Below are 144,179 nucleotides of genomic sequence, written 5' to 3' on the forward strand. Positions count from 1 at the left end.
ACCTTCCCGATACGTATACAGTACCTACCTACGTACGTACGTTCAGTACGTACACCCCATGCAACCACTACTCGGCCGCATCGAGGCGAAAGACAGTCCTGATGCAACCGTGGCCAATATTGTGTGTTCCTTTAAATTCTTGGCCGATATCGGCCAAAAAATTCCGATGCACATCTTAGTCTGGTTCCCAGACCAAAAGATTCTGACTATTCCTGATGAATCTTAGGTCAGGTAGCCTCCGGTAAAACATTGTATTACAATTCACATCACGTGACTAAAAATGGAGGAATTCCTCCTTTTTTCGAAAATTTTCGAAGTTTTCTGAAGTCGTTTCGACGACAATCGGATAACGCCAGGGTATTTCCGAGTATAATATAGGTTTAATTAACTGCTAAATGCTTATTAAACATTTTATAAATGAGTTGATTATTAATATTAATTGTTTTCATTTAGAAAGCTTGAAATTCAACGACGATTTTTGGCATCAAATATACTCGGATCGTATGGGCGAACTTTTTGCTGCGTCATGTACAATTTTGAATTTGACGACCGTTACCGAGATTTTTCAACACTCGGTCTTCATTCGGCTCCGCCCGCTAACAGTGCTATTTGGGTGCCTACTTTTGAAGATTCTAGATCAACATTAGACAATGTTATCTTACAGAAACATCAGGTGTAATGATATATGATAGCTGTATGATAATACGAAGCAAGTGATTTATTAAAAAAAAATATCAGAACATTAAAAGCTAAAAGTGATAAAGAGAAAACGGAACGAAGCCGAGCTTTGAAAAAGGGCCATCAATGTCGTCATGTTTTTTTTTTAGCCACTGAGGCTGCCTGACCTAAGATTCATCAGGAATAGTCAGAATCTTTTGGTCTGGGAACCAGACAATGCACATCTTCTACACGATAGCCAATCAGAGCCCGAGCACTTTGACCCAAACAAAACAAACCACACGCACGTGTACAAAGTTTATTGACTTTCGACTTCGACCGCATCCTGCATGCAATAGTGATGAACATTATTCAATGAGAGAAGACTATTTACCATAGCGCATACTTATTATCATAATGAGCATTTACCATTGCATCAAGGCTGTCTTCCGCTTGACTCCCACGGCATGGTTACTGTATACATGTGTATATACTGTACGTCCGTGTAAAGTGCGGATTTGTGTCTGGGGCGTATCGCACAGGCAAAAGCGAAGCTAGCCAGGGGGCTGCGCTCGGCGTACTTGTGCCGTGACAAAAGTAGGGTAAAACGGCTTCCGGACCGTTTGTTCAGGGAAAAAGCTTGGCTTGACAGCCTTGGTCAAGGCAATCGGTAGGTTTGTGATTTTGTACCGCAAGGGATCTTCGCGGTGTTTTGGGTTCGAGTGGCCGTTTTGTACCCGACTTTTTTCCTCTTATCTGAGGCTTTGGAGGGTTTATTTTAAAAGGGAAATAAAGTCCGAATTTCATTACGTTCGAATTCATTTTTGTTTGTTTTTAAATGATGTTTTGTCTCATGTTTTTAAGAAAAATAAGATCCAAAACGCCATAGCGTACACCCCATGCGGATGCCGTTCGGGAAAGAAATATCGCGGTACGGCCCGGATGCACGGACGGTGCCGTATAGCCGTGTACACGTTACTTGGCCGCCTTGGGATGCACCACTTCGCACTTGTTACTTTTTAGCTTTTGCTAGACTATAGGAGTTTATTTCGCCTGAATAAAAATGTTTTAGATTTCAAGTATTTACTGGTCAGTTTCAAGGCTGGATTGGAGCTACTTTGAAAATATAAAGCATTTACTTCTGCGCAAAAAGTGCTGCATTTATTAATATTAATCGCGCCAAAAACACGAAAGGTTAAGCTACCTATAATACCATACACTCTATTTTTTGTGAATAATATTTATGCGAAATTTATATATTTTTTATTATTAATTCCATTACTGGAAGAAAAGATAATTTCGCATTTTGTTTACGATATGCAGAGTATTAGCGTAAAATCAGTGCAACATAGAATGATTAAGGAGAAATGTTATTCAACGGCACCCTGGGGACTAAACGAAATGCAAAGTATACTTTCTGGCGAAAAATATCTTAATCAATTTTGCTGGATTTGAGGGTCAAATGTACATGAAATACTACGTGTACCGTATGCATCACCTTGATTTGGACTATTACCCTACGTGTAAACCATATGTGTGCATTTGCTACCTGTTGTCTAGTGAATGCTGAACAGTAAAGGAAAAGGTTTTATTCATACGGATTCAAGCATGTGCTTTTTCTTGATGCTTTTACTCCAAAGTAAATAATTTACTTTTTCTTAAACCTCCTAGCATTTAGTAGTATTAGAAATGGTTTATGTGGACATCCATATGTTGTTAGTCCACACAGTGAATTTAATGCTTGTACACACAAATTATTGACAACCATTCGTCAATCATTGACGAACATTGGTGTCATCACGACGTCATCATGACGTCATCTCGTGACCCGTGACGTCACATTAAATGTGCATATTTTGAAGGCTAATATCTATAGAACTACAAGGCCGGTTGGGATGAAAGTTGGTATGTCATCTATCTAAGCGTAGATCTGACATCGCGCAGTCTGTAACTGTCCTCCACTGTACTGCTCCCTGTCTGATGCCACGTGCCAGGTGTGTCGATCTTTGATGTTGACCCCCATGGTTGTCAGGTCCTTGTTTACTCTTTTCAGCCACGTGGTTCGTTGTCCACCTCTTGGCAGCAAGTTGTTCTTACGGATCGCCTCTAGAATCGCTTGCTTGGCAGGTGGTTCCTCAGGTAGTCTCAGGAGATGACCTGTCCTTCTAAGACGTCTAAAGTTGGTATGTACCTAAATCGGGATGTGTTATGGATGAAAATTGAAGTGACGTCACGATGACGTCATCACGTGACATATGACGTCACATTAAATGTACACATTTTGAAGTGCTTTATCTACAGAAAAACATGTCCGATTTGGTTAAAAGTCGGTATGTACCTAGACCGGGATGTGTTATAGATGAAACATTCAAGTGACGTGACTATGACGGCATCACGTAACATGTGACGTCATATTAAATGTGTTTATTTTGAAGGCCAATATCTACAGAACTATATGTCTGATTTGGTTGAAATTTGGTATGTATCTAAACCGGGATGTGTTATAGATAAAAATTTAAGTGACGTCACGATGACGTGATCACGTGACATGTGACGTCACATTAAATGTACATATTTTGAAGGCTTATATCTACAGAAAAAAATGTCCGATTGGGTTGAAAGTTGGTTTGTACCTATACCGGGATGTGTTTTTAATGAAAATTGAAGTGACGTCACGATGACGTCAACATGTGACATGTGACGGCATATTAAATAAGCACATTTTGAAGGCCAATATCTTCAGAACTGTTTTGGTCCTGATCACTCTACCGCGCGTGTTGTCCTATCAGTCTTACATGAAATAAAAATACCATAAATTACAAGAACAGCCGTATGTGTACACAAAAATAAGTAAATCTAGTTTCATTGTTCTTGTTTTTACTTTTTATTCCATTCCAAATCCAATATACTTTGTACACGTTCTTTAACCGCGGAATTTTGGACCTTAAACTAAATCCGGAGTGACGTAATATGACGTAATCTGTTGATTTCCTTACAATTTCTTATAGATTTTGAAATATATTTCTTAACTATATAAATTATTCAAAACAATTGCGGAAAAGCCCATGTTCTGTTCATTGAACAGACATAGTTCTATTTTTTATTTTATTTTTTTGCTTTTCCGTTTAAAAGCGGAAAGGCATTGTTTTTGCTCTGATTTTCTGTTCCCCTGACAGTTCCACCCCAGATCCCATAGACCTTGTAAACTTTTTTTTAACCGGGGTAATTTGGACCTAAAACAAACTCGTACTCTTATGAGACCTTACTTATGTACACACAATAGTGAGTTTCTGTCCTGAGGAGTGACGCCATGATTACGTCATCATGGGTCAACAGACGTCATCTTAGATATGCAAACTTTAAGACCCTTTATCTTAACCCTAAAAGGGCCGGGGGGGGCGATATCTTCTAAAAAAAAAATTTTCGCGACCCGAGCTGTTATGACTTTTTAGCCTCGAGCTTTGCGCATCTTTTGATACCAAAAACATAAAAATCGGACCACGGGTTAGCCTGTAGCGAAAAATTTTCCGGCGCTACGCGCCGTAAAAACTGAATTTTCGCATATATGTCGTATACACCGAGCAGAATTGCCATTCATACATATGAATAATTAATTAGCCATAACTCCAAAACCCTTTGACCTATAGTCATGAAATTTCTTGGGCATGTTAAGGAAGAGTTGCTCTATGCATGTGCTGAGTTTCAAAATTTTTCGTCGCTCGATGGCCGAGATCTTAGGGGGGGGCGGAATCCGCCCCCCCGGCTGAGAGATGGTCAAAATAACCCGGCCCCTTTAGGGTTAAGAACTAGAAGTCCGATTGGGTTGTATGAAAATATTTATGAAAGTATGTATGCAAATATGTATGAAATTACAAGCAATTAAATAATTTCTAGATTTAAGCTTTGAAAATCACTATCAAATCAACCATCAATCGTGAGAGGCCTAAACTTGAATTTTTCGGGAATTGATAGAATAATCCATGATCTTATTTCATCTCATGTGTGCCAAATCCGGTCCAAACCAGAAGTGCCTTATATTTGAAAGTGGAAAAAGATTCGAACTTGTTTTCAACAGTGTTAGTCTCTGGCTAGGTTGTACTTTACCACAGAAATACCGGTGACGTCATACAATGTTAGCGCGGCAGGTTGAACAATGTTAAAAATGAATAATCAGTTGATTTGTGTGGCGAAGTTCGCCGTAATCGCTTCAAAATTAATATACACATGAATGCACACAACACCTGTACGCTCCCAAAAACTGATGACGTCATCAGACCGGAAGTTAGCATGAAAAGACTTGTTTCCTTTGAACATTCTTGAAAAAAAAACCCTGAGAGATAACATCTTGATTTTTCCTTTAAAAGTCAATTGAAAGTGAAAAACGACCCAGGTCCGTTTTGGGGCAGTCTACCGCCAGGCACTCACAGCTGCTTCCTTCCACTTCAACTGTACACTATTGGTTGTACCGAGGTTGACTCAGGGGAAGGGGATGGGACTGCAGCCTTAAGTTTCCATAAGGACACTCAACTCGAAGTAAATAAATTGCGCCTAAACGTCACCTAAGCAGGTTTACACACTGAAGAAAAAAAAACAATACACAATGATTTTCCTATTCAAGGGGAAGAGCCTGGTTATCTGTGATCTAATTACTCCGAAAAGGGTGCACTGGACTAAACTGAACTCACAATGCTTACTAAACTGGACGTGACTCTGACGGCACTACAACGGACGGGACTCTGTGCGGACTCAAGAAACGACAACGGACGGGACAGAAATGCTTACAGGACTTGGACTGACTCGGACTGACTTGGACTGACTCGGACTGACAGCGACTTTCCCGCTGCCGCGCACTGCTTTATGTAGCCGCGCGGTCCGGACTGTAGACGTGCTGCACGCCCTATAGTCTTCAACAACAGAAGACTTCCAGTCGCCACACAGCCGTATGCATGTGTCACGGCATACATGAATTAATTAACTACAAGAGGGTGTCATAACTTAGGACCACAATTTCGCTACCATAACGACAAAAAAAATAAATTGAAATTATTTTAGCAAAAGTGCTACTCGTACAGTTGGGGTCTGTCCTGGCTTTTTTAGTTTGTGAATGTAATTATTCTATTTTATTGCGATTGAGTGACTTTTAGGAAAATGTTTATAACTATTCCTGTTTTTGTCGACTAAGTCCGCCAAAAAAAACACCCCCGTTCAACCCACTGTTTTTAAATGTTTCTTTATCCTGTCTAATTACGTGTACTTTCAGAAATTTCCAGACCCATGTCATCTCTGCCAACATGTTTCAGGCTAAAGTGATACAAAGATCAGCGCTGGGGAGAGTAGCCAAGCTTGGTGCTCTGTATGACGTTAGAACGGAGAGCTTCCAGGTGAGAAATGTTACTTTAAACTTAACCCTAACCCAATTTAGGTGAGCAACAAAAAGTAAAAAAAAACCTTAGTCCAGTGTTTCCCTAACTGTGCGGATATCAGGGGTTTTACAGAGCTGTAAAATCCTTGCGGATAGAAAGAGAAGAAGGAAGGAAATAAGGTAAAATGTACAGTCTACAATCTACAATTACAAAACTAAGTGTTTTATTATTAATGAAAACTTGTTAAAAAGTCCACTACAATTATATAATTAATGTTTGAGTGATATAAAAAAATGTCAATCGTCTTCTGGCTCTTGACATAGATGAATACAGGGCGAGTAAAAAAAACACCCGAAACCCAATGTTGGGACTATTGTTTTAGTGAAGTCCTGCATGTAGCACTTTCAAAATTTAGGATATGAAAGCCCAGTCACTCAAATCAGTGATGTAATTTTCAACTTATGGAATTTTAAACACAACCACTATTTTAAAGCTCTGTCCACGTATCAAAAAGGTTTACAAGTGTTTTTTGAGCAAAACAATTCGCATGGATATGGGTAAAATTGTTTTAGTTTTGCTGAAAGAACGCACACGTTAACGCACATTCACATTGATAAAATAACATTTTAAGTACATGTATTTATTATTTTTATTGCACAGTATGAAACAATCGAGAGCATCAAAATTGCTTTAAATTTAGCGCTCAAAATTGTATATTACATTAAACCGAAAATAAACATTAAAAACTAAAAATGTGTTTGTGGACAAACACAAGCTGTTTCGGATATTTGAAATACTCTGTTCACGTGATGAATAATACATCCCTGTCTACCATCTTAATATGGTAGTGTAAAGTCCTATATTAAGATGGTAGACAGGGATGTATTATAGATGACACCTGATGTGACGTCATGATGACGGCATTGTACGATTTTATATGATTTTTTTGAATTTTTGGATCCTTAAGCCATATCTCAGGAACGCAATACGCAAAATTAAAAATTTATTTTTGTATTGTTTGTAAGGTAATGGTTATATGTACAACATTTTATGTACAACAATTCAAGATTTAATGTTTGAAAAATAATATAAAATCAACCGTGAGAGACCTGAACTTGATTTTTGCGGGAATTGATAAAATAATCCATGGTTTTCATTTTATCTCCTGTGCGTAAAGTCACGTGACCCTTCCTTTCGGTCCAAACCGGAAGTGGCTTATAATTCAATACTGGAAAAAGATGTGAAGTTGCTTTCAACGATGTTGGTCTGTGGTTAGGTATATATACGCTATACAGTAAACGGTTCCTTCACAAGATCCCTCCTGCTTGGAGATAGACTGATGTGAGGGATGCTCCTACGGTAGTTCACCTAATGCAGACAGCATACATGTAATTCCTGTCCTTGTGAAGATGTAACATGTGTTAACTCACATGTGGCCAGTTCAGTCACCAACGGCTTGATCCACTCAAGATGTGGAGCAGAGTTCCAGACTGTGACCGTCCAGGCAGCAAAAATACGGATCAAGTTAATCCCCAAAAATATCAGGGTACACCTGAGAGTAAAGAAAAGCAAAATATGTACCTTAACAAAAGGCTTGTGTCTCTACACAAAGCAATTTAGGGGGTCAAAGCAGACGGTAGATCAAATAATCCACCCAACTTCTAGCATCAATACACTTTAAACTTGTTCAATTTCTAACATAACTCAACATGTCACTTAATTTGAATCATCCCAGTATGTGAGGTTTCATTACGGAAAGGTATATTGGTCACGAGATCAATTATTTCTTCTAGATGCATTAAAACTGGCTCCCGATTTAAACAATTCACATTTGTTTCTGTAACGTTAATTTCAACATCAATTATCAACACAAGTTATCATCAAAAATCACCCCAAATGTTATAATCATCCCATTATCCTTCACTTATTCTCACGTGAGAGCCACAAGCTGTAGGATTTCAATCAATGTCAAACTAAACAGTTGACTTTTAGCAAGAATCTTGGCATTTCACTGCGGGAATTTCGCCAAAACATGTGCGAACATGGCGCCTGCCATGGTTACAGTACACGCGCGTCTCATAACCGCTTGAGGGCGCACTTCAGCGTGCCGCACGGGCTACAGAAATACTCTGAACAATCAGTGACCTCACTATAAATGTCATCTATAACAGCATATTATAATACGTACATGTCAAGTTACAACCAAATCGAACATTTTTGTTCTGTAGATATAGACCTATAAAAGAATAGAATGCCCCTTAAAGGGACTTCACATGACATTTGATGATGATGTCACTTCAATTTCCATCTATAACACATCCACGTGAATATGCATACCAAGTTTTAACCCAATCAGACTTGTACTTCCGAAGTTCAGTTTGAAGAAAAACGTGTACAAAACCAATAGGGAAACAATCATCTTTAATGTGATGTAACCTGACACCTCATGACGCCACGATGACAAATTTCTTCTAGGACCATCTATGGGTCGAGGTCTAAGTGTGTACCAAGTATGAAGTCGATCGAATTTACGAAAGTGCCAAAGTAGGTTGTTTTAAAACGTGTACAAAACCTATGGGGAAATGTGCATCTTTAATGTGAAGTAACGTGACACCTGATGACGTCACGATCACGAATTTCTTCAAGGACCATCTGTGGGTGATGGTCTAAGTGTGTACCAAGTGTAACGTCGATCAGATTTACGAAAGTGCCGAAATGGAGCCTTTTAAAACATGTACAAACCCTGTGAGTAAAAATGCATTTTTAATGGGACGTTACCTGACACTTGATGACGTTACGATCACGAATTTCGTCTACGACCATCTGTGGGTGGTGGTCTAAGTATGAATTAAGTTTAAAGTCGATCGTATTTACGAAGATGCCAAACTGGAGTGTTTTAGAACGTGTACAAAACATATGGGGAAAATACATCTTTAATGTGACGTATCTGACATCTGAAAGACGTCACGATCACAAATTACTTCTAGGACCATCTGTGGGTGGTGGTCTAAGTATGTACCAAGTCAGAAATCAATCGGATTTAAAAAAAAAAGTGGCAAAGTGGACTGGTAGAAGAAACGTATGTTAACCTATGGAGAAAAGTCTGAAAAAGGAGGAAAAAAAAGAAAAGAAAAAAAAAAAAATCTTAACGAAAACAAGAGCTGTTTCGGTGTGTCACCGAAACAGCTAAAAACTAGATGTGGTTGTAACTGACCAACCACAGAGCTGTTCCCAACTTGTTTTTTATTGTCTGTTGGATAGTAGAAAATAATGTAAAGATTTTTTCAAAAATCTCTTACTTTTAAAATTGACATTATTATCTTATACTATTGCAGTTCCGGTAAAAACCGGAAGTAAGGGTTACATGACCTTGACATACACATTTCCATTTATAACACTTCCCCGTCTATTTATTTACCAAGATTGAGATCAATCGGTCGAATAGTTTTAAAGTTAGAGGGCTATAAAGATTGCATCATGACGTCACAACATGAAAAACATTAAACTGCCCATTAATAATAATGCTACATATTTATCCTTTCATGTTGATTAATACTAATATAAGGTGTCAACCCAATCACATTTCTAATTCATTAGATATGCTAATTAGGGTCTAAAAATAACACTTCCGGTAACACCGGAAGCAGGGATCACATGACCTTGACATACACATTTTCATCTAGAACACTACCCTGTCTATATACCTACCGGGTTTCAGATCAATTGGTCAAATAGTTCTATAGTTATAAGACTGTTAAGGTTGTCTCATTAAATATTCATGACGTCATACCATAAAAACAATTAGGTGCACAGTTATAACAATGCAATATATTTATCTGTCAATATAGCTTTGTATAAATGTGAAGTTTTAACCCAATCAGATTAATGATTCATGAGATATGATAGGGGTCTAAAATTACCACTTCCGATAAAACTGGAACTGAAGGTCACGTGACCTTGACATATCAATTTTCATCCATAACACCTTCCCTGTCTGTATACCTACCAAATTTGAGACCAATCGGTCAAATAGTTCTATAGTTATAAGGCTGTAAAAAATTGAATCTATAAATAGATGTCACGTGACCCCTGATGACGTCATGATGACAAAAAGTTTCGGCATACATCTTCAGATGATGGTTAATGAATATGCTGAGTTTAAAGTTGATCGGATTTAAAATAATTCCCAAAGTCGCTTGTAGAATAAAAACGTGTACAAAACCTATGGGAAAAAGTGGAAAAAGAAAAAGACCTAGAAAAAAAGGGGAAAAAACTTTAACGAAAACAAGAGCTGTTTCCAATTGAAATTGGGAACAGCTAACTAGAAATTATGGTTGTGAACAACCACAGAGCTGTTCCCAACATTGATTATCTGTTGGACCCATAGACATACAAGTAGAGATCTATGTCTGTTTGCAACAGAAGATAGGCTTTTCCGCATTATGATTTGTTTTTATCAATTATTTTATCTGTCAAAGTTAGCCGGAAATCGGCTAAAACAGTCACTGTGGACAGGATTTGACCTTAGCAACACGTGCGCTGCGCGCGGGCTGACTGACAAACGATATGTACAATGTACGTGCATGTACATGTACATTGTGGACGTTCTGTGCATGTTTTAAAGCAGAGGTATTGTCAACCTGAAGTTTTGAGCGTGCGCAGGGCATGTCCGAGTTAGCTTATTGCCTCGAAGCTTTGAATTGTTTTAGACCTACCCTTTAATAAACAATTAAAGTAAAAACTAATATAAAAAACTGCCATGGTTGATTTTTTAGGAATTTTCCAAGGAAAAAGGGTCTTTTCATTATAACTTCCGGTCTGATGACGTCATACACCTTAAACTTTGCACACGTCTTAAATGGGCCAAGGTCATCATATACACCAATATTTAGGCGATTCCAACAAACTTCGCTACAGACATCTATTCAAAATACATTTTTGAAAATTTTCAACCTGTCGCTAGAGGGCGCTCGAAGATTGCATGACGTCATCGGTAGATGTTTTGAAGAATACTATCAGCCAAGAGACTAACACCGTTAAATGCAAGTTCATGTTTATTACCGCTTTTAAATAATAAGCCACTTCCGGTTTTGGCCTTTTTCGACCGGAAGCAAGGGTCACGTGACTGCACGCACACTGAATAAAATAAAGACCGTAACCTACTCTACCACTTGCCGGCAACAGAATGCTGCGGACGCGTACGGTTGATTTCTTATGCATTTTTTAATAATAAAGGTATTACAATTTGATTGCCTATAAATAAACACTGGATGACGTCATCATTCATTACACAATGTTGTTTGAATTAGGGTCTTAGCTTGGACAAAGATTGGTGTAAATGAATTCCTGGCAAAGAGTCGACAATGCCCTCTGAAAATTGACTTTTTTTATTTCTGCGTACAAAGTCTATGGGAAAAATTAAATATTCAAAATTCTATAATAAATCGCATGATGACGTCAGCATGACGTAATGATTCGGCATACATCTGCAGGTGATGTTCTAAGTATGTGCCAGGTTTGAAGGAAATCGGAATTGTTTTAAGGCCAAAAATGGCGTGTAGAAAAAAAAACGTGTACAAAGTCTATGGGATTGTGTACAAAAAAGAAGTGGAAGAAGAGGAAGAAGAAAGAAACTAGAGGTCTATGTCTGTTTGCAACAGAACATAGGGCTTTTCCGCATTATGTTTTTTGTTTTAATTGAGTTCATGTTTTTCTGTTTTGTGCAAAACTGTGTGCATTTACGTTTTGTCTAACAAACCTCATTCAATAGGAATTTTGATTTTGGCATATTGCATTTGTGAGATACGGCAAAAGTCGTATACATAATGATAACGTCAGCTCAATATTTATTTGTAACACATCCCGGCCTGCCCCCATACCAAGTTTCAACCCAATCTAAATTACTGTCGATGAGATATAGGGGCTTAAATATATACAAACGATGACGTCACATGTCTAATGATGACGTCATTGTAACAATACTTGGCAGTGATCATTATTTTATTGTTGTTTTAGTCTGTACCCAGTTCAAAAACAATCGCATTAATGAAAGTGTTAAATTTTGTAAGCAGAATAAAATTGGCAATATTAACAAATCGTATAAAATCTACTGATAACGTCATCGTGACGTCATTTAAGATGTTATGTACTAGTGTTATTATCTTCCCACCCATGAAGTTTCATGACGATCGGACATTATCTTATATGTGTTTCAAAAAAGCGCATGTTTGAGACGTCATGTTTGAGACGTCACACATTTTTCAATATTTTGTCAATATACCTATTGCCTAACAAACCTAATACAAAAAGAATTTTAAATTTAACATATTGGGTTCGTGATATATGGCTTAAAGGTCCAAAACTTCAAAAATCTATATAAAATCACACGATGAGGTCAGGATGACGTTACCTCAATATTAATTTGTAACACATCCCGGCCAACCCCCATTCCAAGTTTCAACGCAATCTGACGTTCTGTTCATGAGATATAGGGGCTTAAAATATACAAGTTAACGATGACGTCACATGTTTAATGATGACGTCATCGTATCATTACTTGGCAGTGCTCATTATTTTATTTTGGTTTTAGTCTGTACCAAGTTTGAAACAAATCGGATTAATAAAAGTGTTAAATTTTGTAAGCAGAATAAAATTGGCAATATTAAAACAATCTTTAAAAATCGACCGATGACGACATCGTGACGTCATTCAAAATTGTGTTTACTAGTGTTATTATATACCCACCCACCAAATTCCATGACGATCGGACATTCCCTTATATGTTTCACACAAAAAAAAAAAAATCAATAAAAAAAAAAAAAAAAAAAAAAAAAAAAAAAAAATCGCATTTTTGCTGACGTCATCATGACGTCACGCATTTTTCCAAATTTTGAGGTGGGGTGGTGAGTAAAAAATCGGGAGAGGCGAGACTGCCAGAATGGTTGAAAATAGCAGGAAACTTGGAGATGACAGAACGGTGAAGATGGTGCAGTTCCATTTGGATAAGCCGGAGGGATGGTGGGCGTGGTTGAAGGGGTTTCATTGCAAGCTCTTCAGCATCCAGCCAACGACCACTGTTGGGGTCTACAAGTTGCTTGACGGTTTTGATCCCCCGCACCAAGAGACGTACGGGAGGGGCGTTCTTGTCAGCGGCATGAGAAAGGAGGAGACAGTCGAGGGGAAGGTTGATAACATGGCTGATAGAGTCTGGTGGTATGACTAATCGAGCTCCGGAGGCCGTCCAAGCACACATGAGCTCACTGTAGAAGCAGGTAAGACTAGTTTGAAATTTGGGGTTGATGTCTAAAAGAAAGAGGCCGAAACCAAAGTTAAGTTTTTTGTACTGTCGGAGAAAATTATCTACCATAATGTAGGCGGGATGACAACAATGACTGAGGTAGCGTTGGATAACGGAAAAGCGAAAAGTGAGTATGCGTGCTTGGAGACCTAATCCCCTTGTTCGGGTTTCTGGAAAAGACATTGTTTAGTAAGAAGGTGTCTTTTATTTGACCAGACGAAATTGACTAGCAATTCTTGAAGTTCTTTTAAGACTGAGTCTGGCGGGGAAAGGACGGTGAGGCAGTGAAACATTTTGGAGACCGCAAGTTGGTTGGCAATGAGAATTTTTCCTTTGAAGGAGATGGAATGACAGAGAGATTGCCAACGGGAGAGAGTTTGATTAAGCTTCTCTTTGCATTTAGTCCAGTTTAGTTGATTGTATTTGTTGCTGTTACCAAGATGAACTCCAAGAAACGCTAATCCCTCGTTATTCCAACGAAAACCGAGGGGTCTATCACTTCTTCTTATCCAAGATCCAACCCATAATCCCTGGGATTTGTCATAGTTAAGTCTAGCAGCAGAGGCTTGACTAAAGAGGTTATACATTTCATTGATAATTTTAAAGCCGGCGTCAGCAGTGATAAAGATGGAGATATCATCTGCGCATGCCGAGACCGAGCAGTATTTGTTGGTGCCTGGAAGGAGAAAGCTGTTTTGATTGAGGTTGTTTCTGAGCGAGTTTAAAAAAGGTTCTATGGCTATGGAGTATAGCAGTTCCGATAGAGGACAGCCTTGACGGATGCCCTTTTCGAAAGGGAAAGGAATGGTTAAAGAGCCGCAAACTTTGATTAGGCTCTCAGCGCCACTGTACATAAGATTGATGAAGGACAGGAAACGTTCCCCAAAACCCATGGCTCTCATTGTGTTGAAAAGGTAGCGGTGGTCAACATTATCAAAAGCTTTCTTTTGATCAAGATTGACCATGGCTAAGGGAAGGTCATTAAAGTTGGAGTGATCAATAACATCTCTGATCAAGTTAATGTTATCATGCACTGCAGTGCGACCAGGAACACAGTAAGATTGATCCTGATCTACAATGGTACCAATACATTGCTTCAGTCTACCTGCAAGTGACTTGGCAAATATTTTATAGTCCGTATCCAGAAGAGAGACGGGGCGCCAATTGGCTTTGTCGGAGAGGTCGCCTTTCTTAGGGAGAAGGGTAATAATAGCTTTGTGAAATGAGTGCGGTAGCGATCCGTTTTCTATTGCGAAATTGAGGACAGAAAGAAGGTCTTCTTTAAGAATAGGCCAGAAAGATTGCAAAAATTCTGAGGTGAGTCCGTCTATTCCGGGAGTTTTGTCTTTGCCAAGTTGCTTGACGGCAAAGTCGAGCTCCTCTTGGCTTAGAGGAGCATCGATAACTTGCGTATCACTCGGATCAAGTTGATGCAAACTAGACAGTAGAGGTTCAAGAGCGCCCTCATCGACAGGCCCACGGCTATACAGAGATTTATAGAATTTGTGGATGTGAGCTTTGATCTCAGCAGGGTTTTCAGTGACGGTGCCGGAATCCAGACGAATATTTGAAATAGTTTTAGATTGAGACCTGCTTTTCTCCAACTTGAAAAAGTAAGAGGAGCTTGAGTCTGTTTCATTTACGTGTTTGAAACGTGACCTGATGAGGGCACCTCGAGCCTCATGTTTAAGAATAGTATTAAGTTCATTTCTTTGCTCTTTAAGAGCTTGCCGAATTTCGGGTGTGAAGTCTGGCGCAGATTGAAGATTATCGATCCGTTGATTGATAGTTAACAGAGAATTGCGTTTGTTTTGGGCCATTTGGGTGGCATACATTTGAGTAATGGATTTAATTTGAACTTTTCCAAAGTCCCACCAGGTGGAGACATTTGGAAAATCTTGCTTCTTTTGTTGCCAGTCGGTCCAAAATAAGTGGATGATTTCTCTGTAGTTCAGGTCCTCAAGGAGAGAGTTATTGAAATGCCAATATGCGCTCCCCCGAAGTTTAGGGTTAGGTAGATTAATAGTGAGGGAGACAGCATAGTGATCAGAGAGAGAACAAGGTATTATTTTACAGGAACGGGTAGAAGAAAGGAGGCTCGCAGGAATGTAAAAAAGATCAAGCCTAGCTTTAGACATTTTGTTGACGCTTGACTGGGTTTTGTCTGCGCCAGACGTCATACAAAGAGATGCTATCAACAGCTTCTTTGGGAGCCAGGGCTATTTTGGGGCGATGCTCGGTCGGCATACTCAGACGGTCTAACAATGGATTGGGTGTGCAATTAAAGTCACCACCGACAATAATGGCATTGTCGCGGATGCACTTAACGTGCCGATTGAAGCTACGAATGGCTCTTAAGGCACTATTGTCATTTTGAGGAATGTGGAAGTTATAGACATTATAAATAGCATTGTTAAAATTGATTTTGACAAAAATGATGTGTCCTTCGAAAATGATGCGAGTATCGACGACATCAAGACATTTCTTAGTGAGAACAGTGACCCCTGATCCACGTGTAGGACTTGGGTTGCAAAGAGGGGTGAAGTCTGACCAAATATTCCAGCAGGAACATTTGGCAGTGAGGTTGTAGGTTTCTTGGAGTAAAACAATATCAGGATTATTAGCAATATCCCTAATAAAGGTTTGGAAAGAGGCGTTCCTTGTGGAGTCAGAACAACCTCCAGTGTTAAGCGAGATCAGCGACAGTGCCATCAGAAGGGAAAGGGAAGTGTAAAACCTCAAATCCATAGCGGAGAGAAAAGGACAAACTATAATTCAAGTTTTTTTTATCAGTTTTTGAATTCTCTGCTGCAAGCCTTTTTGAAGCAGGGGACAGTTACGGAGTGGTTTTAGTTGCTTAACGAGTCCCGGGATGTTTGATGTGAATTTTTTAGCCACAAACATCGTTTTTTTTACTGGACTTAACAGTTGTTATAAACGTCAGTAAGTTATCAGGGGATAGTGGACCACTTGACGCGGGAAGTCCGGCAGAGACGAGGATGTTTTCGTCAGACTGCGTGTCCTCCCAGGATATGGACTCCGTGTCAGTGCCCGTTTCAGAGGCTGGGGTGGATACTGTGGGTGTGGTAGCATCAAGGGCTTGTGAGGCGCTTGGAGTGTCGCGAATAGATATAGATGTGGTTTGGGTGTCAATTGACATTGGGGAGGAAACGTTCTTCGCTAATTTCCTCATGGGCGATGGGGATGATAACGGAACAAAACGGGAACGTTCGGTGATGGGCTCAGGAGTGAGTTGTTTTCGTTTGGAGACGGCTTCAGAAAACAAACGGGTGGGGGCGGGTGGGGTGCCCCAGATGTAAGTAGTGGTAGTCTTGGTGGGGGATTTGGAAGCAGAAGACTTGGTGTAAGGCGGGGCTGAGGATGCATTGGAATTATTAGGAGCACCAGGAGCATTTGTAATAGAGTCATGGGAAGTGCTGGCTTTGGTATTTGAGCGGGTGGACCATTCGAGATGTGTGCGTGTAGCTGACGCACTGGCTGCAGCACCTGATGAGGTGGGATCTGAAACCGACAAGCCAGTCCTGGCTGAGCGGCCCGCGCCGGGGTGCGCGGGTCGCACGACCGCAGGTCCAACACTTACCGCAAGGGCGGAAGTGCGGGTTGGAACAGTGGATTTGGATTGTTTTGCAGGATTTTGGGGGTCAGATTTGCTTTTGTGTACAAAGGTGGGAGGTGGGTTCAAAGGATTTGTATGACTTTCATTGTCGAGATGATCATTGATGTCTTTGTCCGAGTTGTTTTTTTTGCAAGATTTACTTATGTGCCCAAATTCTCCCCAATTAAAGCACCGAACAGCTTCTGTGGAGAGGAAGACGCGCGCGGTAGTTCATACCGGCATGGGTGAAATCGATGTGGTTGGGAGGTGTAATATTAGGTTGGAGCATAACTTGGACATGTCTCCTGAAGGACATAATATGGGACAGTTTTTTGTCCTTCCAAGCGGTATAGGTCGGATCTGCGAAACAACCTTACAGAAACTGGACAAGTTCTTCGTGAGCACGGCATTGGGGATTTCCGGATAAACATTCGATAGAGTCAAACGAGTGGTTGGTTTAATAAGGGGTGACAGCTCGACATACGAATCTCCGTAAAGGAGGCCATGTTCGACAGCGTCAATGACGGTTTCTCTGGTTTTGAGATAAATTGCTATGCGCCCATTAGAGATTCGAGAGGCAGAAACAACTTCTTCAGCAGGAATGTGACTCACAAAAGCGTCAATGTATGATTGAATAGAGACATTGTCAACAGCACTGAATGAGACGCCATTGTTCCTTGTGACCTGCTTGAAGGGCTCGGTCTCACCAGGGACAATGTTTACTACGGTCGAGGTACCCGGCGCCGTACTCACGGTTGATTGCCCATGAGTAGGCGGTTTCGCCCGACTGGCTATAACGGCCAGTTGTGTGTATACTTATACAGAAAAATATGACCAAAACTATACAAAATATAGCAAAATAAGGAAACCCGAAAAGGAAGATTAGTCTAGCAGGATCTAAAGAGTATAATAACGACCTAGTAGTCAAAACTAGGACCATACACGGTCTCAAACTGAAATAATCTTACTTTTCCCCGGAGCTCGATGTAAACACGTCTTACCACCACAAGAAGAAGAAGAAGAAGAACAAGAAGAAGAAGAAGAAGAACAAGAAGAAGAAGAAGAAGAAGAACAAGAACAAGAACAAGAACAAGAAGAAAGGCCTTTCCGCAAAAATGCGGAAAAGCCAAAAAAAACAGAACAAAAAGAAAAGCTTTTTGCGAAAAAGCCAAAAAAAGACTACAAATGTGTTTGTGGACAAACACAAGCTGTTTCGGATATATAAAATGCTCTGTGTACGAGACAAACAATCAGTGACGTCACTGTAAATGTCATCTATAACAGTCCATTATAAATACGTACATGTCAAGTGACAACCAAATCGAACATTGTAGTTCTGTAGATATAGGCCTATAATAGAATAAAATGCCATTTGATGATGACGTCACTTCAATTTTCATCTATAGCACATGCCCGTGATATACGTGAATGTGCATACCAAGTTTTAATCCAACCGGACTTGTACTTCCGAAGTTATAGCGATTCAAAGAAATGCACATTTAATGTCACGTCACGTGACACATGATATGACGTCATCGTTACGAACTCACTGGGGACCATCTTCGGCTGCTGGTCTTACTAGTGTCTGACAAGTGTAAAGTCAATCAGACATATAGAACTGGAAAAGTGTATGGTTTGAAGAAAAACGTGTACAAAACCAATAGAGAAACAATACATCTTTAATGTGACGTAACATGACACCTCATGACGTCACGATAACGACTTTCTTCTGGAACCATCTGTGGGTGGTAGTCTAAATGTGTTCCAAGTCTAACGTCGATCGGATTTATGAAAGTGCCAAAGTAGAGTGTTTTAAAACGTGTACAAACGCAATGGGGAAAATGCATCTTTAATGTAACGTAATCTGACACCTGATGACGTCACGCTGACGCCTTTCTTCTAGGACCATCCTTGGGTAGTGGTCTAAGTATAAAGTCGAGCGAATTTACGAAAGTACCAAAGTAGAGTGTTTTAAAACGTGTAAAAATCCTATGGGGAAAATGTGCATCTTTAATGTGATGTAACGTGACACCTAATGACGTCACGATCACCAATTTCTTCTAGGACCATTTGTGGGTGGTGGTCTAAGTATGTACCGAGTCTGAAGACCATCAGATTTAGGACAGTGCCCAAAGTGGCACCATGCCAAAAATCACGTTTCCGCGCGTGGAAACGGTTACCCAAATCAGTATGGAAACCAACCCGTTTTCTTGCTATTTCCGTCCGTCTCCGGCGATCAATTACCTGTCCAATTACCATTGGTTTACAGGCCAAGTGAGTGCACCCATCGCTCCTTCGATTTACGCACCTATGGAAGCTAAAAATGGAAATCCATGTACAGTTTCCATCGTTTGTTGTGCTTTTGTAAAGCATGGAAACGTGCTCAAGGACATTCGTTTATTGAGTAGTATATTCAGCCATAATGATGAAAAAATGTGTGAACTATATCAGTTTAAAGGCTTCCAGATAATACATATCTTTTTGATTAATGAAAATATTCCATCCTTTAGTCACCCTGTTCCCCGGAAATAATCCTCCCCTCCAACATACCCCCAACCCTCAGAAAACACACACTTTCTCGACCCTCAATTTGATGACACAATTAAAGAACAACTTACTAAAAACTTTCTGAAGGTGCGTATTAAATAATTTATTCTGGATCACCTTTTTAACAATATTACAAATAGGTTAAGATCATTATGGTCTTTGAACATTAAAACCCACACCTGTTTATTAGTAAAAAAATATTACAAAAGCATCAAAGTATAGAATATTATGCATAATTATTCATTTACAGAAACATATACATGGATGGATATTTAGTGTATGATTTCACATTCTTTTGTTTGGAATGATTCGTTTGACTACCATCTTGGGGAAAAGCTAAAGTATTTCTGTTTTAGTGAGCAACAAAATCTTCCCTTTAAACGATCATCCAAAAGGCTATATTGTTCAACAATGCATGTGTTTTAAAGGACTACATGTATAGCTTGCACCGCCCACTCCAAGGCCTGAGAATCCATGTTTTTGACCCAAAAAAATGCCAGTTACAGGTCTCCCGCCAAAGTTTAGGCACTGTGTGGGTCGTGCTTTTGATTGACCTCGCGCAACCGGTTGGGAGTTATAACCGAGTCATAATGATGTGGGTTGTCAGGACAAGGCCAGCATATAGATGGGTAAAAGCCGCTGTGGAAGATTTGGAAAACCATTCACTATTTTCCACATGCATGGTTATAAAAAAATATACTCTGGTGATAATTATGTGACATGCCATTTCTTACATCCTCTTGCCTAGCGCCCTCGCTTGATTGTATTATGTATTCCTCTAGAGCCCCCAGCCAAGCCAACATTCCTTAGGACCCCCCACTTGTCCACTAGTTCTGATTTCCTCATTCCCACCATAGAGCTTGGACAGTGAACAGCTCTGTGGACCGCTCAGCTATTGTTTCCATAATTGACTCAAGATCAGAGTTTTATGTATTCCTCCCATTGAGGATTGCAAGAAGCTAGGCTAGGGTAAGTGTCTATTTTATTTTGTGTTCTTTAAGAATTCCAGAAGTCATGTTTAATGGTTTAATTATTATCAAGTTATCTACTTTCTCACTGATGCTTTCTTCAGAGGTTAGAAGTTGTTTTAATCACACATTATCTACAACTAGTTCCCTTAGAAATGTATAGAATTGCTTTTCCTATCAATAATTATTATTTGTTATTTTCTGATTGATAGTTTTGCTGAGAAATTAGTATCTTTAGTTTCCTTTATATTTACTTAGTTTAGTAGCCAAACTTTCCCATGCTTTGCAGTGGATTGCCACCTGTTAAACATCACCACTGTGGAATGTTGCTTGCCTCTCTGGCCAGAGTAGAAATCCCCTTAGGCCTTATGCTGAGTGTAATGCTAGTGGTTAGGAAGTGAACATATCGATAGTCCCTATTGCTACACAGCATTGTTTTATCGATAGTGCCCCCAGTGTACTGTGGTTTATGTTGAGTCTGCTCAAGCAATTGATATTTGATCACTGCAACATTGCCTGGCACTAGATGGACCACTGTTTATAAACTGCCCCTGATAAGAGTGTACAGGTTTTCCTATGTTTTGTCAGAGTAAAGCTAATTATGTATTCGCTCTGTTCTGGAAAAGTACATGTACAAGCAAGCTTTTGTTTTTCTTTATTCAAATACCAGACTGTTTAGCCTTGGATAGACGCTTTAGTTTTATGATTTACTTTTTTTAGTATTTACTCCTCTTATTTCTTAGGTTTGATACAAAACATTTAGAGTTTATTATTCTTAGTTTGTTTTGATTAAGATTTCACTCACTTACTAATATATTCTTTGACTCGGTACAGAACCATTTTATGCAGTTTAGCTGAGGTTGTGTTGTATACTTTTAAGAGTTTAAGTCTAAAGCAATCACTTGCCTTGTACATTCTTTGGACCAACATAACTTAACTTTCTGTTGACAGTTAACAGCATATTCTTCCTAGTTAGAGTTTAAGTTTCTTTCTTTATATTATTATGCATTTTTCTTATTTGTGAATTCTTTGTTCTTTCTCACAAAGCAATGTATTTACAAAGAATTGTGTTTTATATCTTTTCAGGGTTTTATATGCAGACACCATATTAAAGAACACACCAGTCAGAGTATGCTTGTCTCCACTGCATGATTTCTGACGGTCACAATTAATTTTCACGACAATTTTGGGACAAAACAAGGACATCACTCATTTGCATTTTCATTGCATAAAAAACCCTTTCACTTCACAAAATTTAGTAACTATATAGACGTGTTCTTCACCATGTTTTCACATCGTACTGCAGACTCCTTTTGTTGAAAAATGAATGCATATACATGTAATTAAGAACAAAATATGAGCTTGCATGTGAACAGTGCGGAACTCTTATTTTCAAGGATTAACAAGGAACAGCCTTTTGTCTTTCATCAATCCCAAAATTAGGATCCATTACTGATAACACAAGTCTCGCTTTCAAAAGAAAAAAATAGCTTAACTTAATGATTTCTGTTTATCCATCCACCAATCTCTGTGCATGGCACACCAGGATCGAACTAAAAGCCATCACCCATTGCCAGCACAGAGCTCCAGGATCGGGAAAAACTAGCTGCTATTTGCATTTTTTTCTTCTTCATGTAGTCACGATCACAAATTTCTTCTAGGACCATCTGTGGATGGTGGTCTAAGTATGTACCAAGTCTGAACTTATTCGGATTTAAAAAAGTGGCAAAGTGGACTGGTGGAAAAAACGTGTGTTAAACCTAGGGATAAAACGTCTGAAAAAGGAGAAAACAAAAATCTTAACGAAAACAAGAGCTGTTTCGGTGTGTCACCGAAACAGCTAAAAAAGAAAAAAAAAAGTCTTAACGAAAACAAGAGCTGTTTAGCTAAAAACTAGAAATGTGTTTGTGGACAAACACAAGCTGTTTCGGATATTTGAAATACTCGTGAAGTGCACGTGATGAACACTTGATGAAGTCACTTCGAGTGTCATCTGCCAAGTGTAAAGTCAATCAGACATATAGTGCCAAAGTATGATTTGAAGAAAACCTTTACAAAACCTATGGGGAAAAATGCATCTTTAATATGAAGTAACCTTACACCTGATGATGTCACGATCACGAATTTCTTATTGGACCATCTGTGGGTGGTAGTCTAAGTGTGTACCAAGTCTAACGTCGATCAGATTTACCTAAGTGCCAAAGTACTGTTTTAAAACGTGTACAAACCCTATGGGGAAAACTGCATTTTTAATGTGACGTAACCCAACACCTGATGACATCACGATCACAAATTTCTTCTAGGACCATTTGTGGGTGATGGTCTAAGTGTGTGCCAAGTCTAAAGTACATCGAATTTACGAAAGTGCCAAAGTGGAGTGTTTTAAAACGTGTACAAACCCTATGGGGAAAATGCATCTTTAATGTGACGTAACCTGACACCTAATGATGTAACGATCACGAATTTCTTCTAGGATCATCTGAGGGTGGTGGTCTAAGTATGTATCAAGTCTGAGGTCGATCGGATTTACGAAGAGGCCAAAGTGGAGTGTTTTAAAACGTGTACAAAAGCTATGGGGAAAAATGCATCTTTAATGTGACGTAACCCGACACCTGATGACGTCACAGTCACGAATTTCTTCTAGAACCATTTGTGGGTGGTGGTCTTAGTATGTACCAAGTCTGAAATCGATCGGATTTAAAAAAGTGTCAAAGTGGACTGGTGGAAGAAACGTGTACAAAACCTATGAAGAAAAAGTCTGAAAAAGGAGAAAAAAAAGAAAAAAAACTAGAAATGTGTTTGTGGACAAACACAAGCTGTTTTTTTGATATTTGAAATACTCTGAGCACGGGATGAACAATCAGTGACGTCACTTTAAATGTCATCTATAACAGCACATTATAATATGTACATGTCAAGTTACAACCAAATCGAACATTTTAGTTCTGTAGATATAGACCTATAAAAGAATAGAATGCCCCTTTAAGGGACCTCACAGGACATTTGATGATGATGTCACTTCAATTTCCATCTATAACACATGCATGTGAATATGCATACCAAGTTTTAACCCAATCAGACTTGTACTTCCGAAGTTCAGTTTGAAGAAAAACGTGTACAAAACCAATAGGGAAACAATGCATCTTTAATGTGATGTAACCTGACAGCTGATGACGTCACGATCACAAATTTCTTCTAGGACCATCTGTGGGTGGTGGTCTAAGTATGTACCAAGTCTGAAATCAATCGGATGTAAAAAAGTGCCAAAGTGGACTGTCAGAAGAAACGTGTGTTAAACCTATGGAGAAAAAGTCTGAAAAAGGAGAAGAAAAAAAGAAAAAGAAACTAGAGATGAGTTTGTGGACAAACACAAGCTGTTTCGGATATTCGAAATACTCTGTGCACGTCATGAACAATCAGTGACGTCACTAAAAATGACATCTATAACAGCACATTATATGTACATGTCAAGTTATAACCAAATCGAACATGTAGGTCTGTAAATATAGGCCTATAAAGAACAAAATGCCCCTTTAAGGGACGTCACATGACATCTGATGATGACATCACATGAATTTGTCTATAAGCAATCTTGGCATTGGTACGATCACGAATTTCTTCTAGGACCATCTGTGGGTGGTAGTCTAAGTTTGTACCAGGTCTAACGTCGATCGCATAATTTACAAAAGTGCCAAAGTAGAGTGTTTTAAAACGTGTATAAACCCTATGGGGAAAAATGCATCTTTAATGTGATGTAACCAAACACCTGATGACGTCACGATCACGAATTTCTTCTAGGACCATCTGTGGGTGGTGGTCTAAGTATGTATCAAGACTGAGGTCGATCGGATTTACGAAGGTGCCAAAGTGGAGTGTTTTAAAATGTGTACAAAACATATGGGGAAAAACGCATCTTTAATGTGACGTAACCCAACACCTGATGACGCCATGATCACAATGGACCATCTGTGGGTGGTGGTCTAAGTATGTATTAAGTCTGAGGTCGATCGCATTTATGAAGGTGCCAAGGTGGAGTGTTTTAAAATGTGTACAAAACATATAGGAAAAAATGTGCATCTTTAATGTGAAGTAACGTAACACCTGATGACGTCACGATCACGAATTTCTTCAAGAACCATCTGTGGGTAATGGTCTAAGTGTGTACCAAGTGTAACGTCGATCAGATTTACGAAAGTGCCGAAATGGAGCGTTTTAATACATGTACAAACCCTATGGGGAAAAATGCATCTTTAATGTGACGTAACCTGACACTTGATGACGTCACGATCACGAATTTCGTCTAGAACCATCTGTGGGTGGTGGTCTAAGTATGAATTAAGTTTAAAGTCGATCGGATTTACGAAGATGCCAAACTGGAGTGTTTTAAAACGTGTACAAAACATATGGGCAAAAATGCATCTTTAATGTGATGTAACCTGACACCTGATGACGTCACGATCACAAATTTCTTTTAGGACCATCTGTGGGTGGTAGTCTAAGTATGTACTAAGTCTGAAATCAATCAGATTTCAAAAAGTGTCAAAGTGGACTGGTGGAAGAAACGTGTGCAAAACCTATGGAGAAAAAGTCTGAAAAAGGAGAAAAAAAAATCTAAACGAAAACAAGAGCTGTTTTGGTGTGTCGCCGAAACAGCTAAAAAAAAAGGAAAAACAAAAATTAACGAAAACAAGAGCTGTTTCGGCTGAAACCTAAACAGCTAAAAAGAAAAAAAAATCTTAACGAAAACAAGAGCTGTTGTACACCGAAACAGCTTAAAAAAAAAGAACACAAAAAAGAAAAAAAAAATCTTAACGAAAACAAGAGCTCTTTCGGTGTGTCACCGAAACAGCTAAAAAGAAAGAAAAAAAGAATCTTAACGAAAACAAGAGCTGTTTCGGTGTGTACACCGAAACAGCTAATTAGTTAACACCAAATAACACAAAGTACAATATCAAAAACAAGAACAATTACACGATATGTTTACAATAAATGAGATATTCAGTTCAAGCACAGTGTTCAAAGTCTCACAGGTTCAGATACAGTGTAGTCAGGAAGTTTACAGTTATCAACGATTCAATTTAAATGCAACTCATAAATCATATGCGAGGCCAAAACCCGTCGTTACACACAATGGATGGGCATCAGGTATCCATGCAGTTTCTGGGGTATTCTGGTGCTGTAAATACAAGCATAACTTAACAGATACGCGATGATACGTATCATGAATACCGTAACTGGTAAACCGAATACACGTGCGCACAAGCACTCGTAACCGTGCATTTTAGCGCCTACTTGAACGACTCTCTTGCAAACACCGATACAAATTCAAGTAAGCCGAAATTCACAGGTACATGCACACAAAATACGATAACACCAGCATGTGAAATGTCCCAAATTACATAAATATATATTGAAGTACAGAAAATAAGGACGAAACTTAAAGTCATCACAGCTTTGTGTGACGTGACGAAGACTGAAGCGTGTTGGAAATCCCAACTTAAATACCAATACCCCACGTGATAATTGTATTTGGCAATGCTATTGGTTGAACAATGCCATATGACTTGGCATTCCATATAAATTAGGCAACGATGAATAAAAATAAACATGTGTTAAGATGATAAAAGGCCACATGAAAGACATTCTATTCAAATTAAGTTAATCTAAATTGTTCTATTATTACTTTGATTAGCTTTTCAATGAAGATAACTTATCGCTGACGAAAAACCGTCCATACATTTGCAGATAGAGCACTTAATTTGTTTATAAAGAGGTTTACACATTCAAACTTTGTCGCCAGCATAACGACACCATCCTAAAATAGATTTTCATCAAACCTTTCACATGGATGGAAGTCTGGACAAGCACGATCATATAACCTGAGAACCGCAACTATCTATTTCCACTGTCCCAGCCTCGCCAAGCTCTAGTTAAAGATGAACATTTAGTTGTATATGAATTCAGTGGCATCTAAATGTGTAACTGAGATTGGTTGAAAATGTAATTTTTGATGCAAATTGTACGAAATCCAAAATGTTCCCTTATTTTAAGGTATGTGGATATCATATGATTGGATAGATTGTGTTCTTTATATTGCCTTGTTAACGGCCTAAAGGTTTTCCTTTCCAGATCGTAACTTCTAGGTGGTATTAATGAAGATTAAATGGTCAATTTACAAAACATTTAAGAAATCTAACATGGCATTAATGTCTTTTTCAGGGTGATACTCTGTTTGGCTCAAAGCTTGAAGACGATGCAGTTGATACAATGGATATTGCGGGTACTTCGATAGAGCTTGTGATGTCAGACAACCTACAGGAAAAATACAACAAACTGAATGTAGAGGCAGAGCTTCAGGTGAGTTTAATGGCCGGCCTGATCAGGTTGAGTGGATCAGGATCCTACCTAGGGGAGGAAAGGAAGAGCGCTAGAGCTCAAAGTATGAGTCTAATCTACAAGCTGAGAACAGTCAATGAAGAGATCATGCTTCGCCAGAATAAAAATAAGATCGACCTGGAAATTCTGTCACCTTCAACTAGGCAAACCGTTAATGCAACCCATGTGGTTGTTGCTATTGATTGGGGAGCAGTTTGCACTGTTACCTGTGAGTACGAAACCAAAGAAGATGAAAATGTCACTGAAGTTAAAGGGGCCTTGAGCGCAGAACTTAAAAAAATCAAAGGTGTGGTTGATGCAAAAGGGTCTACAAAAGCATCTTATGATGATAAAAACAAAGAAAATCACAAAACGTTCACCTTCAAATGCAAAGCGGATGTGTTGGCTCGTGGCAAGGATCTACCTGTGACATTCGAAGGTGCTGTTGAACTAGCGCGAAATCTTCCAAGTCTAGTTAAAGGTACAAACAAAGGGAAGGGGGTTCAATTGCTTTACATGTTGATGCCACTGAATGATGTCGTCAACATATGTAGACTCCAGATACAACTTCAAATAGAATACACATCAATCAATGACGACATCATCAAAAAGTGTGCACAGGTTGTGGAGGGAATCACCAATAAGAGACAATCTCTCTACGATATTCAAAATGATCTGCATGCCAGCGCCGAATATGTCGCTGAAGGATCTCTAGGTAGGATTGATGAAATCTTAAACAAGTTCATTGTGCAAGAATCTGGTTTTAAGTCTGAGCTTCAAGATTTGGTGAAGAAAGTCAGGTCGGGAATTCTAGATGTCTCTAAGATCGAGGCATTCCTGGATAAAGAATTGTCTGGGGCATTTTCCATTTCCAGGTACAACGATCACATCAGAGGGTTTCAAAAAGAACTAAACAAACTAAAATCTATCAAATCATGGAAAAAGAGAGGAATCATCTACATCGGGAAAAAAGATGAAGTTACCGTGGACGACAAAAGAATGGTCTACACGCTCTACAAGGCTGGCGAAGAGAATGTAAATTACGAGAAAAATCAGGAGTTCTTTTTGCGACTACAAAAAACACATGCTCACGAGGAGGACTACAAATTCATGGTTGTGGACCAAGACCTTAGAGAGGATATTTGGCCATCTCGCATAAAAAAGACAACCATTCGTAGCTTTGTAGACGGTCGTCGAACATCGAAAGACCTTTTCGCCAAAGAAGGCCAAGACTCTGAGATGTGTCTAATAAAAGTCACTAGACCAGTCTACCAGCAAACACACCCAAACAACCGAGCATATGTCCAGCTAAGATGCCCAAATGCTTTGGCCGGAAATGGTCAATGTTCAGGCGAACCTGTCACTTGGAAGTGTTCCAGATGCAAAGAGTTGGTTGAATATGGCATAGAAACTAAAAGGTTTTACTGCAAATGCGGAAAATCTGACCCAAAAGAATCACGATGGCGTTGTAATGAGGCGGATCACGGAATGATCTACGTCAAGTATCAACACGATATTCTCTCTGCGGAGTTGTCATATCTTCGGGCCATAAAGGAGAGAAACATCTTGATCCTGGGTGAGACAGGCGTTGGAAAATCTACGTGGATCAACGGTTTTATTAACTACCTTTATTATGCTAATCTTGAGGAAGCTATGAATGCCAAGGAATTCCACGTTTCAATACCGTCCAGCTTCACCTTTACACAGCAAGGGAAGGCAAAGAAGGTAATGGTTGGGGAAAGTGACACCAATGAGAAAGTGAAAGCTGGAGAATCTGCAACTAAAGAGACTCGTTCCTATGTCTTCCAAATAGGAGGAGATATCATTCGCTTGATTGACACACCAGGAATAGGAGATACTGCAGGTATACAACAAGATCGGAAAAACTTTGAAAATATTCTGTCGTATCTCACCTACTACACGGAGATTCATGCTGTGTGTATACTACTCAAGCCTAACCAATCACGTCTAACAACAGTGTTCCGCTTTTGCATCCAAGAACTCTTGGCTCATCTGCATTCGTCGGCCAAAAACAATATTGTATTTTGCTTCACCAATGCTCGAGCTACATTCTACAAGCCTGGAGACACCTTGCCTATCCTCAACAAAGAGCTGTGGGACAAACAGGTTGGAATTGAAGCTACTCCAAGCAACTACTTCTGTTTTGATAACGAGCCTTTCCGCTTTTTGGCTTGTGTGAAAAACGGGGTGGAATTTAGCAAATTGGAGATAAAAACGTATGCTGAAAGCTGGAACGCGTCTGTTGAAGAAACCAAGAAGCTTTTTAAGCACATCGACTCTTTGACGCCCCACAACATTCGAAATACTTTGAATATGAATGAGGCTCGAAGAATCATCGTGGCCATGAGCAAACCTTTGGCAGAAGTGGCCAAGACAATCCAACAAAATGTACAGGAAGGCAATGAAGCAAAGACACAAATTGACCTGGTCGACAGACATATGGACAGCTTGAAAGCCGATCTGAAGTTTTCTGGATTTGACCTTCAGCGTGTTGAGCTAGACCATCCTAGAACAGTCTGTACAGATTCAAAATGTATCAGATATGTTCCCATCGGTGCAAGTAGTAGGCAAAACATATTATACGAGCAACAATGCCATCCTGAATGTAGTCTGAGCGGAATTCCAACGGAAACAACAAATGACGCAAGACTACAAGGTTGTTGGTGCATAGACGGGACTAATTGTTCGCAGTGTGGTCACCATTTCACCACTCATATGCACATGACGTATGACCTTCGGGTTTTCCCCATGGAATTCCTTTCTGAAGAGGTTCAAGCACAAATCAATCAAAAGAAAAGCATTAGAGAAGCCAAAAAAGCTTTCAAAGAAGCAATTGATACAAAAATTGCGGAATTGGAGAAAGAGGAAACCACCATCGTGAAAACTAGCGCCAAGTATGGCTCATTCCTCAAAGCAAATGCTATCATACCCTACAATGACGCTGTTGGTGACTATCTTGACATGATTATTGATCAAGAGAGAAAAAAAGCAAAGGCAATCCAAAACCCCACTTTTCTGACTACAATGGAGGACATGAAGAGACAATATGAACATGAAAGGCAAATTTTGGATGAGGCAATTGATGAAGATGGTGGTGAAAACATACACACTCCAGAGGAAGTGATGAAACTTCAGAAAGAGCTCTTTGGCCTAAAGCATATGGGTCAAACCTTGAAAGATCTCTTCGATGGGATTTCCATCTCACACTCTGCCAGAAACATGGCATTCAAAGAGAAGATTGTCCCCATTCCACAGAGTTACAAGAAAAAAGGGGCGAAGAGCACTAGGTACGTACCTTTGCTAACGCCGATAGTAGAATACTTTACTCGCCCTGTATACGGTACAAACTAACTCCCAACTTAATTTGATGGTGGTGACCCCGAGATTCATTCAAACTCTAACATCCAAATAAAATGACCAATTCTAATTTGTAGAATTTGCTGAAGCTTTGGGTGTGATTATAAGATTCGTTTCACATATATATATTTAGGACATGCGTATTCTTTCCAACAATGATTAATCAATTATATATCACAATACTCGAGTTATACTTATCAATCTTAGTCTTCAAAAAACAACAAAAATACACCAGTTATTTCACAGCTTTATAGTTCTGTAATTACTCAGCTTTATGAAGCTCTATGTGTCGATCGACAATATACTTAAGTCTGGTCCCAACTATATGGACTCTTCAGGCAGTCTTCAGAGTTCAGCCATCACTCACGGACACTCACTCCTTATGGATAGTGGTAGACCTTCGTCACACTACGACTCACTGGCTCTGGCACGACTCACTACACCCAACTGGCTCTGGCACGACTCACTGTACCTCACTGGCTCTGGCACGACTCACTACACCTCACTGGCTCTGGCACGACTCACTGTACCTCGCTGGCTCTGGCACGACTCACTACACCTCACTGGCTCTGGCACGACTCACGACACCTCACTGGCTATGCCACGACTGACTACACCTCACTGGCTCTGGCACGACTCACTACACCTCACTGGCTCTGGCACGACTCACTACAGCTCACTGGCTCTGGCACGACTCACTACACCTCACTGGCTCTGGCACGACTCACTGTACCTCACTGGCTCTGGCACGACTCACTACACCTCACTGGCTCTGGCACGACTCACTACACCTCACTGGCTCCGGCACGACCCACTAAACCTTACTGGCTCTGGCACGACTCACTACACCTCACTGGCTCTGACACGACTCCCTACACCTCACTGGCTCTGCCACGACTCACTACATCTCGATCACTGGCTCTGCGACGGGTCAGTTGAATGGTGGAGGACAGGGTTGCAATCTGAATGAAATACAATTATTTAAACCCAATACAAATTGTCGACTCAAAAATCAAACAGATTTGGGAAACATAGGTATCCAGATTATTTTACCAGAACACAATATGCAAGTAAAGTTTTGTACATTCATTTTTATAACCGTTTCATTACATATCAGTCTTCAGTATAACAACGATCTTACAAAGTCTGTGAGCCTCATTTCGACAAGGACAAGAGAGATAACTATCTTGCATTTCACTCAGATCTTCATTACATTCACTTCTTATGATACACTTCATCAATCAACATACGGTTACTGGACTTGTTCCTCGCTTGCAACGACTACAGGATGGGTGCTGCTATACCAGACTGAAGTTCAAACAGAGCTGCTGAATTTCGACACTGACAATTTTGCCGAACTGGCACAAAACCGACAATCGGTAACTGAATTTTACCAATGTATCAGATACCCTGGATCACGTCACCGGTCTATACACGTCAACTTTGTTTCATTTTTGGCAAACACACTCCCCCCCCCTCTCTCCCCCTCTCCCCCCCCCCCTCTCCTCTCTCTCCCCACTCTCTCCCCCCCCCCCCTCTCTCTTTCTCTCTGGCTACTCTGGTCTCTACAGAATCTTGATCATATCTGATCTCTTTTGGTCAAACATATATCTTATCTCTACAAGAGTGTCAGCATCAATAACCATGACCCGTATCTATACCTATGTTACGTAACTCAACCCAAATTTAATATACCAGTGCGATGCAATGCGTAAACGCGTCATTCCACCTGTTGAGTACTATTGTTTGAAACACGACTGTGCGCTGGAATGATACCAGGGGTTGATGGCAGGAAAAGTTTGTACACGTCATACAACGAAAGATAAGTTGACACATGTATGGGTGGACGCGTAAAATAAAAGTACCCAAAAAATAGGGGGAAATGGGTGTTGACAAACGACAACAAAACGTTGAACGAACAATATTTGGTTGGAAGCCGTCAGAGAAATTCACTTCTTATATCATATTCTTGCACGGTGAATAAAAGTAGAGTATAGTAAGGAAATAAAAGAAAGAAGAAAGAACTGAATTTAAGTAATAATTAACATTAAACTTAATATTGCATTGTGTATTATGAAAGTAAAGGATACGAATTGTTGTATTTTTGAGATGGTGAAAGAATACTTCACACATTGCTGTACCTTTAGGTTGTTAAACATGAAATAACACACTGTTGTGTACTCTTAATATTACATTTAACAATGCAAAAAAATTGAACAAATTAATATTGAACAGATTATATGTATATATCTCCTGATACTGCATTGTTAAATAGGAATTTAAGTAATTTTTCAAAATTCGTACTGCTGAGTTCTGATATTGTGTGTTTTTTACATGAAAGTCAGGTAAACAAAATAGTTTACAGTTATATTATTTCATTTAAGCATGAGCGTAAAGCACAAACAAAGTGCTGTATTTTTTGCTATATTGCATTGTTGAACAAAATGTAAACTGCACAATTATTGTACACCTGATATTGAAAAAATGCAAGTTTGCAAATTATAGATCTTCTCCTACTGCATTGTTAAACGTGAAAGTAAAGGTATAAAATGTATTGTTCTCCTGGTATAGTTCCGTACATGTGAAAGTAGTAAAAATCAAACTGTTGTCTTCGTAATATTTCATTTAAAAAAATGACCGTAGAGCACAAGGTACTGTATTACTGATATCACATTTGTTGAACATGAAAAAAAGAAAGAACATCATCAAATTCCGGATATTTCATCTATAAAAAAGTGACCGTAGAGGACAAGGTACTGCATTACTGATATCACATCGTTGAACTTGAAAACAAGAAGAAATTATATCAAATTCCGGATATCTTTTTTTCACACAAAATTATCGCAAAATAAATTTAACAATATGATATTCTGATATCATATTATTGAACGTTGACGTAAAATAGGACAATTATTGTTGTACTGGAATTGTTTTGTACATATACAATGTAATTAGATTCATTAAACAAATTATTGTGATATTTTATAATTATAAACCATGCAAGTAAAATGCCAAGAAACTACTGTATTGCTGATGCATTGCTGAATTTGAATGTTATGTATATGTAGTTAAATTGTGGCGTTACATTAAAACATTAACAAAGTGCTGGTTTTTTTTCTGATATCATATTGTTAATTGTTGAAGTAGGAAATTTATTGTTCTGGTATTATTCTTTCGTACATTTATTAATAACATGACCGTTAATTAATGAACTTAAAAGTAGATTAGAGACAATTATTGTAATCCTGGTATTATTAAGTACACAAAAGTAGCGTAAACAAATAATTGTTCTCGTGATATTTCAATAAGAATAAAATACAATGTTCTGTATTGCTGACAACTTGTTGTAAAGCCTAAAGTGGGAAAATCATTGTACACGAAAGTAACATATACAAAATTGTGCTCATTTTTTGTTAAAACATGCATGTAAACAGAGTGTTGTACTCTAATAATATTGCACTGTAAATGCTAAGCATGGAAGTAAAAAACGCAAATGATTATACTTCTGATATGATAACACTATTGCTTATGAAAGCAACAGTTTTACAGTACAATACATAACCCAATTTGCCAGCAATATTACAATAATTTCCCAAATCCATACATTTATATGGAAGGGCCAAAGGAATTCCAGTGTTCGTTTGTTTGTTTTTTTTTTGTAAAGGAAATAGCACCTTCCAAAATTAATGTTCAAATTTGTCTGATCAAAAATGTTATCTTACGTGTATCATCTCATCTCACACACACAAAAATGTAGGGGATGGCATTTTTACCTGTAGCTTAAACATGGTGTTAAACACAGTTTTGCAAACTTCAGTTTAATTCAAGCATGAAAAGAAAGTACAAAATCTGGCTATTTTTGTGATATCATATTGTTAAACATTGAAGTAAAGTAAGAAATTCATTGTTCTCGTGGTATTGTTATATTTAAAATATGAAAGAAGCCCAAACAAACTATTGTACTCCTGAAAGTTCATTTGAACATGAGAGTAAAAGGATTCCTTAAAAGTGCTCTAAGCACTGTAGCTCGCATGCCTAAAGAAACCCTTAGATAGAAGACAATGAGAAGAAATTACATTGTTAGAGGTTGGAATAAAAAAGCGATATTCTGGGGAAAACCCACGTACAGAATCACGCAGGAACCGAAAACCAAATCCAAATATTGGCACAGGCGTGATTCGAACCCGGGTCAGAGTGGTGGAAGGCGAGGAAAGTACCGCTATGCCAATAAGAAGGCACTGCCTCTCTCCACCAGCCAACAACCAGGCCAACTTAAGAAATTACTGTAACTGGGACTTTAAATTGTATGTTTCGAAAAACAATGATAGTGTAAACTAAAACCCAATTATTTCTTGTTTTAATTTTTTTCCAAATGACGCTACCCATGCCGTGTTACTGAATCCACTCAAACTACAATCGATCTCATGTTCAGCTCCTTCCCAGAGCTCATAAAAAGACTGTGGTGTCTTACCAGTTCTAATAAAAGACCACTTTCTTGTTTATGGTATACATAATTAGAAGATACCTAAAATGAAAGGCCGTTCATTAATTTTGATGGTTTAAAGATATTGATGATACTCTAGAAGAAGATCTTGGTAACATGTCTTAACATTCTCAATAAATGTCTGAAACATAATATTTCTGAAATGCATGTACTTGTATTTGCAATTATAAATGCGTATGTTTCACCAATGTACAATGTACTTTTCCTTAATAGTTTAACTTTACTTAATATTATGTTGTGTATGCTGGGACTCAGTGGAAACCAGTTTCTTAACTCTTTGACACACCCTGTTTGAAGAAATGGAATAAATCAATTAATAAATCATAAGTGACAGTGAGTCAGTCAATCAATCAGTGAAGGAGTCAGTCAGTGAGACGGGTAGGTCCTCTAGGACCAGCACTAACTGAAGCAGAAAAGGAGTCACACTTTTTAAGAGGCGCGGTCTCTACCAAACTTAAGCACACTTTAGTTATTTTCTAACTATCATCTCACAACCCATGTTGAAATAAACCATGCAGATCCCATAGAATACTCACGGATAAATGTACTAGTACCGGTACCATTCACACTTAAAATACAGATTTGCCACAGACTTTGGATATTGGATACTGGGCACCGAACCCATGTACAAGTTGTGTTGGATTCTTCTAGTATGAAAGGGGTTCCTGAAATCTAAGGCAGGTTAAAATCCTACTGGAGATCTTTAATAGCATGAAACAGTGGCGCACCTAGGATTTGGCTTGGGGGCTCCTTTTTTTTCTCATTTTTTTTTTTTTAAGTTTGGCTTTTTTTGTTTTTAAATGTTTGCAAAATGTTTGGTTACAGTAAAATTTAAGCCTATATATATATTTTTGATGGGGGACGGACTTTAACGACATTGGTGGCGCCATTTCCCTATTACACAACTCGAACATAGGCCACAAACATATCCAGGGGCGGATCCAGAAATTTCTTGGGGGTGTTTCATCAGCAAAAAAACTAAAATATAGACAGGTTTTTTTCACTATTCTGTAATATAGTGTCAATTATCGTCGGATTTGAACAGTGTCCCCGTTGAAAGTGTGGTACAAGCCTCCCCCCCCCCCCCTTCACCTTTTGATTTTCGCAGGCCAAGTGTCTGGATAAAAAAAAAACCGGTCTACACTTCAGATTTTATTGCTGATGAAACACCCCCCCCGCAAAAATTCCTGGATCCGCCCCTGTAACTTTAATAACTTTGTCCACCTATCTACTTGACTCATAACAATGCCTATGGGCTCCATGCACAAGTACCCCCTCAACGGTTATAAAGAGAGATTTTTGGGGAGACCACTGGGAAAGACATTTTAGTCTAGAGACTAGACGTTGTTATGGTTTGATACGCGATAACCCGCCGCCACGAGAGGGCATTATCATGACCAACAAAAATCACCCACGAACTGGAAAACGGAAATGAAAAAAAAGGAAAGAGGTACGAAGCCACATCGCTGTTAATTTGATGGGGGGGAGGGCAAATGCTCTCCTATTCACGCTTGGAAAAATGATAAATTGAGAATGTAATGAAAAAGTTAAGGAATTTTGCTGACAAATTTGGTTTGCCCCCCCCCGGAAACAAATCCTTGCAACGCCTATGCAACCAATACGAATTGGCCAAGACATTGTAACTGACAGTTTGTGGGTGTTGGGTGGTCGTGATAACGCCCTCTCACGGCGGCAGGTTATCGTGGCAGCGGGTTATCGCGTGTCAAACCATAACAACGTCTAGCCCCTAGACTACGGACATTAGAATGCATTGTGGATGAGGCCTGACACTCACACGAAGATGCTTTGGGTTGGTGCATACTAAGAAGAAACTTAGTAGTGCATACCGTACTTTGCCATATGCGCACTGATGGGTACATACCTTGTGCCCTTCCATAGGACTTGTAAAATTTATGTGTCTCTCACCTCACAACACATGTCAGGGGCGTAGCACGGGCATTTTTATTGGGGAGGTACAATTTTTTGAAAAGGACACTTGCACATTCGTTGTGAAATGTAGACAGGTTTTTATGCACACAAAGGGCCAATTTATGGTGCTTTTCAGGGCGGATATTGTGTGCAAATTCTGAAAAAGACACCCAAAACGGTTGACGCGTCGACACAAAAAAGGGCACCTTTATTTTTTTTTAAAAGGGAACTTGTTAAAAAAAAGGCACTTCGTACAAAAGGCACTCTTTACAAATTATTAGGGGGGTTAGTCCGTTGAATAATTACATGAAATTATATGACATGAAATTATATTACAGTCATAGAAAATACATAGTACCATGTACCAGCGGTATGTCAATAAGTAAACACGTAAATGAACCAATTATTATCAACCAAAGAAACATTTGATGAATTTAGAGAAAATAGAGTATTTCTTTTATAATCAGGTTTTAGTGGTTTTTTTTTTCATTACACATGTATATTAAAAAGTGTGCCCTTGGCCAAGCTTTTTTAAAACCAGCTCGAGTGGCTGTTTTTCTCCAAACTTTACCATTTCAAGTCCGAATAATTTCGCAGGATGTTTGTTTCTATCTGTGTCTTCAATTTGAGCTAGTTCTTTTCTCATTAAATTGGTAGGTCCATTATAGATGTTTCCGCCTTAATTAACCACCGTCGGGACGGGATTATTTTTGCCAAAAATTTGGATTTTAGAATAAGGCCCCCCAAAAAAAGTCTCCGGTTTCTGGTATGGAGCTTTCCCAAAAAGTGGTGCGGCGACGCGGCTTTTTTTTTTTTTTTAGCTGATGTTTTTGCTTCAAATGTCGGCTGATGACTGCAAATGGTGCCCGACTAAACTTAGTGCAAATTATATGGGAGTCCAGAGAGGCCACATAAAGCTTATTCTCGACCATAACCCAATCTAAAAACACGTTAAAATTGTGCAGCAGCAGGATTCCAGTCAGACCAGTGAGTTTGGCGGTGTTTATACATCATCTTTCATTGAAAAAAAAAACGTTTTCATTTTGCCGACGCGCATGGCTACGGCGACGCGCGCGCATACCAGAAATCGGATACTTTTTTTTTTTGGCCTAGGGGAAAAATAGCAGCACTGACTTCTCTGATACACTGCAAAACGCCACAATTACTGATTCGCAAGTCATTTCAACAGTATTTGAACGAATGTATGCATTTCCTGACGAAACCTCATATTTTTTATACACTCTGGGGTGTGCTCATGGAGCGTAAATTGTAGAATAGGCCGTGTACAACGACTCAGTTCATTGCAAGGTCAACGCACGGTCCGCCTCCACAGACTTTAAAGACTTTGTGTGTGCAAAACAAATGAGGGATTAGTGTGTTTATAAGATGTCACCCGGAGGCGAGTCGAGGCACGCTTAACGTTTTAACTGTCAGCCGTGCCTGTGAATACAAACAGCCAGATCGTGTTAACACGTCATCCGACGCCAACTGTTTTATGCATGAGTGCGAAATTGTTGGTCATGGTTGACATACATACCTTTTGTTTATGCTCATATCACCTTGTCACCCTGTCCCCGCTGTCCAGCCAAGATGGTAGAACTGCCAATTCAGGAATGAGATTCCTGGGATAATCCTGTGCCAAACAGAGAAGTTAATGAAATTAAAACTGAATCAATTTAATGAAAGGTTGAACAAAGAAATCGACTGGAGTGGGGCTTGAAACCATTGCGAATCTATATCGGATATAATACCCATCCAACAGAGTGCTTCGGTAGCGTGATTTATTAAACGTCTACTTTACCAAAGGTTCCAAGATCGAATCCACGCTGCGCAATTATATAGCCCTATATGTTGGGCGCAATCGGTCGATCTGCGCTATCGGTCGATCACGTTGCGAGATGGGTCTCTACTGTGAAGTAAAGTGCCCCACTGCAAGTCTCCAAAACCGTGTAGTAGTAAGGGAGGCGGGGGTGCTGGACTTTTGTCATAGGTCTGTGGGTAGTACAGAGCCATTAATGAGAAGTCTGGTACCAGACTTTGTCATAGGTCTGTGGGTAGTACAGGGCCAATGGGAAATCCCCCGATCTCAAGAAAAAAAAAATAAAAAAAATAAATCTAACGGAGAGAGAGTGAGAGAAAGAAAAAAATTAGCTCCTTACCCTGTAAAAGGTGAGGAGCTGTTTTTTAATATAAAAATGGAGAGTAATATGTTTAGACCGACGAGTATTTGAAAAATTAATAAAAAATAATATCGGTTTTTATTAAATAGATGGAATACTTTGGGACGTCACAACTTGGGGATAAGTGCGATCATCATATAATCATCGAGAATGGTTTTTTAATTTGTGAAACGTGCGGTGAAATAGTCTCACGTTACACTGATTTTTCGGCAGAAAATGCGCAAGAAGATCGTATCAATTGGTCAATTTTAAAAAGAAACAAAAGAAAAACTATGGAGAAACTTGTTTTGTCGGTTTGTCCAGAGCAAGACTCAAAAGATGTCCAAGAAACAATCAATAAATATAACGAGCTCGTTAATTACAAAACATTGAGGGGAAACGGATGTGTCAAACGCTCGTTAATAGCCGCGAGTTTTCATAACGTCGTTGGATTAGACAAAGAACGAGTTAGAGATTTATTTAAAGTGACACAAAATCAATTTAATAAAGCACTAAAAAAATACGATGACCACTACAATAAAGGCGGGGCCGAGGGTAACACCCCAAGAGGTGAAATAGAGGTATAACTCGGCGGATCGCTTTCATAATGTTTATTTACCGAGAATTTGAACTTGTAAGTTTTTCGATAAGAGATTTTTTTTCTTTTGCCAGCCGTTCGTCTACCCGTTTTTTAACTTCTTTTTCAAAGTCTGTATCGTTTTTAATCTTTTGAAGCTTTGTGCTGGTTTTTGTTCTAATTTTTTGCTTAAGCTCGTTAAATTTTGCGAGCTCTCTCGTAATCAATAAGAACTCTTCGTGCGATATATCTCCGTCGTTGATGGCTTGAGACACGTATTCTTCAATCGTGTTAAGTTTGGAGTCTGCTAATATTTTAATCTGGTCGTGCTTTTTTAGCTTGGCGGATAATCGCCTCGACGCGATTCTAAGCAGAATATCTACACCAAAAGCGCCTATAAACGTTCCTTCTAGCACCAATCCGACGGGGGCTGATATAACACCCAAGAGAGCGGGAATACCGACAGCCCCCGCTATAGCCCCCAATCCTCCTAATCCTATCTCTACGTAATTAATAGTGTCGATCACTCTCTTTATTTTTTTATAAGTGTGCTCTCGGTGGTCTCTCTCTTTTAAGATTAAAGATCGAATCTCTTCAATCTTTTTAAGTCTGTATACTTTTGTTTCTTCGTTACTATTTAATCGGAGTACATCTCCAGAAATATCGGGGTATAAAGCCTTACCATCTACACTCATGTTTTTAATATAAAAAGATTTTAAAATTAAAAGATCTCCAACTCGATCATGATACTCACACCCTTGTTGTTGATGATCTGTCCTTTGTCACCTATGATTGAAAATGTCAGTTTGTCGATTATACCGTTTTTAAGTTTCTTGAAATCTTCGACTCTATCAGGCTCGGGTTCGCGCGTACCCACGGGTACGATTTTTAAGATGTCAGACGGACGGCCATCAAAAAAGTTTTCACTCGTACTTAATTGCGGGCAGCGAATAAACAAAAATTTAAACGGATGAATGTCGTAAGACCCCGTATATACCACTTTGGGTGTCAGTCTTCCCTTGGGTAAATTGAGTAATCGAGAGACTTCTCTGTTTAAACGCAATTTGAGATTGACGTCGGTTACAACCAACGTCACCTTTTTAGATTCTCTAAATATTCGAAAACTTACCCCGGGTATATAGTTTAAAATGAAATCGAACCAATCGACGTCGTACCACCCTGGTGGTATGGTGACCGAACCGGTGACTCCAGCTGGTAACGGCGCTAAAAGACTCGGAGAAATAAAATCTAAATTATCACCAGACACGACAAGACTCCCACGTATTGTCACACCAGTTTGTCTAATAATTCTTTTCCTAGGTTCGCTTATTATACCTTGGATATATTCTAGCGCTATATTTTTACCTTCAAAGATGAAGCTTCTTCTTTCTGCTATAAGTGTTATTAAAAATTTAAGCGTATTGCTTTGTTCTTCGGTTAGTGTTTTGTCTTGTCTTTTAAAGCTTAAAATTCTTATACCATCTACAATTTGATCCATTTCTTCCCGGATCGATTCTAAAGCAGAGTCTAGTCTATCTTCTTCGTACGCTTCTATAAGATCGTTTATAACTCTATTGAAAGTATTTTCGTCGTTAATTAAAAAGTCGTAGGGGTATTCGGGTACCAATTGCGCAATAAAATCTCTATCTGTTCTTACTTCTACATCTGGGTTAACCAGTTCGGGTCTTATACCATCATCAGGTCTTTCAGCTGGTCTCCCATCTATTTGCGTATACCAATTAATCTCCGTGGCGCTGGAAATATTAAAATATCCGGGGTTAAACATTACTCTTTTTACGCGTACAGATTTTGGACCGTTTAAATTATCTACAACGTCTTCTAATTTAAACGTCTGCTCATTTTGAAACAAGTGAAACGAATGCATTTATTTTAAAGTCTTTTTATATTAAAACTGAAACTAAAATAATGAGTGATTTTGAGTCGTTAAAAAAGCAGATACAATCGATAGCTGATCAGGTAGCGAAACAAGTAAATCAAAATGTAGCTAAACGACAAGCTATCACCCCAGCGCTTGTACTAGACAGTCCGTATCTCACTGGCGAACTCGAGATTACGGTCAACGCGTCTAACACGTTTTTAACCCCGTTTCCCGACTTAATCTCGGACTATAAAATATCTCGCCTCAATACCAACGATGCTGTACTTCGTTAGAAAATAGACCCCATGTCTTTTTATCAAAATCAGTTAAACTTTGCGATCTATTGCGCTACAACGGGCTGTGGTGTTGGAATCGATATTTTAAACTCGAACAACCGTTACGTTAAAGCCTTATTTAATTTTCATCTATACTTTACGGTGAGAAGGATATTAAACGACATGGCCGTAGCAATACCGGGAGAAGACTCGTTTGACGCTCTCAGCAACACCTATGATCGTGGAGCATTTACCAACATCTGTCGGACGTTTGCCATCGATCAAAATAAGTCTTTTAAACAGACGAGAGATCAAAAGACTTATGGCTTAGGTCGGCTTTTTCTTTGGAACGAAAAAACAAAATCATTTTTACTCTTGCCGTTAGACTATGATAAAAACACGACCACACTCGACGATTTTATCAACCCCACGGGTGATAAAAATTGGGGTTTAGACGATCCAAAAAAACACGATGCTTTTTTTAAGCATTGGAAGGGTTATCTCGAACAAGACGACATCGTCAAAATGGCTTGGTTAGATTTTATACCCGCCAAGAGTTCGTTTACCTCCGCGGGAATCATAAAGATCAACGAATCGATCAGATCTTACGTGTACGCTTTACTCGGTGCGCAGGCTCAAACAAAAACGAGCGTATTATCACCGGGCACCGGATTAGACGCTCAGAGACAATTTAACGTCATCGTTGAAGATATCATCAATGCAGTAGACGACATGGAAACGAGTATCGATCAATTTCAAGACTCTTTGCAGTATGCCAGAACACCTTTAAATTTTGTCGTGAAACCGGGGTTGTATTTAATTCCATCGGATATGAACTTGAGGGTTGGAATGCACGACGGCTATAACAACAATCTTCAAATCGCTACCCAGAGTATGAAAACTGGTTTGGTGTCGGATTTAAACTCACAACCTCAGCCGGACGACTCTTTTGATGACACCGATGATGTCGCGCCACCAACACCCCTAGAGCCTATGACCGATGTTGTTGCACCAGCACCAACACCAGCACCAACACCAACACTAACACCAACACCAACACCAACACTCACACCAACACCAACACTAACACCAGCACCAACAGTTTTAACCCAACCCACGAAACTACAAACTCACCAAGACGAAAAATTATCGTTGACGGTAGGAATATTAGCTATCGTTGGCATGGGTATTTTAGCTTATGAGGCAACGCGATAAGTCACACTCTAATCTCACAACACAAAAAAAATAAGCCTTACCAGCACAAAGTTGGTAAGGCTTATTTTTTTTTGTTTGTTTAAACTTGATTACAACTATTACTACCATCGTTTTTGCAGGTACGCAAACACCAAGGCCCCCACACCCAAAAACAAAGCCCACACGTGTTCGGCCAACCACGATACGGACTTACTCAGCGCGTTAAATAGCCAACTCAGTATGCTACCTATGATGCCCGGCAGAGCACCCAACGCGCTCACTCCGATTTTTTGAAGAGCAGATGCAAAATTAGCGAGTTGTTTTGAAATCCACTCTTTGATACCGCCTTTTGGTGGTGTTGGTGTTGGTGTTGGTGTTGGCGATGGTGCGGGTGGGGCACCCGCACCTCTCACGCTAGCGACGATGATACTCACTATCGTGCTGATGGCTAAACTCAAAGCGGCTAAAATACTCACTACGGTCACACCTTGTTCTCTAAACAGAGTTCTAATCTTTTCTGCCAGAGTCGTGTCGTCGCCTAAAATTTTATTAATCGTTTCTTTGATTCTAGCGATCTGACTTTTGAGCCCTCGTTCGTTGGTTTTTGCGGCTTATAATCTGGCGGATCTTTCAGCGTCTAAGTCGCTCAATTTATCGTTTAACTCTCGTCGTTCTTCTTCGCTGATCCTATGATCACCTAATTCATGTTCGGCATCAAATATCTCTTGGTCTAGTTCTGTGAGACGCGCTAAATTAAGTTCTAGGTTACCTCTCAACGTCTGAAGACTTTTGTCTAAACCCTGGAGTTCTCTGTAATTTAACCCCTCCGTTTGAGCGCCAGTGTCGCGTTGTAAATCGTCTATAATCTCGGTTACCTCATCGGTGGCTCTGGGTAGTTCTGTCATGGGGATACTCTCGGGTTGTACTTTTTCGAGTTTATCTTTTAGTTTGGCAAGTAGTGTTGGTTTATAGTCAGCGATTTTGAGGGTGTCGCGAATAAATGCGGTACCATATTTACTTTGTAAGGTACTTAATTTGTAATATATTCTTTGACCACCTCGTCTATAAGATAATGGTTCTCGACCTTTATATGTTTTAACGTATAGATTTCTGTCTTTACCAATTTCAAAATCGTTGGGGTCGATAAACGCGGGGTCTCTATTATTTTGTTTGTAAAATGAATCAACATCTTCTTTTATTAGTTCTATAGATAAACTGCTTATTGTACCCGTGCCGAGGACGCTTTCTGTGTCTAGCGGTGGTGTAGTAGTATCAAAGTCGTCATCTACATTGGTCTCTGCTACATCATCATCATCGTCGTAATCATCTGTTCTTTCGTAGTCTGGATCTATCTCAAATCCTCCATCCATTTATTTAATAAACCTATTTAAATTATGCCATTTTCATTATACTGCCCGGTAGTATACCCTGGGTCACCAACCAATTTTGCGTGGCCAGAGCTCCACTTATAATGCCCGTCAATTTAGCCGCATCTTCTACGCTTAGTTTGCTTAAATCTGGCGCTTTCATTTTGAGTAGTTTATTTCCTACCATGGCGTATCCCATTACCAGACCCGATATGACGGCTCCGTGATAAATCGTATTAGCTATTCCGTTGGTGTCAAAGTTACTCATCGTTTTTAATATAACAATTTTTAAATTGCTGGTTTAGCTACAGACCTAAAAGGTCTGATCTATTCCATGTCTAGCGTTTTGGGGGCGATGGGTGTAGTGGGTTGCGTGACTATCGGCACTGGCTGTACAACCGGCGCAGTTGTCTTTCTTGTTAGTACCAGCAACCCCACTCCTATTATAGACGCTATAGCCCCCCACATCACCCAAGAGTTGTAGTCTGGTGAGCTCGTAGCTTCGTCCGATGTTACGTTCATTTTTGCTAATTTTAATTTCATCTGTCTATTGTGCTCGGCTAAAGCTTTACCCTGCTGTATTCGTTTAGGATTTTTAGTCTTGGTCACTCTCGTTACCGTCGGTGACGACGTTGTTTTTATCGGTTGGGGCGTCTCTGTCTCTGCTGGTTGAGCTGTGATCGGTGCTGTCGTTGCTTTCTGATCTTCCATTTATTATATGAGGTTTATTAAATTTTAAATGTTTTGTTGTGATTATCGTAGCAACAAGGGGTGATATTAAAGTTCCGTACTTGTAACAAACGTCGCTCAACATACCAGCCATACTCGCGCTTATAATAGGATCGGAACTCAAGTCGTTGGTGAGTTCTTCTTCAGAATCTATAGTGAAGTTATAGCCTAAAACTTGTACGGGTGTAACAACGGCTAACACTCTCGAAAATAGACTTAAAGTGTATTTACCAACAGTTTGAACAATTTCATTTCCAAATTTAGTTTCGTACAGATTATATAATTTGTCGAGTTCTTTGCTGTCAAGAGCTTCGATTTGTTTAACGGTGTATTCCTTTCCCAGGTACTTTCTAGAGTTTCCAGCTGCTACGACACCGCACAAACGATCTTTATGTTCTGCGTTGTGATCTTGTTCGTTTGTTAAAGTCAGTTTTAGGTCCTCCATTTAATTAGAAAGGAGTTTAATTTTGTTGTGGCTGTTGCAACTTTGTTACACAAGCAAAGGTACTCGTAGGTGTAAAACGATAAATTAATCGATATGACGATAATAGCCAAAAACTGCAAATACTCGAATATTGCTATCATTTACTAACAGCAAAATACATTTTGTTGACGTTTGTTGATTAACAAATTATAATACATGTATAGCTTGTTGAATAGGTTGCTATTAAGCTAGGTCATATTTGCTACTAAGCTAGGTAATTTAACTTGAGCACCTTGCTTATTTTAGTTAAACACCTAACTTATTTCACTTGAGCACCTAGGTTATTTTAGTTAATCAGCTATGTTATTAACCTACTCAAGTAGCTCGTAACTAACTGGAGGTTCGGTGTACACGACTAATTTACTATATTTCACATCTCTCAAACGTCGTTTTATATAATCTCGTTCTTCAATGGGTACGACGTCGTTTTCATCTAACGCTTGATCAAACGATGTTTTATCTTTACAGTAAAATAACGCTAACCATGCCGTGTTTTCTCTATAATCTTTTAAAACGCTGTTGTACTTTTGGGTCAGTAACCAACAGCTGTGATTTACGTGTCTTCCGCTAAACGCCATCTTGCTTAGCGCGCACGTCTTTTTACGATATTTAATCTCTTGATCCGAAGAGCAATCGTCCAAGATAAACAGCGTAGCAACACCTTCGAATATTTTACTGTAAAAATCGATCGCTTCGTTGAGGGTCATCTTGTACAATTCCGGATCGCAGAGGTATACCTCGGGATCTGCTTGAATCCACTTTCTTTCGATGTACGTTTTGTTTTTAAATATGGTAGGGCAAATGATGACTATAACTTCAAATACGTTTTTATAGTCTGACTCTAACAGATCCAAAATCCATTTGGTTTTACCCGAATTTGTTTTGCCGACGATTAAAGCGCAATGCGGTTGTGTCATTTTAACTTAACAGAGATTTAAAATTCCCGTCTTCCAAGTTCACAATTGAGCATCCATGACCAAAAATACGTACATCGTGAGGTCACCTTGACTTTCGGCTTTTCTGTTAAATTGAACGTTGATGCCTCCTCCGTCTCCGAGTTTCCTACCGGATCCGTGAGCAGAATTGTCGTCGTTACTTCTAAAATCGAGCCACAGACCGTACTTGTTTTTTAGATAGTCTCCGAGGTCAAGACCCATCAAATTTAAGTCTTTAGCTACTCCACGCCCGCTTTCGGTATCGCTGTCTCCAAAGAACTTGTTAATTTCGTTCCAGTGTTGATACTGAAACATGCCTTGACTGTAGAGTTGATTGGGTTTGCCTTCTACAGTCACCGATGTTTTGGTTAGTTTTGGATTGTAAAATCGCTGCGGGCTTTTCTCAGTGGGATCTTTAAACAAAAACAAAATACCCTTGAGACTCCTGATGGGTTGATTGACACTGACGTTCCAAAGCGTGTCCGATTTGTTGACGGATCTAACTTCTAGCGAGTGGATTTTATCAAACAGATATTGCATTAACCCCTTGTGTTTATTCCTGATGGTGATAGCTAGGTCTCTGTTGGTCACCACTTCGTATTCGAGAGACAAGTCTGAGATACTGTACATCGCCGCCGTATCTGAACTGTTGACTACTTTATCGTGATCGTTAAACTTTATCTCGTACGTCAGAGGTTGTTTTAAACCGCTGGGGTAAAAAGGGTGATGCGAAGTCAGTATGTCAATGTCTAGGGGAATACAATATCTGTTACCATAGGCATCCGCGATAGCCTGATCTTTACCGTTGTTGGCGCCCGCGTTAGCATCATTTGCCCCAATTCTTAGTTTAGACACGTTTTCTTTTTCTATGCCCGAGTACGCCATGTTTCGAGTTGCCGAGCTGTTGATCCAATTGTCTTTAAAGTTGTGATACACGTCGGCGTTACGATAACTTATAATTTCGTGACCTTGAAGCCTGACGCTGATTTCACTGACTAAATTTCTGGCCAAATTGCTAAAAATGGTTCTATTGTTGTCACCTTCACCGTCGAGTTCTAAATTGAAAGCTAGTTTACAAGTGCCGGGTACGATCACGTCGTCTACGCCCAATTGAGGAAACTTGACCCTCAGCGTTTGTCCCGCCGATATACTACTAGGATTGTGGGTAATGACCACCTCTTTTCTCTCACCCTTGATAGATCTGGGTATTTTTAATAGCCTGCTGGGATTGAGCTTTTTTCCGTACGCATTCATTTTATTTATACGAGTTTTAAATTTAAAGATATCTGTAAGCCAATAGGCCCACCAAAAGCGTTCCCCCCGCTATAAACACCAGTTCTTTTTCTATTTGTTGGTCGCTAGGCTCGTAAAAATCTTCGAGTTTGGGTTCGCGGGGTAACTCGACGTTTTCTCCGGTCATTTCGTTGTAGTAACGCAACGCTTGGTCTACGTTGGAAAATGTTTGTTTAGAAACATTTTGTTTTCTGATACGTTCGTTGAGAAAATCGAGTCGTTTTGTTCGTTCTCGTTGCCACTGAATTTTGGCGGCTGAGAGTTGTTCTGTCGCTAAATCGTGTCTCTTACGCTCTTCGCTGCCATCATCCCTTAGACTTGAAAATAAAAAGTTTGAACCCGAAAAAGCTAAGGCGTTTATGACCGCACCTCCAACCATCATAAAAAAAGCTGACGCCATATATTTAATGTATAAAGCCTTTTAAATTATTATTATAGTAAATGATGGATAAACTTCAAAAACTGTATTATAGCCCGAGCGGTTATTGGAAAGGTGAAAGCGCCGTCGACCATTTACACGATAAAACCAAAATCGATAAAAAGATAATCAGGGATTGGCTTAAAAAACAAGCGATCTGGCAAATTTATCTGCCGGGTCCTGCATATGTACCCAGGCCTACGAGTACTTTGCGAGAGTTTGAAACACCAAACGACTTTCACCAAATGGATGTGCTATACCTACCCTGGGATAAAGTAAAACGCAAGACTTATAAATACGCTTTGACGGTTGTCGACGTAGCGAGTCGATACCACGAAGCAGAACCTTTGGTTTCTAAAACGGCGGATTCCACGCGGGATGCTATTGTCAAGATTTACGCGAGGTCGCCTTTGAGTTACCCTAAAACGTTGAGAGTAGATGCCGGTACCGAATTTAAAGGCGCATTTAAAAAATGGATGACCTCAAAAAACGTCGAGATTATCGTAGGTGAACCAGGAAACCACCGATTGCAGGGTATCGTAGAAAGATTTAACCGAACGCTAGCCGAGAGACTGTTTGGTCATCAGTACGCTCAAGAAATGTTAAATCCCGAGAGTAGAAACACGCAATGGGTCGAGCGATTACCCAGCGTGATCAAAGCTATAAACGATGAAACGACGAGATTAATAGCTAAAGCGCCGTCAGAGGCGGTTAAACTAGAACAGGTCCGGCAATCGCCGGCTAACCCCGTTAAAACAAAAGAGCAACAATTACCGCAAGATGCCATGGTTAGATATTTATATTACCCGGGCGAGCAAGAGGGTGGAACCTCGAGAAGAGCCACGGATCCCATTTGGAGCGTAGACATTTATAACGTGGAAAAAAGAACGAGTCAATTTAAAATGATTAACGGTAAAAAGGTCACGACGGGTCCTACTCTTTATTACCTTCAAAACGGTCCAAAAAGGAGTTTTGTGAGACAAGAGCTTCAAGTCGTACCCGAGGACACGCAATTACCGCCTAATTAATATCTAGATTGCGGTGACCATAAGCGAGCGTGTGTATTCCATCCGATAAAATGTACCTCTTGGTATCCAACGGACTCAACGATAGTTTATTTTGAGATATGGTGTAAAGGATGTGATTTTCCGACCTAATGTGAGTCATCGTTTCTGTTTTAGATTTATTGTTAAAGATGCAGTCGTAGTAGTGCCGGTGTTTTAATTGTTTGTCAGTGACCGATTTTGTGACCCCCTTGGCTTTTTTAAGAGTGATGTTGTTGTCATCCGCTAAAATCGAATACATTTTAGGTCTTATGCAAACTGCTTCTTGAATGACCTTACCTCCAAACTCATCTTTAAATTTACCGATCACTTTCTTATTGGTTGGATTGTACAAAGGATGATCTGTTGGGTAATTTGAAAAGTCGTAGTGTTGCCCGTGAGATTGTATGTCTTCGTATATGTCATCCGTGTAAACGACAATCAACAGACTGTCCGTATCCGTATACATCAACCTGATTTGATCTCCGTACTTGTCTTTCAATCGGTTGTAATAAAAATCGTACATCAGCGTCTTTGAGAGATCTAAGATGCTCACTCCGCAGTAGATTGGTTTGTTTAACAAGGTTTTAGTCTTGTACGTTTCGACAAACGACAGGTCACATTCTGGAAACGGCGTTGTTGTTTTATAGCTCGGTTTTTGAATTATTTTTTTGTATTTTTCTTGATCGCTCTCGTTATTATCTCTCAGTAGGTAACCATCTATTCGATTTCTAACGTTTTCCATCGTCTTACCAAACACGCTGTTATTCATCAGTTTAAAAAAGTCTTTCTCAAAATCAGAGGTCGCTTTGGTTCGGAGTTGTGTGTTTTTGTCGATGTAAGATTTCATCCAAGGCGCTTGTTTAAATTTTAACACGCGATGTACCTTTTTTAGTTTCAAACCAAGTTTGAGATACAATTGTAATGTGACGTAGTGCAACACGTATTTTTGTTTTGGATTGAGGGTACACGTTAATTTTTGTACGTCGCTACTAGGTTCGGTATCTAATAATTCGTTTTGATAATCAGACATCCACTCTTGGGGTATGATGATGTTTTCTGGTGCTAGGGGAAAATCGTTATGCTTGGCGTGTAGATCGTTCGGGTAATCGAGGTCTACTTCAAAGCAATAACCGGTGTTTGACGTTTTCTTCAGCGTTAATATTCTTTCTTCGGTAAACGGTTTCGAGGGTGTCCATTTAAAATCGCTGTACGGTAGATATTGACTCATTGCCCAACCGTATAGATTGTTGGCATCCAGATAAGCGATATAACTCGAGGGTTTGTTTGAATCGTAGTCATCGAGATATTGATTATTGGCTTTGTGGTATCTCATTCCACCCACGCTCGAGATACCTCCTCGTTTTGCCTTTTCAAAAAATAAATGTTTGTCTACGTCTTGCAATAGTTCGAGTTTAACTTCTGAGTGTTTCAATAGAGCATCCCACGACAATCCGGGTGCGGTAAAATAATTGGCTGGATCTAGCCCGTAGTTTGTAATACACGTTCTTCTAAAGTTTTCAAATACGCCTGCAAGTAATAACGTATCGGTAGTCACGTACAAGTCGTGATATTCTCCTAGATTTTGTATATTAAACTCGTTCCACACGCGTTGAGCTCTGTCGTAGTCTTGTTGCGATATATGTTCGTCTTTTAGTCTGCTGTAAAACTTGCCGATGGGTGGTAGGCTGGTCTCTTGAAACTTATCAAATGAGTTCATATATTCGTAGGGATAAATTCCTTTTTGTAATAGCAAGTCAGGATGTTTAAAATGCTTTTTGAGTAGCTGAAACGACTCTTTTGGGCAAGCTTTCACTAATTTATCCAACGACGATGCCATAAAACTTAACGAGTCTAAAAATCGTAGATTTCCTATTGAAAACGAAATATACTTTTCTGAATTTTTAGCGATCACTTGTATTTCTGTTTGACTATCGTATTCTGTCATTCCCTGCATGATTAAATGCGCGTCGTAATTTTGTAAATTGTGAAAAAAGACTGGTATCGGTGTACAACCGGGTTTAATTTGTAGTTTGAGGTTACAATAAGCGTGTGCAGCACCCCTATATTTACCAGTGACGTGGCAGTGATCTCTCACCTTTCTAAATTTATTAATGTTCTTGTTACAGTCGAGACATTTAGACTCGGTAAATCCCTTACTATTTTTGTACTGATATTCTTTCTTTTGTTTTATCGTTTTGGGTTCTCTGGGGTTCTGGCACTGACAGTTGCTCGAATAATTGGTATAAATTGGTTTTTCGCAAATCCAACACGTGTTTGTTTTATCGTGATGATCTTTAGCTCGCTCGTTAAATTTCATGGTTTGGGGTTTTTCAAATAGGCAATTAATATCGCTTTGTAATTGTAACAACGTCGTTATAAATCTAGTTGAAGCGTCTTTACCTCTATAAGTCTCTTGATAAACATTTTTACCGTCACATCGGACGACAACTAGCGAATAACCGCTAGCTTTGTGAACGTTAATCTTTTTTGTGTTTGTCTCTTTATCTGTGGATGTTGTTGTTTGTAATATGGATTCAAAGTCGGCATAAATGACAAATGGTGCTTTTTGTTTGTGCCTATAGTTTTTAAATTCTAATATCGGTACGTCTCTCTCTTCACTTGGTTGCCCGTCTATGTATTTTGGTTTACCCAGAGGAAATACAATCTTTGATGGATGTGTATCTATACCCTTACAATCGGCGATATGTTTGTCTAATTTGTTTTGATTGGTAAAATGACAAAGACATCTTCGACAAAAATATTTCTTACATTTATGTTTCGTAACGTCGTATATCAACCTCGTAAAATCTTTTATCCAACAATAGTGATGCTTGTCACCTTTAGAAATCAAAAGCAGATCGATCTCTTTCCCCTTGTAGTTTTTAGACACGTATAATGGATATATCTCACCCTCATAACCATATACGTTTATCGATAAATTATTTTGTCTTTCTATCTTGGGTATCTGATCGACCGGTGTTGGAAAGTCAACACCTTTAAAACTGAGTCCGTCGTCTTTGGTGTATACAGCAGGTTCTTCTTTATGAATTTTATAATTAGGATTATTTCTTATTTGATTTTTTACTTTATCCGTATACAACTCAAGAGCAGCTCTCAAACACCATCTCAAACACTCGTCGTCTTTGTTTTTGATGTTGATCATCGCCTTCTTAATTTTAAGATATTCGGGTAGGTCTATGTAGGAACTACCTCTCACTGGATTATATCTGTTGATGTTGATGTATAACACCATTATCTTTTTTAAAACCCAACCCGATCCTTGATTCGTATACCTTTCATCCTTTTTAAATAGCTCGTCGATCTCTTCTCTTAAAACCTGTTTTATTTGACTTTGATTTAAAACGGCTTTCGGCTTGCTATAATGAATAGCTTCGATCGTTTCGATCGTACCATCCGGTTTGGTTTTTTCGTATTTTATTTTGATTGTGAGCTCCATTTTTAAACCTCTCAACTCTCTCAATTCTGACTTGATTTTATTGACTATTTGTTCCTTGTGCGAATCAAAAAACTTGATCAAATCATGGTTATAAAGTCTGGGGTTTAATTCCCAGTTTCTGTAGTAATTTCTAAACCTTCTCGTTTCTCTAAAAGCTGACTCTGTAAAGTATTCGGGTTGTCTGTATGTTTTAATCGTTGAGATTAAATCTTTTTTTCAAAAATCGTCCTTTATAACCCGTCGGTACGTATTCTAGATTGTGTTCGTCTACAATCTGTTTGAGCTCATGTAGTGTCTTTTTCCTCAAGTTTTTAAATTGACTTTCATAATGTTTTATCCCCTCGATGTAAACTTTACGAGTAAGAGAAACATTTTCATTGTGTGGTATACTATACCGCTGCACGTAATCACGCAGTGTGGCTTTGTTCCATTTAGAATATCCTTTGACGGTCGGTCTAAACATATTACCCTCCATTTATTATAGGAAATATAATATTTTTTCTTCATTTTTTTTGAGGTTAGACTTTTAGATTTATAAATAATTAGACTCCCCTCATTTTAGCGACGACAGATTTTTCTCTCTCACTCTCTCTCCGTTAGATTTATTTTTTTTTTTTTTTTTCTTGAGATCGGGAGATTTCCCATTGGCCCTGTACTACCCACAGACCTATGACAAAGTCTGGTACCCTGACTTCTCATTAATGGCCCTGTACTACCCACAGACCTATGACAAAGTCCAGCACCCCCGCCTCCCTTACTACTCGTGTGACTTTGCAAATTATTGTCCGATTCCAAGCCCTTAATAGGAAAACGTGCCATTGATAGTCAAATTATGACCATATTTTGTCAGTCGGCATCGAATGAAATTGCTCCACGGAGCGCGTCGGGCGCTGGTTTATGATTAGTCAGTTGTGAAAGAATATCACGCAACACATTCCATTACATTACAAGAGCTACATAATCCATTTGCGAGTAACATTGGTGATTCTCCCCGACGAAAGCTTGCCATGAATAGGCACCTACATGGGATCCGCCAAACCCACCGATGGATTTAAATTGCAAAGGAATGGAGAGACATAAACGTTAAGATTTGTTTCAGGATACAGTAAACGCTGGAGACCAGTCTCTGAAGGATTGGGGACTCGTTGGTTGAGGGCTGACAGCGCGTCAATACAAGGTACGTAACACATCAAACTTTGAGAAGTGTTTATCACTCACAAACCATTTCACACTTTAGTTTAAAACGTAAACTGAGTGAGTTTAATCCCATAAAAGAAGATAAGTTCTTCACGTGAATCTTATCTGAGACCCTCCAGAGCTCATTATCTTTCTACAGTTTGATAGAACTGCATGATAGGAACAAAACGTTTAGTACATTTGTAATGACGAAAGACTGCATATACTTAAACACTACTGGCCAGAAGTACACAAATACATCTCGTACTATTCTCGTGAAAACGTTGCGCTAGAATACTGTAATGCCACCAATTATTGATAGAGAACAAACTTCTCGTAGAGAGTTGTTCTCTCTGAACTACGATTTGATTATTTATGGACATCATTTGCAATTGGAAGGATCAGTCTGGCCATCACTATAATTGTTCCCTTCAATGACCTATCAGCCATTAGATAAATCAAATTTAGCTTGAAAAATATTGAACTATTTACTGAGAAAACACTTAGAAATGTTTAGACTGGGCTTCAAAAGGTTTGTGAACAGGGTGACAGAACCAACTGCCAAAATAGTATGAAATATCCTACTGTGGTGGTCTGCCCTACTGTTATTCTAGGGGTCAGTCCATATACTTAAACACAGATGAAGCTGGAGTCCGGACAACAATGAGTCACTTCTCATCAGTGTTGTAGTCGAGACCGGATAGTCAGAGACCGAGACCAAGACCGAGACCTGAAGTTGCGAGACCGAGACCGAGACCGAGACCAGCCCCTTCAGAGACCGAGACCGAAATAGTCCGAGACCGAGACCGAGACCGCGGATAATAAATAACAATAATCTAAATAAACAACAAGACACTTATTACAGCTGAACAGTCTGTCCTTAAGATGTTGATGTTCATGGGGATGTGAAGGAAGTGATTGGAAGTTAGGAATCACTCATGCGAGTGCTCTTCGTGTTTGTTTCATGCCATAAATAACAACATGGCAACAGAACTTGTTATTGTCACAATCAATACGGGCGATTCCCAAAAGTGCGCCTCCAAGAGTTTGCAACGCGTTGGCCAATCACAATGCGCAATATCTGTCGACCCAACGCCCGTTTGAAAAAGGTCGACTGATTTCGCGCATTGTGATTGGCCAACGCGCTGCAAACTCTTGGAGGCGCACTATTTGGAATCGCCCGTATTAAAAAAATTGGAAACAACCTAACTTAAAGAATAGTCAGTGGGCTTGTGCTGGCTCATATGCAATTTCGGGTACATTCTTTGAAACTCTCAGGATCACTAGAGGATACCTCAAGAAGTTCAAAACCACTTGATGCCATTTTGTCTGACCCTTTTGTGGGCGTGGCCATGATTTTAAAAAGTGGGGGGCTTCGCGCGCAAAAAATATTTCAAACAATTTTACTTTTCTTTTTCGCATTTGGACAGTTAACCCAAGTGCTACATCGAAAGAAAAAATAATCCACAATTTTGCCTCTTTTGGGGGTGGGGCAACATTTTAAAAAGTGGGGGTCACATGTCGCTAACAGAAAATCGACCTGTAAAAGGCAATCGTGAGGGTTTTTGTTTTTGTTTTGTTTTTGTTTCAATCCATTATAATTTGGCGAGGAAAAAACGTTTACATGTCAACTCATAAATTCTTTTGCTCCCATTTGGGGAGCGTGTTTCACTTTTTTCATAAAAAGGGGGCATACGTGTATTCCAAAAGGAAGCTTGTGAGAGCCCATATGGATTATTGCACATTCTTTCAAACTCTCACAAACACTTCTGGACACCTCAACAAGTGAAAAACTGCTCCACCCTACTCCCCCCCCCCCTTGGCCATTAAAATGGCAGCCGTTTTTAACATATATCTGGCATATTGTACACATACAAACGGACAAATAATCAATTTTATGAGACATTTATGTTTTGATATACAGTGAAATCTCGATAAGTCAAACTTTGAGAGAATGGGCTCCAAATGTGAGCTAAGCTGAGTTTTGAGTCAAGCAGGGTTGTATATCACTGTTATACAACTACAGGGAATAATTACTTTTTGTTTGACTTAACAAGAGGTTTGATTTATTAGAGGTTGACTTGTTGAGATTTCACTGTAGTTTATTTTGTCCTGACAACAATGCTGACCTTGTTTTATAACATGCAAACTGCAATAGCCTTTTTAACTTTAAATTTGTTTATCTTTACTTCATTTATAAAAAATGATATTATAAAATGTGGTACTCGATCATTGGAAATAAAGTTTGAAAATTACAAATTGCAATATTAAGAGTAAAACTTGCCAAACGTGGGTGATTTAGTGAATCCTACATAAGTCACTTGTAACTGGACAACATATTTGGTATTTAATATCCATGACGTTATTTAGTAATAGAAAAGTGTGAGACTATATTGTCAATTGTGTGTCACATTTTTAAATATGGCATATCACTGAATATCATTAATACAATTGGTGCCATACTCTAAGATTGGATATATCGGAAGGAAAACTTGATATCCCAAGCCTCTGTCAAAAGGTTTGCCTAACTTTTGAGTTGTTCGCTTTGGAAAACCATGCTGGAATGTTAAAGTAAAGGATTTGTAGTTATTAAAATACTTTTATAATTTGAACTAGTCACATGCTTTTCTTGAATCTTTGGGGAGCCAGGTTGGCGCTTGGGGAGTCAGGTTGGCTCATTGGTTACTTTCCTCGCCTTTCATCGCAGGGTTCGATTTCTGCCTGGGCCTTCATGTGGATTGGGTTTTCAGAAACTATTGGCAATATAGTCATCAAAGTTTCAGCCTAAGATGTGTTTCTCTACTCGGTGGCTACAAATCCTTTTGATATATCCAATCTTGAAGTACATCACCATTCATATCATTTATGGTGATATGCCAAATTCAAAACTGTTGAGTGAAACAAATCTTGTGTAATCCATCCAGATCTGGATTCTGAAACTATTGACACACTTTTCTATTAAGGTCACTTTTCTATTAAGGTTTCTTAATAAGGTCATGGATATTAAATGCCAAATATGTTGTCCAATTACAAGTGACTTATAAAGGATTCACTAAATCACCCAAGTTTGATAAGTTTTACTCATAATATTGAACTTTGTCATTTGCAAACGTTATTTCCAATGACCGAGTACCACATTTAATGATATCATTTTTATAAATGAAGTGAAGATAAATAAATTTGAAGTTAAAAAGGCTATTGCAGTTTGTATGTAATAAAACGAGGTCAACATTGTTGTCAGGACAAAATAAACTACAGTGAAATCTCAAAATGTCAAACTGTTGATAACTCAAACCTCCTGTTAAGTCAAACAATGACTTTATTCCCTTCTATAACAGTGATATACAGCCCTGCTTAACTCAAAACTCTGCTAAGCTCAAATTGGAGCCCACTCTCTTGAAGTTTGAGTTATGGAGATTTATATCAAAACATAAATGTCTCTCAAAATCGATTATTTGTCCATTTGTATGTGTACAATATATGCAAGATATGTTAAAAAAGGCTGTCATTTTAATGGCCAATGGGGGGGTGGAGAGATAAGTAGGGTAGAGCAGTTTTTCACGTGTTGAGGTGTCCATAGGTCTTTGTGAGAGTTTGAAAAAACATGCCATAAATCCATAAGGGCTCTCACAAGCTTCCTTTTGGAATACACGTATGCCCCCTTTTTATGAAAAAAATGTGACACGCCCCCAAAATGGGAACCAAAGAATTTATGAGTTGACATGTAGACATGTTTTCCAAACCAAATTATAAGGGATTGTAACAGATACAAAAATGAAACAAAAAAGCTCAAGATTGCCTGTTACAGGTCGATTTTCTGTTAGCGACGTGTGCCCCCACTTTTTTAAAAGGTTGCCCCACCCCAAAAAGAGGCACAATTGTGGAAATTTTTTTCTTGTGATGTACCACTTGAGTTAACTGTCCAAATGTGAAAAAGATTTTTTTTTTTTAATATTTGTTTACGCGCGAAGCCCCCCACTTTTTAAAATCATGGCCACGCCCACAAAAGGGTCAGAAAAAATGGCATCAAGTGGTTTTGAACTTCTTGAGGTATCCTTTAGTGATCCTGAGAGTTTCAAAGAATGTACCCGAAATTGCATATGGGGGGTCATTTTCGACCATAAGCCCACTGACTAGATACTGAAGGCGAAACCCTTATTTGATGAACTCCATGTATTTTTGCCACTTTTTAAAAAATATCTCTTTTTTTTTATATTGTTTAACTACTATAAAGTGTAAATCTGATGAAGAAACTCTAACTTAGGAGTACGACAATTTGTACTAGTTTTTGCAAACTTGAACATGTTGAAACTTGACAAAAGTAAAAAGTTAAAGGTGGATGTTTCATCTGTTATAGGAACTCGGACCCTAAACTCCACAGTCACCACTTGGTTTCAGCAATGACCACTAACGGATATTTAAGTGCAACTTTAATTTTAAATCTGACCTCCTTGAAAACCTGATTCAAAAAAAAATTGGAGCAAGAAAATATTGATTTATTTTTTGAAATTTCATTCATGGAATATAGATTTGTACATGTAGACCAAAAAATTGAGAGATGGTAGCCAGATATGGATTGGTCTGCCCCCCCCCATCCCTCTGTGTGATTCTCCTTCCAACCCTGCATGTTTGTGTGTCCCCTACATGTTTGTTTCTTGTTCCTCTGTCATTTACCTCTGAAGAAGGCCTGGCTAAGGCTGAAATGTAATGCCACTTTATTTTTGTTTAATGTCAATAACGTTACATATACTATAGAAGATTGATGAACCATATTTGCCTGATCTATCTTCTGTTAATCTGCCCGCCGTCATCATCGCCATTAGCCTATTTGAGAATATGGCCGACACAATAGACATGATAGAAGGGCGCTGTCACAAACTGAATGTGGTGGGCGAGATGTACTTTTAGGATTCATGGCTCAGTGCGCACGCCTCTCTGTGTTTTGTACCGTGCCATCGTATCGCCCGCATCAGCTACTTTGCTGGGCAATTTACTTGAATATTTTAGTACGACATATTGCCAATATATTAATAGTTTATTGTGATGGCCGTAAACAGCATATTACGATTAATGGAACACAATGCAAATGCAATTGACATTTAGGAAGGAGACGAGGCAGGCAATTAGACTCTATTTTTGTGTGACTATGGCAGTAGCTCAATTTGTGTTTATCACAGATGAAAAGATGAATACATGGCGAGTCAAAAAGAAAATGACCTTATGATAAAAAAATGGCACGTTCCATGTTGTAAAAAATATAATTGGGATAAAAAACATGTTATTGAGTAGTAACTGTGAAAATTTCACGTAATTTGCATACTCTGTTCCCAAGTCGTGTCTATTTTAATAAAGAGATCACAAAATTCAGCTGTCCACCACTAATACCAATTTAACGGTCTACGAATTGATGAATATCCATTTATAAATATAATGAAGAAATAAAACGTTTTCCCGCCTCCACGAATAAAGGAAAAATTGAAAAGGGAAATAAAAAAAAATCACCAATACTTCTTGGGAAAAAGAGTTGAATTGTTCCCCATATTCAAAATACAATATCTGACGGTAAAAATAATGTTTCAGTCTTGATTCATAAGATTTAAATCTCAGTTGTATTTGGAATCAACGAGGATGGCTATAAAGTGCTTGTTTGAACAGATCATCCCACAATAAAAACGAGAAATAAGAAGAGGAGCAATGGTTATTGGACTATGCCTCACTCACTAGAATATGAAGAGAGACATGTCCATTAGCATCACACTGCAGTCACATTTGCCCTAAACTGATTCTTTACTTAACCCTAAAAGGGCCCGGGCGGAATCCGCCCCCCCCCCTCTCACTTTTTGGCTGGTCTCGACTCGAGACCAGCCAAAAGATCGAGACCGAAGGGGACCGAGACCGAAACCAAGACCGAGACCACAGCTCCCGAGACCGAAACCGAGACAGAGACCGGCAAAAAGTGGTCTCGAGACCGAGACCTAAAACACTGCTTCTCATTGTTTATTATGAATCTGATGCTGGGTCATAAAGAAAGCCCCCGAACAAAACCCCCAGGGTCAGTCATGGATAAATTCTTATTGATGTCTCATGCATGCACATGGAGTGGTGGCTTTACATTCTGCATTTCTGGAACTTTAATCACCACAAATTGTACAATTCTGTCCCATTTTAGGATGCATCGTTTTCACTCCCAAGTTCCTGACATAGGCGTCTTCGCATGCCTGTATCCGAATTTCTAATCGTCCACTAGCTCTACACATTATTTCTCATTGAGGGAAAAGTCCCTCATCACGCAATAGCGGTGTCATAGAGAAGAAGCTCTCACGACAAACACACACACAACGGCAGTGTCCTGGAGAGTGTTCTGACGGTTTTTTTTTTTTTTTTGATATGTGAATAGTTTTCGCCTTGCTGAAATATCACTTACCTTTATTGTGATCTAAAACCAAACATATTACGGGTTGAAGAAAAGAATCTTGCAAATTACACAAGGGTAGTCAGAATAACAGCTAAAATATTCAGCTCCGCTGTAGAATTGCACTCCTGAATAAAAAAGTGCAAACCTCAATACAGCCGTCCCACGCAATCGGTCGGGTTCGTAGTATCTATTTTTAATGCAATCATTGTCAATGTCCCCCTCTTCTGGTCCCCGGGAGAAATAGGCCCTAGAATCGAAAAATATTTTTAACCCATGATTAAATATTGGCTCTGCCTTCCAATTCATCGGTCACTATTGTTCAAGTTACTAACTCCTACCTCGGCAATACAAATAGAAAACAATTGCTGCGGGGGCTAAGGAAAAACCCCTCACCCTTTGCCTCACGGTAAAACTGGTTCCAGGTCGCGTAGTTTACTGATTTTTGTGGGTATTACACTCCATATTAATTTACCCTCTCCATGCCATTCAATACAACGTCAACCAAACGTTTTCAAGTTAGCAACTCTTGGTTTGTTGCCTTTTGGTATACAAGATGAGTAAAACTTAACGATACCCAAATGTCGGGAAAATTGTTTTTAATTAGTGAAGTTCTGCGTGTAGCACTTTCAAAATCTTTCAGAAAAATAGCAAATGTAAGTAGGCAAACAAATAAATATGAGCATTTTTTACGCAAAAGGGTCGCTGAGAGGTGCTTTTGGGAGAAAGAAAAGACATTTTTTTTTTTTTTTTTTTTTGGACTTGCCGATAATATTTTTTTAGGGTCGCTGCTAACATAGGGTCGTTCGGGTAACGGTTGGCCTTATCTGAAGGTATAAACAATGCACTTACTCTTAGCATCCAAGCAGGATGTCTATAATACTTCATAAAAGGTGAATCTCTGGACCAAAGTCGTACATCCGTCAGCATTATGTCAATCCAAACATTCCATTCAATTAGCACACATTTAGGGTACGTACCTTATAGTGCAAATGTATAAACTGTATTACTTGAATAAAGCATCATCTGCCACAGCAAACCCGGCATTAAAGGGTTCGTCTAGTACTGCGTTATAACTCACATGCAGTATGTACAACACTATACCCTGTTCCCTACATAAATACGAAATGTACACTAACTATTCAACGATACTCTCCTTTTCAAGTATTTTTTTCCCAGCAAAAATATGTCAACAATGTATCACACAGAGCGCGCAAAACCTAAGTTATTCTTACAAAAAGCGAATCGGGGCTCATCTCTCCCAATGCCATCAAGAATTGTTAATCGGGATAGATCGGGGTATTCGTGGCAATTATTCGGGAATGTGTGACCCTAGCATTACGCCCCCCCCCCCCCCCCCCACAAAAAAAAAAAAAAAAAAAAACACCACAACTACAACAACCATAACAACCACAACAACCACATAACCACAACAACCACAACAACAACAACATCAACAACGATATTTGACCTATATCAAGCAAGCGACGTGCCCTGTCGCATATGTGTATATTTGGCAAGTCTCCAAAACCGTGCCTTTGTAGCTGGTAGCGCGATTTCATGCCCTTATAGGCCTATGAGAAAAAGGCTTTTGATAGTCAAATTATGCAAACATTTCGTCAAACAGCAAATGGAATCACTCTATCGAGCGCGTCAGGGGAAGGGCATGTAATGCATTATGTTCAGGCTTCTGGGTCTTTGCGAAAGAAATACAATGTGTATCACGAGCTGACGAAACCATCGGCGAGTCACATTGCAGATTTTCCCCCGACGAAAGCTTGCCATGAACGCATGGGATATTAATTGCAAAGGAAAGGAGAGACACGAACGAACGTTCAGATTTGTTTAAGGATAAGTCAACGGTGGTTGAGACCAGTCTCTAAACGATTCGGGACTCGTTAGGAGGAGGGCTGACAACGCGTCGATACAAAGTACGTAACCATCATCACATTTCAAGGTTGCCATATCACGATTTGCATGACCTCACAATTTTCAGTATTTGAGCATGCTGTGGGCCATGAACTTGAGGGTTTGTAAAAAAAAAAAAATATGGGTGGCAGCCGTGCCGGGAAACTGAATTTTCCCACATACGTCGTGTACACAGACCGGAATTGCCCTTTATACATATGAATATTTAATTTGCCATAATTCAAAAACCCTTTGATCTTTGGTCATGACATTTCTTGGGTACGTTTATGAAGAGTTGCTCTATGCATGTACCGAGTTTCAAAATTGTTCGTCACTCAATGGCCAAGATCTTGGGAGGGGGGGGGGGACCGCTCCCCCCCCTCCCGGCTGAGAGATGGTCAATATAACCCGGCCCCTTTAGGGTTAAGTTCACCCTACTAGCCCCTCCACAACCTTCGATAACAGAAAATAGAGAACTTTTTGACGAACGTTTCCAACGAATTCCAAACTCTAAGAGTACAATTTCTATATGTTTTAATTCTTGCCTGGCTCACATAATACATGACAGTAAAAAGGAACTGTGTTTATTTTTAAAACATTCTAAACCGTTTGCATCTGCATCATCAAAACCCAATTTGTAATTGAAGCAAAAAAAAAAAAACGATGTACGATATACTAATATTGAACGATTTCTTCTACAGAAGTTGTGATAAATCCGTTGCGAATGAATAGGCCTTACGGGCCATAAGGGGAAATCCGGATTACGCATAGGCCTATGTGTCAGTACCATGACAACAGAAAGTCACATGGCATGTTTCAGCCAATGGTGAACGGTTTAATCCACGCCCAGTTGAACAGATCGACGCAATGCACGGGTGGAAATCCCGAATAATACATTAGCCTTAGCGTATACCGTGCGTGCATGACAACAAGTCACCTGTCACGTTTTAACCAACAGAAGAATGAGTCCAGCCACATCCTGTTGGATGATTTACTCACGTAAATTTACTCATTTTTGCAGACAGTTTTTTTACACGGTTTATGTATGTTTATTTTTATATCGGGAGAAGATACAATAATGCTGTTCAATATAGTGACCGCATTCCCAAAACATAATTCAATCATATTTTCCATTCCATCCATTCATCTTTTACCGGCGCCCTCCCCTTCTATAGCAAGACCCAAGTTTTCGATGAAGGCACATGTTACAAAAAACAATTGTTCAAATGGCAGGTCAGGATGATTGACTAGTCAGAAAAACTCAACCGGTTACCATGGCCGTCGCCAGGATTTTTTTAGAGGGGAAAAGCACTCAGAAGGTTTGGGGGGGGGGGGCAAGATTGGACGCACGCTGTTAATAAACGTTTATATACGAATTCATGTAAAAAAAACCCAACATTTTATGATCCTCTTAGCAGTTCCAGCTGCTAAACATACATAAATTTAACATTCGAAAATACCTTATACAGTTTACCGATTCCCATTGGTCAAGAGTCCGTCACGTGGCCAGTTTTAAAGTGTTAGCCTATATATCGATTATATGAAATATATGAAATATATGTCAGAGAGAGAAATGGGTATACCAGGGAAGACAATAGGGGTGAACGTCCCCTTCCCTCGTTAGACAATGTGATAACCCGTGTTTACAAAATCACATGTTGTGGTCACGTGACGCCAACTTCTCTTGACAAATGCAAACCGATCTATTTTGAATTGTACTTTCATCACTGAAAATAATGTTATATGAAATATTTCAGTTATGGTTTCCAGTGAACTTTGATAAACACAAATAATGAAGCAGAGAAGTCGGGGTTGTAGCGGCTTGACTAGGGTTAAGCTGCTAGGGCTCTTTAGTCTGGTGGGATTTCTGGGGGGAAAAGGCTCTGTATAAGAATCAAGGGACATTTTTGGCAACCTCGTCCCCAGTGTTACTTTATTTCCAACATCGTTTCCGATAATAAGCCCTGGAAAGGAAACTGTTTTTTTTTCTCTATCCAGATTCAATACTGCAATCGCAATGGCTAGTAATGAATTTATATCGTGTTCTAGGTGTTGTTATTTACAACGTGTGATACGTGTTTTCACGATAATTATAATGTCCACGCCTTTTCAAAAATACTCCTTTCCTTTCCAATTTGCTCATATTAATATGAAATGTGATACTGCATATTGGCGGGATAAGATTGTAACATTTCAACTTCGAAAACAATTTTGTTTTCGTAACTCACGGCGCGACAAATTGATTCTGTTTCTGCCCCAGACACCACATACAAAAACAAACGCTAATGTAACGCACTGGCAGGCACCACACTACTCTTCATTTGTATACGTGTCCAAAAATCTTGCAGGTAGAGCAGTGTTGGGCGCTCACTGCTCGATGCCCTGGGGACGAGGTTACATATTTGGTGAAAGCCGAATAGCCTAGTTTCCATCTTTTACCCCAAAATGCCCCTTGATTCTTAAATAGGGCCTTTTAAGTTCAGAAATCGCACTAGACTAAAGCTAAAAAGCCTAGTTCCAAACTTTTAGCCAAAATGCCCCTAGTTCTTTACCGGCGAAGAAAAAAAAAAGGTTTCTCGTCCCCGCCCGCTTCCTTTTCGGAAGCCGCGTGGATTATTTTTATTTTTTTTCATTTTTCATTTTTTAAAAATGCAGTAAAAAAACAACTTATAAGTCAACAAGTTCATCGAAAAATAAATACTTGCGAAAAATGTGACCAATACAACTCTAAATGACACTGTAAATATGTTCAGTTCTCTTGTCCAGCTTGTCTTTCATTTTAAAAGTGTCTTTGAACAGTGGAAACACTAACGGTTGCAGGGAATTTTAAAATGGCGGCCATCTTGAAAACAATTAAAAATAAAGTAAAAAAACCCTCTTCCTTCTTTTAAAAAAAAAAAACCGGAAAAACATGGGTTTTTTTTATTCGGCCTGTACAGGGCCTTTTTTCCAGATATCCCACTAGACCAAAGTGCCCTGGCAGCTTAGTTACGATGCTGCTGCCTCGACTCCTCTGCCTCATGGTTTAGCAGCAGGAACTGCCAAAAGGATCATAAAATGTGTTTGGATTTTTTTGTTACACAAATGTCAATCATCCTGACCTGTCATCTGTTTAATCATTTTCAATGGCACGTGACTTCATCGAAAACTTTGGTCTTTCTATAGAAGGGGAGGGCAGGCAAAAGATGAATGGAAGGAATTGGAAAGTTACATATATTGAATTGGGTTTTGGGGAATAATATACGATATTATTTATCTTTTCCCTATTTAAAACAAACATACATAACCGTGTTAAAAACGTGCCCGCAATAAATGCAACTTAAACCAATGAAATTGTGATGTTCCCTACAAGAAAGTGGTTTGATGCACAGTGCTTTACATTCAGTGCGTTCGATTACTTCCCCCGCACTTACTCGTGCAAGCGCGACAGCGTTCGATTTACCTCTCACGTGACTTCTCGTGCTTACTCGAGCCTGGCCCAAGTGACCGACTCGCCGAGCCGGTTACTTCGGTAAGTATCCCATAAGGCCATGCAACATCCGGCGGGCGCCTCGTCAGGCCGTGTCCAAAACGGGCTTCCACGGAGATTTGAGCTACAAACCCTATATATGTAGCTCTATGCACGGAGCTACGGCTACGAATTAAAGTGTTACGCCTGGGAAAAATGTTGCAACCTGACGCCACTTCCACAAATGTGTACAAAGTCTATTGAGAGTCAAGAAATGTTTTCCAAACAACATTGGAAATAATTATTTAAGTGGGGCTGTTGAGTGATACGATTGTGCACTTTGTGACTAAAGCATGAAACTTCGCATGTTGGTTCTTCATGCCATGAAGAACATTTTCAGATGTGGAGACATTTCATATTTTACCTCTGGTGACCTTTGAGAGGTCAATGAACTTTGCATACATTATTTATACTAATTGTTCTTGAAAACACCACTTTCCTATGACCCCAGTCTAGGTCTTCAGGTAATGGAAATAATGATCAGATGTGAAAAAAAGTCATACTTGACCTCCGTTGACTTTTCAGAGGTCAATGACCTATATATACAGTATTTATAGTAATTTATAAGATGAGCACTTTAAACTCCAACCTTTTCAAGACCCAATTCTAAAAGTTAGGTGTTCATGCTATGAAAAGCATTTTCATATAAAGGGCATTTCATATCTGACCTCTGGTGACCTTTAAGAGGTCAGTGAACTGTGTATGCCCTATTTGTAGATATTAATCAGATTTATTTTTCAAAACCCAACTATTTCAAGATCCAAGTCTAAAAGTTGGCTCTTTGTGACATGAAAAGCATGTTCAGATATGGGGTCATCATAATCAGACCTTTGGTACCCTTTAATAGGTCAATGAACTTTATAACGTATTTTTCGCTATTTATTTTTTTACTTATTTGTCAAAGCGCCCTTTTTTTGTGACCCAAGCCTCAATATTGCAAAAAGAAAAGTATTGCACGTATTATTATACAGTCATGTAATGAATTCAAATCCCACAAAATAAATGGGGTGACATCTGACCTCCATTTCCCTTTTTCAATTGGCAGACCCAACATGTTGCGACTGGGATATGTAGAAGACTGTTGGACCTTCTTTACAATGTTATATGTACTAATGTCTGACAATAGTCACTCTTCAGTACTACAGAATTGGTGGCGCCCTTGGACGGCTGCACCTTTTCTTTTCGTTGTCGAATCGATGGCAAACATCGTCTATTTTTGATATGTTTTCGTGAATGTGTTGTGATTTAGTTATGACGTGCTTCATTGTAAGTACTCCTTGATTACTTTGATGCCAGTTTTGTGACATATGCATTATGTACTTTGAGGAAGTCTGCGTAACGTTATTTTGACCTTGGAACTGCACTACGGCATACATTCACTGTGCACTTTGGCAATATCTGCATATTCATCAGTACCACAGCGGCTCGTGTAACGTACTTTAAATGCACTACTGCCTATAAAGAACACTGTTGCTCGCTCCTTTGTGGCCCGACCTTTCAACCCTGATAAGTGGCATGAACTTAAGCTGCTTAACATTGCACGTCCAACAAAGAGGGGCTACCGTGGAGGCAGATTACGTAAGAGTTGCTCAATTCCAACTCTGATGACTCCTCATAGTCAGTCTGTAACAAAGCCATCTTGTAGGCTTGTTTCTGAATCAAATTTAGGGCGAGTTTCCGGTTCAGAATCTGCCTGCTGTTAAACATACGCAAAAGTCATACATTGCGATATGGAATGCGCACTCACTGAAAAGGAAGACTGCCTCCATAACCGATTTCATTTTTCGGTGAGAAAAGAGACCTCCATGCCATCACTGAATCATGGTTATCGGGCGATGATCGTGACAGCCGTCCGTTTGCTGATATAAGCAAAACATTGCCTTATTTCAACATTTACAATCAACCTCGTGCCCACGCGTCACGGCAGAGGAGGCGGCCTATGCCTTTTTGCTCATCAAGGTATCGTTGTCAAGCAGAATCCCCTGCAAAGGTTTCAATCATTCGAGCACATGGATTTCGACGTGTCGATTGGTAGTTCATCCATCAGACTTTTTATCATCTATCGTAAATACATAGAAACAAACACATGCCAGCCGCTGTCCGAGCACTTGTACTATCCAGACTCGATTATTGCAACTCTCTTCTTAATGGTATTAGTCAGTATGAGGTTGATCGACTTCAACGGCTTCAAAACAATGCCGCTCGTATCACATTATCTCAACCCAAATACACACATGCCTCTCCACTCCTTCAACAATTACATTGGTTACCAGTTAGACAACCCATCAACTTCAAAACAGCAGTTTTCATGCACAAAGCACTTCATAACACAATGCCGCAGTACATAATGGGATCACTCAACCTTAATGTACCCAGCTGTAGTGGCCTCCGCTCCAGTAACAACCTTAGAGTTCCACGCACATTCAAAAAGGCAGGGGACAGGGCCTTCTCAGTGTCTGGTCCCCGATGCTGGAATTCCTTGTCACACGACATCCGCAACATCAGTTCTCTTGACAACTTTAAGGGCAGACTGAAAACTGATCTGTTTTCTCCACATAATCTGTAAATTGTCTTCTGGAGTTGTCCTTAGTCGCGCATTGTTACTTGCGAAAATGCGCGCTATAAATCGTGTTATTATTATTATTATTATTATTATTATCGACCACCACCTTCACAAACCAAAAAGCTGACTAATACCATGTTCTTCAGGGACTTCTCTACCTTGTTAGAGACAACAACCATACATCCTGGCCGCTTAGTCATGGCTGGGGATTTCAATTTCGTCTAGACGTCATGGATGACCAGGATGCTGCCATCTTTCGAGAAATATATGATTCTTCCAGTCTCCAGCAGCATGTCATTGGGTCCACACATCGACATTGTCATACTCTCGATCTGGTGATTACCAGGACGTCAGACCACGTGGTCACCAACATAAAGGTTGTCCATGGGCTGCCGTCTGATCACCATGCTGTCAAGTGCCATCTCGACATTGCCCGTCCTCGTTCTGTAAAGAAGTTGGTCAAGTTTCGCGAGCTGAAGAAAGTCGATGTAGCCAAACTCAAGAGTGACATCGACGGTTCAACCCTAACCACTGATAGGTCTTCAGGCGATCTGTAATTGTTGCACAGTATAAACATGTGTAAAACGAGTTAATGGACTTGCATGCTCCAATGAAATCTAGGTTGTTAACCTAACGGCCAAATGCTCCATGGTATTTCAACGCCCTTCGAGTATCCTGGATATGCCTGGATAGCCTCGGGACTTCATGTCGATAAACAGCTTTACAGCGATCAATGCAAGGAGTTGAGACGGATGTTGGAGCGGGCGAAGTGTTTGTATCGGACCAAATTAGATTGGCTGGCTGTAATGTCCGGCAACTTTTTCATTTCGTGGACAGCTTGTTTCAAACTAGTACAAGTGCACGTCAAGTTCTTCCCCCACATGACTGTGCTCAGACATTGGCCAACGACTTTGTGGATTTCTTCTACACCAAGATCAAGACTCTTCGCAGCAATCTTGACATTAGTAGTATGTGTTGAGATAGCGGAATCTTGTGCAAGTAGATTCAACTCGTTTCGTGCAGTTTCCGAAATCGCAGTCCGCAATATCATCAAGGAATCAGGAACGAAGTCATGCCCCGTTGATCCACTTCCTGGCACACTCCTCAAACAATGCCTAGATTCATTACTACCTTGCATCACTGGCATCATCAACAAATCGATGACCACCGGGCAAATGCCACCAGAACTTAAAACTGCCAGAGTTGTCCCGCTGATCAAGAAACCATCCCTTGACACCAAACAACTCAACTATTACAGGCCAATATCAAATTTGAAATTTGTATTCTAAGCAATAGAACGGGTTGCATCTTCCCAGCTGAATGCCTACCTACAGCAGAATTGTTTGGTTGCCCAAAGACAATCGGCATATCGTAAACTTCATTCAACTGAGACAGCACTTATCCGAGTGCAGAATGATCTCCTCCAAGAAGTTGACCGCCATCAGGAAGCTATTTTAATGCTGCTGGATTTCTCTGCGGCCTTTGATACGATTGATCATAGTATCTTACTCAGACGCCTGCAACGCCGCTATGGGATCTCAGGCACTGCACTAGATGGGTTCACTTCATATCTACATGGCCGTCGTCAGTACGTAGACATCTGTGGAGTTTCATCAGCAGAACTTCCTCTTGAAGAGGGTGTTCCACAGGGCTCTGTGCTTGGACCTACTATCTATTAGGCCATGGGCCAAAATCTGTAACAGGTCTAGAAGTTGAGGTTCATCTTAACTTTTTGGTGACAGCTTGCAATAAGGTAAATTTTACTAATTCGATAGTGCTGAATCTGAATCTGGCTGTTCACAATGGCCCGAATGCACATTCAAGTTATGACGAAATTGTTTCGTCATTAGTTTGCCCAAGTTTTGGTCCAAAATAGTATTTTTGCCATACCTTTTATATTTAAGTGAAAATGCTTTCAAATTTGACACAACAGATAATAGGAAGTCGGCATGAATAATATAAGTCATTATTTAACGCTCGACACGGTGCTTAAAGTTTTTTGTGGAATCGATCCGTTCAAACAGGAGCATGATGAGAATACATACAAGAACCTCAAGAAACAGATGCATAGAGACTGCAGAACAGCTTACCACACTCACATCAGTGACATGCTGTGCGAAGAAGGAAGTAACCCGAAAAGGTTCTGGTCTTACATTAAGAGTAAACGATGCGAGTACTTCGGTGTTGCGCCACTGATGAGAAAATGCATTCTACAAAGTGACAGCACAACGAAGTCCAATATGCTGAATGGACCAGTTTGTTTCTGTCTTCACTGATTAGGACGCATCAGAACTACCAGATCTTGGCACCAGCCCGCACCCAACAGTTCCATCTTTCTCCATCGTTAGTGAAGGTGTAAGGAAACTCCTCGCCAACATCAAGCCCAACACAGCCTGTGGTCCTGACAATCTGCCTGCCTATCTTCTCAAAGAGGCAGCTGAAGAACTTGCGCCTATTTTTGCCAACTTTTCACGGCAACCCTTCACCAAGGAAATCCTACATGCATGGAAATCGGCGGATGTAACTTCAATCTTCGAAAAAAGTGACAAACACAGACCTGAAAACTACCGCCCCATATCTCTCACATTTATCGTTTGCAAAACAGCTGAGCATATCATCCATAGCCACATCATTCAACACCCTAATACCCACAACCTGTGAACAGAATGCCAATTTGGATTTAAAAAGAAGCGATCATGCGAGTCCCAGCTCTTGTTAACAGTAGACGACCTGGCCAGAGGTATACGAGACAAGTAGCAGATCGATGCAATCCTTTTAGATTTCTCGAAGGCCTTTGACCAAGTACCTCATGAACGTCTCCTCCTGAAGCTCCATTACTATGGGGTCAGAGGTCAGCTACTGTCTTGGATCCGAGATTTCCTATCAGGACGTACCCAGCAAGTTATTCTTGAGGGAAAAAAAGAGCAGCGTTGCCAGTGTAACATCAGGGGTACCCCAAGGCACCGCACTGGGGCCCCTGTTGTATTTTGTCTTTTTCAACGACCTGCCTGAGTGCGTTTCGTCAAACCTATGCCTCTTCGCTGATGATGCTCTCCTGTATAGACCCATCCAATTTCAAAACGACACTGCCATTCTTCAAAAGGATCTTGCAAACCTTCAGGAGTGGGAGAAAAAGTGGCTAATGTCATTCAACACCGATAAATGTGAAGTTCTTAGAATCTCTGGGTGTCACCATCCATCGAAATCTCAGCTGGAAAACCCCATGTCCAAAACATCTGTAAGAAAAGCAACAACACCTTCGGCTTTCTCCGCCGCAACCTGAGAAGATGCCCCCAAAGATCAAGGAACAGGCCTACAAGATCTATGTCCGTCTCACCCTTGAATAAATATCCTCGGTGTGGGATCCACATTCACAGGACCTGATTTCCAAGGTTGATATGGTGCAACGGCGTGCCGCTAGATTTGTAACGGCTGACTACAACCAACGGAATAGTGTCACCCCGATATACACAATCTCCAATGGCAGACTCTCTACGAACGTCGAACCCACAACAAAGTCACCATGCTGTAGAGGATAATGCACGGTCTCGTTGCCATCCCTCCTACCCCACCCTACTTGTACTCTTCATCAAACCAGAAAAGGGGTCACCAACAACCAAGTGTCATCTGCATCTGGAAATGCCCTACCAGCCACCGTGGTTTCAGCTCAGTCACTGGAGATTTTCCGGACTAGCTTGAAACCTCTCACCCTCCGCTAGTTATGCCACAGGGGCATCGTTTTTACTTGCACCAAGTTCTAAATTAGTTTACTGCACTCTTTGTTAATATTTGTTCCCGTGACCGAGCACTTTTGCACCCAAGTACGACAATACTCCACTATGGAGGGATGTACTCACTGGAAGAAGAAGAAGAAGTGAATTGTCGACGTGGCGTTATAGGGATCGATATTAATTTACGTACCTCTGTCGTCCCGTTTACAACACAAATCAGTCACAAGTAAATCACAAGTTATTCGGTGTCAAGTAAGTAAGTGACACGATATTTTTTTCATCAATTTCTTTACCCAGAATACATGTTTTTGTGGGTGTATAACTGGTCTTCCGGAATCAAAATCAAAAAGACATCAAGCAGTCCCGAACAAAATCGTATGTTACTTGGCGTGTAGGTGATAACGCGTGAGCGGATATGGGGCGCGCAGATTTCGAAGTAGGCGCGCAGTACGCTCTGTTCTAGCCAGTCGGCGTCGCCTCTTAATGCCCCACAGCCGCGAGTTGATGGAGGAACGCACACGCGCCCATGACGGGGCTGGTACGCAATGGCAGCGATGCATTGCGATCGCCCTCATTAGTCCAGCGGATATGTGAAAAAATTGTGCACTTTTGCATAAAAGCGTGAAACTTGGCACAGATGTTTATATTCATGCGAGAAAATGTTTTAGATGTGGAGCCATCGCAAATTTAACCCCCTTTACTTTTAATGGCTGCCACGCCCCCAAAACGGTACTTTTGTGGTGGCTCCGAATCTGGAAAACACTAATCTATATAATTATGTCTTTGTGAAGTTTCCTACTTTTGTAACAAGTGGGAAAACCATTTTCACTGCGGGCACGACAAGTCCCGCCCCCCTTTTTAAATGGATGCCACGCCCATAAAAGGGTAAATTTGCGATGGCTCCACATCTAAAACATTTTCTCGCATGAATATAAACATCTGTGCCGAGTTTCACGCTTTTATGCAAAAGTGCACAATTCATCGATATTTTGTCACATATCCGCTGGACTACATGTGCACATTGTGAAATATCAATTAACATGTTTTAAACTACTTGTATCCGAGAAATAAAGTTGCCACTAAAAAGTTACGACGAAACTGCACGTTATAGGCTTTGGCCCACAGCCTACTATGGTTTACACAAGCGGGTGCGCAACATTGCCATGCAACAAAATCACGTATGCGTAAATAGGCCTTGTAAACTGTTGAATGGAATGTGTTCCAAGCTTCACTTTAATTTTTGTTTTAAATGTGGCATGAAACGTTAGCGTTAACTAATTGCAACATTTAAATGATTTATCAGAGCCCAGCTGGCGTTATTTTTGTTTCATTTCTATTTGCAAGTCCCAACATTTTTGTTTTATCCTGCTTTCAATTCAATATGGCTAACCCATGAATAATGCCTACCATTAAGCCCGATTCATACTCGGCGCAAAAGCGAACGCAAATTTGTGACGTCAAGGCAAGTATTCGCGTTGCGAATTCGTAAAAGTTGAACACATTTCAACTCGGGTCAATTTCGCAGCAAAAGTTTCATGACGTCAAATTCGCTTTGCATTCGCATGAAGTATGAACCGGGCGACCCAAACAACATTCAGTCACAAGGCCAAAACAAAAAATAGTTCTGCTTCCGATTACCCTGCCTAACTTATTTTGACAGCCCCTACCCTATATTTTTTTCGGGGGGGGGGGGGGGGACATGAGGAAAGAAACCCAAAAATCATCAATTACTACTTGTTTAACCCTTGAGTACAGGCAGACACCTCATCATTATGATCGTACTAAAAAAAATATATTTCCCTACCTCGCCACCCTACTTTAAATTCCATATACTCGGAAGCAGAACTGTTTTTTGTTTTACCCAATGTCATGCATCTTTGGTGAGTGTTGCGTACGTCAGCAAGAAAAACTTTTCATGCATATAACTCTGCATTATACTTCGCATTGAAAACAGTCATTTTCAAGTCAAATTAATGACAGTCATTACTTACATGTAAAAATCAAAATCGTCTATAAACTTTCATTGAGGCAGAGATTTTTTTATTGTTGCATAAGTGTGACGGTTAGTGTACTCTATATCCCGAGTGCCTTATAATATAAATTGGCTAAAGATGTGAACTTGCTTTCAGCGATGTTAGCTCTCACTAGGTTGTACTTCACACACAAACAATACAGGTCAAGTCATAACATGATTGAGCATCCTCTAACGGCAGGTTGAACATGATGCAAATGAGTAATCAGTTAAAGTGTGTGTGGCAAAGTTTGCTGAAATTACTTTATATTTGATGTACATAATCGCCTTCATGCTAAGAAAAAGTTGAGGGGGAGAAAGATTGATAACGTCACCAGACCAAAAGTTACAATGAAAAGACATTTAAACCTTACAAAATTGCTGAAGAGATATAATACAGATGTTTCTTTCAAATAGCATAGTTAATATAGCTCTCGGGCTTTCTGGTAATGATGTCATGACGAAGTCAATTATAAGATTAAAAACCACTATACACTTTTAGATTTTATCTTTGAAATCAATATAAAATCAATCCACTGTGAGAGATTTGATTTTGCTTTTTACGGGAATCGAAAGAATAATCCAGGGTCTTCAGTTTTGATATTACATCTACAATCATGTCATCCTTCCGTCTGCTTGAAACCAAAAATCCCTTGTATTTTGAAATTGGTAAAAGATGTAAGCTTTCTTTGACAATTGACAACTGAAAATGTCAAGTCGTCCGTTGGACAATATGACGTCATAATGTCATCATGATGTAGTTGGGGGTCATCTGACGTCTCGTGTTGTCATGAGACCTGTGACGTCGTTATGATGTCATGGTTTATGTAACATAATCTTAAATGTGCATTTTCTAAGGACATATAAACAATGCAAGACCGATTGGGTTGAAACTTGGTATGTACAAAGACAGGCCCTGATATAGGTTAAAATTGAGGTGATGTCATGATTATTTCCTCATGGGTAATGTGAAGTCTCTTCAAAATGCATACATTTAAAGAATTGCATTTTGTATTGAAATTATCATTTGCCTGACTGCTCATGGACAAAATAAGCTTGAAATCTTACCCCCCAAAAATCGTTTTGTAAAAAAGTCCTATGTTCTGTTCATGGAACGAATGCATGACTCTTTGTGCGACTACAAACAACACATGCTCATGATGAGGACTACAAATTCATTGTTGTGGACCAAAACCTAAGAGAGGATATTTGGCCGTCTGGCGAAAATAAGACAACCATTCGTAGCTTTGAAAAGGATTTTCTAACATCGGTAGACCTGTACGCCAAAGAAGGCAAAGACTCTGAGATGTGTCTGATAAAAATCATAAGACCAGTTCACAAGCAAATACGCCCACACAACCGAGCATATGTCCAGATAAGATGCCCAAATGCTTTGGGCGGAAATGGTCAATGTTCAGGCGACCCTGTCACTTGGAAGTGTTACAACTGCAGGGAGTTGGTTGAATATGGCATAGAAGCTAAACTGTTTTACTGCAAATGCGGACAATCTGACCCCAACGAATCACTCTGGCGTTGTAATGAGAAGGATCACGGCATGATATACATCGAGTGTCAACACGATATTCTCTCTGCGGAGCTGTCAAATCTTCGGGCCTGGAAGGAGAAAAACATTTTGATACTGGGTGAGACTGGCGTTGGAAAATCTACGTGGATCAACGGTTTTATTAACTACCTTTATTATGATGGTCTTGAGGAAGCTATGAATGCCAAGGAATTCCAGGTTTTAATACCGTCCAGCTTCACCTTTACACAGGACGGGGAGGAAACGAAGATAATGGTTGGGGAAAGTGACACAAATGAGAACATGGAAGAAGGAGAATCTGCAACCAAAGACCCACGTTCCTATGTCTTTAACGTAGGAGGGGACATCGTTCGCTTGATTGATACACCAGGAATAGGAGCTAGTGAAGGTATAGAACAAGATCGGAAAAACTTTGACAATATACTATCGCATCTTACCTACTACGAGGAGATTCATGCTGTGTGCATACTTCTCAAGCCAAACAATTCACGTCTAACAGTAATGTTCCGCTTTTGCATCCAAGAACTCTTGGCTCATCTGCATTCGTCAGCCAAAGACAATATTGTATTTTGCTTCACCAATGCTCGAGCTACATTCTACCAGCCTGGAGATACCTTGCCTACCCTCAACAGAGAGCTCAGGAACAAACAGGTTGGAATTCAAGCTACTCCAAGCAACTACTTCTGTTTTGATAACGAGCCTTTCCGCTTTTTGGCTTGTGTAAAAAACGGAGTGGAATTCAGCCAAGAGGAGATAGACGCTTATGCTAAAAGCTGGAACAAGTCTGTTGAACAAACCAAGAAGCTATTTGAGCACATCAGCTCTTTGGGGCCTCACCAAATTCGGAATACTTTGAGTTTGAATGAGTCACGAAGAATCATCTTGGCCATGAGCAAACCCATGGCAGAAGTGACCAAGACAATCCAACAAAATGTACATGAAGGCAATGAGGTTATGAAACAAATTGACCTGGACGACAGAGATATGGACAGCTTGAAAGCCATGAAGTTTTCTGGATTTGACCTGAAGCGTGTGGAGCTAGAACATCCTAGAACAGTCTGTGCAGATTCAAAATGTGTCAGATATGTCCCAGTCGGTGCGAGTGGTATACAAAACACAATATACGATCAAATATGCCATGATCATTGTACTCTGAGCGGAATTCCAACGGAAACAACAAATGATGCAAGACTACAAGGTTGTGATTGCATACGCGGGACTGCTTCCTCTTTTTTGGGCAAAGTTGTGCGCGCGATACGTACATTACTGGTGCCACGAACGGAATGTATGAAGTGTGGTCACCATTACAACACTCATATGCACATGACCTATGACCTTCACCTTGTTTCCATGGAATTCCTTTCTGAAGAAGTTCAAACAAAAATCAATCAAAAGAAAAGCACTTCTGACGTCTGTTTGAACTAACATGTATTTACAGATATATGTACATTGCATATACTATCACAGATATAAACACACATGTGGAATAGACCTGGAGCTTTGCGTATGATTATAACATTCGTTTTACATTTATATATATATATATATATATATATATATATATATATATATATATATATATATATATATATATATATATATATATATATATATATATATATATATATATATATATATATATATATATATATATATATATATATATATATATATATATATATATATGCAATAAATTCAGAATATTCTCTTTCTGAACAGACTGTTTCGTACCATAAGGCACTCATCAGCAGAATGACGAAAAATAGAATACAAGTAGCATCTTACCTTATTTCGAATCAAGCGCGCGCACGCGTTACGCGCGTTACGTCATTGAAGTTAGTACGCGTTTACGTCACTGAAGTAAGAACACATCTGTCTCGATGCCTGCACTTGGAGACGATTTCGCTTCTCTTATTCAGTGTAACTAGATCTGGCCTACAGATATATATATATATATATATATCCAATGAAATCGTCTTCTATCACAATTCACAGTGCTCGATACATCTCTGTAGAGCTATAAACATGCAATAAATTCAGAATATTCTCTTTCTGAACAGACTGTTTCGTACCATAAGGCACTCATCAGCAGAATGACGAAAAATAGAATACAAGTAGCATCTTACCTTATTTCGAATCAAGCGCGCGCACGCGTTACGCGCGTTACGTCATTGAAGTTAGTACGCGTTTACGTCACTGAAGTAAGAACACATCTGTCTCGATGCCTGCACTTGGAGACGATTTCGCTTCTCTTATTCAGTGTACCTAGATCTGGCCTACATATGATTATGTACTTCTCTGCTATACACAAATTGCATCTCTTGTTTACGTTAGAGTATGGCAGTGCTTTCAGAACAATGTCCCATTTGATTTCATAGTCTTTCCCTTCGTCCTTTAAGTCCCATATATGTTTACTTAGCTCTGTTTGCGCCCTCTTGCTCTCGGATCTGAATGACTGCTTGTGGTTCGCCAGTCTCGCCTTGAAGGTTGTGGACGTCAGCCCGACGTATGCCTCCTTCCTGCCTTCGCTCGTGACGGTGGCCTGGTACACTATGTTCTTGCTGAGGCACTCCCCGTTCAGCGGGCATTCGGCATTGCGGGGACAACTGCATGTTCTACCACCGACGTCGTCCTCCTGTTTTACCTTCCGTTTGTTGATTGACTGGATCGTTGCCTTCATGTTCGGCATGCAGCTGTACGATAACTTTACTGTGTTCCGGTTGAGCACTTTGTGAAGCTTATGTTCCTTGGGGAAGCATTTGTCTATTATCTGAAGGAATTTCTTTCCAATGTTGGTACGTACGTTCTTGTTGTATGGCGGGTTGTACCATGTCACCTCCCTTTTTCTAGTCCTTTTCCTGGTGTTATTGCCCGGTGTGTACGTCAGTCGATACTTGTGCCCGCTTTTTTGCAGAGCCTCCTGGTAGGCCGGGGCAGCTTTCTCGAATGCCTCCTTGCTCGACGAGATGTTGGAGAGTCGCTTGTTGATTCCCTCTGGTATCTGTTTGATGACGGCGGGTGGATGGTTTGACTGGACATGTACATAGAGAGGTATATTACCTGGTTTCATGTATGGCTTGTACCCTCCCGTTCGCAGGTCTAATGTGATGTCAAGGAAGTTTACTGTTGCCTTGTTGGCTTCGATCGTTACCTTTAAGTTCATCTACAGAGATGTATCGAGCACTGTGAATTGTGATAGAAGACGATTTCATTGGATATATATATATATATATATATATATATATATATATATATATATATAGATAGATAGATAGATAGATAGATAGATAGATAGATAGATAGATAGATAGATAGATAGATAGATAGATAGATAGATAGATAGATAGATAGATAGATAGATAGATAGATAGATAGATAGATAGATAGATAGATAGATAGATAGATAGATAGATAGATAGATAGATAGATAGATAGATAGATAGATAGATAGATAGATAGATAGATAGATAGATAGATAGATAGATAGATAGATAGATAGATAGATAGATAGATAGATAGATAGATAGATAGATAGATAGATAGATAGATAGATAGATAGATAGATAGATAGATATAAATATATATATATATATATATATATATATATATATATGCAATAAATTCATCAGCTGATGAGTGCCTTATGGTACGAAACAGTCTGTTCAGAAAGAGAATATTCTGAATTTATTGCATGTTATAGCTCTACAGAGATGTATCGAGCACTGTGAATTGTGATAGAAGACGATTTCATTGGATATATATATATATATATATATATATATATATATATATATATATATATATATATATAGATATATATATATATATATATCGGCATTCGTATTCTTTCCAAAGATTATCAAAATACTCGATTTATACTTATCTGTCTTAGTCTTTACAAAACAAAAATACACCAGTTATAACCCAGGTTTAAAATTCTGTATTTACTCAATTTGATGAAGCTTTTATATGGGTCGACAATAAACTACAGTCTGGTCCCCACTATATGGATTTGCCAGGCAGTCTTCAGAGTGCAGCCATCACTCACGGGCACTCACACCTTATGAGTAGCGGTAGGCCTTCGTCTCACTTCACCTCAATGGCTCTGGCACGACTCACTACACTTGATCACTGGCTCTAGCACGACCCACTACATCCCACTGGCTCTGGCACGACTCTCTGTACCGCACTGGCTCTGGCACGACTCGCTACACCTCACAGGCTCTGGCAAGACTCACTACACCTCACTGGCTCTTGCACGACTCACTTCACCTCAATAGCTCTGGCACGACTCACTACACCTCAATGGTTCTAGGCGACTCACTACACCTCGCTGGCTCTGCCACAACTCACTACACCTCACTGGCTCTGCCACGACTCACTACACCTCACTGGCTCTGCCACGGCTCACTACACCCCACTGGCTCTGGCACGACTCACTACACCCCACTGGCTCTGGCACGACTCACTACACCTCACTGGCTCTGGCATGACTCAATACACCTCACTGGCTCTGGCACGACTCACTACACCTCACTGGCTCTGGCACAACTCACTACACCTCAATGGCTCTGGCACGACTCACTACACCTCAATGGCCCTGGCATGACTCACTACACCTCACTGGTTCTAGGCGACTCACTACACCTCACTGGCTCTGGCACGACTCACTACACCTCAATGGCTCTGGCACGGCTCACTACACCTCACTGGCTCTGGCATGACTCACTACACCGCACTGGCTCTGGCATGACTCACTACACCTCACTGGCTCTGGCACGACTCACTTCACCTCACTGGCTCTGGCACGACTCACTTCACCCCACTGGCTCTGGCACGACTCACTACACCTCACTGGCTCTGGCACGACTCACTACACCTCACTGGCTCTGGCACGACTCACTTCACCTCACTGGCTCTGGCACGACTCACTACACCTCACTGGCTCTGGCACAACTCACTACACCTCAACGGCCCTGGCATGACTCACTACACCTCACTGGTTCTAGGCGACTCACTACACCTCACTGGCTCTGGCACGACTCACTACACCTCAATGGCTCTGGCATAACTCACTACACCTCACTGGTTCTAGGCGACTCACTACAAGTCACTGGCTCTGGCACGACTCACTACACGTCGCTGGCTCTGGTGTGACTCACTTCACTTCACTGGCTCTTGCACGGGTCAGTTATCTGGCTACAGAGTGGTGTGGGACAGGGTGGCAATCTGAATGAAATACAATAATTAAACCAATACAAGTTGTAGACTCAATCTGATCAGTTTTTGGACAGCATACGGTCTCCAAATTCTTTTACCACAAACACAATACGCTGGCAAGATTTGAACATTCATTTTATAACAGTTAAAATTGCAAATCAGTCTTCAGTATAAAAACGATCTTACAACTGTGAGCCTCTTTTCAAAAAGGACCAGAGAGATAATTATCTTGCATTTTACTCAAATCTTATCATTACATTCACTTCTTATAATGCAATTCATCAATCAACATACGGTTACTGGACTTGGGTCTCGCTTGCAATGGCTACAGGATGGGTGCTGCTATACCAGACTGAAGTTTAATCAGGGCTGTTGAATTTCGGCACGGACAATTTTGGCACAAAACTGACAATTCGTAACTGAATTTTTTCGATGTATCAGATTCCCTGTATCATGTCATCGATCGATACACGTCAAGCTTGTTTCATTTTTAACACATACTCTCTCGCTCTCTCGCTTTGACTGTTCTGGTCTCTACAGAATCTCGATCATATCCGATCTCTTTTTACTCAAGTAAACCTTATCTCTACAAGAGTGTCAGCTTCAATAACCATGACCTGCATCTATATAACTCGACCCAAATGTATACGCTTGTCCCACAACATGGCGTCGCGCGCCTTCGACCGTCGATTATCGAGCACATCTGCAAGCGGTATATTATACCTGCTCGACGCAATGTGTAAACGCGTCATTCCACGTGTTGAGTTCTATTGTTTGACACACGACTAAGCGTGGGAATGATACCGGGGGTTGATCGCAGGAAAAGTTTGCATACTTCATACAACAACAAAAAAACAAGTTAACGATTGAATGGGTGCACGCGCAAAATAAAAGTACCGGTACAAAAAAATGGGTTTTGCTGATAGACAACAAAACGTTGAACGAAACAATACTTGGTTTGGAGCCGTCAGAGAAATTCACGTCTGATATCATATTCTTGCACGGTGAATAAAAGTAGAGTATAATGAAATAAAAGAAAGAAGAAAGAACTGAGTTGAAGTAATGATTATCATTAAACTTAATATTGCATTGTGTACTATGAAAGTAATGGAAATGAATTGTTGTACTTTTTAGATGATACAAGATTACTACACACGTTGCTGTACATTTAAGTTGTTAAAAATGAAATAACACACTGTTGTGTACCTATTAATACATTTAACAATGCAAAAAAATAAATAATTTAATATTGAACCAATAATATGTATATATCTCCTGATACTGCATTGTTAAATATGAATCAGTTAAGTAACATTTTGAGAAAAATGTTGTGTTCTCCTTTCTTGAGTTCTGATATTGTGGGTTTTTTTTTACAAGCATGAGCGTTCAGTACAAACAAGTGCCGTATTGTTGCTGTATTGCATTGTCGAGCATAAAGTGAACTGCACAATACTTTTGTACACCTGATAATAAATTGGGGGGAAAATGCAAGTATGCAAATTATAGATCATCTCCAACTGCATTGTTAAACGTGAACATAAAATATAAAATGTATTGTTCTCCTGGTATAGTTTGTACATAAAAGTAGTAAAAATCAAACTGTTGTCCTCGTGATATTTCATTTAAAAAAAATGACCGTTGAGCACAAGGTACTGCGTTACTGATATCACACTGTTGAACTTGAAAAAGAGTGGAAACATTATCGAATTCCGGAATTTTTGTACAAAATTAACGCAAAACAAATTTAACAACATGATATTCTGATGTCATATTGTTGAACGTTGAAGTAAAATAGGACAATTATTGTTGCACTGGAAAGTTTTGTGTACATGTACAATGTTAGAGTTATAAAACACATTTTTGTACTTGTGATATTTGATATAAACTATGCAAGTAAAACGCAAAGAAACTACTGTATTGCTGATGCATTGCTGAATTTGAATGTTAAGTAGGTTAATTACTGTACTCCTGATATTCGTTTTTACACAAAGGAAACGTATGTGGTATGTGGTACGTGGTGTTACATTAAAACATGAGCAAAGTGTTTTTTTTTTCTAATATCATACTATTAAGCGTTGAAGTAGGAAAATTATTGTTTTCGTATTTTTCGTTCACACATGTATAAATAACATGACCGTTAATTAATGAACTTGAAAGTAGATATGAGAAAATTATTGTATTCCTGGTATTGTTTAGCACACAAAAGTAGCGCAAACAAATAATTGTTCTCGTGAAATTTCAATTATAAAGAAATACAATGTGCTGTATTGCTGACAACTTTGTTGTAAAGTGTAAAGTGAGAAAATGACACATACAAAATTGTGTAACCATGCAAGTAAACAGAGTGTTGTATTTTTATAACATTTCACTGTAAAGCATGAGAGTAAAATAGGATACGTTATTATACTCCTGATATGATAACACTATTGCTTATGAAAGTAAACAACAGTTTTACCAAATTTGCCAACAATATTAGAATAATTTCCCAAATCCATACATTTATGTGGAAAGGCCACAGAAATTCCAGTGTTTTTTTTTAACGGAATGGCACCTTCCAAAATTAATCTTAAATGTTGTCCATCGGTGTTTATACATATCATCTCATCTCATATAGGGGATGGCATTCTCACCTGTAGCTTAAACATGGTGTTAAACACAGTATTGCACACTTTAGTTTTAGTTTCAAGCACGGAAATAAAGTACAAAATCTGACTGTTTTTGTAATATAATATTTTTAAACGCTGAAGTTGGAAACTTATTGTTCTCGTGGTATAGTTTCATTATGAATATGAAAGAAGCCCAAATAGACAATTGTAAACTTGATATTTCATTTAAACATAAGAGTAAAATGATTCCTCAAAAGCGCTCTAGGCACTGCAGCTCGCAAGCCTAAAGAAACCCTTAGGTAGAAGACAATGAGAAGAAATTACATTGTTAGAGGTTGGAGTAAAATAAGTGACATCCTGGGGAAACCCACAGAATCAGGTAGGGACAGAAAAACCTAATCCAAATATTGGCCCAGGCAGGATTCGAACCCGGCTCACAGCGGTGGAAGGCGAGTAAATTACCGCTGTGCCAATATGATGGCACTGCCTCTCTCCACCAGCCAACAACTAGGCCAACTTAAGAAATTACTGTAACTGGGATCTTAATTTGTATGTTCAAAAAAAATGATAGTGTAAACTCAAAGCCACTGATTTCTTGTTTTAATTTGTTTCAAACTCAAACTACAACGGATGTCATTTTCAGCTTCCAACCACAGCTCATAAAAGCCTGTGGTGTCTTACAGCTCAAATAAGAGACAACTTTTTTGTTTATGGTCTACATCTTTCTTGTTTATGGTCTACATAAAAGGAAAACGCCTAATACAAAGGGCCGTTCAATTAATTTTCAATCTTTTGAAGATATAGATAATGATGCTGTAAAAGAGGATGTGCTTGTTATGCACCACGGCAACATGTCTAAACATTCAATTAAAGTTTTTAATATAATATTTCTGAGATGCATGTACTTGTATTTGCAATTGTTAATGCTCTTCGTATGTTTCACCATTGTACTCTTACTTCAGACTTTAACTTTACTTAACATTATGTAATATTTGTTATGTATGCAGGGCCCTAATGAAAACCAGTTTTTTTTTAACTGTTTGGGCATACCTTGGGTAAAGAAATGGAATGAATCAATTAATAAATCGTAAGTGCCAGTGAGTCAGTCAGCCAATCAGTGAAGGAAGTCAGTGAGATGGGTAGGTCCTGTGGGACCAGCACTAACTGAAACAGAAAAGGAGTCACACTTTTAAGTGGCGCGGTCTCTTCCAAACTTAAGCACACTTTAGACATTTTATTTTTAACTATCGCCTTACAACCCATGTTGAAATCAACCAGATCGCATAGAATACAAACAGAAAATGCACGGTACCATTCACACTTAATACAGATTGGCCACACATTTTGAATATTCTACCCAAGTGAAGTCTCTCAACCTTGTCTGAGCACCGGATGTAGAAGTCGTGTGGGATTCTTCTAGTATGAAAGGGGTTCATCTAGTATTTGGCTGGGGGGGCTCACAATTTCTTTTTTTCAATTTTGTTTGTAGAAGTTTTTTTTTGTTCTAAAGAATAGTGGCCGTGTACACAGGGCCTGCCTTTCTTGCAACGTTACTTAAAAAACATAATAAAAAACCTGGGGGAATGACCCCTGTTGCGCCCCCCTCGATCCGCCTTTGTAAGCAGAATGAGGCCACCTTGAGCTCAGTTTATTGATTCGCTCCATTAATAACCCACATGGGATGCATTTATCAGGATGTTTCACAAGTATCCCGTTTCTGGTATGCGCACATCGCCCTAGCCATGCGCGTCGTTTTTTTAAAGAGGTTGTGGAATGCTCGAAGACATTTCCGTCATTTTTCGGGTATATGTAGCCTAATGTGTGATGAAATAAAAACGACTATTGTTTCTGTCATGAAATGAGTACAAAGGGTACTTTTGAGAGCTGTTTTTCAGGTCCAGTTTCGACCCGAACGTGCAACTGTGTAAAAGTCGTCGTTGCGGGCAGCAAACAAAACACAGTAAATCGTGACGTAATAAACAGGACTCCCGATGCACAGTAGCATACACGATTCCTGTTTTTATTAAAAACAATTATTTATGAATAATATCTTCGAGCATTCCACAACCTCTTTAATGTAAGATGATATCTCATAACCGCCAACTGACTCAATGCTTTAACTGGAATCCTGCTGCTGAACAATTTTAAAGTATTTTAATATGGGGTTTATGATCGATTAAAAGCTTTATATGGCCTCTCTGGGCTCCCATAAGTTTTGCACTAAATTTAGTCCGCACCTTTTGCCGACGGTGTTGTCATATTGGAATTGTGCGTCTGGCAGCCAGACTGAGGGAGTGACGGTCGTGTATCTGGAATGTGTGAACGCTTTTTAAATAGCGCAATATGTAAAGGAGCAGACTCAGCCTGGCAGCTCATGCACGATGTCGATGTAGTGTATGGCCCGACTTTACCGTGTGTTTTTTTCTGATTTTTGTCTTGACTATCCAAATTTCCCCCAAAAAATGTTCGTGTCGGTCGAAGTTGTCAGTGGGTGTAGAATTTCCAAGCCTTGTGGCCTTACTGATGTCACCTCGAGCTCCGTCCTGAAGTATATGTTTTGTGGAGTTTTAAGGGGATCGAACGTCATCTGCAACATAATAGGCAGCCGACATTTGAAGGGAAAAAAAGAGGGGGAAAAACAAAACCAGCGTCGCCGCACCACTTTAAGGGCAAGCTCCGTACCAGAAACCGGAAACTTATTTTTTGGCTTTAACATACTTTTAGTCGTATATAGTATTGAATACTTACACACAACTGCTAATATGCGTCGTTTTTACCGAGCTCACATATCGATTGCATTAGGCAGCCTTCGTGGAGTTGCGTTGTTTTGAAATCATAATTAAATAATGAAAAAAAGTAAAACTGCTGCAAACTGCTTACTGACTGGATGGACCTGAAATATATAAATCTTAAAATTAATGTGGCCTGACGTTGCGAACTTAGCAAGTTCTTCTTCAGAGGCTAAAACAGAAATGACAGAGATACATACATTAACATGGGGGTGCACACAAACATGCAGGGCTGAAAGAAGAAACACAAAAGGAGGATTAGGAGGGAAAGGTGTGGAAAGATGCAGGGGAGGGTGGATGAGAGAACAAAGAAACAAAGGGAGATGGCAAACCACAAGGGGTCTGGTGTAAACAGGGGAGGGACCAGAAAGGGGAAGGATCAAAGGTCACAGGGAGTGGGAACGGACAAAAGAGTGTGAGAGTGAAGGGATGATGCGGGGGGGGGACAGTATAGAGGTGGAAAGGGATGAAAGATGGTGGGAGATGTGTTAACACAAACAAGGAAGACCAGATGGATTATCTGTAACAGAGGACAATGGAGGAAGAAAAGGATTAATCATTTCCAAGTTGGATGTTGAGACCATGTGGTTGAATAGTTCGAAGACGATTCATCCACACCTTCTCTCTGCTGAGGCGAACTGACTCTTTGCGATGGCCAAGAGATTCAATGCCCTGCAAAATCATATGATTTTGCAGGGCATTGAATCTCTTGGCCATCGCAAAGAGTCAGTTCGCCTCAGCAGAGAGAAGGTGTGGATGAATCGTCTTCGAACTATTCAACCACATGGTCTCAACATCCAACTTGGAAATGATTAATCCTTTTCTTCCTCCATTGTCCTCTGTTACAGATAATCCATCTGGTCTTCCTTGTTTGTGTTAACACATCTCCCACCATCTTTCATCCCTTTCCACCTCTATACTGTCCCCCCCCCCCCGCATCATCCCTTCACTCTCACACTCTTTTGTCCGTTCCCACTCCCTGTGACCTTTGATCCTTCCCCTTTCTGGTCCCTCCCCTGTTTACACCAGACCCCTTGTGGTTTGCCATCTCCCTTTGTTTCTTTGTTCTCTCATCCACCCTCCCCTGCATCTTTCCACACCTTTCCCTCCTAATCCTCCTTTTGTGTTTCTTCTTTCAGCCCTGCATGTTTGTGTGCATCCCCATGTTAATGTATGTATCTCTGTCATTTCTGTTTTAGCCTCTGAAGAAGAACTTGCTAAGTTCGCAACGTCAGGCCACATTAATTTTAAGAATTAAATAATGAGTTGAAAGAGTTGTCATAATTGTGAGATAAATAAGTTTTTTCCCCAGTTTTTTTAACTACATGAAAACAAAGGAATGTCCACAGTAGGTGGATGGGTGAGTATGTAAACACCGGCAATCGTGGACCTAAGACAAAAGGGTTGGGGTACAAACAAAGCGTCCACAATTTACCGATTGTCCGCGATAGAAATTCGTGTACAAAACCAATGAAATCTGTTGCTAAAAAGTTAAGTACAAAGAAAGGAATGAGGATTACGGACAACAACTCATAGTGGTTTTGTACACGTTTTCTAATCGACGTTGTCCTCGATTTGACTCCTGTCCTCAATTACTCGATGGCCCTCCACATGTTTGCCTCGATTTATACCATAAACACGCACCAAGGAATTAGGAAGAGGAACAGTAGAAAATCCTTGATTTACACCTAGGCCCACACATGTTTTGACACAAATTCAGGCTATGGGTAGTCGTCGATGCAAAAGGTTATAGTAGCGGCAAACAAAAATTATGAATTGTTGCCATAAATGAGTGAACCTAAGGTTATTAGGGTAGAGTATCCACCAGTTTGAGATATTGTTTGTATTTTAGTCTTGGATAATAATGTACAAAGGGCAATATAAAAACCTTCTCAACATTGAGGTACCTATTAAATTACTCCTGATTTATAGAACTTTATAAAACTTAATTCCCCTGAATGGGACCTCTGTGAATCGCAGAAGCCAGGTTGGTACTGACGTACATTGCGATAAAGGCATTATCAAGATAATTCTCGTTGATGTGCGTCAACGCTTTAATCATTAACAAGGGAAAACACCAAAATATTGGAGTTTGCCCAGCTGATATCAGCAAATGGAGGAATAAAAAAAAATACAATTTTTATTTTACTTGTACACAATTTTTATTTCTCCACCTTAGGCCAAAAAAAAAATACTCGGTCTCTGGTCAGCACGCGCGTCGATTTTAATCATGCGCGTCAACTTTTTTTTTCTTCAAATTGACACGGAAGCTACAACAGCGCCCTCTATTGCTGCACCTCCTCAAATTTGTGTACCAAGGAGCACCAAGGAATGGGGAAATTGCACCAAGGCAAATGATAAAGGGCACCAAGGCAAATTATGGAGGGCATCAATGTATAATGAGGACACAATCAAACAAATTAGTACCCACCTTGTCTGTACTATTCAAGCTTGGGAAAAAAAAAACACCAAAAAAAAAACCGCGTCGCTGCATCAATTCCGGAACTTTAGTCTGACAGAGACCGATAATTTTTTGGGGCCTTATCAGTGAATCAAAGCTCTGTCAATTAGTGCCAAATTGTCCCTCCGAATCACGTTATTCCCAAGACATTCAGAATACAATCTATAGCCCGATTCACTGGAATAGTTTATCTTTCCACATCATAGCAACAGACTAGAACAATCGTCATTCAAGGCCAAAAGCACTTATTAAACATAACTTGCGCATTCACAACCCTTTAAACTGTTGCAGAGCAACGCAGTGAGTGTTGGACAACACCTTATCAGATTCAGATTCAGGTTTAGAACCCATATCATGTATAAATAGGTTGCTTAAGTGGGTTCTTTTGTTCACTTACGGGGTAGGGCTTGGCTAGATTCCAGGGTTGGGTAACGTTAAAATTTTCAGAGCCACACAAAAATGACATAAAAGCAGGATGTTTTAGTAGAGCCAGAACATCAACTATCTCTGTTCCTAAATGGAAACTTATCCCTTCCGCGAGGGAGGTTTTTGGTCTCTCTATTATCCACATTCATGAGATGTTTCAGTACTCCATTCCTCAATGCGCCAGAGCACCTTTGTTGAAGGCTCAGTAGGCACAAGTTTTTGTCATCAGCTGGTGAGGAGGGTTGTGCAGTGACTATCCAGGTCCTCTATCAAGGTAGCATTGGGAGGGATTGAAGGGGATGCAATACCAAATCACAGAGACGGCCAGATGGCCAACAAGTTCTGTAGAATTCGATCCTTTAAGCAATTTCAATGAATCCGCCTGTACAAGATTTAGAAGAGAAAGCCAACCCAATTTGGTCACTGAATAAACCTTCCACATCTTGTGTTTGTTTGTTGTGGGTTGAAAGTTTAATTTCAAAGTTAAGTGTGCCTTAAAGTTGAGGAATTTTGGTGTCTATAATGTTTTATCTGTGGTCTCAAAAGGCAACAAACACCCACATTGGCGCGATCAAATGCTCGAATATGCTGGTCATAGTACTCACACATCTCCTCCTAATGCTCGTCTATTAATAGGAAATCATTTAAAACGGTAATAAAACGTTAACAAGGCCCGTATTCTTCTCAGTGTTGTGCATTGTTGAGTACGACATACAACAGCCAACGGGTTAGTACGTTCTGCGTAAACAGTCCATTTTCGACCCGACGGCGGTTGCATGTCCTAATCACGGCTCACGTGACGTCACCTATCTGCTCCTGGTATCCAGGTCCCCCGCCAGGTAACCATAAGACTAGCCAATTCGAATTCTCCAAGGTCTAACCTTTCCAAAAAATACCCACTAAACACTTGGTCATATCCAAAAAATAAATGACCCCTGGCTCTTGGACGTACATTGGTCCAACGTCCCATTGGTCCGACGTCCCATTCGTCTGTAATCGAACGCACTCATTATGTTTCATCGGACCAATGAGATGTGGGGCCAACGGGACGTGCACAGGACATGCATGCCAAGTCCTGTGAGACCAACGGGACGCGGGACCAACAAGGCGTGAGACCAACCGTGACGGGACGTCGGACTAACGGGACGGCAGACTATATAGAGATGTAACCATTTTGAGACATGTTTTATCGGGGGTCTACCCAATACCGATGTTCCCCGAAATCCTTAGGATAAGGGTTAGGGTAAGGGTTAGGATTAGGGTTATATGGTAAAGATTTTGGGGAACATCGGTATTGGGGAACATCGGTACAACAGCGCCCTCTATTGCTGCACCTCCTCAAATTTGTGTACCAAGGAGCACCAAGGAATGGGGAAATTGCACCAAGGCAAATGATAAAGGGCACCAAGGCAAATTATGGAGGGCATCAATGTATAATGAGGACACAATCAAACAAATTAGTACCCACCTTGTCTGTACTATTCAAGCTTGGGAAAAAAACACCAAAAAAAAAAAAAAAAACGCGTCGCTGCATCAATTCCGGAACTTTAGTCTGACAGAGACCGATAATTTTTGGGGCCTTATCAGTAAATCAAAGCTCTGTCAATTAGTGCCAAATTGTCCCTCCGAATCACGTTATTCCCAAGACATTCAGAATACAATCTATAGCCCGATTCACTGGAATAGTTTATCTTTCCACATCATAGCAACAGACTAGAACAATCGTCATTCAAGGCCAAAAGCACTTATTAAACATAACTTGCGCATTCACAACCCTTTAAACTGTTGCAGAGCAACGCAGTGAGTGTTGGACAACACCTTATCAGATTCAGATTCAGATTTAGAACCCATATCATGTATAAATAGGTTGCTTAAGTGGGTTCTTTTGTTCACTTACGGGGTAGGGCTTGGCTAGATTCCAGGGTTGGGTAACGTTAAAATTGTATGCATTTTTCGCTCAGAATGTATGCTGGGATTATATAAGTTGATGTGTTTTGAGTAGCAGGGCGGCTGGCTGGCTTTTGTATGTGAAATAAAAACAGAGTGAGTTTTTTTTAGTTGAAAATCCGTTCAGTGTTGTTTCCCCTTTTTGTGCTAGATGTGACCTGATGTGACAAGGCAAAAGGCGTAACAATACAAGACACACCATTTGCCGTGTTATGGGCAGTATGTTATACGCATTGTAGAAGTGCAATAATAGTGCGTTTGGATATGCTTGCTCAAAATACACCGTTTTGCCAAAACAGTCCTTTCAGTTATGTTTGTGATACTTTATGTTAAAATTGTTGTAACTGCTTTCAAATTGCCTCTATCCAAAACTCAGTAAAGACAAGTAACTGAAATTTCTACTGTTTAGGGTCAAGTTGTTTTGGTTTCGAGACTGAAGTAGAGTCGAGTCTTTCGAATCGAGACACTACAAGTCTGCTAAATACCAACTGGTGTCCCACAATGTTATAGACTCAAGTTTTTTACCCATAATCATAACTCAAGTAAGTACTCTTCGATTCTCAAAATAACTGCCCATTTGTGAAGTTGTTTTTGTTATAAGGAATTTTTCTGGAGCCAATTATACATGCATGGGGGAAGGAATAGACGAACGATATACGTTGAATGAAGTGATCCCCATTCAAATGTTTTGAGGTGATTTTGAGGGGGACGTCTTGGTCCAAGAGTCAGGGGTCGTTTATTTTTTGGAAATGACCAAGTGTTTAGTGGGTATTTTTGGAACATTATATCTTGGGGAATTGGAATTGGCTAGTCTTATACGAATACGAATCTACAGTAGAAATAACCACGTGTTTGTGGTATTTTGGAGGGTTACATTTTAGTATATTCCAATTGGCTAGTCTTAATGTTGTGTCTTTATACCTAAAGCAAATACGCGACCGTCACACAAGAAAGTGAAAAATATGGCTAATGCGCGGCACTGACAAAACAAATGAGTTCACTTAAAAACACAATTAACTTCAAAAAAAAAAGATCCCTGGTCAATTGTAATAGATATCTCACCTCTCATGTTTGTTACCTAACAACCGCATCATCCTTAGCAACAACCTTTCACAACCTGATTAACTTACTTGAAATGAATCTACAAAAGAAATGACAAAAATGTTTAATGGATATTTTGTTAGAAGGTGTACACCTATGGAAATTCGAATTGGCTCATCTTATGGATACGTGGAGGTGGTTCTGGATACGAATTCAACTTGTGGTACGCTATGATACAAACAAGGGCGGATCCAGAACACATCTTTTTTTTTTGGGGGGGGGGAATTTGGTCACCTCAAAAGGGGGTCCAAAATTACGAAATGGGGTTCGGGGCCGATCCGAAAGTTTTTTTGATTGTAAATGTTCTTTGGTGCGACCTGAGGCAATTTTCTGACCACTTTAACCAAATTATTTGTTTGGAAAAAAGTAGTGGCCGTGTACGCAGTGCCTGCCTTTATTGCAACGTCACTTTATTACACCTGTTGCGCCTCCCCCCGATCCGCCCTTGGATACAAAATAAGGCCACCTTGAGCTCAGTTTATTAATTTGCTCCATTAATAACCCACATGGCATGGATGTATCAGGATGTTCCACAAAACCTTACAGTCACCATGTTTTTTGTTAAGAAGCGTCAACAGGATTAGGACTTTTGTACGTAACTTTTGCATCTTGCCCCATACTTCGAGGGCGCCAGCAACTCCAAGTCAAATGAGGGCCAAGGGCAGTAAATATGACCTCTCCTTCCCCAGCGATTGAAGAAGCTGCGACTCCAGAGGCGATTGAAATAGCTGCCACTCCAGAGCCACACAAAAATGACATAAAAGCAGGATGTTTTAGTAGAGCCAGAACATCAACTATCTCTGTTCCTAAATGGAAACTTATCCCTTCCGCGAGGGAGGTTTTTGGTCTCTCTATTATCCACATTCATGAGATGTTTCAGTACTCCATTTCCTCAATGTGCCAGAGCACCTTTGTTGAAGGCTCAGTAGGCACAAGTTTTTGTCATCAGCTGGTGAGGAGGGTTGTGCAGTGACTATCCAGGTCCTCTATCATGGTAGCATTGGGAGGTATTGAAGGGGATGCAATACCAAATCACAGAGACGGCCAGATGGCCAACAAGTTCTGTAGAATTCGATCCTTTAAGCAATTTCAATGAATCCGCCTGTACAAGATTTAGAAGAGAAAGCCAACCCAATTTGGTCACTGAATAAACCTTCCACATCTTGTGTTTGTTTGTTGTGGGTTGAAAGTTTAATTTCAAAGTTAAGTGTGCCTTAAAGTTGAGGAATTTTGGTGTCTATAATGTTTTATCTGTGGTCTCAAAAGGCAACAAACACCCACATTGGCGCGATCAAATGCTCGAATATGCAGGTCATAGTACTCACACATCTCCTCCTAATGCTCGTCTATTAATAGGAAATCATTTAAAACGGTAATAAAACGTTAACAAGGCCCGTTTTCTTCTCAGTGTTGTGCATTGTTGAGTACGACATACAACAGCCAACGGGTTAGTACGTTCTGCGTAAACAGTCCATTTTCGACCCGACGGCGGTTGCATGTCCTAATCACGGCTCACGTGACGTCACCTATCTGCTCCTGGTATCCAGGTCCCCCGCCAGGTAACCATAAGACTAGCCAATTCGAATTCTCCAAGGTCTAACCTTTCCAAAAAATACCCACTAAACACTTGGTCATATCCAAAAAATAAATGACCCCTGGCTCTTGGACGTACATTGGTCCAACGTCCCATTGGTCCGACGTCCCATTCGTCTGTAATCGAACGCACTCATTATGTTTCATCGGACCAATGAGATGTGGGGCCAACGGGACGTGCACAGGACATGCATGCCAAGTCCTGTGAGACCAACGGGACGCGGGACCAACAAGGCGTGAGACCAACCGTGACGGGACGTCGGACCAACGGGACGGCAGACTATATAGAGATGTAACCATTTTGAGACATGTTTTATCGGGGGTCTACCCAATACCGATGTTCCCCGAAATCCTTAGGATAAGGGTTAGGGTAAGGGTTAGGATTAGGGTTATATGGTAAAGATTTTGGGGAACATCGGTATTGGGGAACATCGGTATTGAGGGAACATTGGTATGCACCCGTTTTATCGTAAGAAGGAATTGCGTTCAATTTTGGTAATATTGGTAGGATTCCCATATTGCCCTACTACAGAACTTGGGCAAAGTGGGAATTACTGGCAATTGAGATGAAATTTTGCTATACATAAGTGCTATTCAAAGTACCGGTTGGCAATATTCCTACACTGCCCTGCTACAGAACCTAGGCAAATTGGGAATTACGGACTATTGTGATGCAATTTGCCATAGATAAGGATTGTTAAAATTAATACCAAATCTCAATATTCCCACATTGCGCTTCTACCGAACATGGGAAATTGGTATTTATACTCATAGAACTAGGGCCAATATAGTAGTAGGGCCAAGAATCGTCAGTTTGTGACTGACATAATTTCTTCGGCTACAGACATTTTGACGGACGAAAAGAGTAAGCCTAATAATATTCATTTAGGTGACTGACAATTCAAGTCTGTAGATTTACAATAGGGGAAGCATGGTGCCAACATATATCATTGCCAACATTTGCGCACTCACTGAACCTGATAAGAAAGTGCAATTTTGCATGTATTACAGTACTTTTAGGCCAACATTTTAGCTTTTAACGGGGGTGTTCAAAGTATTATCATAAATATTATCCCTCAGAGCCTTCGAGAAAACTTCAAAGTAACATGCATGGGTAAGCATCATTCCCAATGTAGGAATATTACAAATGGGTAATTTAAACACAGCAAATTATATCAAACTTTGTTCAGGTTCAATAGTAGCACGATGTAGGCATATACCAATGGGTAATTTCAACACCCCTTATTTCACTTTCAAAAATAGGGTCGGTCGGGTGACTGGAACCAAAGGTATTTTTGTTTGGCCTTATCTCTACCAGATATGAGATAGCGCCGTTCAATCTTTGATCTCTAGCAAACAGGCGAAGTAGCAACTAGCAAGTGTCATGCCGAATGCTATTCCTATTTGGCAAGTCTCCAAAAAGACATGCCTTTGCAACCTGTGGCTCGATTTCATGCCCTTATTAGGCGATATTACTATTAATAGCCAATTTATGCAAAACATTCGTCAGACAACGAATGAAATCACTCCATCGAACGCGTCGGAGGAGGGGCCTGTGATGCAAAATGTTCAGGCGTCTGGATTGCGAACAATATCACTCCAAAAGTTCACGGTTATAAGAGATCGCGAAGCCATGACCAAGTCACATTGCAGATTCTCTCACCCACAGAAGCTTGCCATGAATGCATGGGATCCGCCAAAACACCGGTGTTCTGACTTGCAAGGGAACAGAGGCACTAACGTTAAGATTTGCTTCGGGATAAGGTGCACGGTGGTTGGGACCAGTCTCTGAAGGATACGGGACTCGTTGAGGAGGGCTGACAACTCGCCAATACAAGGTGCGTCAACACATCACACTTCAAATGCCGTATTTCACCAAGAAGGTCTTAGTTTCATACTTCAACTTAAGATAGTATAAGCTCATATCTACATTTTTTTTTAACAATTCAATTTGTCTAAATCTGCAACTATCACGAGTTGAGATATCATAGATAGTCTTGCATATGCCTAATGAGGCTGATGATTTTGCACAGCCGAATATTCCAAAATATTTACAATTGATGAACCTGAATTTCGAAGATGTTAATTTTGTATCGATATTTGGTACAATCACTGTATATATATAAAGAGAAATGCGTTTACAAATATTTTAAAAAAAAAGGACTTTAAGAAAAAATACGTCGTTTTAGTATGGGCTGTCCATGTTTCCCTCAGATATTGTTTGGAGGCGCAGAGCCTGCACGGTTTTGTTTGCCCATTGCAGTATTTTTGTCCCGTTAATACATTTTCGCCGTCTCAATTTTTGCTTCGATGAGTGTCACGATTTTGCTTTTAAGACCTCTAGCCCGTTGAGTTGGGCCAAGCACTGCACGCCCTAGTAACACCACTGATGTTTGTTTACGATTCACGTACATTTCAGCCTCATAGACTGTTCGTGCATTTAGTTTTTTTCTCACGCATGCGCAATCGGTTCGTCCGCGTCGTCGGCATGCAAACAGCGGTAGCAGACGACGCACGGAACGATTGTCTGGTTTTTATGTCTTAAAATATATTCTTCTCGAACGTACTTAAAAGATGATTCTAACCAAAATGTATCAGTAGACAAAGTGAACAAAGATATAACTTTTCTCTGCAGTGTGGTAACGGCGCTAAAAACTGTTTCAAAAATAATATTGAAAAAAAAAATATGGACAAAGATCGTACAAAATGAAACAGAAAAACATCGTTCGCTTTTGAGTTTGGTTAACACATTTGGTAAATTTGCCGGGTTTACCTTAGATTAGCCGTAAAACCATCTAAAAGGATGATAGATGTTCTTCATTCAAAGGTGATTTGATGTATTTTTAAACAAACCTGCAGACGTATAAAATCGTCATTTTTCGAGTAAATCCATTTTGAAAGCTTCTTGCACAAATAGACTGGTCTCCAGTGCCCTCTATGATCGTACTAAACTGCATTTCAGGGGCGGGAACCAGCCAATGGTAAATCGTTTCAGTTAAATGTTTACATTTCCAACGCGTCGAAAGATTACAAATCGAGTATGCGTGGCATGGCTAGCCATGTTTACGGGTCAGATCCATGGTCCGTGTACAGTGTACATGCACAATAACGTTACTTTCAACGAAAAAAAACCCTAAAAAATTATCCCCTAAACTGTCGCCTGTTTTGAATTGGTGACCCAATACTTTTGCACTACAAGACATCATTGCTTCAAATACTATCTGTTTTTTTCTACGTTAAGGTTTGCAAAGGTGTCTTTGATTTCCTTCAGTTCCTGTCCACGTGGGAAAAAAAATTATCAAAGTACTTCGAGCGTGATGCTGACCGATACTTCAGTGGGTCAAACTGGGACTGCAAACATCCATGCTGATTATCAATATTTCATATTTTGAGTGCGCATGCACGCATGCTAAATGAGCGGCTGAAACATACGTGGCTTTGGGCCATTTTCAGTTGTCAACATCATTTCAGAGGATTTCACAACAATCACTGTAGGTAACCGTAAAGCATAGTACCAAATAACTAGACTTGGATTATGTGCAACATTTTATTGATTACTTTTAGACTTTAAAAAACAACAGTTTCACTTTGAAAAGGTTTAGTGCATTTCAAACCGAGTGTTGTAGTCGGGTACTTTTTTCCCGAGTACTGAGTACTGATGAGTTCTTAGGTTATCGAGTACGAGTAGGCCTACGAATACTTGTAATTCCGAACACAAGTGCAGGTCTTTGAGTACGATTACTTGTACATCCAAGTACGAGTATAAGTACTTCCGAGTACGAGTACTTCCGAGTACGAGTACTTGTATTCCGAGTACGAGTACGAGTATGAGTACTTCTTTTTCCGAATACGGCCTAGGGCAAATGGTTTAGGTGTCATGTGCGTAATTGGCCCACGTCGTGTCAGATGATATACACACCCACGCACGGCTAACAATTATACGTTTGTCCGGACGCGCACAGAGAAAAATCAGGAAACTTCGATTTCTCCGCAAACCAATCAACCATTTCAAACTGAAAGTATCAAGTAAATAAGGCCGTGGTAAGTCAGGCTATACCATTTTTTTCTTCGAGTAATGATGATGGAGTACAATTTCGGTACGAGTACTTTGCTGTCCGAGTACGCGTACTGTCATTTCGAGTACGACTCAGTACTTTGACATTCGGGTACAAGTACGAGTGCGAGTAGGCTACTCTGAAACAAGAACTCATAGTACTTAAGTACGAGTACCGAGTACGAGTACTACATCCAATTAAACCACTTAAAAATGAAGCAAAATGGCTGAGTTTTTTTATATCAATAAAAAAATAACATTTGTTTATATCAACCTTGTTCCCCTCCTTAAGTTTTAAGCGCCATTTTCTATAGGTAAGATACTGCTCTCGAAATAAATTGGTTCGTCACTAGTCACTACATATATGGGCAATATGATCTATAACGTTAATGATCAATGATGGTCAATTTGGTTGTGGGCTTGTGCCACTGATCCCGATATGTAAAAAAAAAACACACACTAAAAAAGTTTACTAAGTTTTAGAAAAGGCACATGGGGCCTTCCCACAGTGTCTCTAATTCTAAAAATAAATGACCACCAACCTTTCAAAAAATTACACACGCACTTCATGCTTTCTGCACCATCGCATCCGATTTTTTCCTCAGGTCTTCTGCATGAAAATACATGTATGCACGTACTTGCCCAGTAAATGTGGTCAAATTTACAGGACTACCTCTGTAAATAAAGGCCACACTTGGATCAAGTACCCGAATATGTAGAACTTTGTCAAGATTTTATTTTCACATTTAGACTTTATTTGTAGTTCAATTTCCCTTTAGAAGAACACTCACCCTCTTTAAAGCGATAGAAAATGTGTCCCCCTTTTTTCAGACGTCTATATTTCGTGCAATTTCCAGGTTCGTTTGCACACGTTAGCGTACCTAAATTACACAGTTTGTTTACGCTTTAGAATCACACTTACCCTCTTTAAAGAGAAAGGAAAGTAGTACCCCCTGTTCAGACATCTATTTTTCGTGTAATTTAGGTACGCTAACGTATGCAAACGAACCTGGAAATTGCACGAAAAATAGACGTCTGAAAAGGGGGGACTAATTTCCTATCGCTTTTAAGGGGGGTAAGTGTGCTTCTAAAGCGTAAACAAACTGCAAACAAAGTCTTAATGTGAAAATAAAAACTTAAAGTTCTACATGTTCGGGTACATGATCCAAGTGCGGCCTCCATTTACAGAGGGGAAAGATTCCATATCTGGCTGTCACTAATTTTTCCCTTCAGCGACTTATCAGCCATCAGAAAGTGATAATATGTCCTTAAATGTCAAATTTAGCAGGGAAAATATTGAAGTAGTTACTGAGAAAACACACATTTTCAGACCAGTCTCATACGGTTTGTGCACAGGGTGAAAAGTGTTGGCCTGATATGGGAATCTTTCCGTTCCATATATTTATCAAAATCCCTGGATGAATCGTCCAACAAAGTCAAAGAGCTGTGTTTTATAGTTCAGCAACATCAACTGCAAAATTCAAAGATTGGAATGGCCCGACTATAGAGGGGTCCCACCCATAGTAAGACGCGTATCAGAGCTGTAGGGAATGTTTTATAGTTACACTGTAAACTATAGTTCAGATCGCAAAAGAAAAAAAGATTGGAGTGACCCAACTTTAGATGGGCCCCACCCATAGCTAATTTCAGTGGTCCCAAGTAAGGTCAGACGTGTATTAGAGCAGTAGGGAATATAATGTTTTATACTTACGCGGCAATGTGAACTATAGTTGGGACTGCAAAATATAACGATTGGAGTGGCCCAACTATAGATGGGCCCCACCCATAGCTTATTTCAGTGGTCCCAAGTAAAGTCAGACGTGTATCAGAGCTGTAGCGAATGTTCTATAGTTGCACAACAATGCCAACTATAGTTCGGATCGCAAAATGAAAAGATTGGAGCGGCGTGGCCCAACTAAAATACAAACATTATAAAGTACAGAAGAAGTTAGAAACCATCAGCACACAAATCAAGATGGGTCGATTGAATTAATAAAAAGGCATTCACATCCAATTGTGGCTTAGCCTTAGGAACGATGACATAAAACATATTGACATAAAAAGTCGGACATTTTGAGGGAAGACCCCTTGGTTTATGGGGGGGGGGTGCAAACAAACCAGTCAGCGCGCAGCATGCCCGAAAGTGCTTCCGTTTATTTGCAGCATATGCACCGTCGAACACACTGGAAATATGAATATTCATGAGATTGGAGATCCAATCTTCGAAATTCATTTTCCGCTTAACGTGTCTTTAAAAGTAGGATTTTATTTGAAACAGAGATTAAAAATGGTATAGTTTAATTGTTAAATGATAATAATTAAGTTTTAAGCAACTGCTTTGTGAAATATCGGGAAGGAAACACGACCGTTGTTGTAGTGAATTTACGGTCGGTGAAAATTGTCCTTTTTTCTATACTAAACGAAGTTTGGCAGAATGTTTTGACAATTTGATGAAAAGCGACATTATTAAGCTACCTTTATTTTATAACTTTGGTTCTCTTGAGTATCCGAGGTAGTCAAAAAGGATGTCTATTCCGAGTGCCCATATCACGAAAATAACACCGCTCTGAAAGCACGTGCGCGGCGGATGCACGTGCACTGGATCACAATAAGTAAACGCGGAGTAAAGTCGCCCGACTATAATAAATGGTTGCGTGTCTTTTCGAAACAGGGAAGTAAGACGATGTTTCATGTAAACGCATTAAAAATAAAAGACTAAAAGGGGTCCTACTAAGTGTTTATGCTGGCAATGCAATAACTATTTCTTACCATTGTTGGGATTTATTGGGAGGGGTGGGGGAGTACAAATTCTCAAAATAAATCACAATATTTTTGGTTATATTTTTGGCTTCATCTTTAAGTAGGAAAGTGGACATGAACCTAAAATCAAAAACAAAACATGTATAAAGAATCAAGTCGTCTCTTTTCTTGACTGAAATTCTAGGAAACACTTTATTCATAAAATCACAATTACATACATTCAGCTGCATTTAGTTAAACATTAAAGATTAAGGTATATTGAAACACTTCAATATTTGAACCACTTTCAGTTTCCAAGAAAAAAAAACTTTACAAATGAAAGTTTTTCACAACATGGAATGACTTACAAATATATAACTGAAAAAAAGTGAACATGAAAATTAAGGCACAGTTTCTTTAATGTGTGAGGTTATTAATAATCTGGAAAACACTGATGTACAATGTACATGTACATGTATAGTAACTATACTCTTGCGACATGTATAGACCATGAGCTTATAAAATTCCACAACTTGTCAGCAATTGGTTTTAAGACAATAACAAGATTATTCAACCGCTCCAGTCCTTGGCAATAACAACAATTGTGTTTCTTAAAAATTACAAGGGTAAGAATGCAGGCGTATAAGAACAAATGATAAATATTTAAGATTGCAATGGTTACAAATTAACAAGCAATCAATTTTGTTCAGGCTAGTTTCCAAATCAACGTAAGAAACGCAAAGTGAAACGAAAAAAAAAGGGGAAAAACTGCAGAACAGATAATATGGAAACATTTCTGTCGCCAAAAACTCAGACAGATGCAAACTGTTTCGCAGACGATCAGCAAAGTTGCCAGTGGTTCATAATGTTACGCAGTCTGCGTATTTTCAGAACATCGATATGGACTTCGAGTGCAGTGTACAGTCGTTCGCAGAGGTTTGTGTAGTATTATCGGTTTTCAATATACAGCATAAAGGCTACTGACAAATTTATTAATTTGTGAAATAAAACTGGAAGTTGATATTTGGAGAAATTTGATTGAACTGATTATTTTTTTTTTCAATGTAATGCGTCATCTTGCTTACCAGGCAAATTTACATGCGTTGCAGCCTACACGTCATCAAACAAAACCTGTTGGTGCTTCCAAGTCATCATGCGTTCATTCCAAAACGTGTCCATTACAAAATGTGCGGATCTAGCAATGCTTGTTCTTTTTGCCATGTGAACAAGATGGTGCATAATAAATGTACCATGAAAGTGCTTATTCCTCAGGTTTTTTATCATAAAAACAATACATGCAATATTCCACGCGACATGGCGTACGAATCCCCGGCGCCCGATTCGTCAGTTTGTGAGTTGTTGATCACACGTCATTGAATTAAACATGCAAAATCCGGTTGTACCACAGAAATTGTATAGTTCAATCTAGCCCGACTGCATCTGGCCGTACAGTTCTAACACAAGCTCTGTAGTACGGCCAGACTGTCAATGCTCCCCTACACGCTGAAAGCTGATGTAGCGATTTTGCTACCGATTTTGATCGAGATTATCTTTTCATCCAGGACAGAAATTTCCAAAGTTAAGGTTCCTAGTCGTAGAAGAACTCCTACCTTTTCGAAAAAACGCTCTTTTATCACAAAATCTTCATCCATCTGGCAAAAAGATGACATTCAGTCATCATCGCCCACGCGATTTCAAAATGGCGGCCGCATTGTAATGTATGCATTATGCGGGCGTGCTTGGGCAAGATTCATTTCATGACGTTTCATGACGTTTGTCGGGCGCGCGGCGCGGCTGGTCATACAAACACGAGGTCATGAACTGCATAATGCATATTCATAATCTTGCCTAAGTGCGCCTGCATAATGTATACATTACAATGCGGCCGCCATTTTGAAATCGCATGGAGGAAATTTTTCGGGACGATTTTCGTGGGCGATGATGACTGAATGTCATCTTTTTGGCCAGATGGATGAAGATTTTGGGATAAAAGATCGTTTATTTTTCGAAAAGGTATGAGTTCCTAGGAACTATGACTAGGAACCTCAACTTTGGAAATTTCTGTCCTGGATGAAAAGATAATCTCGATCAAAATCGGTAGCAAAATCGCTACATCAGAGTTCAGCGAGTAGGGGAGCATTGGCGGTCTGGCCGTACTACAGAGCTTGCGATAGTACTGTACGGCCAGATGCAGTCGGGCTAAGTTTAATCCATCCATGGTAAAATAATAGAGTTCCATTGAAATTGGTCATGTTCATCTTCCAGTGCGGATGTTGTTTCCAACTATCTTGACATGGAAAATGGGTAAATCACGCTGCGTACTTGACCTAGGGTATATTAAAGAAAAGAGAAAGGAGAGAAAAATTATAATCTATCAATATACATGTACATTTACTGGGAAAGACCTAATATTATTAGGTTAGTCATTGCAAAATGTTGAAAAAAAGATATGAATCTGGGACTGAGATTAATGTGAGAATTATTTCCAATTTTGTTTGGAAATACTTAGAAAATTAATTTTCTTGATTTTTCATACTCATAGACTTTGTACACAACCGCTGAATTAAGTGGCGCCTGGATACTACATTCTTTCCTAATGCACAGCCTACACTCTAAAAACAACTTATTCAAAATATTGACTAGTTTTCCCAGTTATTGGAAATTGAATAGGAATTTAGTTACACATGCAAAGTTCAATACTATGACTAGAAACGTAGTTGGGTTCGACTCCAATTTCAGTTATTTGCATAACTACTTTTCCAAAGTCAATAATACTGACTGGAAAAATCTAGTCAGATTGACTGATTTTCAGTTGCACCCAGCTGACCCTGAATGGCTAGTCAAATTTGACTGGTTTCTAGTCAAATCTGACTAATGCTTTTTTAGAGTGTACATGCACATGGGATGTATTTGTTTTGTACTTGAGTACATGCAAAAGTAACAGGTAGGAACCTATTGTCGACATCGGTCGCGATGCTCCTACGTACGAACACGTACGTAGTACCAGTAATAGTAATACACACTGCATACATGAGTGACGTCATCCGAATCAGACGTTGCCGACCGAAATCATGCAATTTTCGCGTATATTTCGCAACAAAATATAAATCGCCAACGAAACCTGCAGAGATGGGAATAGTACGGTTTGAAAGCATAACTCTTCAAGAGTCCAGGAAAAGACAAATTTTATCCATCAATATCCCGAGGTAGTCAGGATTACTCAAAACGTGCAGAAAAAAAGGGTTTTCATACCTCATTTTGCAAGCCTAATTAATCACCTTTAAAATAATATAATCACTAAAAAAATGGTATCATTCGACGCCGAAAAAAATATTCTTTCACTCACCCCTCCATGTTGGCCCAACACTGCCGCGAAAACGGGTTTCTGGGCGGTCTTCCAGGGGCACTGCCGAACGCTCGCGAAACCTCGTGAATTCTCGAAGGTCCGAGACCGTACAACCCGCTGCAAATAAAACTTCGCTGTGTGCCTCTTTATCGAGCACGCTGCGCGCTGACTGAAACTGTGTTTCCGGCCTTGTTCTAGCACCAAGGGAGTTCACTGTGTAGTTCATTTAAAATAAAGTCAGGTATTGTCCAGTGGAAAACACAAACCCCCGCACAAATCCATTGGCATTCGCCAGACTCCCTAATTTACTAGCGATACGCTTGTTGTCGCAGCGCCGCAGCGCTGCACGCAGCTGGCCTCCACCCCAAACTCCAAACTATGAGCTCTGTGCGCTACCAAAAGTGGGCGCCCTTTTACCTAGCAACGACGCCCCATGGGCAGAACTTTTCGCTGGTTGACGCGCACCGTTCCTTGTGTGTGACGCACGTACACCAGGGGATTTGTTCTATTTACACGCAGTGGCCGCGCTTCGCGGCAAATGAATTGCAGTCAGGCAAGATGGCGTCGGTCGGTCACCCCCAACTGTACTTCCTTCGCCGGTGATGGGGTACTTGTGAACGGAGCGGATAGTTTGGCCAGCCCAACTGCAGAATAGTTGGGACGATCCCAACTACAGTTGGGGCCGATACCATAGTTGGGGTGTAAGGAGTTCTTTTCAGGTCAGGTCAATGCACTTAATTCTGTCTTGATACAGAGGGCGCCCTTTCTTTCACCACTGGCAACATTGTTATTGTGGCAGTAGGTAATGACCGAAGCAGCTTTTCGTTGATTGTTCGCACATAAATCATCCACTCATTTCTTTAATAATACCAGTTGCACAGATTTTCAACATATTGCATATATCATTTTTAATAATATAACATGTCAGTTTTAATATTAATGGTATTTTAGGTCATAGCTGTTACAAATGTTGACGTCACATGAGGCACATCTCTTAGCCCATATTCAAATAACGTCATGGTGACGTCATCACGCGCGTCACGTGATATCACATTGGAGATACCTAATTCAAAGCAGTATGAGAATCTAATCGCATATTATATGTCAGAGACCATTTGCCAATAATTATTTACAGAACTACACAAAAAAGCATCCTTCCTGGATGGAACAATATACTTGAACTGTACATATATCACGTCACAAAAAAAAGTTACCGAAACAGCCCTGCGTTTGTCCACAAATATAAGTCTAGTACGTTTTGTTTGGCCTTATCTCTACCAGATATGAGATAGCACCGCGGCGCTCTACAATCTTTGATCTCTAGCAGAAGCTTGCCATGATGCATGGGATCCGCCAAGCCCACTGGTGTTAAGCAAAGGGATAAGAGTCACAAACGTTAAGATTGGCTTCAGGATAAAGTCAACGGTGGTTGGGACCAGTCTCTGAAGGATACGGGAATCGTTGAGGAGGGCTGACAACCCGCCAATACAAGGTAAGCGACGTTTCACAATTCAATTGCCGTACATCACCAAAAAAAATCTTAGTTTCATACATTAAATTTCAAAAGTGTTAGCTTATTTCTACATTGATGTTCTTCAATTCAATTAGTCTAAATCTGAAACTCTAGAGAGTTGATCAATGAGATATCACAGATAGTGTTTTGCATAGGCCTAATGAGGCTGATGATTTTGCATTTCTGAGTATTCAGAAATAATTGTGTATTTTACCACTGATGGACCTGAATTTCAAAGGACCTAAATTTCGTATCGATATTTGGTACAATCACTGTATATTTATTAAGAGAAATATGTTTACAAATATTGTCTGAGAACGTGACCAGAAAATATCATCTTTTTAGCATGAGCTTCCTTTTCCTCGGATCTCGATTGGAGGCGCAGAGCCTGTACAGTTTTGTTTGCCCGTTGCAGAATATAATTTTTGTCCCGTTACTCCATGTTCGCAGTCACGATTTTGCTTCGACAAGTGTCCCGAATTTGCTCTTTAAAATTCTAGCCCGTTGAGTTGCGCCAACCACTCTGCACACCCCAGCTACACCACTGCGGTTTGTTTACGATTGGGACCATTTTTTGTCAACAATATCATTTCAGAGATTTTCCAAACAATCATTGCAGATAACCGTAAAGCAGAGTACCAAGTAACTAGACTTGGATCATGTGTAAATCTTTAATGATCACGTTTCAATATAGCAAAGTCCCACTTATTCCGGTTGGGCAAAGTGGGAATTTTAATACAACCCGGGAAAGTAGGAATAGATCCAAAACTTACATATTGACATTTGTACGAAGTTTTAACGTATTTTAATGATTGTCATGCAAACGTTTACACAGAGGCATACAGTGCCCATGCCCAAGAGCCAAACTGTCTATTGTTACATTCCTACATTGCACTACTACAGAACCTGGATAAAGTGGGATTTTGTAAATTTTATGTAGGTAAGGGTGTGGACTTTACCCAATTAGCAATTACATTGAAATTGACGGAAATTCTCACTCTGCCCAGGTTTAGTAGCGGCGCTATGTGCAGCGCTAAATTCCCACTAACCCAGGTTCACGCTAACGGGATCGGTTGGCCGGTTCGAATCTGATGTACATGTACATAGCAGCGGGCACCGCATAAAGTATTATAAGAAGGATTTTTTGTTGGGAGGGGGGAGAGATATAAATCAAATTATAGGTTTTGCCCTTCACCGACGTTAAACACTTTATACTCAGTGTGTTACTGAGTGTGATTGGTCAAGCCTTTAATCATCATATATCGTCATGTCATTCCATCGTAATCAAGAGCCTTAGCAATTAGCAATTATTCTAATCATTGAAGAATCAAGAAGTAAACTTAATAAATCCTAGACCCTGCATTTCATTTTTATAGACTTTGAGCCCCATAGGCCGAGTACAACTTCTGTTTGCCGTTCAACAGTGCATTAACTCAATTGACCAATCAGATACCAGGATTCCCATTATGCAGAGTGTGGATGACTCACATTGTTCTAATGTATTTAATACATACAGTTGGTGACTTTATAATTGCTATTTCGTCACATAGCCCCCCTCCCAAAGTTTTAAGCCCCTGAAAACTAGGTATAAGACAGTTGATAACACTTAAGCTAAAATAAGTTAGACGAACATATTTGACATGAAAAGTGAGGCGGGAACCCCCCGGGCCAACCTAAGTCTGTTCGGATAAATTTGACTCCTAGTGGGGTGAAAACAATCTTCCCAAACCAAGGCTCTTTTCCCTAGACGAGAGATCACTCAGAGCGTCCTTCAAGGCTAAGGGTGCAGGTCCGTTTCGGTGGAAATCTACCGCCCGATTAATGAGTGTTTATTATTTATCTATGTTAATTAATTGCACAGTAAACCTTTAAACAGAAACACCGGAAGCAGAATTGTCGGTAATCTCAAACAACAATGATCGTAATATATTCAACAATAATCAGGTACATTAATTAGGATGTGATTCGGTCGATTGTTTTATTAACAGGGTCCTTAGTTACTGGAGATAGCCCGCTGCTTGCCTATGCAACAACGCACCCAGCATTAAGCACTAGACAACAATCGCAGCAATGAGCAACTATACACAGCGCTGGTTATGAATCGCTAAGTAGTAATAACACAGCATCACAAGCACACAACAGCCCCTTAGCAATGTATACAGTCCTATAGCAGGGTACCCGCTACGCTGTGTGTGTAAGCCAGAATTAAGCTACACATACCAGCGCAACTCCAGTACAGCTACACAGACTTTTACACAAATCGCCTAAGCAATTACACATAAGCAGTGTACAAGTAATTCACATACTTCTCTGCCCGCTGTCGCAGCTACGCTCTAGCCCGCTTTCTCCAGACACCCGGAACTCAACACCTGAAACAGCCGAGCCCCAAAACTAGGCACACATAACGTATCTCACCTAACAACGTTGCACAATCAGTCCGCCATACCTGATCTCATCTAAAACCAGAACCTAAAAGACAGAACCAAAAACAGAGCGTGCTCCCCAGGCACGCATTTAAACACATGTACCAGACACTACGTCATGTCTACAAACCACGTGCATGCACTAATCCTATGGTGCGCTAAACCTATGGGGAATATTAGCTATTCGCGTACGCGCATCAGCCGACGGAGTTCGTAAGCTCCGCCCAGTCACTGCACACAAGTGATTAAGCGTTTGTGCTATGGTATGACGTCACCAACTAAACACTTTCCGCCTCAAAGTCCCGAGCATGGCAGAGGATGTTCCCATACTCTAAAGCCATAATACAAAAATAAAAGGAAAGTGTGACTACATCTTAAGTTCTTCAGAATAATTCAATATAAAACTTAAAGCTTAACTTTCTCTTCAAACACTTTCCGCCACAATAGTCACTCATGTAAACTTTCTATGCACATTCCAATATACTTCTTTGAAACAAAACTTTGAAAATGCAATTATATAAGAACAAGTATGTTTGTGTAATTCGGAACTTCAGCTTAACTCCAGGTTCGACCTCAACTTTTTAATATGAAAAATGCAAACAACTGTATAAAATAATCATCAACTCTTTAAACAATTGAGAAATTGAAAAAAAATATATATAGTTAAACAGAAATACAACTAACGAAAAATGTTTGAAGACAACAAGTTATTAGGTTTTTTTTAACCTCTAATAACTATAAGTAAAACATTAATAAAAATAAACTGTACGGAATACAAATATATTTCAACTCACCTGAGCAGTATTATCTAAGGAAGGTGGAAGGTCCTCTAGATCCCCTCGCAAATGTCGTCGTCGCGAAAAATATATCAAAATGATCATTTTGATGCGATTGACGGTGCATGGATTGGCCGGAGCAGGTTCTGTCGGATGACCTCCGGCCTCCCTGTCGTCGGTGTCCAAAGTTGACAAATCAACCGTCATAGGGGCGCTGTACTCACGGATGAGGGTCTTCAGGCACTTCCCCTTGTCCGTGGATGCAGTCCCACTGGATTCACCTGGGTGAATGATTCCGGTCCCGAGGATGACTGCAGCTCAATGATGGGCTCGAGAGGCAGAGGTGGCATAGGGGAGAGGTAGAGTGTGGATTGGGATGGGTTGTCTGCGGCTTTAGGGCGTGATTCGAGGAGCTCGTGCTGATACCCCGGTGACTCTTGACGTGTCGGTCTCTAGAGTCCCTCCTGTGTCACTCCTTCAGGTGGCGTACGAGGTTAAACTTCGACGTGGTCATTCTACACTCCAGCTGAGGACGGTGGTGTTTCGGCTCATGTGGCTGAGTTCGAGGATCTCAATGCCAGTCGTCGGCTTGTCCGCATCCAGAACTAGAGTGGTTCATCTCCACTGCGTGCTCAAGCTTGGCCTTGTCCGCAGGCATCTTAACTCGTATTTGGAGTCTGGGTGGAATGTTGGAAGAATTACTGGTGGGTTATCCTCGGAATTACTGGTGGAATTATCGTTGGAATTACTGGTGGAATGTCTCATTGGAACGCGATCGGAATGTCAGTGGAGGGTTACCAAAGTCTTGGTGGAATGTGACTGGAACCTTGCTGATTTCTCGCAAGAAAAATGTTGTTGAACCTGTCATTGGAATTGCACTGGAATGTTGCTGGAGCGCCTCACTTTCCACACACGTGGCCCCACCATGCTGCTCTCTCTTACCGTGCTTGGCGACTTTGCCGAGTGCTTCTTGAGTGCTCCACGAACCTTCCTTTCTTTGGACTGCCAATGGCCACAGGCCTCACACTTTGATGCTGTTGTTCGTACATCCTTTGTCGTGCCAGACCAGAAATAGCATCAGCGCACTATTTGCAGTGATTTGTAGACGCCAGGGTGACGTGACACTTTCCAGTCGTGTAATTCCTTGATAACTTTGTCGTGAAATGTGGGCGGTAAAACCATCAGTTTTTCTGCTATATGCCGCGTTTTCCATCCTTCGACTTCCATTGATGTGACAACACACCATATAATTGAGTATGTATGGGCGACCCCCGTGCACCCCCCAAAACTAACTTTTACCATTTTTGGGGGTGCCTTTTAGGGTCCTAAAACACATTTTGGATGTTAACAGGAAAATAAATCCGATGCGAAGGAGATATCGAAGATAGCGGCCAATATGGCCGCCAAAAATGATAAAAACTGGAAAAAAGGCATATATCAGCCAAATAATTTGATAAAAGCATAAAAAGAATGGTTAGTTATATGTTTTAGACCCTCAAAAACTAATTTTTGGTATCCGTTTTTGCTATCATGCTTCAATTTAAGATGGCGGCCAGTTTAGTGGCCAAAATGGCTGCCATAATATTAGTTAAAAAAATGGAAAAAATCACTTATCAGCATTGAAAAGTATGATAAAATCATAAATATAATTGTAAAATATGAGTTTGAACCTCTCAAATTCATTTCAGGTATTACCTTTTTGCTATCATGCTTCAATTTTCTGATGATGGCCAGGATGGTGTCAAATATGGCCGCCAAAATGGTAAACAAAATCGCCAAAAAGTAATATATCAGCCATACAATGTAATAAAAACATCAATAAAGTTGTTTGTTATATGTTTGTACCCTTGCAAATTCATTTCTGGTATCTATTTCATGCTACCGTAATTCAAATTCAAAATGGCGGCCAAAATGGCGCTAATATGGCAGCCAATATGGCCGCTTTCTTGGTATTTTTTTTAAGTCATATATCATAGCCGAATAATGTGATACAAGCATCAATATATATGTTTTTTACCCTCGCAAATTCATTTCTGGTATCTCTTTTTGCTAACAAAAACGGTCTCCAAAATTTGTCATATGTGAGAAAAATGATATATATTAGCCAAATAATATGATAAATGCATACATTTAAATATTAGATACTTGCTCTTAACTCTTACAAATTCATTTTGCTTTTTTGTTTCGTTTTGCTACCATGAACCAAATTCCAGATGGCTGTCAACATGGCTGCCAAAAATGGTCAAATTTTAAAAAAATAGCCTTATATTGGTCCTAAATGTAAATGGTGTCTATGAGTGAAAGTTGACATTATGTACTTGAAACTTCACTGCATGTCTGGATTCGTCTAACTTGCAAACATATTCCAAATTCAAGATGGTGGTCTAAGTGACCGTAGTAAGGCCTGGCTTCCAGCACCGGCCGGTTTAAGCACAGGCCAGCCAGTAGCTTGGCCGGTTAGTTTAATCATAGAGCAAGGGTTTAATCCTCTTTAAACCGGCTGCGCCATCGTCCAGACTCTGGCTGAGGCACCCACCCTTTATAGGTGATTTGATGTGTTCATGCCTGATAATTCCAGGTCCAGCATCTGGGACCCAACAATAAGGGATATTTAATACACTTAATCCTCCATGGTCAACAAAATGCCTTAGGCCGGTGACTGCTATAGAAATTAACTGGCCACTTCCATCGGGAGGAGGACTTTCTGCTCTTCTTTTGATAAATTTTACTTGCATAGAAACCAAACTGTTAGGTAATGCGCTAAAACGAAATGTAATGAATAAATAAATGCCAGCCATCCATCTAAAAAGTGGAAAGTTAGAGTCTGGAAACTTGTTTGCGCCATGTTTACACAATAGACGCTAATCCGCAAAAATACCGGCTGATGATCATACCAGCCTTAAAGGGCCGGTACAGGGCAGCGCAGTGAAAGAGGTCAGATCATTAAGATAGAATTGGATGTACCCATTCAGGAAGATTACCTGCTAGAGAGCACATGGCTAAATTATTTTTTTTTACCAATAAGGCGGCCATATGGGCCGCAATATTGGCCACCATTTTGGCCGCCATTTTCGATTTGAAGTATAACAGCACGAAAAAGATACCAGAAATGAATTTGGAAGGGTAATAAACATATAACAATTGTATTGATGTTTTCATCACATTTTATGGCTGGTATATGACTTTTTTTGAAGTTGTTTACCATTTTGGTGGCCATATTGGCCACCATCCTGGCAATCATCATGAATTTGAAGCATGATAGCAAAAAAAAAAAAAAAAAAAAATGAATTTGCGATGGTAAAAAACATATTGATGCTTGTATCCATTATTCGGCTGATATATGACTTAAAAAAAAATACCAATAAGACAGCCATATTGGCTGCCATATTAGCCGCCATTTTGGCCGCCATTTTGAATTTGAATCACGGTAGCATGAAATAGATACCAGAAATGAATTTGCAAGGTTAAAAACATATAACTTACAATTTATTGATGTTTTTATCACATTTTATGGCTGATATATGACTTTTTGGCGATTTTGTTTACCATTTTGGCGGCCACATTGGCTGATAATCTGATATATGACGTAATTTTTTTTATTTTTTACCAATAAGGCAGCCATATTGGCTGCCATATTAGCCGCCATTTTGGCCGCCATGTTGAATTTGAATCACGGTAGCATGAAATAGATACCAGAAATGAATTTGCAAGGGTTATAAACATATTTAAAAAAATGTATTGATGTTTTCATCACATTTTATGGCTGATATTTGACTTTTTGGCGATTTTGTTTACCATTTTGGAGGCCATATTGGCCACCATCCTGGCCATCATCAGAAATTTGAAGCATGATAGCAAAAAGGTGATACCTGAAATGAATTTGAGAGGGTGAAAATCATATTTTACAATTGTATACATGATTTTTTTCGTACTATTCATAGTTTAGGGGCTAGACGCTGTTCTTGTTTGCTACGCCGATAACCCACCACCGCGACAACCGGCCACCGTGAGAGGGCGCTATCACGACCAACCAACATCACACACGAACCTGTCAGAACAACGTCTAGGGCACTTGCTATTGATTGTGTAATGCGCGCGCATCTGCCTTGCCCAATGAATGTAGCGCGCATTATATATGTTGCATAATTTCCCGAAATACATGCATATTCATAGTCTAATCCCCTAACGTACCATACCGTGCTGTATCCCGCGGATTGAATCATGATGTACAATATGTGTGTATACATGTAATGGTGTGTGCATACGTGAGCTTGTCTTACATACGCAGTGTGGAGTTCCGAACAAAAGACGTCCACATAATGTAGGTAGCAGCGACGAAGTGTGGACTTGCCCACGTCCACACAGTGTTTCCCCATTTCTGGAAAACAGGTTTAGAGGCATTTTTGGGTTAGGTTTATCTGTAGCAGAATGAAGAGAAACACTAAAGGGAATCATTGAAAAAAAATGGGTTGTAAGAGTTTTCACAGTTTGAGAAAAATGAGTTTTTCCACTGGTGTTCCTTAACTACACGAAAAGAAAGGAAAGTCCACACTAGGTATGTGAAACAAGTCTGCATGCATGCATGCATGCATGCATGTGTGTGTGTGCGTGTGCGTGTACGTGTTCTCGTGTAGTAAAGTTTTCGAGTGTGAAATTGAAGTTTCAAAATGCTCTTATTTTAACCAGAATTAATTTCCTGGGCTGAAATTTGGACTAAATATCCCTTTTCTAAAACTCTTCTATTTGCGACGGATCAACCTACCTTGGAAATTCCTAGTTTTTGAGTAAAATCCATATATCTATTTCGTGAAATTCTTTTGGAGACGTATTCATCTAAAGAAATGTTCTTCTGGAGACGTATACAATCTTTTGCTCCCTATTGTGTTCATGTCTCCTTCAGGTAGTAAATTCCAGCACAAAGAAATGTCTCCACAAAAATACAAATTCCAGAATGGGTGTACGGCGCCTACGGCGCTATACTTTGGTGTATCATACTGCGCTTGGAAATGGCCGAGCAGTCAGCTTTTGATGAGGCTGTGACTTTTTGAATTCTTTACCAATATGGCGGCCATATTGGCCATCAAATTGGCCGCAATCTTGAATTGAAGCATAATAGCAAAAAGACGGATACCAGAAATGAGTTTTTGAGGGTCTAAAACATATAACTAACCATATAATGCTTTTATCACATAATTTGGCTGAGTTATGCATTTTTTCCACTTTTTATCATTTTTAGCAGCTATTTTGGCCGCCATCTTAAATATCTCCTTCGCATCGGATGTGTTTTCCTGTTAACATCCAAAATGTGTTTTAGGACCCTAAAAGGCACCCAAAACAATTGGTAAAAGTTAGTTCGGGGGGGGGGGTGGGGCACGCCCCCCCCCATACATACTCCCCTATTTCAGGATGTGCAGGTGTTGCCTCTGAGCCCAGTGTGTCTTCATGCCTTCTGATTCCACCAGACATGGCTTCCCATACTGGCTCCTCACCATTCTTCATCGCTCGCATCATCGGCCGAATTGAATAATCTGCCAGCTTTACATCCCTCAATGTCTGCAGTGTCCACCTTGGAGCTCTTGTCTGTGTCTATGCCCCTCTTTTAATTTCACCACCTGACTACTTGAGAGTAGCCTTGGTGGTAGCTGTGTCGGTTACTTGGCTTTGCTCTGGTAATGACGGCTTCCCCACCAGTAGATCTGTTAGTCCCCTGGCGTTTCCGGTAGCCCTTCCTCGGCTCCTAATAGGAGTATAACAATTTCTTTTGAAATGTCCCAACCCCCCGCAGCTGTCAAAGGTTTCGCTGTCCCATGGATGTCGTCCTCCTCCATCTTTCTGATTCCCAGAATCGTTTAATTACTCATCTATCGTTAATGTTCAGAGCTGCGGTATAGCTATGCATTGCCTCTGTAAGGCCAACTATCGTCGCCTCCAATATTGCACTGAGTGGTTCCAGCATCGTTGGACGCTGTCAAGTGTACCAGATAGCAGGATCATCTCTAGACTGTGTTGACTCTATCAAGATTTTAGGGTGCACTTTTTAAGGTAATTTATCATGGGACATGCAGGTTCAGGAGACTGTTTCTAAATGCAACCGTATTACAAGACTCATTCGTCTTATAGTATGTGACTCTGTTTCAGATGTAGCTCTTCATTTGTAGAAGGCCTTGGTTCTACCAGTGTTGTTGTTCTATCAGTGTTGCTTTTACTGCTCACCAAAGCAAATCAATCAAATTGAGTCTGTGCAGCGAAAAGCATGATACTGAGTCAGGGTTATTTACAACAGTCGTATTTGAAGTTGTCCTTCATAGCCATACTGTTAGTTTCCCCTAGATCTGATTTTATGAATGATTTTCTGGATTCATTTTAGCTAACTGCAGACACGAGGATGTTTTAACGTTTCACCATAACAAAGCTCTTAATGACGCGTACAAATACTGTCAGGTAGTTTGTTTTCCTCAGGTTTTTCCGAGCTTGATGGGGGGATTCGAAACAGTCTTGTGGAGGAGTCTTTTAAAGAATTCAGAGCTCGTTTGTTGGAGAGTTTTAACAACGTTTAATTGTTATAACATGTGGCCCGTTTTGTAGGTTTTGTCAATTTTATCAGCCATCTTTTTTCCAGCCCTTTTTATCAGCTCCTTTTATCTGCCCTTTTAACCTGGATGGGAATTCCAATTGACTTCAGTCCTGTTTAGTTTGTATTGGAATGTTAAAACATGTGGCCCGTTTTGTAGGGTTTTGTCATTTTTATCAGCCTTTTTCACCCCTTTTTATCAGTTTATTTTACAGCCCTTTTTATCGGCCTTTTTTCGGATCTTTTTACTTTGATGGGAATTCCAATTGTCTTTAGTCCTGTTTATACAGTTCTGTGGGTGGCTATTGTGTTGGTGCGGGTTTTTTTTTTGGCGTGGAGGGGGTCTTCCCAAAATTTTCCAGTTTTGAGGATTGTTTTTTTTTTCATTTTAGTTATCAATATCGATTTTTATCCGAACCTTAATAATTTAACCTTAATTGTAATCAGGGGAACGGATGAACACATCTGATGATAGTGTTTATACTTTTGTTCATTCCGTGACAGCCCCTGCTTACATTTTAGTTTGTATTTTTGAACTGTCCAAATATTTGAAATAAATAAAAATAAACTAGATTCATGTCAAGTATGTTTGTGGACAAACATAGAGCTGTTTGGGTAAATTGTTGTGACATGTGACATGTATAGTTTCAAGTATAAGTTCCACCATGGAAGGATGTGTACTTCTGTTTATAATAAATGGTGGCATATAATAGGTGATTACATTTTTATAGGGCTTTGAATTATGACGTAACATGTCAAGTGATTACGTCATGATGACGTTACATCCATTGTTCATGTATAACACATCACGGTCTAAATACACATCAACATTCAACATAATCAGACCTGTAGTTCTGTAGATATTGGCCTTCAAAATATGCATCTATATTATGACGTCACATGTCACGTGATTACGTCATCACGTGACATGATGGTTTTTATACTTTTGTTCATTCCGTGACAGCCCCTGCTTACATTTTAAATTGTATTTTTGAACTGTCTAAATGTGTTATTGTGTTATTGAATGTGTTATTGTCATCTATAACACATTCCAGTTTAGGTACATACCAACTTTCAACCCAATCAGACCTGTAGTTCTGTAGATATTGGCCTTTAAAATATGCAATTATTAATATAACTTCACATGTCACGTGATGACGTCATCGTGACATCACTTACATTGTAATCTATAACACATTCCGGTTTAGGTACATACCAACATTCCACCCAATCAGACCTGTAGTTCTGCAGATATAGCCCAATCTGTCAGATCCAGCCGAATTCTGCTAGAAATTGGTCACAACAGAAAAATCGCAAATAATGTGACGTCATGTGACTCATGATAACGTCACTATGATGTTAATGTTCGGCACACAACTTAAGATGCTGGTCTAAGTGTGCGCCAAGTATAAAGTCAATCGGATTGATTTTTGTGCCCAAAATGCCTTTGACAAAAAACGTGTACAATTGCTATGGCCAAAATGCTGCAAAGAAAAAAAGTCTGTTCAATGAGCAGAACATAGGGCTTTTCCGTAATTCTTTTATTGTGTCCTTATGCAAGAACATACCGTAGTAATAGAACTAACTTCTCCACATATAGGACTTTAAAATTTTCACCTGTTAACATGATCCACGTCACATGTCCCCTGATGACGTCATCGTAATAACACTTGTCAATGCACATGTTTTCATTGTGGTCTTGATGTGCACCAAGTTCGACGTCAATCCCATGAAAGAAAGTGTAAAATTTTGTAAGCGGAAATAAAATCTTAAATATTGAGAAAATCAGGAAATATCAACCGATCACGTCAGGGTGACATCATTAAACATTTTGCATACGTGTGACATTATCTACCTATCCACAAAGTTTCATATGTGTTTGGGAAAATCGCGTTTTTGATGACGTCACCTGACGTCACACATTTATAATTATGTGCATATACCTATTACCTGACATACCAACTACAAAAGGATATATTGACTTTTGCATCTGGCGTTCGTGAGATACGGCTTCAAGGTCCAAACATTCAAAAATTAACATGAAATCACATGATTACGTCATCATGACGTCATCTAAATATTTACCTATAACTCATCCCGGTCTTACTATATACCGAGTTTCAACCTTATCAGACTTACTGTTCTGTAGATATCGGACTTCAAAATATGCACGTTTGTGATGACGTCACGTGATCCATGATGACGTCATCACCTGTAAATTCCCATATTTTTATTGTGGTCTTGATAAGCACCAAGTTTGATATCAATCCCATGAAAGAAAGTGTAAAATTGTGTAAGTGTTAACAATTTGTAAATATCGTTTCGGTTTGCGGTACACCATGTGGTAATATCTATTGCTTAGAAGATAAGATATTAGTTCTGAGAAGAACTTGTCCTGCTTATTATCAACTTTGCTAAGTAGGGTTTTTTTGTTCTGTTTAGAACAGTCCTGCTGTAAGTTCTAAAAGAACTTGTCTTTGGTCTCAACGTTTCGCCTAGCCTGCTCTAGTCATCGTCAGTCTCCCGACTTAGCAAAGTTGATAATATGCAGGACAAGTTCTTCTCAGAACTAATATCTTCTAAGCAGTAGTTATTACCAAATGGTGTTACCGCAAACCGAAACGATACCGATACCCACCATGCAAAGCCTCAAATCTTAAATTTGTAAATATTTAAAAAATCATTAAATAATTCAACCGATGACGTCAAGGTGACGTCATTTCAGATTTTGCACATTTTTGTAACCATTAACCTATCCACCAAGTTTTATTACGATTGGGCCTTTTCTTATATGTGTTTTTAAAAATGGCATTTTGATGACGTCATCGTGACGTCACACTTTTTCTGAATGTTGGGCAAACACATGTTACCTAACAAACATAATAGAAAAAGAATTTCCAATTTTGCATGTTGCGTTAGTGAGATATGGCTTAAAGCTCCAAAAATTCATTTTTTTTTTATTACATCACATTAAGTCATCGTGACGTAAATCAATTTTTGCCTACAACAGATCCCGGTCTACCAACATACCGAGTTTCAACCCAATCGGACTTAGAGTTCTGTAGATTTAGGCCTTCAAAATATGCACGTTTGTGATGACGTCACGCTACCCATGATGATGTAATCATGACATCACTCTTCGAGACACAACTTCACTATAAGGTCTTTATCTGAGATAAGTTTCACTGGAGTAGGACTTTGTTTTAGGTCAAAAGTGGGTAAAACCAAAAACGTGTACAAAGTCGATGGGATTTGGGGTGGACCAAAAAAGATCAAAAAGAAGAACAAAAATCAGAACAAAAACAAATGCCTTTCCGCTGGTCAGCGAAAAAGCCAAAAAATAAAAATCTTAACGAAAACAAAAGCTGTTTCGGCCTGTTGCCGAAACAGCCAATAAACATGCAATGTGTATGCCGGTTGAACTCCTCTCGAGAGACCATCTCGAGAGGAGTGTGGCGAAGTTTGCTGAAATCACTTTATAATTCATGTATATAATCAGCTTCTTGCTAAGAACAAGTTGAGGGGGGAAATTAATGACGTCACCAGACCGAAATTAGTTACAATCAAAAGACATTTAACCTAAAAAGAATTGCTGAAAAATCATTTATCCAGTTTTGGATTCAAATATCACAGTTAACATAGCTCTCGAGCCTTCTAGGTAATGACGTCGAGATGACGTCATCATGCAGTATCACATTGCAAGCAACCAACGATTTTTTAATATAATCTTTGAAACTCAATTGCGGGAATTGAGAGAATAGCCCAGGGCCTTCATTGTTCGTATTCAGTGCGTTCGATTACTCCTCCAGCTTACTTGCGCCTGGCTCCTTGGGTAATGACAAACATGCGCAGTGGAGCTAAATAAACGAACAGTTTCGGGTAAAGTTTCGTGCAAGAGATGGGAACATGGGCGTTGCCAGGATTTTTGCTAGAGGGGGGCAAAACAGTTTCCAAAAAAAGCCTGCTTTTCTCAACACATTCTAGATTTATTGATTTATCAGAGGGGGTAGGGACATTTTGCTCCCCCACCCATCAAATATGACTTCTCGCCTTTTTTTTTTCTTCCCTTTTTTTGCTTTTCCGGGGGGGGGGGAATGTAGCAACCTGACGCCACTTGTTCTCTTATAGATCATCTCAATAAAGGTCATTCATTGAAGAAATGATGATAACACATTAATCTGGGACTGAGAAATAGTTATTTTCAATGTTGTTAGGGAAAAAAAAATGTTGACTCTCCATAGACTTTGTACATTATTGTGAAAGTGGCGTCAGGTTGCAACATTTTTCCCAGGCGTAACACAATAATTCGTAGCCGCAGCTCCGTGCATATAGCTACACGGGGTTTGTAGCTCTATGCTCCGTGGGCGTAATTTTTATTCCTAGGAGGGTTAGGGGCAATGTCATGAATAATTCATGTTTATCCATGAGAACGGACAATGACATCAACAGCATTGTTGTTAGGTACTCAACTAGTTACAATACATTAAAGCATTTTAAAGAACGGTTGTCGTCGAGCTACCATACAGTAGCCTAGTGGATAGCGAGATGAGCTATGGATACAAAGATCCCTGGTTCGAATCCACGTCGTCGCTGCTCATTTTCATCAGCTATTTTTCTTTTCCAAATCTATCACTGAGATAATTTTAAATTAAGGGGAAAATAGAACGAGAACCTCAGTCTTGCAATGATTCAAAGGAAAAACTTAATTATTCATGTCATTGCCCCTAACCCTCCTAGGAATAAAAATTACGCGCTCCGTGGAAGCCCGTTTCGGACACGGCCTGACGAGGCGCTCGCCCGATGTTACATGGCCTTATGGGATACTTACCCAAGTAACCTGCTCGGCAAGTCGGCCACTTGGGCCCGGGTCGATTAAGCGCGATCAAGAAGTCACTTGAGAGGTAAATCGCACGCTTTTGCGCTTGCACGAGTAAGCGCGGGGAAGTAATCGAACGCACTGGCTACTTGCAAAATCACGTGACCTTTCCTTCCGGTCCAAACCGGATGTGCCTTGTAATTTGAAAGTGGAAAAAGATGTAAACTTGCTCACAATGATGGTAGTCTTTGGCTAGGTTGTTGTTTACAAAAAAATACCGTTGATGTCATAAAATATTTGAGCGTGCTCTTGCAGCAGGTTTGAAAAATATTTAAAATTAAATTTCAGTTCATTATTGTGGCAAAGTTTATTACATATGAAATAGATGAAGGTCAAAGTTTGGTGACTTCAAAATGAAGACATTAACCCAAAATCAAAACAAAGCATACAATTTAGTGTGAGCCTGTGTACCATGTTATGAAAATGTTATAAATTTTGCTACGTCGTCATGACGTTTTCAGGTATCAAATTGCCAGCAATTGAAGGGCACAAATTGACAAAATACTTGAGCTATATCTTTTGAACACAATGGAGTATCGTGTTCATTTTTCCGTGAGGTTGTAAGCGGTGCCTTGAGCAACATTTCCTATTTCCGGGTACAAAATCGCTTGACCTTCACTTTCGGTGTTACCGGAAGCGCAAAAGAAATTGAATCTAACTCGAAAACGGAGGCATTTTACTACAGACAAATATATGGACGTGTTAAAAGAGGAATGCAAAAAAGAAAAAAAAAAGAGGTCATTCCCGAGGGGGCGCCCTCTAGCGGCACATACAATTTACTTTAACCTTTTCAAATGTTAAACACTCGATCAAAATTATACCAAAATGGCCCATATATATTCAGTGAGCACCCACGAATGAATTGCAAGGTTTCAAATTCATGACGTCTTCAGACCGGAAGTAACCGAAGGGAGATCTTAACAATGATCATTTGGTTTTTAATTTAAGTCTATCATATAATCCCTGTCTCATGACTTTGTTCCTAGCCCCCAAAAATGACATCTGTTACACTTAACCCTAAAGGGGCCAGGTTATTTTGACCATCTCAGCCCCCCCCCCGATTCCGCCACCCCCCCCCCCCCCCTTAGATCTCGGCCATCGAGTGACGAAAAATTTTGAAACGCGTCATGCATAGAGCAACTCTTCCTGAACATACCCATGAAATTTCATGACCAAAGGTCAAAGGGCTTTGGAGAATTATGGCTAATTAATTACTCATATGTATGAATGGCAATTCTGGTCTGTGTACACGACGTCCAATTTCATGTTTTTGGTGTCAAAAGATGCGCAAAGCTCGAGGCTATAAAGTCATAAAAGCTCGGGTCGCAAATTTTGTTTTTAAAGGCTATCAAAAAAAAAGTCGAGGGGGCGGACTCTGCCCCCCCCGGCCCTTTTAGGGTTAATGTTGACCTTTTGCTTCACAATACTGTGACATCATCAAACCGGAAGTTGGGTGTTATTATTACATACACTTATAATTTCCACATCTCCATGCATTTGTTTTACTTAATAATAAACATGTATCCTCCTTGAACTAAATCAGTATTCCATTCCCTAAAATGACTGGGGACAAAAATGCAAAAAAGCCCAACATGAATCTGTTGCAAACAAGCATAGATCTCTGTTTTTACTTCTCCCACTCCGTTTTCGATAGAATAACACATGTTTTAGTTCTCAACCCCTCTTTAGCTCTCAAACCTGGCCCAAACTTAGACCACCATCTGAAGATGGTAACGAATCATGATGTCATGTGACTTCATCCTAAACGTGCCTTTTTAAGGTTCTATATAGAGAACTACAAGGCCAATTGGAATGAAACTTGGTGTGCAGACATAACGGAATGTGCTATGGATGAATATTGAGCTGACGTCATGATGAGTGTCATGTTGATTTATATTGATTTTTTTCATTTTTTTCAGCCAATCTCCATATCTGCTGAGCAAAACATGCTCAATTCTAAATCTTTATTGTATTAGGTTAGGTAAACCACAAAATGTGTAACATCCTGACGTCATCAAAAACGTGATTTTTTTAAACACATAAAACTTTGTTTGATCGTTATGAAAATGGTGGAGGGTAGGTATTGATAATAGTATATAAATTCTGCAGTAACGTCTTGATGACGTCTTCAACTGACGTTCCATTAATTTATACAATTTTTAGATGTTCTTTCCAAATTGAAATAAATTACACGGAATGCAATAAGATTGACTTCGAATAAAGGTTCAGACAAAAAGCCTAGGCTAATGATGCTCCTAAACGAGTCAGGTTGTGATGGCGTCATCAATGTGAATTCATCTTTAATGTGCAAAATTCAAATTGCTATATTCAGAGTTCTAAAAAAAACTTTAATCTTGAGCTGATTTCTAAATTGTGTTACTTTCTAACACCAATTTCATTTCTTCACACCCAAATATTTTTGTAACCATACACATGGACATGAACATGTTCGGAACGATACGCATGCACATGCATGACGGATAGCGCTAAAACAATTGAAGAAACAGCTATGTGTTTGTCCAAAAACACAATTCTAGTTTCAAGCTTATATAATTACAACAAAAATACGAAATAAACAAAATTTGACTCATATAGTGTGGGTCTGTCCGGTTTTTTTTTCTTTTAGGTTACATTTACTCTATTTTGTTGCAATTGAGTGACTTTCAGGAAAATGTTTATAACTATTCCTGTTTTTCGTCGACTAAGTCCTACTATACTAGACGCGAGAAATAGCAAACACCCCATTTTCACCCCCTTACAAAAACAAATGTTTTCTTTTATTTACCTGCTCTAATTATGTGTACTTTCAGAAATTTCCAGACGCCCATCATCTCTGCCAACATCATGCAGACTTCGATATTTAGATCAGCGCTGGGGAGAAAAGCCGAGATTGGTGCTCTTTATGACGTTAGAACGGACAGCTTTTCGGTGAGAAATGTTAATCCAAACTTAACCCTAATCCAATTTATAGTATAGTATATTATGTCGTATTTTTGACCTTTGCATTTTTTTTGTGTGTTTTGCTAAAGAAGGAATTTTTGTCATTTTTGGATAGAGTTTACCTCCTTTAGCCAGGAATCCATTGGTAACATTTTTTCCATCTGCCATGTGGCGGCCATCTTGGATTTCAAAATGGCGTCCATTTCGGACCTAATTTGTATCATAACTTCGGACCTGACTGTCACATGAAGTCCATTTTGGTAGCAAACCCTATGTTTTTTATATTAAGGAACCCAGGTAAAGTGTTGTTGATGGGGTACTCCTAATGGATGGCAGCCATCTTGGATATTTCAAAATGGCCGCCATTTAGTACCTAATTTGTATCATAACTTCGGACCTGATTGTCATATGAAGTCCATTTTGGTGGCAAACCCTATGTTTTTGATACCAATGAATCCAAGTAAATCATTGTTGACGGGGTACTCTTAATGGATGGCAGCCATCTTGGATATTTCAAAATGTCCGCCATTTCGGACATAATTTGTATCATAACTTCGGGCCTGATTGTCATATAAGGTCCATGCGTGGCAAACCCAGTATGTTTTCGATAGCAAGGAACCCAAGTAAATCAAATTTGACGGGGTAGTCATGATGGATGGCAGCCATCTTGGATACTAAAAAATAACCGCCATCTTGGATTTCATTTTAATAATAACTTACGTTGCACCGGAACGTTCGTATGAAGTCCATTTTTGGTGGCAAACCCCATTAATTTGATACCAAGGAATCTAAAAAATACATTATTATGAGGTATCCCCAATGGATGGCAGCCATCTTAGATATTTAGAATGAGCGCTATTTTGCAGTTCAGTTTTTAAAGGGTCTCTATAGCACGGTGACAAGTGTTGACCATTCGTGGACTGGATTGTTAATTATTGGCACTAGTAGAGAGGCATAGTGACAGAATTGTGCACTTTGTGGTTAAACTTGGCATATCACGTCTTCATGCCTTGACGAGAATTTTCGAGAAATGGAGGAATTTCATATCTGACCCCTGGTGACCTTTGTGAAGGGTCAATGAAGGGAAAGAATGTAGATTCAACATGCCACTTCAGCGGTTGTGTACAAAGTCTATGGAGAGTCAAGAAAGTTTTTTTAAGTATTTTCTTAACAAAATTGGAAATGATATATTATGAGAAAAAAAAAAGGTGTCAAGATGCAACATCTTTTCCCAATGAACTTTGCATACCCTAATTGCCGCTATTTATATAATCTTCCAAATGCCACTTTTCATTACCTAAGTCTTAATAGTGAAAAAGAAGTGTTTTTTAATAATTATTCTATAGTGTGCAATGATTCAGACCCAAAGACAATTTTGTCATGACTCCTGATCTCCATTTCCTCTGCTTTAAGAATATAAGAGGTACATTGGACAAGCATCACACTCTAAAAGTGACCAGTAGGCTGTGTAAAAAAGGTTGAACATGTGGTTACTCAAGTCCATCTGGATATAACAGAGTGTAATAAGAACACAATAATGAATACTGCTTGACATTTGTATATATATTCCATTGCATTCCAATTGAGGCCTGTTGAGTCTGCCATTAATTAAAAAAGAAAAGAATATTGAGTTCAGAGGTCACATCACAATTGTTTGTGCATGGGGTCTGAATTCAATACATGACTATGGAATAAATATGATAGATATCGACAAATAAGGTATACAAAGTTCGTTGACCTCTCCAAGGTATCAGACGTCAGATATGATGCCCTAACATCATGAAACAAAGTGGCATTTACCCGAGATAACCTTATAAATATCTAAAGATAGGTCATGACTTCTCGAAATGCCTGGGTTTCTTTTTGTTCGTAAGTGGCTCTCTGCATCAACTGCATCACATGCCCAGACAACCCTGGTCCTGTCGTGGCTAGGCTAGGTATGAAAGCAGAGTTTTTGGTTTTTGGTGACTCGACTCGACTCCCGTCCCTAAGGGTAAATGACTCGACTCGAGTCACGGCGAGCAAATGAATAGACTCCACTCAAGCGAAGGATAATTAGGCTCGAGTCTCAAAAATAAAAGCAAAACTTTGCGAAAAATAATTGCAATGACGTACGTTGCAACATTTATGTTCATGCCGCTTTGTGAATACAGTTACAGCGGCCGCTTGTAATGTTCACGTGTCACAGACTCCCATACGACATCATCACTATGGAACGCACAAAATATTATCCACCGAGGAGACGGATTTTAAACACATTTTCCAATTTGTTGTTTCATCATTGGCTTTGCGCGGTTTCTTATGAAGTTCTTGGATTCAAACACTGGCTAAATTGATGCCCTCCTTTTAAAAATTAAACAGAAACATACCGACTTTTTAAATAATCAGAAACAGTTTTGTATATTGCATTTTGGTTTTGATGTCAGCGTATCAGCGAAATAAAATCAAGACCCGAAGCCAAACCAGTTAGCCTTGATAAGATCGAAGTTTCACTTTTTGTTAACTGTCAGTGATACTAATGACTTTCCCTCTTGTCTTTGTTATGTGGTTTTCAAATATTCGTAACTCGAATTGACTCGAGGTAAATATAGGTTTTCCCGGCGAATTTCCGAATTTTTCTGATCATTTTCATTAATAGCCATTCAGTTTCGTCTGATTTTTACGCACCCGATCAAATTGGGGTTTCTTTTTCATCGTCGGGGCATTCGATTTCATTTTTAGGCAACCAAGATTGTGCACGTAGCGTTCGTTTTCGTTTTGGGGCATTCTCTTTCGTGTTGGTGCATTCAAGATGAAATTTGTAACATTCTTAAATTAAATTTTTGGTATCTTTTGATGGTGGAAACATTCAAATTAGCGAATGTCGGTGCGCATATGACGTATGCCCATGCTATCATTTTCTTATTCGTTTATGGGCAATCATTTTCATTGTTTGGCCATTCCAATTGAAACCAAATCTTAACGAATTAAGTTCTTTTTGGGTTATTTTTGCTTCAAATTACATGTATCTATGTGTGTAACATTTATAGCCAACAAATTAACTGATATGAGGGATATGATTTAAAAGAGTAATGACATGAAAAAGGCTACTAAATGTTCACTTTCACTGTTGAACGTTTCTACTTGTTTAACCCTAAAGGGGCCGGGTTATTTTGACCATCTCTCAGCCGGGGGGGGGGGGGCGGAATCCGCCCCCCCCCTAAGATCTCGGCCATCGAGTGACGAAAAATTTTGAAACTCAGCACATGCGTAGAGCAACTCTTCCTAAACATGCCCAAGAAATTTCATGACTATAGGTCAAAGGGTTTTGGAATTATGGCTAATTAATTATTCATATATATGAATGGCAATTCTGCTCGGTGTACACGACGTATATGCGAAATTTCAGTTTTCACGGCGCGTAGCGCCGGAAAATTTTTCGCTTCGGGCCAACCCGTGGTCCGATTTTTATGTTTTTGGTATCAAAAGATGCGCAAAGCTTGAGGCTAAAAAGTCATAACAGCTCGGGTTTCGAAAAAAAATTTTTTAGAAGCTATCGCGGAAAATGTTGAGGGGGGGGGGCGGATTCCGCCCCCCCGGCCCTTTTAGGGTTAAAGGTTTGAACAAGTCTATAAGGGATATCTTAAGGAATAAAGTTTCTATTTCTTCTTGAGTTATTTTTCTTTCCAAATTTCTGTCTGTTAATTTATAAATAACAAATTAACAGATATAAAGGATATATGATGTAACAAAATAATGAAATGAAAAATGCTACGAAATCTTTTTAATTTTCACTGTTAAACGTTTTTACTTGTTTAAAAGTTTGAACAAATCTATAAGGGTATCGATGTAGACATTGTTATTAATCCTTTATATTTTAGTCTACTGTCCCCTTTTCGCTCTGTTTTTGTAAGTTGCAGTTCAACCATCAATCTCTTGACGTGCAAGACATCGTGGCATGTATGTTTGGCAATTGTTGTACCATCGGGAACACTTCTCTTGGGTAATTTGTCCAATGTTTTGTTGGGCCACTTCCATCAGAAGCTCGCATCTCCACTCCTGGAGGTTCATTCCTGCTTCATTCGCGGCTTCTCTGTCCCCGACTCTTTGCTGCCTATCTGGTAGGGCTAGGTCTCTCTTTACTCCAGCTTTGAAGGCAGAGTGGGCCATTTCCGTCATATTGAGGAATGGTGAGTAGGGAGGGAGTCGCTTTAGCTGGATAAGGGGACGAGCATCTGGTGGCAGCTGTGCATTCACGTGTGGGCGAGCGTTATCGTAGATAAGAAAGATAGGCTCATCCCGGAGAAACGTGTTTTCGCACTTGCATGCTGTTGCTGCCAGGAATTGCTCGAATCTTTCTCTTTCTCTTGTAACTGTCTCAAACGCAATGCGATGATGTACTAGTCCGACCTCACCAGAAACTGCAAAAGTCACATTGCAATTGCGACCACGTTGACCATGGACCACTCTTCTAGCTGGGACTCCACGAAGGGCTCGTCCGAATGAACGTCTCGTCCAGATATTGTAACCCGTCTCGTCGATGAAGACACAGTGGGCCAAGGCACCATGATGCAGAAACCACTGCCCGTACTCGACGCGCATGTTAAGTACGCGTGGGGAGTTCCTTGCTTCAGGCACGTCTTCTGCCAGCTTCAGAGTCATCAACATGCCATCCAAAGCTCGAGCAATGGTGCTGGAAGAAACAGGCGGCTTCTCAGGGAGGGCATGCTCCAGGTCTTCTTTAATTGCCCTAGAGTTAGAAGAGGGTTCAAGTCTAGCAGTTGTTGAAGCTCATTCCTCATTTCTTCGTCCATCTTGATGTTGTGAGCCCCTCCTGTGGGCAGTCTTTGACAGCGACCAGTGCGTAGATAATTCGCCACGATGGATCTGGCAGTCGCTCTCTTGATTCCCAGAGTATCCGCTAGCTCTAGATAATCGGCGTTGTTGTTCTCGAATGCCTCAATTAATCTGTCCCTATCCACATTTTGTACCCAACGGTAATTGCCACGGTCCGCCATCTTGTCTGTATAAAGACTAAATGTAAGAGAGAGGTGTGCTTCTACGGATTGAGTACATTAGATATGATATATACGCTGAGATGGCCCAGACATTTATAGGAACACGGATATGCAGGAATGTCTTAAAACATGTTTGAAAACATTTGAAATATGTTTGCCCATTAATGAAAACGACTGACCGATCAACCCCAACTCCTGGCTTAGACGAAATTGAATGAACATTGCCGTACATTTAATTTGAATGCATCCTTTACAGGGACGAGCGAAGCTTAAAGATGATGGAATGCTAAGTTCGTGAAATTGAATGATTCTTTTTTATTGTTGAATGACGATCTACGCGATTTTTCAATTTCAACCTAACTTGAATGGGCCACGCGTTAAATTGAATGAAAACTTGTTGAAATTGGCCGGGAAAACCTATATTTGACTTAACCCGACTCGACTCAAATTTCTTAAACTGATGTCTCGACTGGACTCAACTCACTTCTTTAAAATGACTTCACTCGACTCGACTCGAGTCACAAAAATTAGTGGCTCGTTACAACTCTGATTCACACCAATTTCAGTGCTATCAGGTGCCTGGGAAAAACGGTTGAACACAGTGGTTTCGACCAAGTCTGCATGGGTTGCTTCTGATCTGTACAGTCAGGTTACAGTCAGTCCAATCATATCCAGCAGTCATTATTATCATGCTGTTGATCATAATGAGGTAATAACACTCCAAGTATTGTTCCAAGTGGTTTGAAACATTCTTCCCAGTGAAACCCGCCTTCCATCGGGGTAACAATGTGTAGATTCCTTGGTATCAAATTTATGGGGTGTGCCGCCACAATATCCAAGATGGCTGCCATCCATTGGGAGTGCTCCGTCAACAATTATTTACTTGGGTTCCTAGGTATTAAAAATATGACGTTTGCCACCAAAATGGATTCGTACCACATTCAGGTGCAACGTTAATATTTGAATGAAACCCTAGATGGCGGCTATTTTGAAATATCTAAGATGCTGCCATCCATTAGGAGTACCCCGTCAACACTGGTCTACTTGGGTTCCTTTGTATCAAAAACATGGGGCTTGCCACCAAAATTGACTTCGTACGACAATAAGGTCCAAAGTTATGATACAAATTAGGTACTAAATGGCGGCCATTTTGAAATATCCAAGATGGCTGCCATCCATTGGGTGTACCCATCAACAATGTTTTACGTGGGTTCCTTGGTATCTATAACATAGGGTTTGCCACCAAAATGGACTTCATATGACAATCAGGTCTGAAGTTATTATTCAAATTAGGTACTTAATGGCGGCCATTTTGAAATATCCAAGATGGCTGCCATCCATTTGGAGTATGCCATCAACAATGATTCATGTGGGTTCCTTGGTATGAAAAACATAGGGTTTGCCACCAAAATGGACTTCATATGACAATCAGGTCCGAAGTTATGATACACATAAGGTGCGAAATGGCGGCAATTTTGAAATCCAAGATGGCCGCCACATGGTAGATGGAAAAAAATGTTACCAATGGATTTAAGGCTTAGGAAGGTAAACTCTATCCAAATATGACAAAAATTCCTTCTTTAGCAAAAAAAAATTGTAAAGTACATAACAGCCTATACTATTAGGTGAGAATCAAAAAGCAACAATAACCGCAGTCCAGGGATGTAAAAAGTAAAAAGCGAACAATGTACAATTGCCAAACTTAGTGCTGTATTGATATTTACTTCCCTTAAAATTCCCTTACAATTATACAATGTATGTTTGAGTGATGTGGATCAATAGATCAATATATACACATTCAATATCGTTTGTGAGGAAATAGTGAAAACTATAATGACCCCGAGGTGTTAGATGATTGGGACCCAAGCGAAGCCGAGGATGATTTTTTCCCTACATGTTGCATTTGTACCTCATAAATATTCATCAGGCAACGTGGTATTTCTTTGGCCATTCAAACATGTTTTTGGTTGTGCAGTATTTGGATATTAACTGAAACAATAATTTCAATGTAAAGAAACAAACAGAATAGAAATTTAATGTTGTGTCATCCCTGAAATAACTTTAACATTCACATAAAACACTGGATTTATTACAATTATCAAAAATTTCACCCAGTTCTTCATCGGTAAAATTTGCAAAGTGAGCGCCACCGGTCGCCATTGTTATGTATACCGCAATAGACTAGACAGGCTGGCATATCTGGATGTCCTCACTGTACCGGTGATCTCCAGGGTACGCACATAAAGCCTAGGCGTCGTTGGTAAAAAGAGAACATACATAGTACCAGGCTGGAACAAATCTAAGGCTGCCACCAAGGTGTGTGATATAGTATTATTTATGGACATCTGATTATTTATTTTTTATCAAATGTTTTCCGTGAAAACATCTTTAAGGCCAAGTAAAAAAAATTATCGTCTGGGTTTTTGAAAACTAGGAGAAAGCGGGGCTTTTTATTTTTTATTTGTTTCAAGATGGCCGCCATTAAAAGAAAAATCCTGCAACCGTTGGTGTTTCCACTGTTCAAAGACACTTTTAAAAAACAAGTTGAACAAGTTGAACAAAAGAACTAATAATAATAATAATACCAAGCATTTATATGGCGCTCTACAACGATCACAGCGCCTCACAACAAACAGCTTAAACAGTTACTGAAAATTACAAAGAAATCATATACACACACACACAAAAACTATTATGCATTGGGAAATAAGTGTGTTTTGAGTAGGCGCTTGAAGATCGCTGTAGACGCAGCTTCCCTGATGTCAACCGGTAGTTGATTCCACAATTTTCGGGGCAACAACAGAGAATGAATTGTCACCCGTCTTCTTGTTTGAACGAGGAACAACCAGCCGGGTGACATCAGAAGAAGAGCGGAGTCTCCTGCGATCTTCAGATCCATTCAAGTTGTACAGGGTGAGGCTATCAGTGATGTAACTCGGGGATTGACCATGGGAAGATTTATATACGTACAACATAATTTTGAACATGAACCTTTCTTTGACGGGGAGCCAGTGAAGTAAGCGGAGTAAGTGATCTGATGAGCTTTCTCTACCGCATGAAAATACAAGACGCGCAGCTTTGTTTTGAAGACGCTGTACACGTCTAATATCGACTTCCCTGGCACCGTACATCAGTGTGTGGCATAGTCAATACGGGAAAGGACCAAAGATCTGACAGCACTATGGCATGCATCTTGAGTGAGGAACCGCCGAATCCGCCACAGATTACGAATATGGAAATTAACACTTCTACAAATTCTATTAATGTGATTGGTCATGGTTAGTGCAGAGTCAAGTATGACCCCAAGATTCTTCACAGTGGTAGATGGATTAATGCAGATGTCCCCAAGTTTTAACTGAAGATGTGGTAATGTGTTAACGACCTTCGGGGAAGCAAACACGAAAAATTCATCCAAGTATTGATTCGAGAAATACAAGTGGAAAGGATGGTTAATGCACGATCGGAATCACCGGCAATCTTTGGATCAAATTCTGTATAGAGCTGGGTATCGTCTGCATAAACGTGAAAATTGAGATTGTGTTCTCTGATGATATCACCAACTGGATGGGTGTACATAGTGAAGCATTGTGGGCCTATTACAGAGCCCTGGGGTGCTGAAAAACTCAGAACATGCTCAAAAGACTGAACAGTTTTAATGGACATTCTGGTTGGACGATCATTGAGGTAGGACATGAACCATGAATTAGTCGCACCTGTAATACCAAAACGATTCTCAAGTCTTTCAAGAAGTATTATATGATCAATGGTATCAAATGCAGCTGACATGTCAAGTAAAACCAGGAGAACAACCTTGTTTTTGTCAAGGGATTGCAGGATGTCATTTTTCACCTTGAGCAAGGCAGTCTCAGTACTGTGGTGGGTTTTATATGCTAATTGGAACTTCTCACCAAGATTGTTGTTGTTGACATGATTTGTAACTTGACATGACGCATCCTTTTCAATTACTTTTCCAATGAACTTGATGTTTGAGACAGGTCGATAACTCTTAAGGGCATTATGATCAAGAGTGGGTTTCTTAAGAACAGGTGTGATGATGGACCGTTTGAATGTTTCAGGGAAAACATCAGATGCAAGTGAGGCGTTAAATATTCTTGTTATGATTGGTAACAAACTAGGCAAGCATTTTTTACAAGCCAAGATGGTAACGTGTCTAGTGAACAGGACTTGCTTGGGAATTGCCTAATGAGTTTCTCAATGTCGGGTTTGTTGAGCATCTTAAAATTGGGCAGATTAATGCAAGGATCTAGCTGAGACTCACATACAACGGTATCAGAACATAGTGAAGTTTCAGGTACAACCTTTGACCTAATTTGCTCAACTTTATCAATGAAGAAGGACATAAAACTATCTGCAAATTCAGTTTCAGAGTCACAAACTGGCAATCAGTGTTGTAGTCGAGACCGGATAGTCCGAGACCGAGACCAAGACCGAGACCTGAAGTTGCGAGACCGAGACAGAGACCGAGACCAGCCCCTTCAAGGCGGACCGAGACCGAGACCGAAATGGTCCGAGACCGATACCGAGACCGCGGATAATAAATAACAATAATCTAAATAAACAACAAGACACTAATTGCAGCTGAACAGTCTGTCCTTGAAATGTTGATGTTCATGGGGATGTAAAGGAAGTGATTGAAAGTTAGGAATCACTTGTACCTGCTTAATTGTGTCATGCGAGTGCTCTTCGTGTTTGCTTCACGCCATAAATTACAACATGGCAACAGAATTTTTATTGTCACAATCAATTAAAACAATATGAAACAACCTAATTTAAAGAAGGGGAAAACCTTATTTGATGAACTCAATATATATTTTTTTTTTATTTTTTTTTTTGAAATTGTTCAACTACTATAAAGTGTAAATCTGATGAAGAAACTCTAAATTAGGAGTACGACAATTTGTACTAGTTTTTGCAAAACTTGAACATGTTGAAACTTGACAAAAGTAAAAAGTTCAAGGTGGATGTTCATCTGTTATAGGAACTCGGACCCTAAACTCCACAGCCACCCCTTGGTTTCAGCAATGACCACTAACGGATATTTAAATGCAACTTTAATTTTACATTGGACCTCCTTGTAAACCTGATTCGAAAAAAATTTGGAGCAAGAAAATATTGATTTATTTTTTAAAATTTCAGTCATGGAATATAGATTTGTATACGTAGACCAAAAGATTGAGAGATGGTAGCCATATATGGATTGGTATGCCCCCCCCCCCATCCCTCTTTGTGATTCTCCTTCCAACCCTGCATGTTTGTGTGTCCCCTACATGTTTGTTTCTTGTTCCTCTGTCATTTACCTCTGAAGAAGGCCTGGCTAAGGCTGAAATGTAATGCCACTTTATTTATGTTTAATGTCAATAACGTTACATATACTATAGAAGATTGAAAAACCTATTTGCCTAATCTATCTTCTGTTAATCTGCCCGCCGTCATCATCGTCATTAAGCTAATTGAGAATATGGCCGACACAATAGAAGGGCGCATTTACAAACTGAATGTGGTGGGCGAGATGTAAATTGGTAGATTTTTAGATGGTAGTCTGGACAAGCACGATCCCAGCGGCCTGATGATATGAATTGAATAAATAGGATGTGCAAAACCAACCTCGTTCCCCATGGGTACGATCTTGCCGCGCCATGTTGTTTCCCATCATGCCTTGCGCGATCTTAACCCCTGGAATTGTGCAATTTAAATGTGACAAAATATGGCACCTTATAATTAGGCTGCAATGTATCCGTTTTTCGTGCGAAAAAGCTGCGAAACTGTAAATTTTCGTTTTCACAAAGTAAATTTGTGTTGTTTCTGGTGTAAAGTTATAGCCTCGTTTATTCCCTTAAACTAAATCGTTTACTGCCGACCTACATTTCAAATAAAAAAAGGGTTTAATCTCCTCTAAACAATGAAATATAAATCTTTGATATGCAAGCATTCACTGCGGAGATATAGGCGTAAAAAAAAACACGTATCAGCTCTAATACGAAATGAAGTCATTTACGCGGTAAACTATAATTTAATTAATGCAGGGCTGAGAGTCAACAAACTTGGAGGAAATATAGTTCAGATATCAGACTACAATAATAAAAAATAAAAAAAAATGTCAGCTCTTCTTGTTTTTGTTTGCTCACGGTCAACAAAGTTGAAAAATTCCTAATTTTCAAGACCTAACCTACATAGCCCCCTAGACAGGTCCGAGTGCAATTGGTTGCCCTTAATTGACATTTTGCAGGAATTGTTGTAAGAGCGTAGCAAAATCTACATTTTGCAGACTTCACCTATTGGGCGGGTGGGTGAGTGGGCTACCTTTGGTGGTGCGCACTGATCCGGTAGGAGGGGAACGTCCTGTTGCTGTCCACCCAGTTAGCGCGCAGTATCGAAAGAGGGCGCCCTCGCATTACATCACCGTCAAAATGGCAGCCATGGACATGCTGTCTGTGCAGCTGCAATGTGATTTTACTAATTTTGAGTATTGCAAAGCCATCGAATGTGGTGTAAATCCCTCTTATCTGCGCGAACTAAATACAGTGCAACTTAATTGATAGATGCACAAAAAACATACGGAGCCATTTGCAGAAGTGGAAAGTCGCTGCATATGATGTGAATGTCGAGTGGAAACTGATCCTTCTGCGATGTGGTTTGTTCGACGTCGATGCATACACTGACAAGACAATATGTCCAGCGCATAGAGTTGGACATAATCAAGGAAATGTTGTCATCCACTCCATTAAGGGAAAGACAACCCATTCCGTGGTGTGAATAAAGCAACTAGCCGTGAGATGTTTGATCGATGGGGTACCCTGATCACAGTTGGAACAGGTAAGAAGACATAAATCAAACAAAAATACATTTCTGAAATGAATCAATCATGGTCATCATGGTCATGGTCCATTTCTGATCAACTGATTTTGTTTCTTGGTAGGTTATATCGGTTAAATCCCTTATCATGCAGTTGACTTTGTGAATTTTTTTGACTCAGTGAAATTCATTATTGTGTGAAAAATTCATACTGGTTGTCACAGCTCTGGACCACACACATAGTTTTCGGCAGTGGACACACATGGTAGATATTTAGCCGGAGCTGGATTTAGAATTTTTTTTATACAAAGAAAGTTGGAGCTGCACTGAACATGCGCAGTTTGGGGAATAAAACAAATATTTGTTTTGCACTTACATTGTTGTTTTGACTTTTATTCACGAGATGTGACTCATCAGACCATTTACAAAAACAATTTCAGGTGTGTTTCCCCTTTTATACAAATCCTCTAGAGCCAGCCACATCAGAAAAAGAAAAAGTAATACGTGCAATTAAATACAGTCAATCTAAAATAATAAAAGAAGATTTGTTATTTTGTATTTATTTATTTATTTATTTATTTTTTTGGGGGGGGAAAATTTATGACATGGGTTTTGTTCAAGGCATCTATTGCTCAATATTGTTGGCTACATACGCCCCCGCTTTTTAATTTTTACTTTTAAAAAATATTAAGCCTGCTTCGGCCTCAACACTTTGTTTATTCTTACTGTTTATAGGACTTTCAGGTATCTGTAGTGGTTGTCTATCTAAGCACAAACAAGCAGTTACGCACCAGACAGCGGAACAATTACCACCTGGGGATGTGCTCTCTAAGGAACAAGAAGAGCAGCAGTGTACAATCAGTGATTTCACATCGCCGGCTGGTGTACCATCTCTTAAACCCACCGACACAGAGTGCACTTCAGTTCATGAGGTAATGAGATTGAACTAAGAATGGACCTTGACATATTGCATCTCATTTATAACAGATGAATTGTAAGCACTCTTCTTTGAGTACATACATTTGTATTTCAACCCTGCTATATGTAGCACGCATCTCACTGTTTTTATTTTCTCATGATTATTTCTAGCATACGTCTGAGTCCTCATCAACTGATGGAGATATTACACAGGATGTAGGTGCACTTGACTCTTCTTGGGCTCCAGTCCCCTAACCAAAGAATGTGGAGCTGCAATCCCTGAACACTTTTCTTACTCAGGGTGGAATGTCTGCTGTTGATGGGCAGCTTCGTCTGTCATTAGAAGAAGCATCTGATAGCACCATCCGTTATTATAAAAGGAAGGCAAAGGAAGCCTTTGGTTTAGTTCTTCATTGTTAGCACCAGGTCAAGAAGATGGGCTCATGAAGATTACCATCGGTGAAACAACTGCTGAATCATCACGAAGTGGTCAAGATTTTGATAGTAGTACCCGTTGTCATTTTTTTTTTATTACATCCTTTTTTACCAACAATTTTGCAGTAGTGGTTCCATGTTCTCTTCCTTTACGTATTTTGTGTTTAAACAAAGGGTTATCATGGTTTGTTATTGAAAGACAGTGACTGTTCTTGTTTTTTAATGTTAGACTTTGTATGGATTATACAGTTGAATTTTTTCCTATCTTTGGAATAAACATCCAAAGGTGGGTCTAGTAGTTTCAGTTTGAGTAAATTTAAGAAGGACAAAGATTTTCTTGATTTATATTCAATTGTTTTTTTTTCGAGTTTGATCGTTAGGTCGTTCCATGTGTTATTCTATTTTGATACTGTGTTGGCTCAGTTTTCTTCTTTCAACTTCCATTTAAGTTTAAAGTTCAATTTAGTTTTGTACAGTTGACTCTGGTTATAGCAAGGTCGGTGAGACCGCCCAAACTACCTCTTTAAACAGAAATGTTGCTATAAAGGGACAGCGAAACAAAGAAACACAAAGAGAACTAGAGATTTGAGACATCAGAATTTGCTCTTTATAAGCAGAAGTAGGACATCTTTGTAAAAGTGCTCTTTATAACAAAAGTCGGCTGTATAGTACTACCATTTTTCTTATTTGGTTGTAGGGATAACAGGTTTAAGGTTTGGGAAAAAGTTAATTCGGATCCTTTTTGATTATTGCTTTTTATGCCCCGCGGCGATATAACCGAAGGGGCATACTGTTTCCGCCTTGTCCTTCCGTGGGTGGGTGGGTGGGTGGGTGGGGGTGTGTGTGTGTGGGTGTGTGTGTCCGGACAAATCTTGTCAGCGCGATAACTTGAGAAATACTTAACATATGAACTTCAAATTTGGTTTGTGTATTGTTCTTGGTAATCCTAACAACCCGTTTGCATTTGGGGCCGAAAGGTCAAGGGTCAAGGTCACAGTGACTAAAACAAAAGAAATGTTGTCAGCGCGATAACTTGAGAAATACTTTACATATGAACTTCAAAATTTGGTTTGTGGATTGTCCTTGGCAATCCTTAGAAGCCTATTACATTTAGGGTCATAAGGTCAAGGGTCAAGGTCATAGTGGCTAAAACAAAAGAAATTTTGTCAGCGCGATAACTTGAGAAGTTCTTCACTTGTGAACTTCACATTTGGTTTGTGGATCGTTCTTGGTAATCCAAATAGGCCTATCGCATTGGGGGTCGAAAGGTCAAGGGTCAAGGTCACAGTGGCTTAAACAATAAAAATCTTGTATTTATTCTGAGATCATAGGAATTAGGGATTAATTCATATAAAACCTACAGAAGACACTAATGCTGTCAATGAACGTTCCATGTGACCAAGGTACGGTATGTGTAAGTTGGTGGTAAAAGAGTGGTGTTATGTCATGGGAACAGTCACGGTTGCGGGGCATTTGTGTTTGTAAACACACCTGACTTGTTTTTAATGGTTTTCTCCAAATTTTGGTTGTGAAAATAATTCATTCTTTTTTGTCGTCTTTCCAAAAAGTTGTTTGTCATTGTTTATATTTATTCAAATTCCTCTCTATTTGTTCCTACCCCATCTAGGTCTCTGTCATTTTTTACCCTAACAGTACCCTAACATTTAGCATTTTTCTCATTCAATTTACTATTTTCGAACTTTATTAATTTTCCGGGTAACATTAGCATGCCAAAAAAATAACAGAATTGTCATCCAAGCCTCATCATTCCAACATTTGGTGCACGATATGTGGGTGTTCCCCCCCCCCCCCACCACACACACACACACCCATTGTGTCTTCATTGTGTTCTGGTAATCTCGGGAATTCTTTAGAGGATTATTGGGGGATACTTCTGTTAACAAAAAGACAAGTGTGTGTGTTGAGTATAGGAACATTTGTGGGGACTCCTTCTTCCATCCTGAACTCTGAAAGGTGGCGGTCATATTGATTTAAGTGAACCCCCTACCCTAAAAATGGGATAAATTAAGGGATTGTAACGCCCCTAATGACGTCTCCATTATTAAAATAGGTTTTAATTATATTGATCCTGAAAAAATATACACGTTTGCCAATTTTCATAACATTCAAGCAAAAAGACAGAAATTATGTGAAAAATACATTTTTGACCAAAAAGGTGCAAAAAAAAAACATTACAAACGCCCGCTATTGAAGATTTTTAAAAACATTTTTGACGTTATTATTTACAACTTGGAAAAATAAATCTTGATGGCAAATTTCAGGAAAATTGGTTGTCGACTTTTGAAAATACAGAAAGGAGGGGGGGGCACTGTATGCCCCTCCCCTGTACTAGCAAAAATAGGGGTAAAACAGGCTCCTGCCATTTCATACTAAAAACTGCTGACAATATTTGTATTATTGATACTTGAAGACCATGATGAGAACTCTCTTTCACCTAAGTATCATTGTTCAAAGACCTGCACTAATGACGCTACGGCGACTTAAAGATCGCTATTTCTATGACTCAACTGTTGGGGTACCCCTAGTGCCGTTGCCTCCTAAGAGCATTTTATTTTCTAAATTTTGAGTTCCTGGTTTAGGTCAGGATACAACCTCAAGACCCTGCAAATTTCATTGCTCTGTTCCTTTCCCTGTTGAGCAGCAAGTTTTTAAACTTTTATACCCCAAAATCATAAAAATAACTATTTTTTTCTAAAAAAATCCCCACATTTTTGGCTCTTTTTTTCTGCTACGGAGGTCCGATTGGCCAATATTTTGCACAACCTCAAGGCTATCTATGACCCACCTACCCCCCCAAATTTTAACCAAATCCGCCGACCCCCACCTTGTCATGGTCTGCATGGTCCTCTCGTTTTTCTTTTAGAAAAATACCTCCAAATAGTAAGTTTGCCCTACCATATCAATAAAGTAAACAAAAAATATCTCTCAGACCTACCTCTGAAGATTTCCACACCCCAGGCTGTAACATAAGAGGTGCTCTTCTTATTCTTTTGGCCTTCTAATGCTGGGAACTCTGCATCAGTCAGCTGATCAAATCTAGCACTTTCAGCTCGATTTTCTTCATCTTTTTGATCACATTCTGCTTTTTGATTCTCTATTTTCATTCATTGCCATCAATTTATCCTCAGTGATATCGTCAAAATCAAAAGCAAGGTCAAAATTTGCATTAGGAATGTCGTCTGACACACAGAATGTGAATTGTACCGAAGTGTTGCAATAAAATGTGAAAATGTGTGTTTATATAAAAAAAAAATGATAATAAAAAGCAAACAATATTTTTACATAACCTTTATAGGCTTGGTCGAGAGGTGTGCATTAATTGCTTTTTTTCAATGGTTTTGAATTACAAATTATTTAAAAATTGTTTTAAATACATGTACATGTATAACTTTTTTCTTACCCCAAATTTTCTTAACTCCAAAACCCATCACCTTTTCTCAGGGAACAATTTATCTTCTTTCACAAAAATACATAACTCTCGAAATTATGACGTCTCACCAAAAAGAGCGCCGAGAAAGCAGATATTTTTACATCAACTTTTCAGGCTTGGCTGGATTATACTTATTAATACTTCTGGTATGGTTTTGAAATATAACTCGTTTAAAATGGTTTAAAACATAATTTTTCTCTTAACCCAAATTTCTCTGAGCTTCATAACCCACCCACTTTCGGGGCAACAATTAAGCTTTTTTGATTAAAATGAATAGTTTTCGAAATTGTGACGTCACTCTGATACAGGATGATACGCAACGCGGAAGTATGAATAATGTCAATCAGTTGCCGTGTGACGCGTAGCTCTTTTTTCTCGTCCACACAACAGATAGCAATGCAAGGCAAGCGAACGATGGCCATAAAAAGTGCTTCAGAAAATTCGCAATTTTCATGGCAAACCGTAACCGATCCAAACAAACAAAGTTGTTTCAGGTGGTTAAAGACCTACTTTGAACATCTGTCATGGTATTTTTTCTTTAAAAAAAGGGATTTTGATGCATGTTGACCATGTTATTTCACGGACAAATCGAGTAAAATTAGGTCACGAAATTCTCCTAAATGTTGAGGTAATCAAACGAAAGAGTGAACGTGATGTCGTTAATATTTTAAGAATTCGATGTACACCTAATGTGTCCAACAATTCCCATTTTTCACAACGCCAAAAGATCGTCGCCATTGTAAAGCATAGAGCAAGGAACCCAAACACGGTGTGACCCATACGCCTACTGATTGGTCGAGCTCGAGTATGGGCCTGCTTAATATTCATACGTCATTCATTGCGCGTTCGCACTCGCTATTCACAATATTTTCAGGCAAACGTGCACTTTGTACGTCGGTGTACTTACCATTCGATTACACGCGTACGTGTGATTGCAAATCATGAAATCTCGCAAAAGTCATCATTTTTCAACCGGCAATTTGGACCAAACATTAGGAGTCTCCTGCACGTGTTTCACATGGAAATGAAGCGTATACTTTCTTCTATCTACTAAGTTTCACCACTTCTTTCGGCCTTTTTTTAAGAATCGAATGTACACCTAAACTATCGGCCCTCGATTTTGTTGATAAAAAGTATGATTTTGTTTGACAAGCAATAACAACACTTCATATTTGTTAAAAGCAGTTTTTTTTGTTATCAAGATAAAACACACGATTTCAACTTTTTACTTATTTAGCCATCTTGGCCAAACAGTGCAAGTACCGAGGCACTTGTTTGTGTTTTTCTTTAGTCTCTAATAAATTTCGTAAAATCTCGCGTACACTTTTGGGCCATGTGTGCTTGACCTCGAGACGAAAAACTGAGGTCAAACAGGGCTGTGTGCGTGACACGGCTACTGACTGAATGTAGTCTATGTGTAGGGGCCACCTTTGTTGCTAGACGGTCTAAACACTTCTAGTCATGTCTTTATCATAGTCCCTGGGATATGGCCATTTAATTGCAAAATTTAATGATTAATCTTAATATTATTTTCTGTTGTAGGGTACCTTTGGACATTTGAAAATTGTGCTCTTAAGTTGCACAGCTGGTACTTTTGCCTTCCGGCTCCTGGTATTTTTGGGGCTTATTTTTTGAGAAACGGCTAAAATCATATGTTGGGCCTCTGTTCTCAAAAATGGCCCCGTCGTGGCATGTTTGAACTTTTACCATCCTGAACAAGAAAAAATATGGTTGGTCACAAGTGTATCCATATTCGTGTTCCCTGGGCATATATTGCTTTGCGGACACCCCCCGAATACTGTGACTTTACTCTGTTTGGGAACAGAAATGAGCTTGAAACTCATACTTATTCCAAAGATACACGCTTGTTTTGTGATTTAAAACTGCCTGAGATCACGAACTTTAATTTAAGTGGAAGATCGTCCTTCTGTCTTGAAAATTGGGCTTGCCATTGCCATTTTGCATCCCCTACCCCTAAATCACTCAAAACAGCTGTATAGAGGGTGGCATAGCAAACCTATCATGCATTTTATGATAACAATGCCAAATGTGGTACAGAGATAGTCCAATATCATGTCTACAAATGTGGATAGTGGAGCATCGCAGATCTGGCCCTTGACGGCCATGCGAGCCATCATTTAAAAAGTGCTGAGTCATGTTGAGTCAGCACTATTTTGTAATGCGTTTTCTTGTGCATTTTGGGGGCTCACATGCTTTTTTGCCTTTTTTCTACACGCTTTGATGTGAAACAGGCATAAACAATGGATTTTCTTTCGATACCTCATTGAAAAAAATTAACAATGCCTGCCAGCTGATGTAAGGCCTGGCTACACCTGCAAGAATTGTACTGCACTATAATGTAGAATACAGATGTATATGTAGACCTACACAAAGTTAGTGGAATTCAAGTTCTGACTCACCAAAGTTCTGACTCACCAATGACGTCCTGGCAATGTTTAAGACCTTCCACTATCATAGCAGGAATTGGTCTGGCAAAACCTTGCCCCACAAATAAAAATCAACTGATTTTAGTAAAAAAAATGCGGAATCAGCATTTTTTTAAATACTGATTTTTGCTCAAGCTTCGTTGAAACAAATATTTCTGGGTCATTTTCATCAACGTTAACCTTAGTATAGGGATACAAACATGATTGTAAAATGCAGCGATAGTGATTTCTTGTTCTTTATGGGGTGTTGAGGGACAAGCTGGTGGAAAGTTGGAAAGGGTAGGGGTTGGACTACCAACCGTATCTATGCACATTCAATATGTTGCATTTGTTGTTAATTATGTGCAAATAAGTGGAAATATGTCATGGGAACACCATTTAGGGAAAACTTTTATAACACATTTATAAGAATAAACATTTGCTAAAAGAAAAGGGCTATACGCACTGTGATATTTTTTTCGTAGTGGGGTGGGGTGGGGGGGGGGGCAAAACATGAATCCGCCCCCCCCCCCCCACCCCACCCCACTACGATTCTCCCTTCCCGGGGCCATGCCCCACATTCCCAATCGTGTCCAATCTGTCCATATAACAATGGATTTGTTTTTTTTGTTTTTTTTCACGAATTTCATTAATTTCACGTTTTTAGTGCAGCCCGGGCATGTTGGTCAGTGACAGCTGGGTCCAATTTAATGAAGTCTTACAGCTACAGAAACTTTTTGAAATTGCTTCCACACAACAAAGTAAGTAAAAAAAAAATACCAATAAAACCAAGGCATTTCTGTTGGCTTGGGAAAATCGGATGCCAAAATGTGGCATAGTAGTGCCCCTGCAAACTGACCTCCCCAAACGGTGAATTAAAGGGGGATGTGCCCCCCTTTGTTTTTAGTTACGTCGTTAAAAAGGCAGAAAGAGGGGCATGGCCGCGTTGCCCCAGCCCTCCCCCTTTAATCCGCCTTTGGGGAGGTCAGTTTGCGGGTTTGCTTTTTCTCATCCGTTTTTCCCAAACCAACAGAAATGTCATACAATTTATGTCTAATTCATTGGTATCATTTTGCTTATTTTGTTGTGTTGAAGCAATTTCAAAAAGTTTCTGTTGCTGTATAAAACACGGCGTTTAGTTCGAACCGTATGACCAACATGCCTGGGCTGCACAAAAACTTGTAATAATTAATGAAATTCAATTCAATTCAACTTCAAATGCATTGTTCTGTGGACAGATTGGACACAATTGGGAATGTGGGGTATGGCCCTGGGAGGGAGGATCGTGGGGGAGGGGGGTTCATGTTTGCCCCCCCCCCCCCTCAAAAAAAAATATCCCAGTGCGTATGTAGGCCTTTTCTTTTAGCAAGTGTACATTGTACCTTAATGTGCTATTTGAGTTTTCCCTAAATAGTGTTCCCGTGACATAAAAGTCCACCAATAAGCATATACTAGGAATTCGATATGCATACATATTGTTGATGGCCAAACCCCGCCCCCTGCCCCCCCCCCACCCCTCCAACTGTTAATCACTTTGTCCACTTTTATGAAATTGACCTGGACATTAGTTTTGCCACCGAAGCTTGAAACGGTTTTTGCTACTAAAATCAGTTGATTGTTATTTGTGGGGCAAGGTTTTGCCAGACCAATTCCTGCTATGATAGTGGAAGGTCTTTCAAACATTGCCAGGACGTCATTTTTGGCGAGTCAGAGCTTGAATTCCCAACTAACTTTGTGTAAGTCTACATATACAACTGTATTCTACATTACAGTGCAGTACAAGTCTTGCAGGTGTAGCTAGGCCTAACATCGGCTGGCAGGAAAAGAAACTCCATTGTTTATGCCTGTTTAGCATCCAAGCGTGTAGAAAAAGGCAGACAAACATGTGAGCATCCATATTGCACAAGAACACGCATTACAAAATAGTGCTGACTCAGCATGACTCATCACTTTTAAAATGATGAGCTAACACGGCCGTCCAGGGCCCGAACTGCGATGCTCCAATATCCACATTTGTTGACATGATATTGGTCTATCTCTGCACTACATTTGGCAATGTTATCATAAAATGCATAATAGGTTTGCTATGCCACCCTCTACACTGCTGTTTTGAGTGATTTAGGGGTAGGGGAAGCAAAATGGCAATGGCAAGCCCAATTTTCAAGACAAAAAGCTGATCTACCACTTTAATTACAGCTTGTGGTCTCAGGTAGTCTTTAAATTACAGAAAAAAAATGTGTATCTTTGAAACTGTCCCTAAACAGGGCAAAGTCACAGGATTTGGGGGTGTCCGCAAAGCAATATATGCCCTGGGAACACGAATACTGATACACTTGTGACCACCAAATTTTTTTCTTGTTTACCCATCCTATCAGGATGGTAAAACAGGTCACGACAGGGTCATTTAGGAGAGAGCAGTGGCCCAAAATATGATTTTAGCCGTTTCCCAAAAAAATAAG

General features: G+C 39.7%; 3 protein-coding genes across 3 annotated transcripts in view; all 3 read left to right on the top strand.

The window, feature by feature from the left end:
* Positions 1-16,316: 16,316 nt before the first annotated feature.
* Positions 16,317-68,571, top strand: LOC119730696. Its single transcript, XM_038203699.1, has 3 exons — positions 16,317-16,565; positions 26,668-30,131; positions 68,361-68,571. Exons 1-3 carry the CDS (start codon positions 16,317-16,319, stop codon positions 68,569-68,571), a joined length of 3,924 nt encoding a protein of 1,307 aa, XP_038059627.1.
* A 6,740-nt stretch (positions 68,572-75,311) lies between these two features.
* LOC119730705 lies at positions 75,312-107,168 on the top strand. Its single transcript, XM_038203710.1, has 2 exons — positions 75,312-76,404; positions 107,083-107,168. Exons 1-2 carry the CDS (start codon positions 75,312-75,314, stop codon positions 107,166-107,168), a joined length of 1,179 nt encoding a protein of 392 aa, XP_038059638.1.
* Positions 107,169-134,105: 26,937 nt separating this feature from the next.
* The window catches only part of LOC119730712, a 13,868-nt gene continuing 3,794 nt past the window's right edge, over positions 134,106-144,179 (top strand). The window contains exons 1-3 of the mRNA XM_038203723.1: positions 134,106-134,142; positions 134,425-134,511; positions 135,226-135,422. Coding sequence (XP_038059651.1) covers positions 134,106-134,142; positions 134,425-134,511; positions 135,226-135,422 — 321 coding nt within the window. The remainder of the gene's footprint in view (positions 134,143-134,424; positions 134,512-135,225; positions 135,423-144,179) is intronic.

The sequence above is a fragment of the Patiria miniata genome, unplaced genomic scaffold, assembly GCF_015706575.1.
Source record: "Patiria miniata isolate m_02_andy unplaced genomic scaffold, ASM1570657v1 HiC_scaffold_1, whole genome shotgun sequence".
NCBI classification, from domain to species: Eukaryota; Metazoa; Echinodermata; class Asteroidea; order Valvatida; family Asterinidae; genus Patiria; species Patiria miniata.

What these genes read in the sequence shown, in the direction of transcription:
- LOC119730705 (XM_038203710.1), top strand. Translation starts at nt 75,312, where the DNA reads ATGATATACATCGAGTGTCAACACGATATTCTCTCTGCGGAGCTGTCA. An exon ending in TGTCCCAGTCGGTGCGAGTG is followed by an intron (nt 76,405 to 107,082) that starts GTATACAAAACA and finishes TTTTATTAACAG; the next exon opens with GGTCCTTAGTTACTGGAGAT.
- LOC119730696 (XM_038203699.1), top strand. Translation starts at nt 16,317, where the DNA reads ATGTTTTCGTCAGACTGCGTGTCCTCCCAGGATATGGACTCCGTGTCA. An exon ending in GTTCGGTGATGGGCTCAGGA is followed by an intron (nt 16,566 to 26,667) that starts GTGAGTTGTTTT and finishes TGTCTTTTTCAG; the next exon opens with GGTGATACTCTGTTTGGCTC. An exon ending in AAAGGGGCGAAGAGCACTAG is followed by an intron (nt 30,132 to 68,360) that starts GTACGTACCTTT and finishes GGTGATTACCAG; the next exon opens with GACGTCAGACCACGTGGTCA.